The 144,179-nt window shown below is 42.9% G+C and overlaps 1 long non-coding RNA gene across 1 annotated transcript; it reads right to left on the minus strand.

Annotated features, from left to right (window-relative positions):
- Positions 1–23,775: 23,775 nt before the first annotated feature.
- LOC144609417 (uncharacterized) lies at positions 23,776–106,646 on the minus strand. Its single transcript, XR_013549317.1, has 3 exons — positions 106,584–106,646; positions 24,901–25,092; positions 23,776–23,866 (listed from the first exon to the last, which is right to left on the minus strand). It is a non-coding gene; the product is annotated as an uncharacterized LOC144609417 (long non-coding RNA).
- Positions 106,647–144,179: the final 37,533 nt, after the last annotated feature.

Here is a 144,179-nt window from a genome sequence, read left to right on the forward strand (position 1 = left end):
TTCTGTGCAGTATGACTCTTTGACTGTCTATGACTCTACACCTTTAGTTTTATTGAAGTCAATGGAGTGGATAATATAGAGGTGAGTATAAACAGCAACCAATTCTCAGGCACACACTTAGCATGAGCATCGCACTAAATTCGAAAGTAAAACGGTCCTAGAATAAGGCCAATTATAACAAAATTAGCCGTCTTTTGGTAAAGGGTAGAAACACATGCTTCTTTTGCAAGAACTTCCAATATATATAAATGTAGCACAGTTTTTATGGATGTGCTAATTAAAGATTGTAAAAGACTTTCCCAACACTTTTTGCACAGTTCCTTAATGAAGTTTCATAAAGGTTTTTAAAAACTGGCATAATTTAATAATTAGATTCTAAATAGAATCTTAACATAAGCTTTTAGCTGCTTAATTAGCAATGCTAAGCATCTTTTGGAGCACATCTTTCTATTACAACCTAATTCTTTCCATCCACTTCACTCCTGCTTCTGTATCCAGAAAAAAATGCCTGCTCTGAATTGGAATTTGTGTTTTCAGTGCGCTGATGGAGTGCAGTCAATATAAAGGCACAGAAAATAATTCCAGCAACATAAAGCCTATGATAGGCCATGACCAAAACAATAATTGTACAATCCTGACCTGTTTCTATTTACCTTCTCTTGTATCATCAAAGGATGACTGGTCACAATGGTTGGAGATTAAAGAAACACTGAACAATTATGGGCTCATCAGAGAGCTGCAGTGGCCAGTATGTGGCAAATGAGTCATGAGTGGCTCTTCTGTTGACTCAAATGTGCCATTCAATTAGTTAAAATAGCGGTGCATATCCAAAGTGCAGACAATTGGCTCCTGTCACAATTTGAGTTAAGATGTATAACAAGAATAAACATTGAGACCAACTGGATACTGCCTGCATTTCAGCTCCAATAAAAAATAAAACACAAAGAAAAACATGGACTAAATGCATGTTGAATAAGATTACAATTTTCCTTCAGGGTCTTCCAGTGTCACGCACTGATATACAGAGGAGCCAAAACAATTATTGTGATATACAATGACATGTAGCCTAAACCTCAGAGTGTCATAGAGTCATAGAGTGATACAGCATGGGAACAAACTCTTCGGTCAAACTTGCCCATGCTTACCAAGATCCCTCTGTCAAAGCTGCTCATTTGGCCATATGCCTGTGTTTGGCCCATGTCCCACTAAACCTTTCCTATCTATGTACAAATGGGTCTTTTAAATGTTGTTATTGTACCTGCCTCAACTAATTACTTTGGCAGCTTGTTCTGTATCCCCACCACTTTCTATGTGAAAAGATTGCCCCTCTGGTTCCTATTAAATCTTTCCCCTCACGCCCGAGACCTATGTCCTCTGGTTCTTGATTTCCCCAGCCTTGAGAGAAAGGACTATGCATTCGCTCCATAAAATCCCCTCAAGAATTTATACATCTCCATTAGAATACTCCTCAGCCGTCAGATCCCTAATCAATGTCTTGACCAATGAAGACAAGCATGTTATATGCTTTCTTCACCATCCTGTCTACCATTGTTACCACTTTCAAGAAACAATGTGTTGATATCCCTTGATATCTCTGTTCTACAACACTCTCCAGGGCCCTGCCATTCATTGTGTATATCCTGATCTGCTTTAACTTCACTTTTCACTTGTCTAAGTTAAATTCCATCAACCTATCTTTTGCCAACTTTACCAGTTGATCAAGATCTTGCTTCAATCTTTGTTAACGTTCTTCAATATCAACTACACCAGCTATTTTGGTGTCACTTGCAAAATTACCAACCATACCACCTATATTCTTATCCATCGTTAATATATGTGATAAACAACAATGGGCCAGTGCCAATCCCTGTGGCACAGCACTGCTATCCAGCCTCCAATCTGAAAAACAGACCTCCATTACCAACCTCTGACTACTTTTACCAAGCCATTTTTATATCCAAATTGGACAGGTCACATGGATCCCATGAGCATTAACCTTCAGGGCCTGCGTAACATGTGGTACTTTGTCAAAGGCTTTGCTGCAGTCCATGTAGACCATGTCTGCAGCCCAGCCCTCATCGTTCCTCTTTGTCAGGTCTTCAAAGAAATCTATCAAATTCATGAGACATGATTTCCCATCACAAAGCCATGATGACTCTCCTTAATCAGTCCACATTTTTTCCCATTGTGAAGATATCTGTCTCTCAGAAATCCCCCCCCAAAACGTTCTCACCATTGATGTCAGGCTCACTGAGCTGTTGTTTCCTGACTTGTCCTTGCAGCTCTTCCTAAACAAAGGCACAACATTAGCTACTCTCCAGTCTTCTGCCACTTCACCTGTGACTAATGAATATACAAAGCGGCCTTCAAATGTAATTGAAAAGGGACATGTTTATGAAAGTCCATGCCCAAGAGTCCTCAGATAAGTCTCCGTTAATCAGTTCATTTAACTGAACTCAGTAGTTGTGGCAAATGGGCAGAGGGATTTTACGAAGGAGTTGAAAACTTGGGAGAAGATGAGGATAGTGCAGGCCCAAGGATTGTTAGGGTGATTTTAAAAATATACAATATATACTTTATTCATGTAATTTGTAAATATAATAATATGGACAAGTAAGATGTTGTTATTCACAGCACAAGAAATGTATTCATTGGAACACTGTTGAGCCTCTTTTCACTTATAAGATTGATTTGCATCAGCGAGACAGACAATAGACAATAGACAATAGACAATAGACAATAGGTGCAGGAGTAGGCCATTCAGCCCTTCGAGCCAGCACCGCCATTCAATGCGATCATGGCTGATCACTCTCAATCAGTACCCCGTTCCTGCCTTCTCCCCATACCCGCTCACTCCGCTATCCTTAAGAGCTCTATCCAGCTCTCTCTTGAAAGCATCCAACGAACTGGCCTCCACTGCCTTCTGAGGCAGAGAATTCCACACCTTCACCACTCTCTGACTGAAAAAGTTCTTCCTCATCTCCGTTCTAAATGGCCTACCCCTTATTCTTAAACTGTGGCCCCTTGTTCTGGACTCCCCCAACATTGGGAACATGTTTCCTGCCTCTAATGTGTCCAATCCCCTAATTATCTTATATGTTTCAATAAGATCCCTCCTCATCCTTCTAAATTCCAGTGTATACAAGCCTAATTGCTCCAGCCTTTCAACATACGACAGTCCCGCCATTCCGGGAATTAACCTAGTGAACCTACGCTGTACGCCCTCAACAGCAAGAATATCCTTCCTCAAATTTGGAGACCAAAACTGCACACAGTACTCCAGGTGCGGTCTCACCAGGGCCCGGTACAACTGTAGAAGGACCTCTTTGCTCCTATACTCAACTCCTCTTGTTATGAAGGCCAACATTCCATTGGCTTTCTTCACTGCCTGCTGTACCTGCATGCTTCCTTTCAGTGACTGATGCACTAGGACACCCAGATCTCGTTGAACATCCCCTCTTCCTAACTTGACACCATTCAGATAATAATCTGCCTTTCTATTCTTACTTCCAAAGTGAATAACCTCACACTTATCTACATTAAACTGCATCTGCCATGTATCCGCCCACTCACACAACCTGTCCAAGTCACCCTGCAGCCTTATTGCATCTTCCTCACAATTCACACTACCCCCCAGCTTAGTATCATCTGCAAATTTGCTAATGGTACTTTTAATCCCTTCATCTAAGTCATTAATGTATATCGTAAATAGCTGGGGTCCCAGCACCGAACCTTGCGGTACCCCACTGGTCACTGCCTGCCATTCCGAAAGGGACCCATTTATCCCCACTCTTTGCTTTCTGTCTGTCAACCAATTTTCTACCCATGTCAGTACCCTACCCCCAATACCATGTGCTCTAATTTTGCCCACTAATCTCCTATGTGGGACCTTGTCGAAGGCTTTCTGAAAGTCGAGGTACACCACATCCACTGACTCTCCCCTGTCAATTTTCCTAGTTACATCCTCAAAAAATTCCAGTAGATTTGTCAAGCATGATTTCCCCTTCGTAAATCCATGCTGACTCGGAACGATCCTGTTACTACTATCCAAATGCTACAGAATTTATTTCCTTTACACTCACTTCATTGCCAAGGGTCAGTACGTTTATTCATTGCCATGAATAATTGCAGCATTTCAGAGCATCCTCCAGCACACAGGACTGCACTGTGGAAACATAAGAAACTGCAGATGCCAGTATCTTGAGCAAAACAAAGTGCGGGAGGAACGCAGCGAGTCAGGCTGCATCTGTGGAGGGAATAGTCAGATAATGTTTCCATTCGTGTCCCTTCTTCAGACTGAAGGGTTTTTTTCTGAGAGCTGCCAGCCCCACTGAGCTCCTCCAGCACTTTATGTACTATGCCTTGGAATGAGCCAGTCCACAACATTTAGTCATAGATAGCTCCTTACACTGGAAGATCAGTGAACTCTAGGCACAGCAAGGAAAGTCTTGCATTGACTTGGTAATCTACCAGCAGCAAAGTACATGGAAGTTATACAAGATAAAGCTTGTTTTCTGGTTGTTGGGAATACTCATTATTTGTACAGAACCCAAAGTTCTGGAGTAACTCAGAGGGTCAGGCAGCATCTCTGGAGGACAGAGGCAAGCGATGTTTTGGGTCGGGACCCTTTTTCAGAATGATTGTACTCCCTTGTGTCTACTTGCTCTGATTATTTGCAACCTTTCCAAGAATCGAGGGGGTTGCAATTATTCATGGGCAAGATAGAAAGCAAGGTTGACCCTCGGACATGACACTATATTTTATTTATTCATTCACAGATTGGGCATATTGCTGACCGGGCTAATTTTTATTGCCCATTATAAATTTCTCTCAAACTGTATTGTGAGGGTGGATCAAAGTCTGCCACATTGGTGCATCTGGAGACATATGTGAGACATACCAATTAAGAAATTATAGATTTCGGGAACCGGATAAGTTTTTAATGATAATATAGTTAATTCATGGTCAACGTTGGTTATATTCTACTTAAATAAACTCCCCAGCTGTCATGGTGGGATTTAAACTCTGTATCTATTGCCCAGACCGCTGGACATTAGTATAGCTGATTAACCATTGAGTACCATATCCACTCTTGCAATTATTAGTCACCGACTCCATTATTAATAATAATAATAATAATAATGCATTACATTTATATAGCGCTTTTCATATACTCAAAGACGCTTTACAGGGATTTAAAGAACATTGGGAAGTGAATAAATAGATAAATAAGTAAACGAATAGAGAAAGGAGACAGAAGGTGAGGTGATCTTCAGTGGTTGAAGGCAGTACTGAACAGGTGAGACTTCAGTGATGTTTTGAATGTGGTGAGTGAGGAGGAGTCTCTGACGGTTTGGGGTAGTGAGTTCCATAGGGTGGGAGCAGCGATGGAGAAATTATTAGTCACCGACTCCATTATTGCCATGTCATGGAGTTCCTGAAGGGTAACTGGCAAACTAAATGGAGCTAACAAAAGATAGACCCCACTTACATGCACTGAATTTACCTGTTGGCTACCCCACACTAGTGATCAAATTGATTTGTGCATATTAGATAGCTTCAATAGCCTGGCTATTTAAACGGAATAAACACATCACGCGAGGCTCCTGCAATAGGCAGGGTGGTTTCTAATTAACATTCAGGGGTGACATGGATGAATGAATGAATAAGTTTATTGGCCAAGTATGTACACATACAAGGAATGTGCTTTGGTGCTCCACTCGCAAGTAACAAACATATAGTAAACAATTAAGAATAAAGTATAAAACATTAAAACATTAAGAATACAACATTACTGTTTAAACATGTGAGTGAAATAAACCAGAGCAAAAAGAGACTACAAACTTTTTGTTATTGAGTAGAGCTACTGCTTGCGGAAAAAAAGCTGTTTTTATGTCTGGCTGTGGCTGCTTTGACAGTCCGGAGTTGCCTTCCAGAGGGAAGTGCTGCAAAGAGTTTGTGGACAGGGTGAGAGGGGTCAGAGATGATCTTACCTGCTCACTTCCTGGCCCTTGCAGTGTACAGTTTATCACGATAACATCACCAGCAGTACAACTTAAACTTATTTAAATATAAAGGAAAAATCCACACAGCAACCATGCACAGTAACCATGGCACAGTACACGCAATGGTAGAGCACCAGAGACCTAGGCTTGATCCTGACTATGGGTGCTGTCTGTATGGAGTTTGTACGTTCTCCCCGTGAGAACATGATGCTCTGGTTTCCTCCCATATCCCAAAGACGTACAAGTTTGTAAGTTAATTCAAGTCAAGTCAAGTCAAGTCAATTTTATTTGTATAGCACATTTAAAAACAACCCACGTTGACCAAAGTGCTGTACATCTGATTAGGTTCCAATGGAAAAAAAATGAAACATACAGTAGCACGCAAACAGTTCACAGCGCCTCCTCAATGAGCCTCAAACGCTAGGGAGTAGAAATAGGTTTTGAGCCTGGACTTAAAGGAGTCGATGGAGGGGGCAGTTCTGATGGGGAGAGGGATGCTGTTCCACAGTCTAGGAGCTGCAACCGCAAAAGCGCGGTCACCCCTGAGCTTAAGCCTAGACCGCGGGATAGTGAGTAGCCCCAAGTCGGCCGACCTGAGGGACCTGGAGTTAGAGAGGGGGGTTAGAAGATTTTTGATGTAGGGGGGGGAGTGTCCATTTAGGGCTTTATACGTGAATAGGAGGAGCTTGAAGTTGATTCTGTACCGTACAGGGAGCCAGTGCAGAGAGGCCAGAATCGGGGTGATGTGGTCCCTTTTACGGGTACCCGTCAGGAGTCTCGCTGCTGCGTTTTGGACCAGTTGCAGGCGGGACAGGGAAGATTGGCTGATCCCAGTGTATAGGGAGTTGCAGTAGTCTAGGCGGGAGGAAATGAAAGCGTGAATGATTTTTTCTGTGTCGCCGAATTGGAAGAAAGGTTTGATTTTAGCTATGGTTCAAAGTTGGAAGAAGCTGGCTTTTACCACAGCGTTGACTTGCTTATCAAATTTTAATGCAGAGTCAAATATCATGCCGAGGTTTTTGACATGCGGTTTGACTAGGCAGGATAGACTTCCAAACTGCCTGTTATCAATTTGATGGAGTCGGGGGGGCCGAATAGGATGACCTCAGACTTGCTCTCATTTAATTGGAGGAAGTTCTGTGCCATCCAACATTTTATGTCCTCAAGGCAGTGTGAGAGGCTATTTAAATTTGACTGGTTGTTGGGTTTCAGGGGGAGGTAAAGTTGAGTGTCATCGGCATAGCAGTGGAAAGAAATGCCGTGCCTTTGAATGATTTGGCCAAGGGGGAGCATGTATAGAGAGAAGAGAATGCGGCCTAGGATGGAGCCTTGTGGAACTCCGCAGGAGAGGCTAGCTGGAGCAGAGGAATAACTGCCTATGTTGATGGCGAAACTCCTATCTTTGAAGTACGAAGCGAACCAGCTCAGGGCAGTGCCATCAATGCCAACCGCGTACCGGAGACGGTCAATAAGGATGGTGTGGTCCACTGTATCGAACGCTGCGCTGAGGTCGAGAAGGAGCAGGATTGCACAGTCGCCGGTGTCGATGGCGAGAAGCAGGTCGTTGTGTACCTTCAACAAGGCAGACTCTGTGCTGTGGTGGGCTCTGAAACCTGACTGGAAACTTTCCAGGATGGTGTTTTGGTGCAGGTAGGGCACTAATTGGTTTAGAATTGCCTTTTCAAGGACTTTTGACAGGAATGGCAGTTTGGAAATGGGTCTGTAGTTGCTAGGCAAGGTGGGGTCTAGGTTAGGTTTTTTCAGTAGGGGCTGGACCACCGCGTGCTTGAAACTGGTTGGAACAGTGCCAGTGGCCAGAGAACTGTTGATAATAGAGAGGATGCTGGGACCGGCTATTGCAATGACATCCTTCAGAAGGGCAGTGGGGGCAGGATCAAGGGGGCAGGTTGCAGGTTTCATAGCGGAGACAAGCTTTGCAAGGGAGGATAGAGTGACGGGTTGGAAACAGTCCAATTTAGATGAACAGACTAGTGAGACAGCTAGGTCACGGGTGGGAGGGGAAATGTTCATTCTAATGTTCTCAACTTTGTTGGTGAAAAATTTAGCGAATTCTTCGCACTTAGCAGGGGACCCAACTAAGCTGGTACTGGGGGCGGGACATATGACAGAGGTAATTGTTCTAAATAGGACCTTGGAGTTATGAGAGGTTTTGGAAATAAGGTCGGAGAAGTATTGTGCTCTAGCAGACTTTACTGCTTCCTGGTATTTGAGAAGATTGTTTCTCAGAATTTCGAAGGAAATTTGAAGCTTGTCACATTTCCACCTCCTTTCTGATTTTCTGCACTCCCTTCTTAGGGCTTTGGTGGAGTCATTGAGCCACGGCCGACCTTTGGGCTTAGGCTTTTTCATTTTAAGGGGAGCGATAGAATCCAGGATGGAAGAGCAAGTGATATTAAATAAAGAGGCGAGATCCTCAGTGCTGAGATGGGGGGGAGAGGCCTCAATAGTGCAGATGTTGGGGGCAGCTGTGAGAGCCTCGGAGAATTTACTGGCAGTCAATGAATTTATGTCGCGGGAGTAGCGAAGAGGGAGACGAGATTTTGCGGGAGATAAAGGCAGAGATGCGTCAAAAATGATAGCGCTGTGGTCCGATAGACAGGCTTCAGTAGTTTCAATGTTGTTGATTGGGAATCCGGACGATAACACTAGGTCGAGAGTATGGCCTAACCTGTGAGTGGGTCCCGTGGTGTGAAGAGTCAGATTGAAGGACTCAACCAGGTGCATAAATTCACTCACAAAAGGCTTAGTGGGACAGCAAACATGAATATTAAAGTCACCAAGAATCATGATCCGGTCAAATTTGGGCAAAATGCTAGAAATCAGATCAGCAAATTGGGTGATGAAGTCCTTATGCATTTTTGGTGGGCGATACACAAGAACAATTAAGAGGGGATAGGCTAGGCCTACTTTAATTAGTTGCACCTCGAAACTGGAGAAATGATCAGCGTTCAGGAGGCGGCAGTTGAAATGTTTCTTAAACACAGTGGCTAAGCCCCCACCGCGTCCGGAGAGCCTAGGCGAGGTGAAGAAGTTACAGTTATCAGGACAGAGTTCCACGAGTGGAGCAAGCTCACCAGGGTTAAGCCAGGATTCTGTGAGCAGTAAGAAGTCCAATCCACGGGTGGTGAAGAAGTCGTTGAGGATGAAGGTCTTGTTCTGTAGGAATCTTGCGTTGATCAGGGCCACTTTAGCAGGGACAGCAGGGACAGCAGGTGAGCTTCGGTCCGGTAGCGGCTCCCACGCCAGCGGGCGGAGGTTCAGGGAGACCACGCCGCTGCGCTTCACAGATGGCCTTGCTGGGAGCCCGCGGGCCGGCAGTCCAGGGACCGGGATGATCGGTCGAAGAGCGGCATACCTGAGCTCGAGGGAGCGCCGGTGGATGGAGCTGTAAGGTCGACCTGGTCCGACTTCGCAGCGCTGGGCGAGGTAGGCCGCTGTTGGATGAGCACGGGCGAGGTTTTTTAAATTTTCGAATGTTCCCGCGCGTTTACCCCGCCTCCTAGCGCGGTGCGTGCGGCGGTGGATGTAAGGCTGGGCCCGCACATCTACCGGGAGTTGATCGAGGAGCGATCGCTGGAAGAAACTTTGTCCGGGACCTGGACTGAAGAAGTCGACGACGGAGGGTCGGATCAACAGGAGGGTTCGGCGGTCGTAAACCAAAGTGGCTCGAAGAACACTACGATCTCCAGGTGAGCGACGACAGGCAGCCAAACACAACGGCGCGGCCATCTTTTTAAGTGAGTTAGGGACCATAATTGGCTTGGTATAAGTTGAAATTTTCTCTAGTGTGTGTAGGAAAGTGTAAGTGTGTGGGGATTGCTGGTCGGCATGGACTCAGTGGGCAAAGTTTCTGTAAACTAAACTACACTAAAGATGCGTGGACTGCACAACTGTAATGCAAACAGAGTGGACGTACAAGGAAGTGCAGATGGTGGAATCTTGAGCAAAACGTGCTGGAGTATCTCAGTGGGTCAGGCAGCATCTGTGGAGGGAATGAATATACAACGTTTTCAGACGTCTCCAACTGGAGGAGCATGTCTAATTCTGGGTCCTATATTTTAGGATTTGTGTCAAGACTTTGAGGGTGTGCTGAGATTTTAATGACTTCAAGGATGAGTGAACAATTATATGGAAAGATTGGAGTAGATGGCTGATCCACCTTAGAGCAAAAAAGGCTAGTTTAGTTTTGTTTAGTTTAGAGATATAGTGCTGAAACAGGATCTTTCAGCCCCTCGAGTCCATGCTGACAAGTGATCACACTTACACTAGTTCTATCCTACACACAAAGGACAATTTACAGAAGCCAATTAAGCTACAAACCTGTATGGTTGGAGTGTGGAACTGAGCACCCGGAGAAAACCCATGCAGTCATAGGGGGAACGTACAAACTCCGTACAGGATCGAACCCGGGTCTATGACACTGTAAGGCAGCAACTCTACTGCTGCACCAGAGTGCAGCCATCGCTAAAAGGAAGGTTGTCAACATCACAAATATACAAAATGGCGGCACTGCCTTAGCAGCTGCGGCTCACCTGTGGTCCATTTGTCTTTGTGTTTTTGTTGGGTTTTTTTTTTGTTGGTTTTTTTAAAAAAATGTTTTAATTAATTGTAGTTGTGATGTGGTGTTTTTGTGTTTGTGTACTATGTGTGTATGTGGGGGGGAGGGGGGAACTGTAACATTGTAAATATGTGTCCCTTCCGAACGGAGACACGACCTTTGTTTTCTGGGTGGTGTCCCCGTTCCTGCTGCGGCCTACCATCGGCCCAACTCCTGGAGCTGTCGGCCTCCAGGGCTCTGGTTCGCAGAGCCCGCGGATCGGACTTACCATCACCGGAGCCGGCTGTCTTCGGAGGCTGCGGGAGCGGCTGCGACTCGCCTTAGGCTCGGGCCGCGTGGATGCCGACATCGGGAGCTCCGGCAGCGGCAGCGGGTTCGCCCGCCCCGGATCGCGGGGCTTGGGTCACGGACATTTCACCGTCCGGCGCGGCCTAAGATATGCTGCGGGATATTTCTCTGCTGGGCGGGGGCTTCAATGTCGGGAGCCACGACCGCCCCGACGTGCAGCAACAGCGGCAGCAGCAGCGTGTTCGCCCGCCCCGGATCGGACTTATCATCGGCGGAGCCGGCCGTCTTCGGAGGCTGCGGGAGCGGCTGCGACTCGCCTTGGGCTTGGACCGTCCGGTGCGGCCTGCAACCACAACAACCTGACTGCGGGCGCGGACAGCAGGAGAAGGGAAAGACATTGTGGCCTTCCATCACAGTGAGGAGAGGACTGGAGGAGACTCACTGTGATGGATGTTTCTTTGATGGATGTTTCTTTTTTTTTGGTGTGTTTTTGGGGTTGTGTAATTTGAATGCCTATTTAATGCTTTTATTGTTGGACTGTGTTTTGGGGGTTTTTGGGGTTGGGTAATTTGAATGCTTATTTAATGCTTTTATTGTTGGACTGTGTTTTGGGGTTTTTTTTGGGGTTGTGTAATTTTAATGCTTATTTAATGCTTTTATTGTTGGACTGTGGGTGATTGAATTAACATTTTGTTCAAGATGGCCGCGCCATTGTGTTTGGCTGCCTGCCACTGTATGTTTCTTTTTTTTTTTCCTAATCAGTTGTACAGCACTTTGGTCAACGTGGGTTGTTTTTAAATGTGCTATACAAATAAATTGACTTGACTTGACTTGACAAAGAGTTTTATTAAAGTGGTAAAATGGTCAGTAGCCAGAAAATGCTAATTTAGAAAAAACACGGGAAACTTCTTCTGTCCGAAGGAGGGCCCCAACCTGAAATGCCCCCCACAATTCCCTCCACAAATGCCGCCTGGCTCACGGATTTCCTCCAGCACTTTGTTTTTTGCCCAAATGCTAATTTAAGGAAATTAGGAATAGAAGCAGAGGTGACATAAGGAACACAATTGTCCAGTGAGATGATATGAATGAAACTGCACTGGCTTAAAAATCATTGACAGCTTAAAAAGAGGAATCGGGAATACTTGGATGGGAATAATATGCAGCAGTGTGCACAAACTGAGTAGGTGGATGGGAGGAATTTGATAATCCATGCTGAAACTAAACTAAACTAAATCCACCATGAGTATAGAAGTTGGGATGTTATGTTACAATTGTACAAGATGTTGGTGAGGCCACATTTGGGGCATTGTGTTCATTTCTGGTTACTTTCCTGTAGGACAGATGTTGTTCAGCTGGAAAGAGTGTAGAGGAAATTTATGAGAAAGCTCCTGAGGCCATGAGCTATAGGCAGAGGTTGGCTGGGACTTTATCTGTTGGAGCACAGCAAAATGAGGGCAGATCTTATAGAGGTGTGTATGATCATGAGGGGAATAGATAGAGCAGATGCACAGTCTTTTACCCAGTGTAGGGGGATCAAGGACCAGGTGAGAGGGGAAAGATTTAATAGGAATCTGAAGGATACCTTTTTTACATAGAGGGTGGCGGGTATATGGAATGTGCTGCCAGAGGAGATAGTTGAGGCAGATATGATAACAGCATTTTAAAGATATATGGACAGCTACATGGACAGAAAAGGTTTAGAGGGATATGAGCCAAACGCATACAGGTGGGACTGGTGTAAATGTGGCAGCTTGGTCGGCTTGGCAAGTTGGGCCAAAGGGCCTGTTTCCGTGCTATATGACTCTGACTCTATAACTCTATGACCCTCACTCAGCTCCCAGAGTAATCCCAGGACAACACTTAAAGCTTTCCCCTGTACCTCAGTACACATGATAATGATAAACCTAAACCCAAACCAGCAAGGCAAACCAGATGTAAGAGGTTTTCCGCGCCGAGCTTTCGCCCGACCTAAGGTCCCCGTGCCTTGCTCTGATCCCTTGACCAGGCCGTGCACACTGGTTCCCCGTGAGTGGTTCGACCCACTCACCCCCTACGGTTCTCGACACTGGACTTAGATGCAGGAGCGTTGATAGTGCAGAAAAACTCAACCATACCAGATTTGAAGACCAGGGTTTAAATGGAAAAGGCTTTTATTGAGCGCTTGGGACTATTGTACATGAATGCTCTTCACAGTTCTATAAGACATATCTATAAGACACATACCAAATTACATGAATACTTTTGACTATGAATCATAAAACGTACAGTTCTACAAGACATATACATGTATACTTTTGACTCTGAATTCTAAAACGTAGTTCTACAAGACATATACACGACTGTAAGATGGGGAACGTACGACCCATCGCAAAATTGGCCAACACATATTTGCTTATACACCCACGTTAATTAAACCACCCTCCCCTCTACACTAAACTATGTCCAGGATGTGCAGGATCGGGGTACATGCTCGCCATGGGGTTATTACTGGGGTTACTGGCTGTTCGTGCTGCTTCTCCGCTGTTCTCCGTGAGGGTCGTGCTTGTTCCGTGAGTTTCTTCTTTCTGTTCTTCTCGGTGAGTCTCCGTTCTCCGTGCCGTTTGTTGCCTCCTCTGACTTCTGTCTTGCATGCCTTTTTTGCCTGTCTTTTCTTCTTGCGTTTAAAACCCAAAAATCGTGGCCAGTTATACTAATCCTGACCCGTCCTATCTCCCGCCAGATCTCGGGATCTCTTTGATTCAAAGATAGGTTTCGAGATTTCTCTTTGATTTGCGTTATGTCCGGGGGTACCGGTGATGGCCAGACGGGTCTGTTAATCTGTTTCTCGTTGAGAGGTGATGGGTTTAACTGGTTTCCCATCACCTGCCAGGTAGGTTTCTATGGGCTATTGTGTCCCCTTAACGAGATTAACTGTGTAGGTCGGCTTGGGGAATTGTGAGTATGCTGATGTCAGCGCCCCAGTGTCTGGACTTCGACCTGGTTTTGCAGGTTTCTGCACGGCCAATATCCATCCATTGTTCTGGCCGTGGCTTTGCAGAAACCTAGAGACTGGGCTGTGGGGTTTTTGCTTTTGTGGCTGGTCACGAGGTCCCGCGGCCATCTTGGGACCCAGGGATTGTGACATCCCTTGGTAAACTGACCGCAGCCTTTCTCCGCTATCAGCCCCAGTCTCCCGTATAAAATGTCCAAACTGCAGCTCTTTGGTTTTGTTGTTTGCAGAATGAGGGAAAACTTCTCAAATCTTACAGTCCCTCCTGTTGATTTGCATAACCCCAGCTTATCGAATCAATTAAATAATGTGGTTGAGCAATGTTTTCCCGATTCTCCACATCCAGACCCCTGAGGTTTTAACTAACTAGTGCCCCATTACGAACATACAGTCCCCATCCTTTTGGCTGACCTTTACTATCCGTGTCCCGGGCAAAACTATATTACAAGTATTTACATTTTCATGTCAGACATATACACCTACACCTTGTCCCAGGCCGATGCCTCTGCCATCCTCCTACTGGTGTCAGCTTTAATGTAGGACATGAAAACAAAACAACAGCAAAACGATACATTTTGTACATTCCTTCACAATCACTCTTTATACAATTTCGAAGAGGACAATACAAAACACAGTTCACTCGGTGCGGAGGGGGCCCGTCCTCCTAGCAGCTTGCGGCTGGGTCCTGCTCGCCCACCCGCATGTAACGGTCTCTCCATTCTCCTTGATATACCCGGTTAGTCTTTCAGTTTCTCTGGGGCACCACTCCGACAACCGCACCTTGGTGAGGTTTAAAATCACCGAGGCTACCGCGTAGTGCACCCCCTGGTACAATACCTGGTCAGTCGGTATCAGTACCAGGCCATTCCCGGGTCCCTTAGTGGTTTTAGGGCACTCACCCTCCTGTGCTACTGCCAGCGGAACTGTGGGAGATGTCGTGCGTGGCCGTGTGATGAGTTCAGTGGCGTTTACCGGGATCGGGAAAAAGGGGGACCCCACAAGCCCGCGAGCTAACATCCCACCTCATCCCCTTTCCGTCATCCTGCCACTGTCTCTGGAAAAATATGCTGTTGCCCGTGGGGCAGCGATACCTCGAACCCCACATACACATATAAATCCCCTCATCCGGTTCCCACCATTTGTCCCAACACACACTCAACTGTTCATTAGTCCCAGAAATAGTTCTGTGAGTGTTGTTGTTAAGTCTCTCCCACTCAACAGTGGAGTTGGCCATTGTCCGGCTCATTTTCCTCAGCCACCACTGCCTGCTCGTGGGGACCTTCCCCGTGCATACCAGGCAGATCCTTTTGCCAACGGTGGCGCTTACTCTTTGGGCGACGATCTTGACTCTCGGGCACAATAACGAAGTGTCCCGATAAGCAAAACCAGAGGCGCTGGAATAGTCTGAAGAGTTCGACCCCAGCCACCCCGGCCACCGGCCTTCATGGAAGTGAACTGCGGTCTCTTCCGCTTCTCTCCTTCCAGTCCCATCGGTCGCGATGGGAGCCGTGTCCCCGGATCAGCCATAGACGATGATGTCCTTGGTGCGGCCCCGATAGGCCCACCCACATCCGATCGCCGTGGCAATGATCCACCATATGAGTGCCTCCTTCCACTCCAGAAAACAGATAAAATATGGTATAGCCAGCCTCTTGGGGAGCGCTTGGCTTTGTTAACGCCTCTGCGGGCGGGTCTCTTGACCCCCAGCCTGCACCCCACACCCACACATCCTGGACGCATCAACTTTATCTAAACTCTAAACTATCCCCACAAACTTATCTAAATTACTTATCCGTATCTAAAATACTTATCCTTATCTAAATTACTTATCCTTATCTAAAATACTTATCCTTATCTATTCTAAAATATAATACAGCGCCGCCTTCCCAGGGCGGCTCAGCTAATCCCTGTCAGGGCTGCAGCGGTTCGTCTCCTGCGGCTGCACCACGCTGTCTCCCACCTTTGATCCTCCGCAGCCTGTACCTGCCTGTCGGGGGCTAAACCTCCTCTGAAGCGATAACTCCCTCCTCCTCACTTGGCTCCCGTTGGGGTTCCCTGCTAGACCTACGGGGAGTCACCTTAGGCACTGCCCCCTGGACAGCCTGGCTGAGGACCGGTTTCTGCCGTGTCGCAGCTCGGGTACCCCCCGCAGCTGCCGACCCTGGCCCATCCTCATCCAGCTCTGCCCCCTTGGTGCTGGGTATTCCCACGGCATCCGGCCTCACCCTGCCTGTACCTACAGGTGGTGAGCCTCCGCCCGCTACCCCCGCCTTCCTGGTGCTTGAGTCGAGGACGTTACTGTCGTCCCCCTCCGACTCCTCCTCCTCCGTAATGGGATCCAGCCCCTGGTCGAGCTGATCAGGCTCTTCCTCGTCTGAATCCCACCCAAAACGCGAGACTCTCCATTCCTGGAGAATGTCCTCCCCCCTCACGCAGGCAACCTTGCCTGTCTGCGTGGCCTGCTTCATCTTTGGTTGTGAGTCCCCACTCACAGGGCTGGCCCCTGTGGTTGACCCCTGTGCTCCCGGCTTATAACTACCTCCCCTACCACAATCGTGTTTGTGGGTCGCAAACGCGTTCAGGTTGTTCCCCACACACTCTTGCAGTTCGGCTGGGACCTCCGCCACCATGCGCTCGAGGTCGTAACCCTCGGGCGGCTTCATGGTGCACAGAGTCCCTTTCCCCTCTTTTCCCCTAATCCCCTTCCCACCCCCTGCTGTCCATTTCATCAGGATACACTCCCATGTGGTGCGGAGTGCTCCCAAATGAATGGACAGCGGGATGGAACGCGCGCCAGCCTGTTCCTTCCCTGTGAATCCCGCCAGTGCGAAAGGGACCCCCGTGGACAGGGGAGAGTCAAAGGGTTCCTCTGTGTGGACCACGGTGCATGAAGCCCCCGTGTCCAACAGATAATTGCCCCTTTGCCTCTCCACTACCATTTCCACAAGCGGCCTCTTCCACGCATCGTAGCGGAGAGGACACAGATAGGCGGGCTGCGCGGGCTGATGTCATTGGGGAATGTCCAGTGCCCCCCCCGCACCCGGGGAGCCGGTAGCGACTGCCACCTTCCCCTGAGCGGCCATGAGGGACCGCATCACCTCGATCATCGTTTCGATAATCTCGGGCTTAACTGGGACATCGGCGCGCAGGGTGGTGCCAACCCTATCTTCCTTGGTGTGGGCCCTGCAATCCTTCCGCCAGTGCCCCACCTTACCGCACCTGAAACACTTGGACTGTGCGGTAGGGTTACCCTCCTGTCGCCACTCCTTTTGGACCGGTGCAGTAACCTCCGCCACGTGCACCTTCCCTTTTACGAGTCGGGTAGACGTGCTCCGGGTGTTCCTATACCCTACCGTGAGACGGTCCAAAACCGCCTCCTCTGTACTATTTGTGGGATCAAACCAGGCTTTCGCCTGCTCCCTGACGGCCGCCAGGCTGTTTGATACCAAACATCGGAGCCACTGGGCTCTCCCATTCCCGACCAGGACATCCCACGCGGGGACGTGCGGGCAGCTGCTCTGGTATACTGACCACAGTCGCGCCGCAAAAACCTTTGGGGGTTCTCCCTCCATCTGGAGGGTCTTCCCCAATCGGGCAAATGGACCCTCATCACCCATCCCCAAAACTTCCAGGACCTCGTCCCGTAGGAGATCGTAGGTCCTGGTTCCTCTTTTCCTTTCATCTGAGAGGCATTGGAGGATCGAGCTGTCCAGGGAGAACAGCAACATTTTTGCCCGTTCTCCCTCGTCGCAACCATTGATTGCGGCGGTTTGCTCGATCTCCCTAAAATGCAGCGAAGGGTCCCCTGATCCGGACAATTTCATTACATGCCCGATCATGGCTCTTAACTGCTGGGAGCTGTGGGGCACCACGATCTTGCTTTGAATGGTTCCGGCGTCCCCATTCAGCGTGGTGGGTACCCGTCTGGTTTCCAGGTCCGGGCACATGGGCACCGGTGCCGAGTCCTCGACCGGGAGCTCCTCTCTCTCTCTCTCCCCTACACTACCCCTTTCCCAGGATGCCTCATAGCTAGGGGAATTGTGGAGTCTGGGGGACGAAGCCACCACGGTCTTTCTGGGGACTGGAACCGGGACCTTCGCAACCGCCAGCGACTGACTGACCCGCTGGGGGGTTCATTAGATAGACCAGCCCGCTTGCTTTATTTAAAGCACTCCGCAGACCCTCTATCTCCTGCAGGCAGGCCCCGTGGTCGGCCCCTTCCGACCTGTCCTCCAAAACCATTTTATAGGCTGCCCTAACTCCCTTAAGGTTCTCTTCCTGGGTCTCCAGCTGGTGGCTCAGGGAAGCGCACTGCTCCCGGAGCCTGCCCTCACTGCGCATAGCCTCAGTGATCTGGCACTCCATCAGCTCTACCCTGGCTTCGTGGCGGTTGGTCACGACCCGGCGCTCCTTGTTTAAAGAGTCCAGAGCCTCAATCAACTGGTGCCCACCCGCAGCCTTCTCCTCTACCTCCTCCTGAAGGTCCCTGATCTGGGCTGCCTGTGCCACAACCACACGGTCCAAGAGCTGGACCTGCCTTTTGTAGCAGGTCAGCCAGACCGCCTTTTCCACAGATTTCTTGTGGGCTTTGCTGGCCGTCCACCGGATTGCTGCATCCAGTGGGCGCTTGTCCTCTAATAAAACACACATCCATTGTTTGGTGATATTCACCTTGCTAAAGACATAGTCCGCAATGCGCTCGTCCATTACGTCCCTAGTTTTCAAATTCTTTTCTGGCACACTATCGTCCTGCTGCCAGTGTCCCTTCGTGGTCGCCATTGTCTGTAAGGGGTTTCTGCGCCGAGCTTTCGCCCGACCTAAGGTCCCCGTGCCTTGCTCTGATCCCTTGACCAGGCCGCGCACACTGGTTCCCTGTGAGTGGTTCGACCCACTCACCCCCTACGGTTCTAGACACTGGACTTAGATGCAGGAGCGTTGATAGTGCAGAAAAACTCAACCAGACCAGATTTGAAGACCAGGGTTTAAATGGAAAAGGCTTTTATTGAGCGCTTGGGACTATTGTACATGAATGCTCTTCACAGTTCACAGTTCTATAAGACATATCTATAAGACACATACCAAATTACATGAATACTTTTGACTCTGAATTCTAAAACGTACAGTTCTACAAGACATATACACGACTGTAAGATGGGGAACGTACGACACATCGCAAAATTGGCCAACACATATTTACTTATACACCCACGTTAATTAAACCACCCTCCCCTCTACACTAAACTATGTCCAGGATGTGCAGGATCGGGGTACATGCTTGCCATGTGGCTATTACTGGGGTTACTGGCTGTTCGTGCTGCTTCTCCGCTGTTCTCCGTGAGGGTCGTGCTTGTTCCGTGAGTTTCTTCCTTCCGTTCTTCTCGGTGAGTCTCCGTTCTCCGTGCCGTTTGTTGCCTCCTCTGACTTCTGTCTTGCATGCCTTTTTTGCCTGTCTTTTCTTCTTGCGTTTAAAACCCAAAAATCGTGGCCAGTTATACTAATCCTGACCCGTCCTATCTCCCGCCAGATCTCGGGATCTCTTTGATTCAAAGATAGGTTTCGAGATTTCTCTTTGATCTGCGTTATGTCCGGGGGTACCGGTGATGGCCAGACGGGCCTGTTAATCTGTTTCTCGTTGAGAGGTGATGGGTTTAACTGGTTTCCCATCACCTGCCAGGTAGGTTTCTATGGGCTATTGTGCCCCCTTAACGAGATTAACTGTGTAGGTCGGCTTGGGGCATTGTGAGTATGCTGATGTCAGCGCCCCAGTGTCTGGACTTCGACCTGGTTTTGCAGGTTTCTGCACGGCCAATATCCATCCATTGTTCTGGCCGTGGCTTTGCAGAAACCTAGAGACTGGGCTGTGGGGTTTTTGCTTTTGTGGCTGGTCACGAGGTCCCGCGGCCATCTTGGGACCCACGGATTGTGACATCCCTTGGTAAACTGACCGCAGCCTTTCTCCGCTATCAGCCCCAGTCTCCCGTATAAAATGTCCAAACTGCAGCTCTTTGGTTTTGTTGTTTGCAGAATGAGGGAAAACTTCTCAAATCTTACACAGACTGCAAGCTCTGGCCCCTTAGGCACAGTCCTAATGGTCTTTGACTTCTTGTTGGTAAATTTACCAGCTGATTTAAATGATTAAAAATACATACATTTAGCTAAAAATAAATTAAACTGCTATGTTAATTGAGAATATAAATCTAAACTGAAGTACAGAAAAATAAGCACAAATCTTAAGCTGCTTAGCTTAATTGTGAAGATTGACAACTCCATTTAAGTGAAAGGGCTTGTTGTTTGTACACCAGCCATGGCTACCATAATGATACGATGCGATACGATAGAACTTTATTTATCCCAGGAGGGAACTAACGTTGAGGGACTGAAGGTGAAGTGCATTCACTCCTCTGCTCAGTGTTTGGTCCAATCTAAAGGGAGGTACGGTGGCCCAGTGGTAGAGTTGCTGCCTTACAGCGCTTTCAGCACAAGAGACCCGGGTTAGATCCCGACTATGGGTGCTGTCTGTACAGAATTTGTGTGTTCTCCCTGTGACTGCATGGGTTTTCTCCGAGATCTTCGGTTTCCTCCCACACTCCAAAGACGTACAGGTTTGCAGGTTAGTTGGCTTTCTATAAATGTAAATTGTCCCTGGTGTGTGTGTAGGGTAGTGTTAATGTGCAGCGATCGCTGGTCGGCGTGGACTCAGTAGGCCATAGGGCCTGTTTCTACGCTATATTTCTATGTATCACTAAAACATCCTAACAGTACATCTGATGCACTCACATCTGACTTTTACTGCTCTCTACATTCCGTGTGACAGCATGCAATGACAAAGTCAAAACAAACTTGAATATCACAGAGGATGGTCAGTGATTCCTAACAGATCTCTTGTCCAAACTGGTGCCAATCTTCATACTCCTGGATCTAGGAATCAGCACCTCCTTCTGCCACCTGCAACCATCAGTAGGGATCGATAATAACACGTCCTCCACAATAATTCTCAACACCAGTGCCCCGCAACGATGTATTCTCAGTCCTCGACTGTACTCCCTATCCACTCAAGACTGTGCAGCCAAATTTGTTTCTAACTCCAACTATAAGTTTGCAGGTGACACCACTGTGGTGGGCCAAATCATTAACAATGACGAGACTGTGATGTTTGATGGACCGTGTGGGGTGGGAGGACCCGTTGCTCCTCCCATGCAGCAGGTGGCGCTGCACAGGACAAAGGGAGATGTTTTGTACATAGTTATCTTGGTTGTACACAGTGTGGAGTGTGCAGTCAGATCGTGTGTTTGCAGCCATTTTAGTTGTCTTGCTGCCAGCATTGAGTTAATATAACAAAGACTTCTGTTGTACCTTGAAGACTCTCAAGTTTTATACAGACATAGATTGGCATTGCGCAATTTCTTACAGCAGTATCGAACCATTCCAAACTGCACTACCGGTCGAACGCAAGCGGAGATGATGCTCGGACGTCAAGTGCGTTCTCCCCTATCAGTTTTGAACCGGATCCGTAACTCTTACACGACACGCAGTCAGCCAACCAGAACCAAGCAGTCGGACACCCGGGTGACAAATCTTGTGGACTCTGGAGTGCCTGATTTGCCCCTCCCCTGGCTTGACGAAGTTTCACCAGACGAACTCCCCGCCAATCTGCCTGTGGTCCTTCGTCAATCGACACGTTGCAATCGTGGTATTTCCCCAAGGGTCTCTTCTACATCCCTCAGCTCCACTCTTGCTGCCCCTCCCCCACTCGTAACAAGGACAGAATCCCCCTCGTTCTCACCTTCCACCCCACCAGCCAGCGTATCCAACAAATCATCCGCCAACATTTCCGTCACCTACAACGGGACCCCACCACAGGCCATATCATCCCATCCCCTTCCCTTTCTGCGCAGAGACTGTTCCCTCCGTAACTCCCTGGTCCACTCGTCCCTTCCTACCCAAACCACCCCATCCCCGGGCACTTTCCCCTGAAACCGCACAAGATGCAACACCTGTCCCTTTACCTCCCCCCTCAACTCCATCCAAGGACCCAAACAGTCTTTCCAGGTGAGACAGAGGTTCACCTACACCTCCTCCAACCTCATCTATTGCATCCGCTGCTCCAGATGTCAACTTATTTACATCGGCGAAACCAAACGCAGGCTTCGCGACCGCTTCGCTCAATACCTGCGCTCGGTCCGCATTAACCAATCAGATCTCCCAGTGGCCGAGCACTTTAACTCCCCCTCCCATTCCCAGTCTGACCTTTCTGTCATGGGCCTCCTCCAGTGCCATAGTGAGGCCCACCGGAAATTGGAGGTACAGCACCTCATATTTCGCCTGGGCAGCTTACAGCCCAGTGGCATGAACATCGACTTCTCCAACTTTAGATAGTTCTCTGTCCCTCTCTTCCCCTCCCCCTTCCCAGATCTCCCTCTATCTTCCTGTCTCCACCTATATCCTTCCTTTGTCCCGCCCCCCTGACATCAGTCTGAAGAAGGGTCTCGACCTGAAAGGTCGCCCATTCCTTCTCTCCCGAGATGCTGCCTGACCTGCTGAGTTACTCCAGCATTTTGTGAATAAATACCTTCGATTTGTACCAGCATCTGCAGTTATTTTCTTATACTACTTGTTAAGACAGGGATCAATTGAGTCCTGTTGGTGGGATAGAATGAAAAGGAGTCCTGCTTCCCTTGGTCCACAGGCAAACTAAAAATTAGGTAAAAAATAGAATTACTTTGCCGTTTCTCTGGTATTGGCTCCTGACCTGTTCCAGCTCCACCCTGATATACCCTTTTCTCCCCATATCCTGCCACCTGATCCCCTTCTTCCTGTCCCCTTCCACCTCTCTCCTTTCCTCTGACTTCACAATTTATTGCTCTTTTTATGAGTTTTAGTTTTGTTTCAGATATTTAGAGATACAATGTGTAAACAGGCTATTCAGCCACTGAGTCGACGCTAACCATTGATCACCCATACACTACTCTACCCCACACACTAGGGACAATTTACAGAAGCCAATTAACCTACAAATCTGCACATATTTGGAGTGTGGGAGAAAACCGGATCACCCGCAAAAAACCCGTGCCACAGGGAGCCACAGGGAGAATGTACAAACTCTGTGCAGACAGCAGCCGTACTCAGGATCAAACCCGGGTCTCGGGTGCTTTGGTGTTGGTCCTTATCTTACAGCCATTTGCCTTCTTTTCATCTCTGGCCTTTGTCGTCCCCCACCCCCTCCCCCTCCCCCTCCCATCTGTCTAGAAATACCCCCCTCACCTGTATCCACCTATCACTTTCAGGCCTGTCCCATCCCCACTTCTTTAATCAACTTTCTTCCACCTTCTACAATTAGTCTGAAGAAGGGTCATGACCTGAAACATCGCCTATCCATGTCTTCCAGACATGCTGCCTGACCCACTGAGTTACTCCAGCACTTTGTGTCTCCTCTTTTAAACCTTGTTGTCAGGCCTCAACAACGTCATAATCATCTATTTTGTGTTTAAATAAACACCCTTTTGCCTTCCACTTGAACTTCCTCCAAGTCGGTAAAGCTAGTTAAGTTTACAACCAACGAATGGGTAGCAGGATCAAAGCTGCCATTTTAACTGCTGGTTAATATCAGATTATTTTCCCCAGAGTATGTTCTGATACATATTGTTAATGTGAGAACCAAGGATTTGAATTATTTATTTTCCGGGTTAGGTGTAACCGAATTGTTACTTAACGTTGTTACACTTGATTCATGTCTCATGCTTTAATGCAGCTGTTATTCTATTTAAATCTGTGTGCGAACGGTGAAATTCTCTATCTGCTTTAATGGAGGAAGCCTCTGGTGAATCATGCAGATTAAATTCTGCTTTTCCGCATGCAGTGGAGCGGTATCTCAGTCCGAGGGACAAACATGATGAAAAATATCAAGAATCATTTTGCTATTTTATTCAATAGGACCGGAGAAACGTGTGAGAAAGTAAGCCACACAAAGACGAGGCATCTTGCTGAAGGTTTTCGGCATTGTCATTCCTGGTGAATAAACGGGACAGTGGATTAATAGGGTGCAGACAATAGTGGTTCCGCTTTACGTGTTTGGGAGGAGAAGCACAAACAGTTTCATGTCACTGAACTAAAATCAAACAGGACAGCTACAATATTACTTATTATGCAAAAAGCTATTCAAATGTACTTTACAACACAGCTGTGTGAAAATAGCTGTGTGGCAATTCCCTGATGGTTCTATGGATGAATGTACGATGTGATTTGGCACGGAGCCATATAGACCAGCAAGTTTGCTGGTTCAATCCTTTGTCTGCAGAGCCTGGTTGATCTCAGCTGGAATGGCAGTGGTGACACTGATTCTCCTCGGTGCCCGTAAGTGCGATGGAAAACTGATCATTGCTCGCCTCTTTCAAAATATATTTGGACACAGAGAGCAGGCAGAATTAGAAATAAAAGCAGAAAATGATGAGATCACTCTAAGGATCTGGTAGCATCCATAGATAGGGCAGCCGAGGTAACATTTCAGATCAATAACCTGAACTTGAGTTTAGTTTATTGTCAAGTGTACCGAGGTACAGTGAAAAACCTTTCATCATTAGCCCTTGAATTTCTTTTCGGCATCCCCCTGATTGTATGACTGACTTTACTTCAAACATTAACCTCTATAACTGTACAGAATTGCATTTAAAGGACTACGCCCTCTATTGTGAACTTTCTCCTGATGTGAAACATGTTATTAATTACATTGAAATGGTCCTCAAGCTGGAGCCAATGTGAAACAAAAGACTTGAAGGTGGCCATACATCTTTTTGCCACTTGGCAACCTACAGTTGAACTGCCCAAGTGAATTCAAGTGAATTCTAATTCCCTCTGCATGCATGACCTGCAGAGAAATGTTGGATTTCCAGAATGTGCAGTGTTTTGCTTTTGTTGCTCCTCTCATTCAAGCAAATGCAAAAAACCCCATCTATTTGTGACTGTGCTGTCATGAGGGGAGGAATTTACAGCAGTGCATCCAGTCTGTAGCCCACCCATGTAACCATAGTATTTATGTGACTGACCTGCTTGCACTTCTGATCAATGCTGATGCCCCAGGAAGTTGATGGCAGGGCACTTCACAATGGCAATTCTGTTGGATACCAGAAGTCAGTCCTTGCCTGGCACTCGAGTAGCACAACTGTCACTTTTCATATCAGCTCATGCCTGAATGCTGATGAGGTCGAACTGAATGCAGGCCTGGGTTGCTTCAGCTTCTGCAGAGTTGAGAATGAATTTGAACACTATAAAATCATCGGTTAGGACAGATATTGTTAAAGATTTGCAAAGTACAGTTTAGCAATGTGTTTCGCAATGGTTAGCTGCATCCTGTGGGTGAGAGCCAGTCTCAACAACATCTGCACTGCCCACTTGTAACTCTGCTACACCCACCACTTTAGCTCAGTCAGATGCGGTTGATGAGAAATATAAGGGAGTAAACAGATCAAGTTAAGCATTAGCTCTGAGAGATTTTGGCCAACTGTGTGAAAAGTAGAGATGGTTAAATATAACCCCTTAAATCACTGTAAATATTACCATCTGCAAACACTGAAATATTTCTGCAAAATACCTGTGGTGATGTTTCCTGAAAGATTATTGCAGAAGCTGTTTATTTTTGCATTTCTGTCGCTAATAACACAATTAGAGCAGTTGATCTTTCAAAGCATTGGCCTAACTTCAGTTTTCAGCAATGCACATATTTATAAATCTCACACATTATTTTAAATCAACAAAAAAACAAGGCTGTCATTTATCATGTGATTCAGTTTATCATTTTTAAGAAATAAAATGAAACACTATTTTCCATTTATGCATTTAAAGTAGGAAATATTTTGAAGTTTTTAAATACCTTTCGACAATTGTATACTAATTTGCAATTCGTCTTCCACAGCAGTTACAGGAGGATGCTTTGATATACCAGGGGAATTGCTTTATCTCTGAGCCATCAGAGCAAAATCAAATCAGCTGCCGCTAAATAACACCTGATTTTAATTTTCATTGACTTCAACAGGAACGTATAACAAAGGTTGATCGAATAGACAATAGACAATAACATCTAATGTACATGAGATTGTACCAAAGATACAGTTACTCACCTCTCTTCACTTCCAGAATCTGTCCAAAGACCCCATATCTTTTGGTGAACCCTGGTGTGGTTCTACCCCACAAAACCAGAAGAAAACAGGAGACGTAGCTCTGACCGAGACCACGAGAAATTGCAAAGAGCTGTGGATGTAGTCAAATCCATCATACAAACCATTCTCCGCACCATTGACTCCATTTACACTCCCTCGGAAAAGCAGCCAACACAATCAAAGGCTTGCCCACCACAGTAATTCCTTCTTCTCCCTACTCCCATCTGGCAGAAGGTACAGAAATTTGAAAGTGCCTGCCACCAGATTCAGAAACAGCATATTTTCCTTTGTTATCAGGCTTTTGAATGGTCATTCCATAAGGTAGGGTACTGTCTGCTTCACTCTTCTCCATTACAGACATTGGTCTTTGTTAATGGAACTGGTGTTCCACAGTGCTGAGAACTATATTCTACACAAAGAATTCTTCCCCTTTGCTCTATCTGTTGTACTCGAGTTTGCCTTAATTGTAGTTATGTATAGCATTATCTGATTTGATTGAATTACATGCAAAACAAAGCTTTATTGCATGCAAAACTGTACCTTGGTGCATGTGACATTAATAATGTAAAACATAAACCTATTTAAAGAGGTGTGTTTGGGATAAGTTGGATGGCAGTGTGGTTTGGTTTGCTTCTTCTGTGCAACCTGGAGTTAGAGATGATGTACGTAAATGTGATGGAGGCAGGCTTGGGATCCAAATATATGTTGTGCTCAAAGAAATTGAAATGAAATGGCAATGAATAGAACATAGAACATGGAACAAAGAAAATGGAACGGTACAACACAGGAATGGGCCCTTCGGCCCACAATCTTTGTACCGATCATGATGACAAGTTAAACAGATCTCTTCTGCCGATACTTGATCTGTATCCCTCTATTCCTTGCTCTTCCATCTGCTTATCTAAAAGCCTCTTAAACACCACTATTGTATCTGCCTTCACCACCACCCTTGGCAATGCTTTCCAGACCCCACAATGTAAAAAACTTGCCGCGCACATCTCCATTAAGCTTCCCGCCTCTCACCTTCAACCTTTGCTGTCTAGTGTTGGTCATTTCCACCATGGGATAAAGGTTATGACCCTATCTATGCCTCTCATAATTTTATATACTTCTATCAAGACTTCCCTCAATCTCTGCGTTCCAGAGAAAATGATCCAGGTTTAGACAACCTCTCCTCGAGCTAAAACCCTCTAATCCAGGCATATTCATGTTTTTTTTAACAACAACTATTCTTCCCATCTCTGCTTTTTTGTATACAATAGGTCAATCTAGTCAGACTGACTCCATACTCTGAAGAGAATTTAGTGGTCAGTTTCTTTCAGTGCAAATTAAGGTAAGCAAACAAATAATTGTAACCGTATGATCAGGCTTCACTGTTCTTGTCAGATATCCAGGCAATTTATTTTAAGAATAAACATTAAACCTCTTTTTGGATGCTGATGTAGTCTCAGAGGAGAGTTTTGTTCTGCTCAGATAGTATTGGGTTAATTATTTTAAGGAACAGAACAATCAGGATGAGCATTTGAAAATTAATCACTAGGAACGAGCAAGTTGGCCTCTTTTAAATTATTCCAGAACTACTGAACTTCAAGCTACCAGAATGAATAATTTGCAGAACATCGAAGGGGATAATGTAAATTTGGCATGTTATACAACTTCAGTAATATTTTACTTTTAGAAATATCATGTTGTTTTCGAATATTTATCACTATATGTGGCCTCCTCCATTGTCAGATTGAGGCCCAGCGCAAATTGGAGGAATAGCATCTCATATTCCGCTTGGGCAGTTTACACCCCAGTGGTATGAACATTGACTTCTCTACCTTCAGATAGTTCCTCTTTCCCTCTCTATCCCCTCCCCCTTCCCAGTTCCGCTAGTCTTCCTGCCTCCTATCCCGCCCCCTCCGCTGACATCAGTCTGAAGAAGGGTCTTGAGCCGAAACGTCAGCCATTCCTTCTCTCCAGAGATGCTGCCTGAACCGCTGAGTTACTCCAGCATTTTATGTCTACCTTCGATTTACACAAGCATCTGAACCGCTGAGTTACTCCAGCATTTTTTGTCTACCTTCGATTTACACAAACATCTGAGGGTTTTTTCCTACTATATTTTGTATAATTTGAATTCTCCTCACACACCTACTTTGGTTGACAGGAGACACAGGAGACTGAAATACTGGACTCTTGAGCAAAACTTAAACCATTGGAGGAACTCAGCGGGTCAGGAGGAAATGGACAGGTAACATTTTGGGTCAGGACCCGTTTTCAGACTTTAGTCACAGCATCTACATGATTGCTTTGTGGGGTGATGTCCAACACAAGTTTGGCTTCATTTAAATTCCAACCCGTTTCCCCTCTTTGCTCCATAAAAACAAAAATGGCTACTTTTATTTCCAGTGACAGGACTAGAATTTACTTCCACAGGTCCATACACATTTCTACTTAATGCTTGCTGTAAATGCTCTTGAAAATATATTGTCCTACATTATCTTTAAAAAAGGCTGATAGCACATGATGCAACAAAAGGTATGGACCAAACAATATCCCAGCTGTAGAAATGAAGACCCATGCTCCAGAATTAGCTGCACCTCTAGCCAAGTTGGTGCAGTACGTTTAAACAATGGCATCAATACAGCAATGTGGTCAATTGTCCAGTCTATATTCTGTCCACAAAAAGGAAGGCAAATCCAATTTGGGCACCTGCTTCCACATCAATCCACTCTCAGTCAGCCAAGTAATGAAGGTGTTCTCGACATCAGCATCACCAATTAAACTGCTCTCTGATTCACAGTTTTACTTCCCCCTGAATCAGTGGACACCAGAACATTATCACAGCCTTGGTCCAAACATGGACAAAAGAGCTGAATTCCAGAGGTTAGACTGACTGCCCATGATGTCAATGCTGCATTTGACTGAGCAGGTCATCAGGAAACACTAATACAATTGACACATAAGGAATGCTAGTAAAAATGGTAAATCGAGGGGAAAACTCTCCCCTGGCTACAACCATACCTCACACAAGGGAAGGCAGTGGTAATGAAAGGAACTCAGTCAAATCCATGCAGGAGAATTGATGCAGGAGGTCCCTCAACGTTATGTCCCAGGCACAGCCATCCACAGCAGCATCAAGAACCGTTCTTCGACTATAACGTCAGAAGTGTGCCTGTCTGTTGATGATTGCACAATGTTCAATTCCACTTGCAATGTCTCAGCTTTCCATACCTGCAGGGAGCTGGCCGGGGGCATGCGCAGATAGGTGGCGGGAAACCTATCAGCCATGATCATATTGAATGGCGGTGCAGGCTCGAAGGGCCGAATGGCCTACTCCTGCACCTATTTTCTATGTTTCTATGTCATTAAAGTGCTAAGCAATGACCATCTCTAACACGACAGTATATATTCGCCTATGTTTGATGCTAGCTAGCATTAGTATTGCTACATTCCCCCATCATCAACATTCAAGAGTCTAGAATCAAGTCAAGAAACGGAACGGAACAATGAAATTCATATTTGCACCAGCACAGCAGATATGTTAGCAAAGCACTCTGTAAACACGATAATCAACAACAACAAAAAGTTCAGTATGTGTATTAAAAAAACAATGAGAGTGCAAACACAAAAACAGTACCCCAACCCCACTCCCATGTTCCATGTGGTTCGTAGGTAGTTGGAGGTTGTCGTGTTTAATAGCCTTACGGTTGTTCGTTATATATTCTGGGAATCACCAATGCTGAAACCTTAACTGAAGTAGCCACATAATTACAATGGGTACAAGATCATGTCAAAGGTTTGGTATACTGCTGCAACTGGCTTACCTCGTGACACCACAAAGCACAGCCACTACCTACAAGGTAGATCTATCTACAATTTAATGAAATATTATTGACTTGCTTGAATGAGTGCAGCTCCAAAAACACAAGAAGGTCATCATTATTCAGGTCCAAATCACCACACTAAATGCTTTCATTATGCCATAAGAAGACTACAAATAACCTGAATAGAAATAAGTAGTTTCACATTCAAATCAGACGTAGTTATTAAAGCCAATACGTTGCATCTAACCAGTGGAGTGAATACTCATATCTTACAACTTTTCAAGACATTATCAGCATTAAAGAATGGTTTACCCATAGTTTTTTGTTTGCCCATAATTTTGTTAGAAAACACAAAACAACATTAGTGATGATATTAAAAACTGTGAATGAAAAATGTTTCCTTTGTATTTTTTACAATAATAAATAATTATGTATTTTCAAAAATGTGTTTCAAACAATGTTGGGAATAAAAAATTGTCGAAGTTTTGCACTTTTCAAATGACTTCTTGAACTTCTTAAGTTCTTTATTCAGAGAAACATGGAAACCAATTTTGTGAACCAACCGAATGTGCTTAACTTGTTCTGTTGGTAACTTGGACAAATATCTGGTAGTTTCACATTCTGTTTATAAAGTTTAGATGTTCCTTAAAAAAATAACTTCCACTCAATAGTATTGACAGCTTTTTTAAATCAGGAGCAGGCATTTGTATCTCATCAGTTGAATGAGAGCAGCAAGAAGAGGAATATTTAAAATGCAGGTGTAAATGGAACAAATAAAGGAAGCCTTTAGATGCAGTTGTCAGAAGACGAATTTGCTGTTCAACAATCAATATCCTAGTTATACACGATGAAGTTAAATATTTTGTTTCCAGTCTTATTGTATAAAACACACTATAATTGTATGTAAAAATCTAATATACAGTAAAATACAGCTATGAATAATTCTGAGGTTTTATTTATGTTTTGTTTTAGATAGGCAATCAGAACTATGACTCAAGCCAAGTAGCTACCAATTTTGGCTCCAGCTTTTTTTGCAGCTCATCGCAGTTATTGTTCGACTCCAGAGATTGTTCCTGGGAGATCACTACCTCTCTCTCCAATTCAATAATCGAGGATATTAATTTGACCATGAAAATTGTCTTCCCACATGCGGATAAGGATGTCAGGGAGATAAGTATGTCTTTGTTTAGTTGCTTGCAATAAGGACATTTTGATTCTGACAATTACATTTTGCGGATCTGGCACCAATTTATTTATTTTATTTTTCTGGACTTCCTCAGACAAGGGGGTAAATCTATCAAGGCGGAAATTGCTTCTCTAGTTGCAGTGTGTCTGAGTTTAAGGCATTTGTGGTCCCTCATCCTTGTAGCTCTTGAGCATGCTGCAGAAAACACAAATGCTCTCTGACAAATCTTCTGCATCTGGGATGTGTCAGTCTCTTACCACATGTTAGGAGATATTAATAATCAGAATTATTAAAATTAACTTTGACTTGCATAATCATAAAAACTCCTGGCGATCATTGAGATGTGGAGGGAGACTCAGTCATCGAATCATAGAATTACAGAGCTATACAGTATAGAAAAAGGCTTTTGGGACCAGTTGACTTTCTGGGCTAATTCCACTAGACTGCATTTGGCCCATAACTAACTAAATCCTTCCTATTCATATATCTGTCCAAATGCCTTTTGAATATCGCATCCACTTCTACAGTTTCCCTAGGCAGTTCATTCTAGATACAGACTACCCATTGAATGAAATAGACAATAGACAATAGACAATAGGTGCAGGAGTAGGCCATTCAGCCCTTCGAGCCAGCACCGCCATTCAATGCGATCATGGCTGATCACTCTCAATCAGTACCCCGTTCCTGCCTTCTCCCCATACCTTCTCTCTTGAAAGCATCCAACGAACTGGCCTCCACTGCCTTCTGAGGCAGAGAATTCCACACCTTCACCACTCTCTGACTGAAAAAGTTCTTCCTCATCTCCGTTCTAAATGGCCTACCCCTTATTCTTAAACTGTGGCCCCTTGTTCTGGACTCCCCCAACATTGGGAACATGTTTCCTGCCTCTAATGTGTCCAATCCCCTAATTATCTTATATGTTTCAATAAGATCCCCCCTCATCCTTCTAAATTCCTTCAATAATTACCCATGAGGTCTGTCTTAAATATCTCCCCTCTTTCCTTAAGCCTATGGCCTCTAGAATCCTCTAGACAGTGGGCATTTACTTCATCCATGCCCCTTATGATCTTGTACACTTCCACAAGGTCACCATAGCCTCCCACTCTCCAAAGAAAAAGTACCAGCCTATCTAGCTTCTCCCTGTAACTCAAACCCGCGAGACCAGGTAACATCCTGGTGAAGATAGACATAAAATGCTGGAGTAACTCAGCGGGATGTTCCTCCAAACATGCTGGTGAATCTTTGCTGCCCTCTTTCCAACTTAATGACATCCTTTCTATGAACAGAACTGCACAGAGTACTCCAAGTGTTGCCTTGCCAACATTGTACTCAATAATCTTGCCAAAGAAGGGAAGCATGTCAAATATCTTCTTCACCACCCTGTCCATCTGAACCGCCACTATCAGTGAGCAATGCGCCTGCAGTCCTAGTTTTCTTTGTTCTACAACACTCTCCACTCTCCAACATTTACTTTGTAAGTCCTGCCTTGTTCTGACAGACTGAAGTGCAATACCACACACTTGCCAGTTAAAATTCCATATCCCAATCCATGTTCCACCTTCCCAATTGATCTAGATCCTGTTGTAATTTTTTTTCCTCACTCTCCACAACACCATAAATTTTGCTGTCATCTGCAAATTTACTAACAATGTTAGCTACATTGTCATCCAAAGTGTTAATATAGAAAACAAACCACAGTGGACCCAGCACTGACCCCTGAGGCACACCACTGGTCACAGACCTCCAACCAGAGAAAAACCCTTCCACAACTACCCTTTGACTCCAAGCCAATTTAAATCCAATTGTCTAGCTCACCTTGGATTCCATGCAACCTACCCTTCTAGACACATCTACCATGTGGGAACTTGTCAAAGGCCTTGCTAAAATCCATATACTCAATGCCCACTGCCCTGTCCTCATCAAACTTCTTGGTGACCACTTCAAAAGCTCTCTTAGGTTTGTGAGAAACGATTTCCCATGAATAAAGTCATGCTGACAATCTCAAATCAGTCTTTGCATATCCAAATCTTAGTAGATCACAACCCATATGCCTCAATTCCTTTGTTTCCATTCATTTATCCTCAGTAAAAACAGATGAGAAATATTGATCTTTTGTGGCTCGACACAAAGACAGCCATACTGATCTGTTAAGGGACCTCTTCTCCCCCTAAACACATTTTTTACTCTCAGTATACCTGTTAGAATCTCTTGCCTTCTTTTGTGTACTCCTACATTTCTTATACTCACCAAGGGGTCTGCTTAACCCGAACTGTCTAAACGTGATGTCTGCCTCCTTTTTACTGACCAGATAAACTTTCGTCAACCAGGGTTCCCTATATTTGCCAGCCTTGCCTTTCAGCCCAGCTAGAACATGTTGCCCCTGAACTCTTGTTACCTCACTTTTGAAAACCTCCCACTTGCCAGCCAGCCATCCCCTTACCTGCAATCAGATTCACCCAATTGACTTCTACAAGATTCCACCTATTGTTTCCAAAAGTGACCTTGCCCCAATTTGTGATGGTAACGTGTGGACCAGTCCTACTCATCTCCATAAGTATTTAAAATTAATAGAATAATGATTCCACAGTGCACCCCAATTAACACTCCAGTCACTTGATCTACCTCATTCACTAAGAGGAGATTTAGCTTAATTAGGTTTATTACTGTCATATGTCATATAGTGCAGTGAAAAGCGTTTTCGTTGCATGCTATCCAGTCAGTGAACAGACTATACATTATTACAATCAAGCAGTCCACAGTATATAAATACAGGATAAAAGGAATAACGTTTAGTACAAGATAAAACAGAAACATAGAAAATAGGTGGAGTAGGCCATTCAGCCCTTTGAGCCAGCACTACCGTTCAATATGATCATGGCAGATCATCCAAAATCAGTACCCCGTTCTTGCTTTCTCCTCATATCCCTTGATTCCGTTAGCTCTAAGAGCTTTATCTATCTCTCTCTTGAAAACATCCAGTGAATTGGCCTCCACTGCCTTCTGTTACAGAGAATTCCACAGATTCACAACTCTCTGGGTGAAAAGGTTTTTCCTCAACTCAGTCCTAAATGGCCTACCCCTTATTCTAAAACTGTGACCCCTCGTTCTGGACTCCCCCAACATGTGGAACATTTTTCCTGCATCTAGCCTGTCCAATCCCTTAAGAATTTTATATGTTTCTATAAGATCCCCTTGCATTCTTCTAAATTCCAGTGAATATAAGCCCAGTCGATCCATTCTTTCATATGTCAGTCCCACCATCCTGGGAATTAAGCTGGAGAACCTACACTGCACTCCCTCAAATGCAGATAGTTTAGGTCAGAACCTCTCTCCAGTTGGTGATAGGATGGTTCACTGTCTTATACGGCTGGGACAAAACTGTCCCTGAATCTTGAGGTATGCCTTTTCAAACTTCTGTACCTCTTGTGGAGAGGGGAGGAGAAGGTGAGACTTGTCCTTCAATATGCTGCTGGCCTTGCCGAGGCAGTGTGAAGTGTAGATAAAGTCAATGACAGGGAGGGTGATTTGTGTCAAAGATAATAGAGGGGGGCAAGATGGACCACTCCATCGAAATCACGTATACTGGTGTAGTACTCAATGGAGCAGAACGTCCGCCATTTTAGTAAGCAAAACCCGCTGTCCATTATGCCTCTCGCAGTGTAATCAGTGTTGTGGGGGAACGGTATGTGTGATACACCATTAAAATGTAGAATTTATCTCATCTTTCAATTCACATTTTTTGGTTATTTTTCTTTTTAAATGTTTCCCCTTGCTTAATTTATCTGATGTTATTCTTTCCTACTGTTTCTGCCCATTTCCCTCCCATCCTTCCTCCCCCGTCCCTTTTGTGCAGTTTCCCATGCATTGCTCTAACACACTCTGCACAAATTTAACTTATTATATGTATATAGGATGGTTCACTGCCTTATACGGCTGGGACAAAACTGTCCCTGAATCTTGAGGTATGCCTTTTCAAACTATATATATATATATATATATATATATATATATATATATATATATATATATATATAAATGAATGTGTGTTTGTGTGCGTTTGTGTGTGAGAGGTAAGATGGAGATAAATAGATCTCAAAGGGGAAGAGAGAATAACTGACTCTAGCATTTTCCCCACTACCGATGTTAGGCTAACTGGTCTATAATTCCCCGTTTTCTCTCTCCCTCCCTCTTTAAAAAGTCGGGTTGATGGTGGACATGCAATGGAAGGCATTTAAAGATTGCATGGATGAACTACAACAATTGTTCATCCCAGTTTGGCAAAAGAACAAACCAGGAAAGGTAGTGCATCCGTGGCTAACAAGGGAAATCAAGGATAGTATTAAAACAAAAGATGAAGCATACAGATTAGCCAGAAAAAGTATCATACCAGAGGACTGGGAGAAATTCAGAGTCCAGCAGAGGAGGACAAAGGGCTTAATTAGGAAAGGAAAAATAGATTATGAGAGAAAACTGGCAGGGAACATAAAAACTGACTGCAAAAGCCTTTATAGATATGTGAAGAGAAAAAGACTAGTTAAGACAAATGTAGGTCCCTTGCAGTCGGAAACAGGTGAATTGATCATAGGGAACAAGGAGATGGCAGACCAATTGAACAACTACTTTGGTTCTGTCTTCACTAGGGAAGACATAAACAATCTGCCAGAAATAGCAGGGGACCGGGGGTCTAACGAGATGGAGGAACTGAGGGTAATCCAGGTTAGTCGGGAAGTGGTGTTAGGTAAATTAAATGGATTAAAGGCCGATAAATCCCCAGAGCCAGATAGGCTGCATCCCAGAGTGCTTAAGGAAGTAGCCTCAGAAATAGTGGATGCATTAGTGATAATTTTTCAAAACTCTTTAGATTCTGGAGTAGTTCCTGAGGATTGGAGGGTAGAAAACGGGGAATTATAGACCAGTTAACCTAACATCGGTAGTGGAGAAAATGCTAGTTATTAAAGATGTGATAGCATCGCATTTGGAAAGTGGTGAAATCATCGGACAAAGTCAGCATGGATTTATGAAAGGCAAATCATGCCTGACGAATCTTATAGAATTTTTCGAGGATGTAACTAGTAGAGTGGATAAGGGAGAACCAGTCGATGTGTTATATCTGGACTTTCAGAAGGCCTTCGACAAGGTCCCACATAGAAGATTGGGGTACAAACTTAAAGTGCACGGTATTGGGGGTTCAGTGTTGAGGTGTATAGAGAATTGGTTGGCGGACAGGAAGCAAAGAATAGGAATAAACGGGTCCTTTTCGGAATGGCAGGCAGTGACTAGTGGGGTACCGCAAGGCTCAGTGCTGGGACCCCAGTTATTTACAATATATATTAATGATTTGGACGAGGGAATTGAATGCAACATCTCTAAGTTTGCGGATGACACGAAGCTGGGTGGCAGTGTTAACTGCGAGGAGGATGCTAGGAGGCTGCAGAGTGACTTGGATAGATTAGGAGAGTGGGCAAATGCATGGCAGATGCAATATAATGTGGATAAATGTGAGGTTATCCACTTTGGCGGCAAGAACAGGAAAGCAGAGTATTACCTGAATGGTGGCCAATTAGGAAAAGGGGAGATGCAACGTGACCTGGGTGTCATGGTGCACCAGTCATTGAAAGCAAGCGTGCAGGTGCAGCAGGCAGTGAAGAAAGCGAATGGTACGTTAGCATTCATAGCAAGAGGATTTGAGTATAGGAGCAGGGAGGTTCTGCTGCAGTTGTACAGGGCCTTGGTGAGACCGCACCTGGAGTATTGTGTACAGTTTTGGTCTCCTAATCTGAGGAAAGACATTCTAGCCTTAGAGGGAGTACAGAGAAGGTTCACCAGATTGATCCCTGGGATGGCAGGACTTTCATATGAAGAAAGACTGGATAGACTGGGCTTATACTCGCTGGAATTTAGAAGACTGAGGGGGGATCTTATTGAAACATATAAAATTCTTAAGGGGTTGGAGAGGCTAAATGCGGGAAGATTGTTCCCGATGTTGGGGAAGTCCAGAACCAGGGGTCACAGTTTAAGGATAAGGGTCTTTTAGGACCGAGATGAGAAAACATTTCTTCACACAGAGAGTGGTGAGTCTGTGGAATTCTCTGCCACAGAAGGTAGTTGAGGCCAGTTCATTGGCTATATTTAAGAGGGAGTTAGATGTGGCCCTTATGGCTAAAGGGATCAGGGGGTATGGAGAGAAGGCAGGTACAGGTTACTGAGCTGGATGATCAGCTATGATCATATTGAATGGCGGTGCAGGCTCAAAGGGCCGAATGGCCTACTCCTGCACCTATTTTCTATGTTTCTATGTTTCTATGAGAGGGACAGAGAAACTATCTAAAGTTGTAGTTCCTCTGTCCATCTCTTCACCTCCCTCTTCCCAGTTCTCCCTCTATCTTCCTGTCTCCACCTATATCCTTCCCATCCCCCTGACATCAGTCCGAAGAAGGGTCTCGACCCGAAACGTCACCCATTCCTTCTCTCCTGAGATGCTGCCTGACCTGCTGAGTTACTCCAGCATTTTGTGAAATAAAAAGTTCATTAAATATGATCAATTAGTCTGATACAGAATGGATCTCTAGTGCAAATATTCAATCAGTAACATCCAAAGTGTAAAGATCGCGAAGCAGCAACTCTTCAAGAAATAGTTATAAATGTCAACTGTCAACTTATCCAAGAAGTTGAACAAAAATAATTGTTTGCAAACATTTTACATACGAAGAAATCGCAGAGAGTTGTGAACACTGCCCAGTCTAGCACACAGAATCTGCTTACTAAAATGGTGCTGAAATTTACCCATGACCTATTATGGTTTTTAGGGTCGAGTGGTCTATCTTGCTCCTCTATTATCTTTGGTTTGTGTGATGGTCTGGGCTACGTCCACAACTCTCTGCAATTTTTTGTGGTCTTAGATGGAGCTATTCCCAAACCATGCTGTGATGCTTCGCGATAAAATGCTTTCTACAGTGCATTGGTATAAGTTAGTGAGGGTTGTTGGGGATATGGCTTCTCAGGAAGTGGTTGCATTGGTGTGCTTTCTTGGCCGTTGCTTCGTTATGGCTGGTCCAGGACAAATTGCTGGTGATATTTACTCCTAAGAAAAAAAATTGGCATGATGAGAGTGATATAGGTAACTTCTATGTAGAATCTGAATTGGACTCAATGAGCCAAATGTCCACCTCATACTGTAACCTTTAATCGACTTTGATAATATTTTAATAATATTTTAATATAAGCACCTCCTTCAATGTATTAAATCTTAAATGGCATCATAATTTTATTAGCAGATAGTATAGCTGCTCAATGTTCTGAAAATATTTAAATTATATGTTGACTCATTATATCAATTCCTTTGAACAAACATCGCTCCAAAGTGAATTAAACATTGCCGTATGAAAGTTTAATAACTTTATGATTTATTGCATATCTCAACTATCCCTGACACTTAAGTTCAATTGCATTAATATTCAACACAATTCTAAACCTGTGGCTCCTAAATGTCATATCTTCAGAAGAGTAGATCCATTTTGAATATTTTCCATGTTGTAGCTGACGGATTACTATTGTAGCACTATCTTTACTTTCTGGCAAGTCTCAAAGCAAGAAGCATTTCTTACTTTGATGTTTCCTCAGCCATTTTCTGACAGGGCTTGTCACAGCCTGTTCTAACAAGTCTGTCGTCTCTAGATCCAGACAGTTTATTTTTCTATTCGTCTGATAGAAATACTGATGGGGCGCGTAATGGGGTGATTTTAGAATGAAGTCGCTTTCAGAGTTTTCAGAGGATGCTCCAAGATTAGCTACTGTTGAGGATCACAGACTAAACTTTACTATTGAAGGCGCCTTGAGAATTTATGTGGTCATTCAGTGCAGTCATTCAGTGGGCCCTATGGTCCACCATGTCCATGCTGACCATCAAATATCTATCCACACTAATCCCATTTACCAGTATTTTCCTGTAGCTTTCCGTGCCTTGGTAATTCAAGTGCTCATCCAGATACAATTTAAACACTGCGAGAGTACCTGCCTTCACCACCTTCTCGGGCAGTGGGTTCATATTGCATCTACTCTTCCTGATGATTTTTTTTTTCCAGATTCCCTCTAATCTTCTTACTCCTCATCTTACCCCTAATCCTCATACTCCACGACGACCGAAGGCCGGAACGCTCCCCCGGAGGCCTGACTCGCCCCACAGGCCTCCCAAGGGACTGTGGTGAAGCCAGGCGGCAAGGCCTGACTGGGCCGAAGGAGCCTCAGTGCTGACGGCGATGGAAGCCTCGGCGGCGGCAGCGGGAGACTCGGCGGTGGCAGCAGGTGCTTTGGCGGTGGCAGCGGCTGCCTTGGCGGTAGCCTCGAGGGGAGCGGGAACCTCGGCGGCAACGTGAGCCTCGGTGGCAATGGGAACCTCGGTGGCGGTGGGGCCTCACGGTCGATGAGCGTGAGGGGGGAGGGGAAGACAATGGGGTCCTGGCGTGTGGGGACAGCCGTGAAGAACAATGGGGACCCGGCGTGGGTGGACTGCTGTGAGGGCTGTGAGGGATGCTGGGAGAACAAAGGGGGACCTGGTGTGGGGGGGGGGGGGGGGGAATCTAGTTTAGACTCCTCTGCCCAGGGGATAAGTTTGTGTTCATTTGTTTGTTTGTTCATTTGTTCCGGTGAGGGCACTGTGCACATGGCAGCCAGCCCAACAGTTGCTTGTCTTTTTCGTTTTGTTTTCACTTTTAATTTCAAGTTTTTGTGTACCTTGTGTGCTGTGACTGTCAGCAGACCAATTTCCCTCCGGAGATGAATAAAGTTTTATCGTATCGTATCTTAAACCGTGGTTTTAGATGTTTCTATTGTTGCAAAAAGCTTCTCACTATTCGCCTTCATAAGCTCAGTCATGTTCCTCCTTCACACACTTCCACCCCAGGCCTGTTCAGTATCTCCTCACTTTAGACTTTACTTTAGAGATACAGCGAGGAAACAGGCCCTTTGGCCCACCGAGTCCGCACCGACAAGCGATCACCCCGAACACTTGCACTATGGGGACATTTTACAATTTTACCAAAGCCAGTTAACCTACAAACCTGTCCATCTTTGCAGTGTGAGAGGAAACTGGAGCACCAGGAGGAAACTTACATGGTCACAGGGAGAATACATAAACTGCATACAGACAGCACCCGTAGTCAGGATCAAACCCGGATCTCTGAAGCTGGAAAGCAGCAACTCTACCACTGCACCACTGTGGCGCTCTGTCACAACTGAAACATTCCACCCCGGCCAACATCTAAGCAAAACACAAAGTGCTGGAGTAGCTCATCTGTGAGGGAATAGATAGCTGACGTTCTCGGAATAAACACTACCTATCCATTCCCTCCACAGAAGCTGCATCACCAGCTGAGTTACTCCAACACTTTGTGTTTTGCATCTGCAGTTCCTTGTGTCAACGTCAAGCTAAATATCCTCTGCACCTTTTTCCATTACATTCACACCTTTCCTAAAGTGTGGTAATCAGAACTACACACAATATTCCAGCTGGAATGCAAATAGTGTTATAAATTTCTACTATGACCTCCATACTTTGATATTGTATGCCCTGGTTAATGAAGGCTAACATCCTATTTGTTATCTTCACTTTCTTCAGTGGCCTATACCCATATTCTGTAGTTTTTAGATCTTAGGCTAAATATACTTTGCAAAACCCAAAAGTTTAAAACTGCAATATTAGGAAATCCACTTTTACTGGTCTTCCAGAGTTTTATATGGCTAATGATCTATTGATATTTAGATTTTGTATAAATTATAACAGAACATCAGGTTTAGTGTGTGTTGACATCATTGTGATGTGAGAATCTGTGTAATATTTACCACAATATTGGCTTGATATTTTTGCAGTTTATTCTCTGCCATATTTTGAATGTATTATAATAAATCTTTTGTTTTTGCGTTTAATCCACAGCTACAGCTAAGAATCCTTTCAGCAGCCAATTGTAATGACGCAAAGACACCGAGAGTGGTACAAAGGTCTCTTTTTATGGTTATTTCTTAACGTTGCCTTTGTTTGTTAATTACTGATAATTATTTTATAATTTTGCTCAAATTCCAATTGAATTGCACCTGCTTTATGTGAATATAATTCGCAAAGTGCCAGACAGGTGTGAAATTCTCTGATTGAACAAAAAAGCTAAAGACAGCAGAAAAATATAGGAAGTTAGTGCTATCTGCAACATCCATTATATGTCAAACTAAGTATAGATTTTGATACTGAAGGGTTAAACCGGGACTAAGCCACATTTTTCCTCTTGAGGGAAGTAGATGCCAATTGCAGGTGACGATGAGAATTCCTGATTTACCCAAAATTAGAGCTTAATAATTAAATACTGCAATCAACACCCGCACATTTGTTGAGAAATACTAAATGCACATTCCTCTGGTGTGGGCATTAGTAATGACTCCATAAGGTAAACTTGCATTGACAATGCTTCATAACACTTAAAGACCATGTAAAAAAACACAAAAAGTAATTGTGGCATAGTGTGTGTGACATTAACATCGGAATTTCTTCACCAAGGGCGCTGAGAATGTGGAGGTTATACATGTACAAGGAGAAAGATGCAGGGAGGGGTGGATGGAGGTAAGTAGACCAGATATACCTCCCATTGACAATGCTAGAAAATGTGGAATTTATAAAGTACATAGGATCAAGGGGTAATTACAAAAATATTCTCCTACATCTGGACTCTCTTAGTGAAGGAAATACTTTGCCTGCCCTACCAAATCCTTTAAACACCTTAAATAGTCCAATTTTTCCACTTCCTAATCTGCGATATTATGGTGATTATAAGACTAGTTTAAGAAACCTGTCCTTGTTATTTAGTTCTTTGGTATCAATCCAATAAATTTATGTTGCATCCGTTGCATTATTAATGCATCATGCATGGTATGTGGTATCTCAGACTGAATGCAGTGTTCCCATTGGGACCTCACCCACCAATTCTGTTCATGTTACACAATTTCATCTCTTTGTATTTGTATTTCAGCTTTCCAGAGAATAAGGTCGACATCCACTAGCAATTGCATTTAGTTTTCCTGCCAGTCCAGTGATTTCGGTACATGGACCTCCAAACTTTGACTCAGCCTCTCTAGATGTTTGGCAACTGCATTGTTAAATGAATAGACTGGTGCTTGAAGGATTAAAATGGGAGAAATGAGCTTGAATCTCAGTTATTAGACATGGTAAAAAATCATTTGTTTCACCAATATCCTTCAGTGGATGAAATGATCAAGCATGATCTTATTGAATGGTAGAGCAGACATGACGAGCTGAATGGCCTCATTCTTATGTTTTCTCTGGAGCATCAGAGACTGAGGGGACACCTGAAGGAATGTTGGACCCTATTCTCTGGAAGGCTGAAATACAAGGAGGTGAAATTGTCAAACATCAACTGAGTTTGGGTGAGACCCAGTCACACCATGGAACTAGCACAGGTCAGTGATGACTCAGATGATTGAACACGTCCAAAACTTGGGAGAGATCAAATCATCCAAATCTTGTAAGATTTTCATTCTTTATTAAGTTTGTAATTTAGATAATAGACAAAAATAATCAGGTTTTATTAAAAAATATATTGTTTTACCATCACAGTTTTCTTCTGCACTCTTTAGCCGGTGCCTATATTCAACATACCCTTTTGGAATTTAACAGGAAAGTTAGTTAAACCCTTGGAGGGAGAAAGGAATGTAGGTTTATGATAATAGGGTGAGATGAATAAACGGAGGCTCATGTGGAGCATAAACTTTCAGACATCAGCGACTTGGATACATCAGGGACTGTTTCTACCCTGAATGTTCAATGCCATGATTTGAACTCAGCTGTTATTGAACATGCACAACCTATTGGCCTGTGCTACCCAGCGATGATTAACCTTCCTGCATGAGCCGACACATTGGAAATGACTGACTTAATTGAGTGACCTTGAAACCAAGACCATTGCCGCTTTCACTTATTTTCTACTCAGGAGCATTTTCCAATTGAATTCCAATAGATATTATAAGGCAAAACATTTTTGACTGATTTTTCCCATCACTCCATAATTTTTAATTCACAAAATAGAAACAGAAACTTCCGTAGGGTTTGTGTATGTGTGTATATATGCGTGTATGTGTGTGTGTGTGTATATATGCGTGTGTGTGTGTGTGTGTGTGTGTGCATGTGTGTGTGTGTGCGTGTGTGTGTGTGTGTGCATGTGTGTGCTGCACATTCAAACCAATTAGCAAGTGACCTGAAAAACCTGAAGTTGCAATCATTCTATTTGTTTGATTATTTGGTCTGTCAATTGATCTTTTAAACAATCTATATACTGAAATTCTCGTTTGTTTGTTTGTTTGTTTGTTCCTGAACTACAGCTAAAACAGTACATGATAGCGCAACAATTTTAGGCCCACCTTACTCACCATCGTCCCTTTGGTGCTAATGGAAGAAGTTTCATCGAAATCGGTGTTATATTTTTTAAGTTATTCACATTTTAAAGTTTAAATCTATCTCCTAGGGAGGGAGGAGGGAGGGAGTTGGAGGGGGCAGAGGGAGGGAGGGGGTGGGAGGGAGGAGGGAGGATAAGGGGGGTTGAGGGGGATGGAGTGGGGGGAGGGGAAGGTGGGGAGGGGAAGGAGGGAGGGTAAGGGGGGTTGAGGGGGATGGAGTGGGGGGGAGGGGAAGGTGGGGGGGGGGAAGGAGGGAGGGGAAGGGGGAGGGAGGGGGAAGGGGAAGGGGAGAGGGGGAGGGAGGGAGGGGGAGGTGGAGGGGGAGGTGGGAGGGGAGGGGGAGGGGAGGGGAGGGGAGGGGGAGGAGGGAAGGGGAGGGAGGGAGGAGGGAGAGAGGGGAGTGGGGAAGAGAGGGTGCTGCACCAATGCAGGAGAGGTTTGGGCCCAACGGGTCCACTTGGTCTAGTATCAATTAATGTTTGGAAGGGCAAATGTTTACATGTAAAGACTCAGATCATCTTATGTTGTACTGGTAAGGAAATAATTTATCAATTGATTATTAAAGGGTCAATCAAAGAGGACTAAATCTAAGGAATAAATCTAATTAAGACTAAAATTGAGTAGATTATCCAACCTATAAGTAAAGGAGCATATTACACTGAACATTAGTTTACAGAAATAGCCCCTTTGGTCCATGTCTGTGCCGAACATGACGCCAGATTCAACCCTTCTCCCTGCGCATGGTCCATGTTTCTATATTCACCGCATATTCATGTACCTGAATAAAAATCATGTAAATGCCATTATCATATCTGTTTACATAACCTCCACTCCCGGAGCATGTTCCAGGCACCCACTGCTCTCTATGTTATAAACCTCCTCACAAGTCTCCTTTAAACATTGGTTTGGCTTTGCACGGTGGCGCAGCGGTAGAGTTGTTTCCTTACAGCGAATGCAGCGCCGGAGACTCAGGTTCGATCCTGACTACGGGCGCCGTCTGTACGGAGTTTGTACATTCTCCCCGTGACCTGCGTGGCTTTTCTCCGAGATCTTCGGTTTCCTCCCACACTCCAAAGAAGTACAGGTTTGTAGGTTAATTGACTGGGTAAATGTAAAAAATGTCCCTAGTGTGTAGGATAGTGTTAATGTGCGGGGATCGCTGGGCGGCGCGGACTCGGTGGGCCGAAGGGCCTGTTTCCGCGCTGTATCTCTAAATCTAAATCTAAAATCTAAACCTTCCCTCTTTGACCTTTGAGCTACGCCCGCTAGTATTTGACATTTCCACCCTGGGAAAATGGTTCTGTCTATGAACCATACTTATGCCTTTCAAAATGTTATGAACTGCTATTGAGTCTCCCCTCAGACTCCAATGCTCTAGAGAAAGCACTCCAAGTTTGTTCAATTTCAACTTATAGCTAATACCCTATAATCCAGACAGCATCCTGGTAAACATCCTCTGAACTCTCTCTAAAGCCCCCACATCCATCCTGTAAGGGGGTGACAGAAAACTATACACATTTATCCAAATAAAGCCAAACCAATGTTTTATAAAGCTGTAACATGAATTCCTACTCTTATACTCAATGCCTCAATCAATGAAGGCAAACATGTCAGGAACTCCACAAATTTAGTGTCATCTGTAAAGATACTTGCAAGCTTACTGACCAATCCATCTACACTTTAGTCTGACTTATTTCTTTATATAGTAGGCTGCTTTGGAAAGTTAGATCGTATGGGATCCAGGGAGAGCTAGCTAACTGGATTCAGAATTTGCTTCAAGGCGAGAAATATTGTTCGGAAGTTGTTTTCAGACCAGATGCCTGTGACTAGTGGTGTGTCTCAGAGAGCGATGCTAGGCCCATTGCCGTTTGTCATCTAAATCAATGATTTGGCTAAGAATGTACAAGGCACGTTTATTTACTAAAGCCTAAAAAATAGGCTTTAACTAAAAATTCACAAAAAAATAGGTGGTATGGGTTGAGAGTGAAGATGGTTTTCTTCCCTCCTGGATATTCAGATATTCAAATATTTCCTCCTGGGATAAATAGTTATATTATATCGTATCATATCGTTCTATCATATCATATCAAGAATTACAGTGGGATCTTGATCAGCTGAGCAGGTGGGTCAAGGAATGGCTAATGGGGTTTAATTCGGATAAGTGGCGAGGTGTTGAATTTTGAGAAGTCAAATCAGGGTAGGAACTTCATGGTAGGGTTCTGGGGAGTGCTGTAGAGCAGAGGGATCGAGGAGTACAAGTACATACTTCCCTGAAAGTGGTGTCACCGATAAATGGGAAGCTAAAGAATGGTTTTGGCGCACTGGCCTTCATCAGTCAGGGAAATGAATACCAAAGTTGAGATGTTATGTTGTGGTTATGCAGATTGTTGGTGAGGCTAGGTTAGCATAGACACAAAAAGCTGGAGTAACTCAGCAGGACAGGCAGCATCTCTGGAGAGAAGGAATGGGTGACATTTCGGGTGGAGACCCTTCTTCAGACCCGAAACGTCACCCATTTCTTCTCTCCAGAGATGCTGCCTGTCCTGCTGAGTTACTCCAGCTTTTTTTGTGTCTATCTTTGGTTTAAACCAGCATCTGCAGTTCCTTCTCACACAGGCTGGGTGAGGAGACTTGTGTTCAGTTTTGGTCACATTGCCATAGGAAAGATGGCTTAGAAAAAGTGCAGGAGACTGAGGGGTGATATTATAGAAGTGTATAAAATTATGAGGGGAATAGATGCTGAGGATTTCAGCATTAGTGTGATGTGTGAAACAGAGGTGAGCAAGAATCAAGGATTATAGAGATCAAGCAGGAAAGTGAAATTACAGTCAAACCAAAATCATACCGAAAGATCCAGGGATTCTTTGTCTCCCCCTGGTCCTATTTCTTATATATTTTTGTTGCATTCATTTGAGTGTGGGCAACCTGACAAACATTTTCAAACAATTTTTGAAAATTCCTTATTGTTCATTCCTTGTTGTTCATTTGTAATTTTGCACATTTTTTCGCATGTCTTTTGGATCATAGAAAGGAAAAGCACACTAAACACATATGTGCACACAGGTAAACAAACACATCTCACACACACATAGTGATATCAAATATGAGCAAGTAGATATAATTAACAACCTCATTTGTAAATCTGTTTGAATTATTGTGAACATTGTACACTGTTTCAGCACAAGTTTACCCCAGGACATCATATATCAATCAATTTACAAGAAAATGTGTTACCACAATCACCCTTGGAATAAACACTACTGGTTAATGCACTGAAAACAAGAGACAGATGTATTGAACATTCAAAGTACTTTCATTATGGCCCTAGTTCTTACCATGCTCTGGTCCAGAACTTAGAAAAGTAGAGCACACAATGTGGAACATACAAAAGTAGAGCACAAAAAGTAGAGCACACTTGGTCCACAATGTGCATGCTGGACCAGATGGCAAGATAAATCCATCTCATCTGCCGGCACGTGATCGATATCCCTCTATTCTCTGCATATCTATGTGCCTGTGCAAAAGCCTCCTAAATGTCTCCATCATATCTACCTTCACCACCCCTGGAACATGTTCCAGGCACCCACCTGCGTAAAAATCTTGCCCCACACGTCTTTAAACTTTGCCTCTCTCACCTTAAAGCGGGGCCCTCTAGTCTTTGACAAAAAGGTTCTGACAATCCACCCTATCTATGCCCCTCATCATTTTAGATACTTTATCAGGTGTTCTCTCAGTCGTCCATTCCAGTGAAAGCAATCCAAGTTTGTGCATCATCAGTCTGAAGAAGGGTCTCGACACGAAACGTCACCCATTCCTTCTCTTCAGAGATGCTGCCTGTCCCGTTGAGTTACTCCAGCATTTTTTGTCTATCTTCGATTTAAACCAGCATCTGCAGTTCCTTCCTACACACCAAGTTTGTGCAATCTCTCCTCATGCCTAATACCCTCTTATCCTTGCAGCAAACCTCTGTACCCTCTCCAAACCAGGAGGTAAGACTAGCTGGGACATTATGGCCAGTGTGGGCAAGTTGGGCCGAAGGGCCAGTTTCCACACTGTGTCACTCTGTGACTCTATGTAAGAAGGTCAAGAAGGACTCTTTGATTGATTCAATCAAATTGTGTTTCGAACTGATCCAATTCATTGATTCAATTGTGTTCAGTAATTCAGATAATATTTTAAATTTCAGCCTCTCACTTGAGAACTTACATTTATACTGAATCAAAAAACATGATAGATTTTCAATATTGTTTTTTAAAAACCCACAAAGTGCTGGAGTAACTCAGTAGGACAGGCAGCATCTCTGAAGGACATGGATAGGTGACGTTTTGGGAAGAAGAGTCCTGACCCGAAAAGTCACCTGTCCATGTCCTCTAGAAATGCTGCCTGACCTGCTGAGTTGCTCCAGTACTTTATTTTTATTTTGTAAACCTGCTGCTGCAGTTGCTTGTTTCTCCATTTTAATGTTGTTAAGATTTTGTAATTTTCTAAGATTTTTTAATTTTCTAAGACTCAACATTTTCATTCAGACAAGATATTTGGACACCTCTCAGAATTTTAAATCTGGTTTTCACAGGTTAATGAGCATCCCAAATGCAATCCAGATCGAAAATAATCAGTTGCCATGATCCTCTGCTCCATTGCCAGAGAAAATAAATTGTATTTGGGTAGCTCCTTTAGAATGAAAATTACAGGAATTCACCTCCTTTTGTTATGCTGTATGATCAAGAGATAGCTTTATTATTGTTGATGGAGTTAGAGTCAAATTTGGCCGTACTACCGTGAATTTATAGGGAGTATTGTAGGGGACTGAGAATCCCTCCTTGCGGGGCAGCAGTATGGAGAATGATTGGGGAGTAGGTGTTGTCACCTATCCTCACTGATTGGGGTCTGTGGGTCAGAATGTTGAGGATCCAGTGGCAGAGGGAGATGGTGATTCCTAGGTCCGGATGTTTGGAGATGAGTATGAATGGGATTACAGTGTTGAAGATGGAGCTATAAATAGGAGCCTAACATAGGAGTCCTTGTAGTCTAGGTATTCCAGCGATTAGTACAGCACCAGGGAGATGGCATCTACTGTGGTCCTGTTGCGATGGTACGCAAAATACAGTGGATCAAGGCTGGCTGGGAGGCTGGAGTTAATGTGCACCATCACCAATCTCTAAAAGCAGTCAGAACAGTCATAACGCTACCTTACATTTTCTTCACACCGGAATAATAGTGGTCTTCATGAAGCAGGGAGGTGTAGTAAGGGTTAAGGATGTCTGTGAATACCTCTGCCAGCTGATCGATACAGGTCCTGGGGATGCAACCAGGGACTCCAGCCACATCAGTTGCTTTCCATGGATTTACTCTCAGGAAGGTCAATCTTTCACCAGCCACAGTAATAGTTGGTACAGACGTGTACGAGACTGGCAGAGTGAGTGGCGTTGCACCATTGACCTTCTGTTCAAAGCGGGTGCAGACGATCAAAAAGCTGCAGATACTGTTTCAAATGAAGAGTCTCTGACCTGAAACATTAATTTTGTTTCTCTCTCCGCAGAGACTGCCTGACCTGCTGAGTGTATCCAGCATTTCCTCTTTTTATTACAGATGAAGATAAACTCGCATCTGAGCCATAACCCATAAAAAATCCATGCAAGCAGTGATGGGATATCATTCAGTGACGGGATACCTGGCAGCAAAGTAATTGAATTAAATAAGGAAGAATCCCAAGGCAAAGACAGCTGGGTCAAAACAGCCTCTTATTGCTGTGTGCCTGCAGGTTTGTGCTTTACTCCAACGTCATAACACTGCCTGGAGCCCAAGGTCACAGCACAACAGTATGCAAGGCAGCAAGCACAGATATCAAGTGCAAATTGATTGATGACAGTAAACATAGAAACATAGAAAATAGGAGCAGGAGTAGGCCATTCGGCCCGAGTCAGCACCGCCATTCAATATAATCATGGCTGATCATCCAATATCAGAACCGTTCCTGCTTTTTCCCCATATCCCTTGATTTTGTTAGCCCTAAGAGCTAAATCTATCTCTTGAATATATCCAGAGAATTGGCCTTCACTGCCTTCTGTGGAGGTAAGGAGGCATTTGCTCTGCCAGATCACCAGACTCACTCAACCCCACCAAATACCTGTGTAGAAAGGAACTGCAGATGCTGGTTTATACCAGCAGATAGACACAAAGGGTCCCAAACCGATATGTCACCCACCCTTTTCCTCTAGAGAGGCTGCCTGACTCGTTGAGTTACTCCAGCACTTTGTGTCTATCTTCCCACCAAATACCTTGTGGAAACCTAAGTTGGCATGGATGCTATAATTTAGCAATGTGTTGCTTAAAAGAATGGTGGACGCAGAAACAGTTTGTTTAGTTTAGTTTAGTTTAGTTTAGTTTAGTTTAGTTTAGAAATACAGCATGAAAACAGGCCCTTTGGCCCACCGAGTCGACGGCAATTACCCGTACACTAGTATCCAAAATACTAGTGCCAATATACAGAAGCCAATTAACCTACAAACGTGCATGTCTTTGAAATGTGGGAGGAAACTGGGGCACCTGAAGGAAACCCACGTGGTCACAGGTAAAACGTACAAACCATACTGACAGTACCCACAGTCAGGATTGAACCCGGGTCTCTGGCACTGTAAGACAGCAATTCTACTGCTGCGCCACTGTGCTGGACAGTTTGTTTCAGTGAGATCACCTCCCATTCGTGTTACCTCAGTCTGTTTAATCTTCTTTTATGGGTTAATCCTGTGTTGCAGGGTGGTCAACATGGACAGTGGGCTGAAGGGCCTGTTGCTGTGCTGTATGACTCTATCTAACTCTAATCCAAAGCAAAAGTGCTGGAGAAGCTCAACCGATCAGGCAGTATTAATGAAGGGTCTGCAGAAGGCTCCCAACCCAAAATGTCACATCCTTTATCTCCGGAGTTGCTGCCTGACCCGCTGAATTACTTCAGCACTTTGTACCTATCAGTGTAGGGAGTGGACAGACATTTTGCATGGGGACCCTTCTTCAGACCCATCATAGAAGACACATACAATCTGCCGAATCACCACCCATTCATCAGGAATGCAATAGAAGATGTTGCCATGACTTATTTGGTGCATTGTCTTCAATAAAGGATTGGTGGAAACTATCAGCAGGACAGGCAGCATTTGTGAAAAGGGAATCCATGTTAATGCACCAGGTTAAAGTTCCTTTGTTTACTGACCTCCTCATTAATGCCAATATTATATGTCACTAAGCCCAGTGGTTCCAGACTTCAATACAGGATTGCTGCAAGCATGGACCAAAGAGCTGAATTTGAGAGGTTAGTTGAGAGTGACGGCCCATGATTTTAAAATACAAAGATTAAAGTCGGTGTTTCGCTACCACCTTCTCAAGGGCTATTGGGGATGGGCAATGAATGTTGACCGGGCAGGATTTTATAGGAATCTGAGGGGTAACTTTTTCACACAAAGGGTGGTGGGTGTAAAGTTCGAGCTGCAGGAGGAGGTAGTTGAGACAGGGACTATCGTAAAGTTTAAGAAGCAATTAGACAAGTACAGGGAAAGGTTTAGGGATACTAGACCAAGTGGATCCGTTGGGCCCAAACCTCTCCTGCATTGGTGCAGCACCCTGTCCTCCCCCCCTCCCCTCTCTCCTCAACCCCCCCTCCCCTCTCCCTTCTCCCCCACTCCCCCCTTCCCCCCTCCCTCCCTCCCTCCTCCCCTCCCCCTCCCCTCCTTTTAAACTTAAAAATGTGAATAGCTTTAAAAATATAATACCGATTTCAATAAAACTACTTGCATTATCACTAAGGTGACAATGGTGAGTAAGGTGGGCCTAAAATTGTTACGCTATTGTGTACTGGTTTGGCTGAAATTGTCACAAACAAGATAACAAACAAGAGTTTTAGTATATAGATGGGCCAAACGCAGGTAGGTGGGACTTGTGTAGATGGGACACGTTAGTCGGTGTGGGCAAGTTGGGCTGAAAAGGCTGTTTCTACATGACACTCTATCCATGGCAGTTATGTCCACATGCCAAAAATAATTAACAGAGAACATTGAAGTAACTGTAGTAAAATAAATAAATAACTCCATCTTATGCCTGGCTTCCCCATATTTTTTTGTTAATTGTTTATGTCTGTGCAATTTCTCTTGTTTGCAGCTGGAATCAGGAATCTTCAAACACAGGAAGCTTTGGAAACACTCTCTGTAAAGCAGTGAGCTTGCAACCAAAAAGTTACATAACAGGTGACCCCTACTTTACTGGGAAGAGGGGGGGGGTACATTCCTAGAAAAGCAGATGGATCACAATTTCTATTATGCGAATAGTTAAAAAAAGTGTTCATTTACTTTTTTCCCTCAAGTTCTGTGAGAGCAAAATTTTACTTGGTTGTGATATGTGAATTCTGTAAGGGTAAATTTCTATAAACCAAACGCATGTAACATGGGAATCCCCTGCATTTTTTAATTTAATCTGTTCATGGGATGTGGGTGTTTGGAAGCAAAGAATGGGCAGATGGTCAACATATCTTCGCCATGGTAGTGGGATCAAGAGGAAAGGAAGGAGTTTTAAAGAGAATCAGAGAAGGCAGTGAAGCCAGAGACAATCGCCAAAGGGTGGTGGGTGTAAAGTTCGAGCTGCAGGAGGAGGTAGTTGAGACAGGGACTATCGTAAAGTTTAAGAAGCAATTAGACAAGTACAGGGAAAGGTTTAGGGATACTAGACCAAGTGGATCCGTTGGGCCCAAACCTCTCCTGCATTGGTGCAGCACCCTGTCCTCCCCCCCTCCCCTCTCTCCTCAACCCCCCCCTCCCCTCTCCCTTCTCCCCCACTCCCCCCTTCCCCCCTCCCTCCCTCCCTCCTCCCCTCCCCCTCCCCTCCTTTTAAACTTAAAAATGTGAATAGCTTTAAAAATATAATATCGATTTCAATAAAACTACTTGCATTATCACTAAGGTGACAATGGTGAGTAAGGTGGGCCTAAAATTGTTACGCTATTGTGTACTGGTTTGGCTGAAATTGTCACAAACAAGATAACAAACAAGAGTTTTAGTATATAGATGGGCCAAACGCAGGTAGGTGGGACTTGTGTAGATGGGACACGTTAGTCGGTGTGGGCAAGTTGGGCTGAAAAAGCTGTTTCTACATGACACTCTATCCATGGCAGTTATGTCCACATGCCAAAAATAATTAACAGAGAACATTGAAGTAACTGTAGTAAAATAAATAAATAACTCCATCTTATGCCTGGCTTCCCCATATTTTTTTGTTAATTGTTTATGTCTGTGCAATTTATCTTGTTTGCAGCTGGAATCAGGAATCTTCAAACACAGGAAGCTTTGGAAACACTCTCTGTAAAGCAGTGAGCTTGCAACCAAAAAGTTACATAACAGGTGACCCCTACTTTACTGGGAAGAGGGGGGGGGTACATTCCTAGAAAAGCAGATGGATCACAATTTCTATTATGCGAATAGTTAAAAAAAGTGTTCATTTACTTTTTTCCCTCAAGTTCTGTGAGAGCAAAATTTTACTTGGTTGTGATATGTGAATTCTGTAAGGGTAAATTTCTATAAACCAAACGCATGTAACATGGGAATCCCCTGCATTTTTTAATTTAATCTGTTCATGGGATGTGGGTGTTTGGAAGCAAAGAATGGGCAGATGGTCAACATATCTTCGCCATGGTAGTGGGATCAAGAGGAAAGGAAGGAGTTTTAAAGAGAATCAGAGAAGGCAGTGAAGCCAGAGACAATCGCCAAAGGGTGGTGGGTGTAAAGTTCGAGCTGCAGGAGGAGGTAGTTGAGACAGGGACTATCGTAAAGTTTAAGAAGCAATTAGACAAGTACAGGGAAAGGTTTAGGGATACTAGACCAAGTGGATCCGTTGGGCCCAAACCTCTCCTGCATTGGTGCAGCACCCTGTCCTCCCCCCCTCCCCTCTCTCCTCAACCCCCCCTCCCCTCTCCCTTCTCCCCCACTCCCCCCTTCCCCCCTCCCTCCCTCCCTCCTCCCCTCCCCCTCCCCTCCTTTTAAACTTAAAAATGTGAATAGCTTTAAAAATATAATACCGATTTCAATAAAACTACTTGCATTATCACTAAGGTGACAATGGTGAGTAAGGTGGGCCTAAAATTGTTACGCTATTGTGTACTGGTTTGGCTGAAATTGTCACAAACAAGATAACAAACAAGAGTTTTAGTATATAGATGGGCCAAACGCAGGTAGGTGGGACTTGTGTAGATGGGACACGTTAGTCGGTGTGGGCAAGTTGGGCTGAAAAGGCTGTTTCTACATGACACTCTATCCATGGCAGTTATGTCCACATGCCAAAAATAATTAACAGAGAACATTGAAGTAACTGTAGTAAAATAAATAAATAACTCCATCTTATGCCTGGCTTCCCCATATTTTTTTGTTAATTGTTTATGTCTGTGCAATTTATCTTGTTTGCAGCTGGAATCAGGAATCTTCAAACACAGGAAGCTTTGGAAACACTCTCTGTAAAGCAGTGAGCTTGCAACCAAAAAGTTACATAACAGGTGACCCCTACTTTACTGGGAAGAGGGGGGGGTACATTCCTAGAAAAGCAGATGGATCACAATTTCTATTATGCGAATAGTTAAAAAAAGTGTTCATTTACTTTTTTCCCTCAAGTTCTGTGAGAGCAAAATTTTACTTGGTTGTGATATGTGAATTCTGTAAGGGTAAATTTCTATAAACCAAACGCATGTAACATGGGAATCCCCTGCATTTTTTAATTTAATCTGTTCATGGGATGTGGGTGTTTGGAAGCAAAGAATGGGCAGATGGTCAACATATCTTCGCCATGGTAGTGGGATCAAGAGGAAAGGAAGGAGTTTTAAAGAGAATCAGAGAAGGCAGCGAAGCCAGAGACAATCGCCATGTTTCAGAGACATTTAGTCAAATGCTTAATTATGCAAAGAATAGGAGGAAACAGTCCTAATGCAGGCAAATTGGACGAATGTAAATGACCAAAAGGATTGGAATGGATGTGTTGGACCAAAAGCCTATATTCTGTACAGTACAAGTCTATGGTTCTATGACTCTGTAATCTGATGAAAAAACTTAGAAACATAGAAAATAGGTGCAGGAGGAGGCCATTGGCCCTTCGAGCCAGCACCGCCATTCATTGTGATCATGCCTGATCATCTACAATCAGTAACCTGTGCCTGCCTTCTCCCCATATCCCTTGATTCCACTAGCCCCGAGAGCTCTATCTAACTCTCTTTTAAATTCATCCAGTGAATCGGCCTCCACTGCCTTCTGTGGCAGAGAATTCCACAAATTCACAACCATGTGGGTGAAAAAGTTTCTTCTCACCTTAGTTTTAAATGGCCTCCCCTTTATTCTTAGACTGTGTCCCTTATCTTAATTCAGATTTCATGGTTACCCTATCCTAATTCAGATTAATTTAAGGTGATTAATTTCTTGATTCATTTAATTTAAATTGCTTGAATTTAAATCCCCTTCTTCCCTTTGTGGGGTTTAGACTAATTCCTAGAACATTTGCCTAAGTGTCGTCAATGGCACATGGTTCTTTATGCCACTCTTCCACATCCACAATTCTCATTAATTTCCTCAATAAATCATTTAAAAATAAATGATATATTCTTATTCTTGTCTTGAAATAGCGATGATGTTCCTCCTGGTTGAGAAATCTGAGGAATCGCGTACCAGAAGTCACAGTACCAGAATTAAAGACCACCCTTTCAGGACTGAGATGGGGAGAAATGTCTTCACCCCGAGGTTGACGAATCTTTTGTACTCTCTACTCCAATGGCTGTGAATGCTTAGTTATATCCAAAACAAAACAGAGATTGACAAAAGGACACAAAGTGCTGGAGAAACTCAGCATCTCTGGAGAACATAGGTAGGAAAGAAAACTGCAGATGCTAGTTTAAATCGAAGGGAGACACAAAAAGCTGGAGTAACTCAGTGGGTCAGGCAGCATCTCTGGAGAGAAGAAATGGGTGACGTTTCGGGTCGAGACCCTTCTTCAGACTGATGTCAGGGGATGGGGCGGGACAAAGATAGAATGTAGTAGGAGACAGGAAGACTGGTGGGAGAACTGGGAAGGGGGAGGGGATAGAGAGGGAAAGCAGGGACTATCTGAAGTTAGAGAGGTCAATATTGATACCACTGGTGTGTAAACTACCCAAGCGAAATATGAAGTGCTGTTCCTCCAATTTGCGCTGGGCCTTACTCTGGCAATGGAGGCGGCCCAGGACAGAAAGGTTAGATTGGGAATGGGAGGGGGAGTTAAAGTGCTGAGCCACCGGAAAATCAGGTTGGTTAAAACAGCCATTCTTTGTTTCCACAAAATTGAGATTCACATTCATGTGATAGGAGCAGAATTAGGCCATTCGGCCCATCAAGTCTGTTCTGACATTCAATCATGGCTGATCTACCTTTCCCTATCAACCCCATTATCCTGCATTCTCTCCATAACCCCTGACGCCATTACTAATCATGAATCCGCCAATCTGTAATTAAAAAATACCCAATGACTTGGCCTCCACAGCCGCCTGTGGCAATGAATTCCACAAATTAACCACACTCTGACTAAAGTAATTCTTACTCATCTCCTTTCTAAATGTACGTCCTTTTATTCTGAGGCTATGGCCTTTGATCCTCGACTCTTCCACTAGTGGAAACATCCTCTCTGCACACTCTATCCAGGCCTTTCACTATTTGGTAAGTTTCAATGAGGTCCCCGCTCATCCTTCTATACTCCAATGCATACAGACCCAATGCCATCAAACACTCATCATAGGTTAACCCAATCATTCCTGGGAGATTGATAGATTTCCGGATTGTGGAAGACTCGAGGGAGGTAAGGGTCATGTAGGAAAATGAAGCTAATCAGCCATAATCTAGATGAATAGCAGAGCAATCTTGAAGGTTGAGATGGTTTGCCATTAAGGAAACATTAGACAATAGACAATAGACAATAGGTGCAGGAGTAGGCCATTCAGCCCTTCGAGCCAGCACCGCCATTCAATGCGATCATGGCTGATCACTCTCAGCCATCTTAGCAAGTAAAGAAGCAAGCTTTTAAATCCAGTCACCATGCAATCAGAACCTAGCCTCAAGTGCTGTCGTGTTTATTTCTAGCTGAATAAGTCAGCAGAAACATCCAAATCCAATGATTGTGAAAAAAAACACAATGGAACATATTAATAAAACATAAAGGTGTGGGAAATGATTGATCAAGGAGTGCAGAATATATTGGTGCCACAAGACCATCTCTCTGCCTCCAGTGTCTGAAGAAGGGTCTCGACCCGAAACGTCACCCATTCCTTCTCTCCCGAGATGCTGCCTGACCTGCTGAGTTACTCCAGCATTTTGTGAATAAATCCAGTGGCTTTAAGGCAGATTTCCTTTTTTGACTGCAGTGAAGGGCAAGCGTCTAAGGTTTGTGACTGAGAGGCTTGTACTGGGAATTTTTCTATGTTAGCAAACCGTAAGTGTAACGCTTAAAACTTTGGCTGGTATATCCTGTTAGCTGAATCAATTTTCCCCGTGAACAGGATATTAATGTAATAGCACCGTTATAAGCATTGGCACTGTCATTTTTTTTTAAACAAAATATATAACTCCTAACAGCTTGTGTCATATATACATTCATTGCCAAGGCCAGCGGCTGAATCTAACCAAAAAATACTTTGAGTGAAAGGGTAAGGAACAGCTGAACATATTTCTTTTCTTATTTTTAACTGAAGCAAGAAGAATTTTGCTGACTGAAAATTATTTTGGTAGATCTTACATAAGTTTGCTTGAAATACTTGAGAAATGTTAAAAACAATGGAACTTTTTCATCCAGTGTTGATTTCTAATATATTCTGTATATTGCATTTTGAATAGGTGTGTGCGGGTGTGTGTCAGTGTGCGTGTGGGTGCATGTGTCTGTGTGTGTGTGTGTGAGTGTGCGTACGTGCTCGTGTCTCTGTGTGTGAGTGTGCATGTGTGTGTATGTGCGTGTCTGTGTGTGTATGTGTCGAGGGAGGGGGGTGTGGTTGCCGAGGGTGGTACTACAGTGGCACAGCTAGTAGTCTCACCACTCTAGCGACTTAGATTAAGCCCTCACCTTTGGTGCCGTCTAAGTGAAATTTGCACATTCTCTTAGAGCCAGTGTCATTTTTCTCCAGGTCCTCCAGCTTCATCCTCATCCCTATGTCATGCGGGTTGGTAACTTAATTATCTATTGTAAATTGCCCCTGAACGGTGAGATCTGGAAGGAGTCGATGCAAATGTGGGAAGAATAAAATGGGATCAATGTAGAATTAGTGTAAATGGATGTTTGATGCTTGCGTGGACTCTGTACGCCTGTTTCTGTTCTACATGAGTCAACCATTTCTTATCAATCTTAAGTGTGCCCTAGTTGGCAGGGGCTAAAATTACTTGGAATGCATTGTTTTCTCAAGTGTGGTATCTTTAGGAAGGAGAGTGATGTATATTTAATTGCTTGGCTTTCTGTAGGGATAGCACAATTCTTTAATTAAATGTATAACAGTCTGATCATCAAATACTGACTAAGTGGTCATGGATTTCAGAAAGCCTTCTTGAGCTGTAAAGTTAATAAGAGCTCAGCTCCCTGCATTGTGATTTAGTAAACCCATCACCTGAGCAATGTACAATCTGCTACTGAGATCTGATAACGGGGACAGATGAATTCTAACAAATGTACTCGGCTAAAAGATTTAATGGTGAACCCAGTTCCACAGCTTATGCATTATGAAACTTTTGTTCTCTCTGTAATCCAAAGGCCTTTTCACCATTACAGAAAGGCATAGTTGTTGAATTGTTCTGTACGCAGCACTATTACCAGAATTACCACCTAATGCATGTCTTAGCACTACCGATAATCTAGCAGCTCTCGTAATTACCATGTCCTCATTTTCTGCGTAATGTTTAAACAAGTTAAATTGGAATAGTACTCTGTGTCTGAAATACCAATTAAGCCAATAATTAGTGGGTGGTTCTGCTTAATATAATTAATAACAGCATTCTTCACATTAAATAACCTTGAGCTCTGTGTGTATTTATTGAAGTAGGGTTAAATACCGGTACACAGACATTCAATGGCTTTCATATATTTATAAGTTCAGAAGTAGCTGGTGAGGAGAGCATTCACTTTACAGATTTTCTACATCACATTGAGGACACAGAAATGTGAAGGGCAGAATGCATATAAACCTATGACAAATTACCTGGCTTGGTTCAGCACCATTATATCCAGTGGAATGTTGTCCTTTCACAGCTCTCTGCACAAAACTCTCTGCCATATGTTCAGAGCACATCTAGAATCCTCTTGTGTAGGAAGGAACTGCAGATGCTGGTTTAAACCAAAGAAAGACACAAAACGCTGGAGTAACTCAGCAGGACAGGCAGCATCTCTGGAGAGAAGGAATGGGTGACGTTTCGGGCCGAGACCCTTCTTCAGACTGGTTAGGGATAGGGGAAATGAGAGTTATAGACGGTGATGTGAAGATATAAAGAACAATGAATGAAAGATATGCAAAAAAGTAACAATGATAAAGGAAATAGGAAAAGGGCAAAGTTGTGGGGTACCAATTTTCATCCTGCACTCAAATTTGCTTGGACCATCTCCGACACCTCCCTCCCCTTTTTTTGATCTCACAATCTCTATCACAAGAAATAGACTATTGACTGACGTCTATTACAAACCCACTGACTCCAACAACTATCTCGACTACACTTTTTCCCACCCTGCTTCCTGCAGACTCTATCCCCTACTCCCAATTCCTCCATCTACACCGCATCCGCGCCCAAGATGAGGGGTTCATACCAGGACATCCAAGATGTCCTCATTCTTTAGGCAATGGAGATTTCACTCTCCCATCATAGATGAGGCCTTCACTCGTGTCTCCTCAGTACCCCACAGCTCCGCCCTTGTTCTCCCTCCCCCTAGTTGCAACAGAGATAAGGGGGGGGGGAGGCCCCCCTAGTCCTTACCTTCCACCCCTTCAGCCACCACAAACAACACAAACTCCTCCAAATTTTCCACCTCCTCCAACAGGATCCAACCACTAGCCACATTTTCCCATCTCCACCTTTCTGCCTTCCGCAGAGACCGTTTCCTCTGCAACTCCCTGATTAACTCATCCCTTCCCACCCAAACCACCCCCCTCCCCTGCTACCTTCTCCTGCAACCGCAGAAGATGCAACACCTGTCGCTATACCTCCTCCCTCGACTCTGTCCAGAAACCCCGACAGTCCTTTCAGGTTAGGCAGAGAGAGGTTCACTTGCACCTCATCCAACCTCATCTACTGTATCCATTGTTCAAAATGTGGACTTCTATACATCGGCGAGACCAAATGCAGACTGGGGGATTGTTTTGCGGAATACCTACGCTCAGCCCGCATGAACCAACCTGATCTCCCGGTTGCTGGACACTTTAATTCTCCTTCCCATTCCTACACAGACCTTTCTGTACTCAGTCTCCTCCATTGACAGTGAGGCTAAACGCAAATTGAAGGAACAGCATCTCATATTTCGCTTGGGCAGCTTGCAGCCCAGTGGTATGAATATTGATTTCTCTCACTTCAGGTAGCCCCAGCATTCCCTCTCTCCCTAATCCTCTCTCACCCAAGTCGCACTAGCTTCTCATTTTAACTATACAAACAGCTTACAATGGCCTGTTTCCTTTATCATCGTTAATTTTTTGCATATCTTTCATTCATTGTTCTTTATCTCCACATCACCATCTATATCTCTCGTTTCCCTTATCTCTAACCAGTCTGAAGAAGGATCTCGACCCGAAACGTCACCAATTCCTTCTCTCCAGAGATGCTGCCTGTCCTGCTGAGTTACTTCAGCTTTTAGTGTCTATCTAGAATCCTCTTCTCTGGTTAAACTAACAGTGTTATATATAGCAACCAAAAATAACATCAAGCACCCATTTACCTTAATTCTATACTGATCCCATTTTATTCTTCCCCCATTGTTTCCAGCGTATGTATGTAGCCATCTATAGAAATACTTCAAGACTGAATCATTCTTGAAGTGTCCTCTAATGTGAAAGAGTGCAGATGTTTGTCACAAGCTCTAAAACAAGGGCTAAACATGGAGGTTAAGCATGAAGTTCTGGGGATTAATCCTCCAATAGAATATCAATGCAAAAGATGTATAGAGTTACAAGGAAAGGGAGGATTATTTGTAAGAAGTATTTTGTCTCAAATATCTGTTAAAATACCTGCAGTATAAAATCCAAGATCATTATAAACTAATTTATTCATTCAGATAGAACCACTATTCTAACACATCACCTTGAACTATTTTTTTCTGTTTGCAAATCACTGAGGAAAGGTCCCGATCCTGAATGTCACCTACCCATTCGCTCCACAGATGCTGTCTGACCCTCTGGTTTATTTGCTCCTGGTAAGCCTCTTCTGCACCCTCTCCAAACCTTCATGTCCTTCCGGCAATAAACTGAACACAATACTCAAAATGTACCCAACTAAAGTTTTATGAAGCTGCGACATGACCCCTTGACTCTTATACTAAATGTCCCAACGATGAAAGTAAGAAAACCATACTTTCCTTTATTCCATCGACATGTGTTGACACTTTCAGGAGCTATGGACGTGGACCTCAAGATCCCATTGTACATTGATATTGTTAAGAGTCCTGCCATTAGCTGTAATTTCCCCTCACATTTGACCTCCCAAAGGGCAACACCTCAATGAATTAATTTCCACCTGCCATTTTTTCACCCATAGCTGATCTATATTCCACAGTATTCTATGGTAGTCTTCGTCACTGTCTGCATCTCCACCAATTTCTGCGTCAGCTACAAACTTGCTAACCAACCCATCTACATGTACGTCCAAATCATTTCTACAGGTGTACAGTAGAGAGCATATTGATGGTTGCATCATGGCCTGGTTTGGCAACTTGAACGTCCAGGAGCGGAAAAGACTGAAAAAGTTGTGAACACTGCCCAGTCCATCACTGGCTCTGACCTCTCCACCATCAAAGGGATTTATCGGAGTCGCTGCCTCAAAAAGGCAGCCAGCATCATCAGAGACCCACGCCATCCTGGCCCACACATTCATTTCACCCCTGCCATCAGAAAGGTACAGGAGCCTGAAAACTGTAACGTCCAGGTTCAGGAACAGCTTCTTCCCTTCAGCCACTGGGCTATTAAACACTACAACCTCAAATAAACTCTGAACTTCAATAGACTATTATTATTATTATCATTATTATTATTATCATTATCATTATTATTATTATTATTATTATTATTATTATTATTATTATTATTATTATTATTATTATTATTATTATTATTATTATTATTATTATTATTATTATTATTATTATTATTATTATTATTATTATTATTATTATTCTACGTTGTTTGTTTTTTGAGTATGTGTGCATGTGTACGTGCAAGTATATATATATATATATATATATATAGATGGACGTTTGTGTTGGGGTTATGTGTCTTGTGTTCTTTTTTGTGTGACTGCTATGTAGTTTCGTTCGGTACCTTGGTACCGAATGACAAATAAAGCTCTGTTGAACTGTTGAACTGTTGTTGATATATATGTGTGTGTGTGTGTGTGTGTGTGTGTGTGTGTGTGTGTGTGTGTGTGTGTGTGTGTGTGTGTGTGTGTGTGTGTGTGTGTGTGTGTGTGTGTGTGTGTGTGTGTGTGTGTGTGTGCGTGTGTGTGGTGTGTGCGCGTGTGTGTGCGTGTGCATGTGCGCGTGTGCGTGTGCGTGTGCGTGCGTGCATGCGTGCGTGCGTGTGTGTGTACTTGTGGGTATGTGTATATATACACACTGAACTTTTTTTTTCTCTTGTTTATCATATTGTTTACAGTGTATTATGTTTACATATTCTGTTGTGCTGCAGCAAGTAAGAATTTCATTGTTCTATCTGGGACATATGACAATAAAAATATGACTCTTGACTATATATCACAAACAACAAAGGTCCCAGCATTAATCATTGTGGAACTTTGGTCATAAAACTCCAGCCTGAATAACACCCTTCCATCAGAATCCTTTATCCTCTTTGGGTAAACCATTTCTGAATCCAAACTACCAACTCCTCGTGGATCCCATGCATCTTCATCCTCTGGATCAGCCTACCATGAGAGACCTTGTCAACTGCTTTATGAAACTCCATGTCGACAAATTCCACTGCCCTACTCTAATCTGAGATGCTTGCCTAAGTTGTATCTAAGTGTTTAACTATAGTGATACTTGTATACAAAAATGAATTTCACTGTAGCTTGGTACATGTGACATGCACTATTGAACCACAGAGTACCATGTCATCTCCTCAAAATACTCAATCAAGTTTGTAAGACATGACCTGCCCTGCCCTGCCCATGCAGATTGTTCCTAATTTGTCTCTTTTAAATTGCGAGTAAAACCTATCCCTCGAATTCTCACCAAATATTTCATACCACTGATCTGAAGTTCACTGGTCTATAATCTCCTGGATTATCCTTATTTCCATTATTAAATGAAGGGACAACACATGCTGCACTCCAGCCCTCTGGAACCTTGCCTGTGATTAAAGCGGATATAAAGATCTTCGTCATAGTCCCAACAATGTCCTCTCTTGCTTTTCTCAATAACCTGGGATAGATCCAATCAGTCCACTCTGGGGTGTTATTGAACTTAATGCTCTTCAGGAATCATAACATCACCTCCTTCTTGATCTCTAAACGCCCAACAAATTAGTGTATGCAGAAGAAGGTCATCCATCCCTTTGCCCAGCTCTGCCATTCAGTAAGATCCGTGCCCTTGTTTTACCTCAGTGCTCAAGCCCGCACTAACCCTGCTTGAATATATTTTGTTTCTGATAAACACTTTTGTGGTTGATAGAGGAGCCAATGTTTTTGAACATGGGAACATGGGTCTTTTTGAAAGGCTATCTCCCTATTCTAAACATTGGTATCTGGAGACATCTTCATATGTTGGCTCTTCCTGTGTGAGTAAAACATATTTATCCAAAAAATAGTCCTCATAATATCAGCATATGAATATTTCATATATTAAATTCCATTCTGTCATTTTATCAGAAGCATTCAAAGAGTGTATTAAGCATTTGTACAATAGTTTCCCAGGGTGTAATTTCATTGCCATAATTTTAATGTATAGTAATTGCTTCTGATGTATTGAGCATAATTACCATTGCTCAGTTTGATGTTAGAAGAAAATAGATTACCCTATTATAAAGCTTATTAAATAAATCATTTCTGATGTATACATTTATAAAAAAATAAGAAGACACATGGAATTCTTTTCACTTTCATTAGTTCTACACCCAATAGATATCTTTGACTTTACATTTACATCGCATCGCCGTGGGTGGCTGACTTTTCTTTTCTTAACCCCTTTCTTTACCTTTTCAGGAAGCATTTGTTGAACTTCAGAGCCTGCTAGCAAAGTCAAGAATCCATGTAATTGAAGGCAGTCTTTTACCTTTCCTCTCAGAATTGACCACCGTCATTCAGGGAAACCTTTCAACAGAAACCAAGACTCCAGTTCGGGACTTCACAATGAGTCAAGCAGCAGAAGACATTTATACGCGGTGGCTTCTGATCTCCATGGATGCTCGTCTTTGACTGTGCCTTTGACTGGGCACGCACACACTCACACAGATACAGACACAGATACAGACACAGACACACACACATGCACACACACACACACACACGCGCGCACACACACACACACACACACACACACACACACACACACACACCAGTACGACTTGGGCCAAAAGCATACCAGCTCTCTACCCGCACCTTGCTCCAATGTGCAATTATTTTACTCAGGGTGACACATTATAGTAGCATTTACCCAATTGATATTAAACTTTTAGGCTTTCGGTTAATTAGCTTCTCAATCACCCTTCGTGATAATCACCTCAGTTGAATGCCAGAAGTTCTAAACTATGAGAGCATTGCAAGTTTACCTTTTTCTACAAGCACAATACAGATGTAAGAATGTAAGCAATAGAAACCAGGCCATACAGTCATTTGTGCCTCCTCTGCCATTTACTGAGATGATATCTGATCTTTTACCTCAACAATAGTTTCCTGCGCCAACACATTTCCTTTGTTTCCCTTAAACTGCAAACATCCATTGATCTTTGTTTTGAATATACAAGTTTTCCAAAGAAGCACTATCTCTGGGTGAATAGATTTCTTCCCATCTCTGTGCTGAATGAGATGGTGATCCCTGGTTCTGGATTCTCCAGTCAGGTAAAACATCATCCCTGCATTTATCCTGTCAAAGCTTCCATGAATTTACGTTTAAATCAGATCAGTTTCCATTCTTCAAAATGGGAATGTCTCAGCCCATCTGTTTGGTTTATAATAACCTTTACAATATTCCAGGAGCAGTCTCATCAACGCACTCTACAAATGTAGCAAGACATCTTTACCATGCCAGCTGGAGCACCCGGTTGCTAGCTATTTCAAGTAATTCCTCTTCCCATTCCCGAACCGACCCCTCTCTACTCGGCTTTATATTCCGCTTGGGTAGCCCTACTGTGACCCTGCAGCATCAACATTTACTTCTCCAATTTTAACTTCATCCAAACCCCCCCCCCCCCCAACCACACACACACACACACACACACACACACACACACACACACACACACACACACACACACACACACACACACACACACTCCAACCAGAAGAAACACAAGCAGTCACAGGAAGAACTTCAAAATTCCACACAGCCAGCGGCCGAGGTCAGGATCGATCCTGGATTTCTGGTACTCTTGAGGCAATAACCATACCAGCTGCACTACTGTGCTGCCCTAAAAGTTTCAGAGCATAGTAACCAGTCATCCACACTTCCGTCAGTGATAATGGGAATGACAAAGGGTAGTTAGCTGTTTTGAAGTCACTGATGCACAGTTGAATGGGATTCACTGTGGGGGGTAGAGGTGACGAGGGAGAGGAAGCAACAAAATAATTGTGAGCATGAAACATAGAAACATAGAAAATAGGTGGAGGAGGAGGCCATTCGGCCCTTCGAGCCAGCACTGCCATTCATTGTGATCATGGCTGATCATCTACAATCAGTAACCTGTGCCTGCCTTCTCCCCGTACCCCTTGATTCCGCTAGCCCCTGGAGCTCTATCTAACTCTCTTTTAAATTCATCCAGTGAATTGGCCTCCACTGCCTTCTGTGGCAGAGAATTCCACAAATTCACAACTTTCTGGGTGAAAATGTTTTAAATGGCCTCTCCTTTATTCTTAGACTGTGGCCCCTGGTTCTAGACTCCCCCAAAATTGGGAACATTTTTCCTGCATCTAGCTGGTCCAGTCCTTTTATAATTTTGTATGTTTCTATACGATCCCCTCTCATCCTTCTAAATTCCAGTGAATTCAAGCCCAGTCTTTCCAATCTTTCCTCATATGACAGTCCTGCCATCCTGGGGATTAACCTCGTGAACCTATGCTGCACTCCCTCAATAGCAAGGATGTCCTTCCTCAAATTAGAAGTCCAAAACTGCACACAATACTCCAGATGTGGTCTCACCAAGGCCCTGTACAATTGCAGAAGGGCCTTTTTACTCCTATGATCACATCCTCTCGTTATGAAGGTCAACATGCCATTATCTTTCTCACTTGCATTGATCCAAATTGCCTCTGGTTACTTAACATCAAATGTCTAAAGACAACCCACAATTTTTATCTTACTTTACAATGAAGGGTCTCCTCAACTTGAACTTGCATGCTCTTAGCTCCTGTGAAAGTTTGTATTCTAATGGCCATTTACATCAGTTCTTTTAAATTCTTCCTATTTTCCTGAATTCACAAGAAATTCCGAAAACAATTTAAAAAATACACATCCCCATGCCATCTTTCCAGAAAACAACTCTGACGGTTGCTGTGAAATGATAATGGAGGCAAAAATGTTATAGCCCCTTTAAGAGTATATCCTGCATCTGCTGTTAACCCCACTCCAGATGCACGAGTGAAGTGCACAGTATGATCCCACCCTGGATAAGCACAGAATCATGCTCTGCCTTGCTTTCATGCATTTAATTTATTTAAGCATTTAATTAAGATCTTGCAATTTTGTTTGCTTTAGGTCATCCTGAAAAAGCTGAACAAAGAAAAAAGACATCTGGCGCTAGAGATTCTGCACCCAAATTCCTCGATCCCTTTCACTCATTCTGCTCTGGATGAATTGGGCTGGCCAGCTGGAAAATATAACTGCTTGTGTTTTAAACGCACTTTTCCTTTTGATGTACGAACACTCTTTTAAAAAGCCTCTTTAGCAGCCAGCTTTAATGAGCTGATGGAACACCACAATTATCAAAGCAGTTGACATGTTGACACATAGCAACAGCACTCAGTGCAAATCCAATAATGGCCTGTATTTTGGGGAGACCAGTGGCAGAGGACAAAACACTTGTAAATCCCATTCTTGCCTGACATCAACTCTCAACAAAACTTCCTGTAAACAAATTGCCATTTGTTATAAGATATAAATTTCACATTATTGGGACCAATTCAGCACCTTTCAAAGAGATTTAACTAATTATGCTAATTCAGGATCAGTATTTGGGTCCCTTTGAAGTACAACCTGTCAGCTGAACGCCACGTGATTTTTTCTTCTTTTTAATATGTTAAAAACGAAGCAACACAAATTTCCAAACCAATGCAGAAAATTCAACGTGGCGGCCAAACAAATAATGTAAAATTAGCACTGAAAATATATTCTGTTGCTCATGGTATCATTAACGTAGCAGAAAATTAAGCTGTAATTCTCTGTGGGCTGCACTGTGACCAGGATGACTATGAGGAAGAATCTCAGCAAAGATGGCAAAAAGCAGAGATGCAAGGAATTGCAGATGCTGGAATCCTGTGCCACACACAAAGTGCTGGCGGGTCATAGCATCCATGGAGGGAATGGACAGGAGGCGTTTAGGATCAGGACTCTTCTACAGACTCAAAAAGCATCAGATTTACCACAGAAACCACAGCCAAGAATAAAAGTTTCTTTCGAAGATAGACACAAAATGCTGGAGTAACTCAGCGGGACAAGCAGCTTCTCCGGAGAGAAGGAATATGTGATGGTTCAGGTCGAGACCCTTCGTCAGACTGCAGTCTTTCCAGGCTTCTTTCCAGAGATGCTGTCCGTCCCACTGAGTTAAGCATTTTGTGGCTATCTTCGATTTAAACCAGGATCTGCACTTCTTTCCTACACAATAAAGGTTTCTTGTTGCACTTTAAAACCTGTAATAGTTGTTGTACTTCGTGGTCCGGTACTTGTTGTACCTTTGTGGTGACTCTGGAAGGACCACGAGTACACGTGTATAAAAGGTTACATTGCTGGAGCTCAACTCCAGGCTGTTTATTCCGTGGCCACCTGCATCCAGAGTGCCCGCCTAATCACACCAATCACTTATATACACAGGCATACAAAGTAGTCCTTGGATACACAAAGTAGTCCCAGCAATATCACAACATCCCCCTTGTCTTATATATTACAACAATAGTAAGTGTATTTGTATGAAAACAAACAGGAAACTCTGTTGCAGCCAGAGTGTTATTTCTTGAGACCCTGACATTGCAGTGCCATACCCCCATGCACTATTTTCCACACTATTTTTCCAATAAGCTACCTGCTGTGTATAAGCCATTTGATTACATTGGACCAGGGAAGATCTCACACATGGAGACATGTGAGACAGGAGATGCTGAAAGCTGGAGCAACAATCAATCTGCATTAGGGTGTTGACCTGAAACACTGGCAATTCCTTTCCCCCCATGGATGCTGTTTGACCTGCCGAGTTCATCCAGCACAATGTTTATTGCTCAAGACCTCACTCACATTGCACTGAGGAGCAAATCTTGGCAAATTTACTGAATGGCATCCTGCAAGGAAATTTAGAAACTGGTGTCAATGACGAGCAAACAAACATGTTGATCCTTGCTTAGGAATAGATTCAAGGATAAACAATTTTGTCTTATCACCTTATCTTCACCACAAAAGGAATGGAGAATTTAAGAAAGAAATTAGGATTGCAAAGAGTGGTTATGAAATGTCCTTGGAAAATAAAATTAAGGGGATTTCCAAAACATTCTATATCAGTAACAAGAAGGAGGCTAGGAAATGTGTTGGGCCGCAAGGGCCAATTTATGCATGAAGCTGATCTGTGGGCCTAAATGAATAGTTCTCATCTGTACTCATCAAGGAGAAATGGTGGCATGGTGGCGCAGCGGTATAGTTGCTGCCTTACAACGAATGCAGCGCTGGAAACCCGGGTTTGATCCCGACTCTGGGTGCTGTCTGGATGGAGTTTGTACGTTCTCCCCGTGACCAGCGTGGGTTTTCTCCGAGATCTTTGGTTTCCTCCCACACTCCAAAGACGTACAAGTATGTAGGTAAATTGGCTTGGTAAATGTAAAAATTGTCCCTAGTGGGTATAGGATAGTGTTAATGTGCAAGGATCGCTGGTCATCGCAAACTCTGTGGGCCGAAAGGGCCTTTTTCCGCGCTGTATCTCTAAACTAAACCAAAAGGACATGGAAGATAGTGAATTCAGGGAGGGGTACATGGATAATCAGAAGATGATCACTATTAAGAAGGAGAAGGTGCTAAATGCCATGAGGCACATAAGGAACTTTGTATCATACCCGAAACATTGGGCGGCACAGTGGTGCAGCGGTTAGCTCCACAGACACAAGATCGACGCTGAGAGCTGTCTGTGTGGAGTTTACTTGTTCTCTGTGTGATTCATTTGCATTTCACCCAGGTGCTCCAGTTTCCTCACACATGCCAAAGATGTGTTGGTTGGCAGGTTAATTGGCTGCTGTGAAATGCCACAAGTGTAGGTAGATGAGAGAGAATCAAGAGGATTTGATAGGAAATGTAGGATGAGTATTGATGGCACTTGCTGATTAGCACAAGTACAATGTAGCAAAGGGACATTTTCTATGTTGTGTGACTGCCTTAGTAGGTATTACATCTACATAAAACGGACTTGTTTTCACTCTTCCAAGTTCTGACAAAAGTTTATGACTAGAAGTTGTAACTCTTTATCACTTTTGACAGATCCTGTCTGATTTGCGGAGTTTTCCAGTGTTCTCCATTTTATATCCTGAACACCTTACATTGCGTATCTCAAACCCCCTCTGAGGCCGTTGAATATTCTCTGCCCAATAAAACATATCATATCTCTTTTCAAAATCTCTGCTCTCACCCTGTTCTGTATACTCTAACTATTGCACTCCATTGAACAAGTGTCTAAGAGGTCAAAACTGAACAGGATAAAGATCAAAGTAACAGCTCGCAAACAGACTGATGAGAATGATGCCACAATATGTAAAGTAAAAACATTTGACAAAAGAACGGAATAGCAGTAGAAAATATTTTTGAAAAATTGATCAGTCCAAATATATTTGGACAAATATATTTCACAGGAAATCATGAGGAATGGATGAATGAAGAGGGAGGAGCAAAACTGTGTCAGGAGCAAAAGATTACAATAAGTTCATAGATAGCATTGGAGAACAGAACAAGAAAGAATACAAAGAAACTAGAAAACAAACAATTAGGAAAGCAAAAAAGAATCATGAAATTACATTACTGAATATTTAGAAATAGTAAAGAACACTGGAGATCCATTGATAACAAAGGGCATGTAATAGAGCCATGAAGCGAAGTACTGGCTAAACGGTAGAAATAGTGAATTGTTACTTTATCTCAGTATTTACATGACTTTAGATTAAAAGGTCAATATTTCATATAAAAATGGGGGAAATAATTGATAAATAAAGAACGGAACATAAGCCCATTCATATTAAAAGAAGCGGCTGTACAGATTTCACAAAAATTATTACAAATAGAACAGTGCCAGATGACTGGAAGACAGCTAATGTGATTACTATATTTAATAAGAGATTGAATAAATCCAGGGATCCATACACCAGTTAGCTTAATAGCAGGGGACAGGAAATACAAGGAATGTAATAGGGAAAATAAAAAGACGCTGAAAAAGAGGCAAATAATAATAAACATGGATCTCAAAATGAAAGGGCATGTTTGACATGGTTTATTGAATTATTTAGGTAAGTATCAGAATGAATAGATACGTTCAAGTTCAAGTGTGTGTGGAGAGATGGGATTTAAAAATCCATGCTTACAAGTGTGGTTCCTGTTGATTGGAGGTGATCCCCTTTTCAAGTACAGCATCAAGGAAAAGCTTGGTAAGTATAGACCTCTGAGCCCAGCATTAGTAGAAGGGAAATTCTTGGAGAAAATACTGAAGGGCAGGATTAATGAGCACTTGGAATAACAGAGTCCAATCAGAGACAGACAAAATTGCTTTGGCGAGGGCAGATTCTATCTGACTGCAATTCATGTGGAATGCTTCCTGACCTGCTGAATATTCCCAATATTTCCTGTTTTTATTGTAACTCAAAGTAATATTAAACTGAAATTTCTTATACTTGTTCACAAGTCCCATCTTCGTTCTGTTACACTCTCCACCATTTCCTTCAGATTTAAGCTTCTGTTCTTTGATCCTCTAGTCCGGATTTCCTGCTTTTTATCACGGTGGAAGATCTTTGAACTGTTGGTCTTAAGCTCTGAAATTGGTCCCTAAAATATTAATATAACCTTTTTCTCCTCTCAATATCAATTGAAAATCTATTAAATTCTGCTCTGATCATCTATTCTCCCATGCCCATTAATTCTAAGAATTCCGTAATGGTCTTTTTGCAGGAAGTTGTGGATGTAGAGTTTTAAATTGTGCTACTCCCTCATGGGTAATTTTAGCATGTCATCTATATTTTGCCTCTCAACTATTCAAATTGACATTGATGTCTGGTTCCTCATTCCCTTTCCCATCTGTTAATTAGTTGTGTAGCTGTACTGTAGCAGGTTACAGAAAGGAAACACACTAACAAAACATGGTGTCAGATCGGGGCCTGCTTCAGGATCAATCGAAAGGACGACAGCAGACGACGTTTGTGAGTAATTACTGCTGAGAGACGACTGTGGGGCCTACATTGTTTCCATTGATAGAGGGGCGGATTTATCAGGAAAATGGAGCAGCTAAAGCCCCCTAGGCAAATGAATTTTGAGGCAAGGGACCTGCCAATAGAGTGGAAACAATGGAGGGAAGAGTTTGAGCTCTATGTTGATTTGAGCATGGAAGGGAAGGAGGACAAGACAATGAGGAAACTGCTAATGTACCTAGTTGGACCGCAAGGGAGAGAGCTCTACCAGACGCTTGAGACACGGACGCCGGAGGGCAACGTACAAGAAGTTACGCTAGCGCAGGCACTCGATGCTTTCAAAAAGCATTGTCAACCCGTGAGGAACGAGACCGTCGACAGGTATAGATTCTTTATGCGGAGCCAAGAGAGAGGGGAGACTTTTGATTAGTTTTTAATAGAACTGAAGCTCTTGGCAGCTCATTGCGGTTTCAGAGAGTTGAAGGATTCACTGATACGTGATAGAATAATATGCGGCATAAGGGATGACATGCTGCGGGAAAGACTTCTCCGAGAAACCTCACTTGACTTAGAAAAGTGTGTGAAGGCATGCCAGGCTTCGGTGCTGGCCAAGGCTAGAGTTGATGTCCTGGTAGGGGACCAGCGACAAGATGTCTGTGCAGTGAGACATGAGGGGAAACGATACCAGCCAACCATAGAGTGCAAATACTGTGGATACAAAACATGAGTGAAAGAAGGAGAAATGTCCAGCATATGGCAGGGAGTGTTTCAAATGCCATCAGAAAGATCATTTCGCCTCACAATGCATGGAAAAGCAGGGGCAGCAGAAGAAAGAAAAGAAAGGGAAAAAACCTGTGCATGCAGTGGTGGAAGTGGAGAGTTCCAGTGATGAGTATGATGACAGTCAAGAGGTTGATGAAATTCACACAATGGAACTGCAACCAGAAGCAGGAAAAGCAGAAAGTGTGCACAGGGTTGAGGAGATTCAATTCCCAAAGAAAATCTTTGCGACCATGATGCTGAAGGGGAAGGAAGTAAAATTCCAGGTGGACAGTGGAGCCACATGTAACATCATTCCCAAGATGTATGCGAAGGATGTGGATGAAACCAAGCAAGTATTGTCCATGTACAACAATACGACAGTGGTGCCTCTTGGGAAAAGCACGATGAGACTGGTGAACCCGAAGAATGGAAGGAAATACAAAGTAGAGTTTGTAGTCCTGGAGGAAGACTACATTCCAATCCTGGGAAGCTGGGCAGCCCAGCAGATGGGGCTTATCTCAGTGTGTACAGAGAACATAATGACACTGAATGGCAGTGAAATCCCTCTGACCAGGGAAAGATTGATAGCGGAGTATGCTGATGTGTTTGAAGGGACAGGTAAATTTGAGGGCAAGTACCATCTGCTGGTAGCTGACAGCATAACGCCGGTGATCCACCCACCACGAAGAATCCCTGTAGCTTTACGGAGTAAGCTGAAAGAGGAGTTGGGCAGACTGACAGAAGCGGAAATAATTGCCCCAGTAGAGACCCACACACCATGGGTATCCAGCCTTGTGTGTGTAGAAAAGCCCAATGGGAAGTTGAGAGTGTGTTTAGACCCGAGGGATCTGAAGAAGGGGCTTAAAAGAAGTCATTACCCAATGACGACGATCGAAGATGTCCTCACCGACCTGAATGAGGCCAAGGTCTTTAGCACGTTTGATGCCAAGAACGGGTTTTGGCATGTGGAACTGGATGATGAGAGTTCTCAGCTTACGACATTTAACACACCATATGGTAGATATAGGTGGAGACACATGCCGTTTGGTTTGTCCACGGCCCCTGAGGAGTTCCAGCGACGACAGAACCAAGTGCTGGAGGGCCTGGAAGGAGTGAGGTCTGTTGCTGACGACATCCTAGTGTTTGGGAAAGGCAAAACGGCAGAGGAAGCAGAAAGAGACCATGACAGGAAGGTTAAAGCTCTGATGGAGAGATGTCGTGACCGTCACCTGAAGCTGAACATAGAGAAGGCAAAGCTGAAGGTGAAGGAAGTCACTTTCATAGGACATAGAGTCTCTGCTGCAGGACTAAAACCAGATCCAGGGAAGGTAGAGGCCGTGCTACATATGCCTAACCCAACGGATGTCCAAGGAGTTCAGCGATTTATTGGTTTTGTTAACTACTTGAGCAAATTCCTTCCTGGATTAAGCGACCTATGTGAACCGCTACGCAAGCTGACACAGAAGGATGTAGTTTGGTGGTGGGCACAGGTGCATGACAGGGCGGTGATGGACATAAAGAAGCTAGTAACTGCCGAGCCAGTACTCAGATACTATGATCCATCCAAGGAGCTGACAGTACAGGCCGACGCGTCAGAAACTGGACTTGGTGCGGCGCTGATGCAGGAGGGCCATCCAGTTGCCTATGCCAGCAGGGCCCTGACGGATGCGGAGACCAGATATGCACAAATAGAAAAAGAATTGCTGGCAGTGATGTTTGGTCTAGAGAGGTTCCATGTGTACACATATGGAAGGCCAGTGAATGTGCAGTCAGACCATAAGCCACTGGAGATAATCGCCACAAAACCACTTCATCGGGCACCAAAGAGATTGCAGAGGATGCTGGTGAGGATGCAGACCTATGATGTGACAATAAGATACAGACCAGGGAAGGAGATGCACCTTGCAGACACGCTGAGCAGAGCATATATTCAGACTGGCAAGACTGACAAGACCATGAGAGAACTGGAGACTGTAAACCTGGCAAGGCACATCCCAATAGCACAGCCTCTGCTAAATGGCATACGGGATGCAACAGGAGAAGATGAGACTATGCAGAAACTGCAAGAGGTGATCAAACGAGGCTGGCCAGAGAACAAGAAGGATGTTGACCCAGAGCTCATCTCCTATTTCCATGTGAGGGACGAGCTGAGTGTTGGAGATGGCCTCATATTTAGGGGAGAGAGAGTAATCATCCCTAAAGCCAGGAGACGCGACATGCTCACAAGAGTACATGATTCCCACATTGGTGTGAATGGCTGTCTAAGAAGGGCAAGAGAATGTCTGCACTGGCCCGGAATGAGTGCAGAAAGCAAGGACTTCATACAAAAATGTGAGACATGTCAAGCTCAAGGGAAAGAGCAAATAAAAGAAACGCTGCATTCCCATGAAATTCCAGGGAGACCATGGGCGAAGGTGGGTGCAGATTTGTTCCACTTGGATGGAAGGAACTATTTGATCACTGTGGACTATTTCTCAGGATATTGGGAAATAGACTATCTAGAGAAAACACTGGCAGTGAATGTCATCCATAAAATGAAAGGCCAGTTCGCAAGATATGGAATACCAGATCAGCTCATCACAGATAATGGGCCACAGTTCACAGCTGAGGAGTTCAAGAGTTTTACCAAGAAGTGGCAGTTTGAACATACGAGCACATCACCCTATTATCCACAGAGTAATGGAAAGGCGGAGAGCAGTGTGAAAGTTGCGAAGTCATTGCTGAGGAAGGGTAAGGCTGCCGGAGCTGATCCTTACCTGAGCCTACTAGCTTTTCGCAACACACCAACACCTGGCATGAGTAGCAGTCCAGTTCAAAGATTGATGAACAGACGTACCAGGACCATTCTACCCACTACTCAGAGGCTGCTCAAACCTGAAATTCCAAAAAAAGTAAGAGATGAGTTGAGAGCAGCTAGAGATAGACAAGCAGACTACTACAACAGAGGATCTCAAGATCTGATTCCCCTGAAAGCTGGCGATCCAGTTCGAGTGAAGCCGACCGATAATCGACATCAGTCCTGGAGGAAGGCTGTGGTTGTAGGCCGTGTTGCGCAACCCAGATCTTATGAAGTCAGAACCGAGGACGGCGTCATCTATCGTCAGAATCGGCGCCATCTGAGGAAGACCAACGAGCCATTTCATCGTGTTGATGTTGACCTAGATGACCTGGTGACGTTGCCTGAACCGGAGCGAGAAAATCGACCTATGAGCCGACCACCGGTCCCCAGGGAGCATCAAACCCTGACAACAAGATCTGGTAGATGCGTTCGAAAACCACGCTATCTGCAGGATTATGTGCCCACATAAGGATAGGGCCTGTACATGTAGTTGAATATAGATGTAAAGGCTATTAGGTTATGTTTAAAAAGTTAATGTTATATTTTCGGTTATAGTTTGATATGCATTGTTTTATGTAATGGCCAATAAAACGAAATAAATAAACAAACAAATTAATAGATAAAAAAGGGAAAGGGAATGAGGAACCAGACATGTGTTGTTCAAAGTTTAGATAATTCCGAGCACTGAACTGTCGCAGATCCAAGGGAGGAAAATTTGGAAGCTACCATGGAAATGGATTGTCAAAGGCATGTTGGAAAATGGACTGTTGGAGACATGTTGGACTCAGTGAAATAAGATACCATGGAAGAATTTAATTTATGGCTATACATGTAAAGTTCCTGTACATATCTGTTTTGTATATAAAGGGGAATGTTATGGGAATAGTGCACCCGGTGGTGCAGTACCGGGGATATATTACCCATGAGGCTGTAGCGAGAGTGATCCTGAATTAAAATGGCTGAACCCAAGACTTGAGTGTAAAGCCTCTGTTAATTAGTTGTGTAGCTGTACTGTAGCAGGTTACAGAAAGGAAACACACTAACAAAACAAATATAACCTTTTTCTCCTCTCAATATCAATTGAAAATCTATTAAACTCTGCTCTGATCATCTATTCTTCCATGCCCATTAATTCTAAGAATTCCGTAATGGTCTTTTTGCAGGAAGTTGTGGATATAGAGTTTTAAATTGTGCTACTCTCTCATGGGTAATTTTAGCATGTCATCTATATTTTGCCTCTCAACTATTCAAATTGACATTGAAATCATTGTATACATTAGTACTGTTCTGGAAACTAGAATTCTGTGAAATGGGAAGAATATGGTGCACTTTTGGATTACATTCACAGTGAGGAATGTATTTTGTGTGTTCTGTTGCTTTTTATTGGTATGACTGTATGGCAAAACAAATTCCTCGTATGTTGCAAAAACATACTTTGCTAATAAAGTATGATTGTGATTATGATTATGATTATAATTCAAGGCAGTATTGCCAAAATTGCATGAATACGTCAGTAAGGGCAGCATTCAGGCAGAGAAACCAATGAATGTAAACAGAGGGTTACATAGTGCCAACAGAGTCTGTGGGTATTCAGCACAGTGCTTGCTCTTATGTCACCAACGTTTCTTCTGTGGATATACACAGTTTTCTTCATCTGAAGAAGGGTCTCGACCCAAAACGTCACCCATTCCTTCTGACTGGAGATGCTGCCTGTCCTGCTGAGTTACTCCAGCATTTTGTGTCTGTTTTCTATGCTCCACTAGTTTCTCAACGGAGTCCCAACGCATACCTCAAAAACCTCCCCGCTTTCAGGATGTTGCCCAAGGCCAACAACTCTTAGCAGCCTCGGGGCTACCTGCTTTGTCATTTTTTTCAGCATCGTAGTTGAATTTCATCTTATAGAAATTTCTTAATTTCACAAAACCAGCGAATTGTCCACGTCATCTCTCAGTGGAGTATCTGGGGTCAGAACATGGTCAACTTACGTAATCAAATCATTAAAGCATCTCTGGGTGTAATTTAGGAATCGATTGCAGAACTCCTGGACTGCTCATCTGTTCCAACACAACACAACACTAGTGGGGACTGTGGAAAAACTAGTGGGAGAAGCCATCTTGTAGCATCACTTCCTGATCCAATGGAAACTTACATCCCAACATCATCCAACAATGGATCTGATTTCAGTTTCCAGTTGTAGCCCTGACAGATACCTCACAACCCCCCCCCCCCCCCACCCCCACCCCCACCCATCCCAACCCAACCCAACCCACCCCCCACTTTGCCAGATACAATGATGGAAGCTTGCCAATTGTCAAAGAAATGAAGACTTTTCTGCCAAGCCCTTAAGGCCCTGACACAAAGACAGACAATAGACAAAGTTTTGAGGACAATATATTTCACACATAGAACTGTGCAGATTATTTCAGGTAAGGAATTTGCAGCTTTCTTTACAAAGCAAAGTGTGAGGGTCTAGTACCTGAGGGCATAGCTTTAGAATAAAAGGACGTACCTTTAGAAAGGAGATGAGGAAGAATTTATTTCATCAGAGGGTGTTGAATCTATGGAATTCATTGCCACAGATGGCTGTGTAGGTCAAGTCATTGGATATTTTAAAGGTGGTGATTGACAGATATTTGATTGGTAAGGGTGTCAAGGATTATGGGGAGAAAGCAAGAGAATTAGTTTGAGAGGGAAAGATTGGTCAGCCACGATTGAATGGCAGAGTAGACTCGATGGGATGAACGGCCTACATCTGCTCCTATGACTTATGAAGCAAAAGGTTTTGAGCAGAAATGCATTTACTGTTTCCAATGATTATTTTTATCTTTTGATTTCTGGATGTGTTTAAACACATGCAAGTGAAACTAGTGTAGTTACAAACCATAAGTGAAATGAAAATTAAGAATGAAAGCACTGGTGGACCTGCAAGCATCGAGAGTTACATTTCTCATTCCTGATGTGTTGTCCATGGCATGGTGTGAGCCTCCAAATATAAACAAAGGAGAATTGAAGAATATTAAAATCTATTTTCCGATTATTATACACCTTAAAATAGAATCGTAGAGCACAGAAAAAAGCCCTTAGCCCAACTCATCCATGCCAACCAAGCTGCCCTCCTGGGCTAGTTTCATTTGTCTGCCTATCCATTCACTTATCCAAACGCCTTTTAAATGCAATTGTACCTGCTTTCAGCACATTCCACATAGTACCTTCCTTTGGATAAATTGATCAATGTTATACCTTGGACCATTGACCCTCAGTTCAGCAGCGTGTAGTTCCCTGGCTTGTCCTTGCAGCTCTTCTTAATAATAATAATAATAATATTCATTATTATTATTAATAAATGAATATTATTATATTATGCAGCCACAATAATAAATAAAGGCACAATGATAATTTCCCATCAAACTGAAAACAAACATAGATAAAGCAAACTCTTCAGTTATGATTTTATTAATTTGTTTTTTTCCCAATAGAATTATCAGTGTAATCCCTGACCACACCCATTGTGGCTACACTTTCCTTCCTGCAGAAGGAATGCATCACTGAATCTTGTGGAACCCTTCATGGAAAATGATGTTCAGTCCCTTGAAGAGAATAAAATATATGGAGCAGAGAAAATGAAATCCAAATTTTGAAATTGTATTTTTCATTCCTGTATTAATGTCGTAGACGGTTCATCAGTTAACCTAATATTGCTGGCATAATATTCAATTAGTGCATAGTTCACAGCTATTATTGCATCATTATTAAAACGAGGGAACTTAATCCCTTCAAAAAGATTTTTAAGAAACCTTTTGTGGGTTTTCTACAATTATCATGTCTTTTTGATGCACTGTATTTAATGAGTCACAATGTAAAAAACGGAATTATGATAATCACGTGATTAAACATAAATAGTTGAAAGAAATAGCTTTTAAGAAAACATATTATGTTTTCATATATTGTCTGTCCATACCCTGGAAATTTGACCTGAAATATTTACTAATGACCTGTATATTTATCCATTACGTGCCAAAATAATTATGGAGATATCAGCTGCAGCCACATTTAAAGCCAATATCTTTGGATTTTCAGTTTTATATGTTTATAGACATAATTGTAAAATATAGAAAACCCTTCCCATTGGGTCTTTGCATGCCATCAATAAATCAAAAATAGTTATCACATTTGGCAAAGCCTAGACAGAACAATATTTAATGATGTATTGCATGTATCATTAATGATGTATCATTTACTGCAGTAAATACCTTTCCATCCCATTGTACTTTAACCCTGGTTCCCTGGGCATGTCTGTATCACATAATTCCTTAGTATCCAGATCTAGGTTGACTAATTGTAAGTATTATCTATGCTAAGAAAAGAAAGAGTTGAATTGCCATCACATTATATTCACAGGCATTTGCTGATCCCCCAACGTCTTGAGTTTATGCATAGGGATGGGTGGTGAGGAGAGAGAAGGAGAGAGAGAGAGAGAGAGAGAGAGAGAGAGAGAGAGAGAGAGAGAGAGAGAGAGAGAGAGAGAGAGAGAGAGAGAGAGAGAGAGAGAGAGAGAGAGAGAAGGGAGAGAGAGAGAAAGGAGAGAGAGAGAGAGAGAGAGAGAGAGAGAGAGAGAGAGAGAGAGAGAGAGAGAGAGAGAGAGAGAGAGAGAGAGAGAGAGAGAGAAGAGAGAGAGAGAGAGGAGAGAGAGAGAGAGAAAGGAGAGAAGGGGTGAAGGAGAGAGAGGAGAGGAGAGGAGGAGAGGAGGGAGAGAGAGAAGGAGAGGAGAGAGATAGGAGAGGAGAGTGGAGTGGTGAGAGAGTGGAAAGGAGAGAGAGAGGAGAGAAGGAGAGAAGGAGAGAAGGAGAGAGGAGATAGAGAGAAGAGAGAGGAGGAGAGAGAAGGAGAGAGAGAGGAGGAAAGCGAGGAGAGAGGAGAGGAGAGAAGGAGGAGAGAGAGGAGAGAGAGAGAGTTAGAAGGACAGAGAGAGAGAAGAAGGGGAGAGACAGAGAGAGAGAGAGAGAGAGAGAGAGAGAGAGAGAGAGAGAGAGAGAGAGAGAGAGAGAGAGAGAGAGAGAGAGAGAGAGAGAGAGAGAGAGAGAGAGAGAGAGAGAGAGAGAGAGGGAGAGAGACAGAGACAGAGACAGAGACAGAGAGCGCCATCTGTCACCCGTACACCAGTTCACTGTTATCCCATTTTCAGACTCAAGATTCCAGCATCTGCAGTTCCTGTGTCCCTAGATCTTAAGGGAACAAGGTTTATAATCTCATGCAGGAAAGTCAATTGTTGTGAACGATCAGCAAGAGAGAAAACAGGGAATTATAGACCAGTTAGCCTTACATCGGTAGTGGGGAAGATGCTGGAGTCGATTATTAAAGATGTTATAGCAACGCATTTGGAAAGCCGTGGTGGGGTCGGTCAAAGTCAGCATGGTTTTATGAAGGGGAAATCATGCTTAACTAATCTTTTGGAATTTTTTGAGGATGTAACAAGTAGAATGGATATGGGAGAGCCAGTGGATGTGGTGTATCTGGACTTGCAAAAAGCCTTTGACAAGGTCCCACACAAGAGATTAGTGTGCAAAATTAGAGCACATGGTATTGAGGGTAGGGTATTGACATGGATAGAGAACTGGTTGGCAGACAGGAAGCAAAGAGTAGGAATTAACGGGTCCTTTTCAGAATGCCAGGCCGTGACTAGTAGGGTGCCGCAAGGCTCGGTGCTGGGACCCCAGTTGGTTACAATATATATTAACGATTTAGACAAGGGAATTAAGTTTGCAGAGGACACAAAGCTGGGTGGCAGTGTGAGCTGCGAGAAGAATACTATGAGGCTGCAGGGTGACTTGGATAGGTTGGGTGAGTGGGCAGAAGCATGGCAGATGCAGCATAATGTGGATAAATGTGAGGTTATCCACTTTGGTGACAAGAACAGGAAGGCAGATTATTATCTGAATGGTGTCAGATTAGAAGAAGGGGAGCTGCAACGAGACCTGGCTGTGCTTGTACATCAGTCACTGAAAATAAGCATGCAGGTACAGCAGGCAGTGAAGAAAGCCAATGGTATGTTGGCCTTTATTGCGAGAGGATTTGAGTTTAGGAGAAAGGAGGTCCAATTGCAGTTGTACAGGGCTGGGTGAGACTGCACCTGGAGTATTGTGTGCAATTTTGATCTCCTAATTTGAGAAGGGACATCATTGTTATTGAGGGGGTGCAGTGTAGGTTCGCCAGGTTAATTCCCGGGATGGCGAGACTGATGTATGATGAAAGAATAGGTCGACTGGGCTTGTATTCGCTGGAATTTAGAAGGATGAGAGGGGATCTTATAGAAACATAATGTTTTTGGAGGATTGGACAGGGCAGATGCAGGAAAAATGTTCCCGATGTTGGGGGAGTCCAGAACCAGGGGTCACAGTTTAAGAATAAGGGGTAGGCCATTTAGGACTGAGATGAGGAAAATCTTTTTCACCCAGAGAGTTGTGAATCTGTGGAATTCTCTACCACAGAAGGCAGTGCAGGCCAATTCACTGGATGTTTTCAAGAGAGAGTTAGATTTAGCTCTTAGGAGTGAGTCAAGGGATATGGGGAAAAAGCAGGAATGGTATACTGATTTTAGATGATCAGCCATGATCATATTGGATGGCGGTGCTGGCACGAAGGGCACCTATTTTCTCTGTTTCTATGTTTCTATGATCTTATTCTATTGCAAATGGGGATAAGGGATGGAACATTTCAGTTAGGAGAAGGGACCAGATATGTTGTACTTTGGTTTCCTTGGTACAGAATAGATAGGGAGGGCAGGAGGAAACTTTCCCCCATAATGGAGGCATCTTAAACTAGAGGAATATAAGGGTTGGAAGGGATCTGAGGATTTTTTTCCACCAAGGGGATGGTTGCCATCTGGAATACTCTGCCTGAAAAGGTGGTGATAGCAGATAGCCTCAAAACATTTAAAAACAATCTCAAAGAGTACTTGAATTGGCAAAGGTATTAGACGGTATGGACCAATTGCTGGTAAATGGAATTAGTATGGATTGGTTCTTGATGGTTAGTATGGACATGGAGAGCTGAAGAGTCAAGCTCTGCACTGTATGACTCTCTGAGGAAATGACTAATTAAATCCTACTTATTTAAATTATGTTGTTATGTTTACCATTCAGTAGCAAGTGGCTGTGTCCATCACATCATGGCCTGGTTTCTTAACTCGAACACGCGGAAACAAAGGAGCTTAGAGAGTGGTAGATGCTATCTGATTCATCACAGGTACTGACCTCCCCATCATCAAAGGGATTTATAAGAGGCATGCGTCAGAAAGGCTGCCAATATCATTAAATACCCACACCACCCTGTCAATGCTCTCACTTCTCCTACCATCGGAAAGAAGGTGTAGGAGCCTAAAATATACTATGCACTGTGTCTTTGATTTTACTATGGACCAGTTTTTGCACAATTATGGCTACCAGTACATATGATAATTAAACACTCCTGACTCTTGACTCTCTTGACTTTACAAAGCACAGGTCAGGAGCAATGGAATTTTTTTAATTTGCTTGGATCAATGTAGCTGCAACTTTATTCAAACAGATCAAGACCAACCACTCAATTTTAAAGATTCATCCTCTCTGCTGACAGCAGAAAGGCAGAATGTGTTTACAGTCTACAAGAACACTGTAGCAACTTGTCCAGGTATTTGTGTACTGTCTCCCAAACCTGCACCTCCGGAAGAACAGACTGAAGATGGAAAGTTTCCATGAATGCCATTTTTCCAGGCATTCATATATGCCTTTCAACACTGGGTCAAACATCCGGAACTCCCTACCTAACATAATTAGGAACAGAACTGTCGTTTATGGGAATCCTACCTGTAACAAATGTTGTACGTTTTGTATTAATTGCACACCACTTCAAGGATTGCACTATGTGACTGGCTGTTCCCAATGTTGAGTTAGAATCATCCAGCTTCCAGAATCTTCCAATGTTTAGTTGGCATCTTATGCACAGTGGTGCAGTTGATACGGCTGCTGCCTTGCAGTGCCAGAGACACTGGTTCAATTGACACCTTAGGTGTTGTCCATGTGGAGTTTGCTCACTCTCCCTGTTACCTCCAGTTGATTCGGTTTCCTCCCACACTCCAAAGACGTGCAGGTTTGTAGGTTTGTAGATCTGAAGAAGGGTCTCGACCCGAAACGTCACCCATTCGCTCTCTCCTAGATGCTGCCTGACCTGCTGAGTTACTCCAGCATTTTGTGATACCTCAGGTTTGTAGGTTAATTGGCCTTTGCAAATTGCCCCGAACACTTAGGGAGTGGATGCGAAAATGGAAAAAATTAGAACTAGTGTGAATGGATGATCAATGGTTGGCGTAGATTTGGTGCACCGAAGGCCTGTTTCCATGCAGTATCTCTAAACTAAACTGAACTAAACTAAACTACAATTCAGAACACTTCTGTGAATAACCACACAATATAAATTTTGCCATAACTCTCTGTAGGAACTGATTTTAATATTTATTTTTGTTTCTTAGTTTAATATACTGCCTGTCATCTCATACCTTAAAGTAGGATTGTGAAAAGTTTTGAGATATGAAATTGCACCATGGATAAATTATATAAGGATACCACTGAAAAGTTTCAAACTATAATATTTACATTAAATCCTTGGGGGATTTCACAAGATTGGTCAGCGTTCTCTAGCAGGGTTTATTCATTCCCAGGTTCCTTGTTGGCTGCGGGTTCACCTCACCAATAGACTGAGTAGGGGAGGAGTGATTCTGCTGCCGAAGGACTGCCTCCCCCAGTGGGAATGATCACTTCAACTTGTGGATCATCCCTGTTCTTTCCATAACTACTTTAAAACCAATAGAAATGTGGGTTGTTTCCCACTGACACGTCGATCACTTGCCCTGCCTTATTTCACGAGAGTAGGTCAAGCTTTGCCCTCTCCCTTGTACGTCCCTCTGCATGTAGCCTGAGGAAACATTCGTGAACACATTTGACAAATTCTACCTCATCTAAACCCTTGGCACTATGGCAGTCCGAGTCGATATCAGGAAAGTTAAACCTCCTATGATGACATCCCTATTAGTCTTTCGGCTCTCCGCAATCTGCTAGCCAATTTGTTCCTCTAATTCCCATTGACTAATTGGTGAGGCACACAGCAGCAGAGTATAAGACGGCTCCAGTGAGGTCCTACCCCCAGCCAAGGACAAGTGCAACAAGCCTTCATCGCCTTCAACATATACAGTACAACCCTACAAAATACATGAGCATTATTTTGAAATAAAAATATCATTATAAATAAAGACATAAATAAAGAATAAATAAAGACTAAATAAATATTAAAATGTGCAGAAAATTATCCCATTAAAAGAAGCAAGGCCACTTTTATAAGCAATTAAATACATTTAAATCAACTGAATTGGAATTCATGTATACTTGTTAGTTGATGGTCAAAGAGGATACGGTGGGTCAAAGATTCTGGCCATGTTCTGTATGATTATGAGTTAATTCAAGTAAAAGGCTGTTAACATCAATATGCCTTTCCGAGGAGTGGCGTGCCTTCCAAATGATGTCAATGGGCTTCCTCAGCAGGCAGATTTCCGAGCCTGTGCTGAAAAATGAAAGGGAGTTCATACTGCCCTGTTGGACTGAGGAATCTATCAGTGCATTGGAGAGATAGTCAGAGTCAATGTTTCCATTGATATTTCCGTTGATATTTTCCCAAGAGCGCACAGGAGACCTGCAGAAGTGGGGGTTGGAGTGGACCATCTCACAAACAACCCACCCACCTACCCTGGTGGTACCACATATAGAACATAGAACATGGAGCAGTACAGCACAGGAACAGGCCTTTTGGCCCACAAAGTCTCTGCCAAACATGATGGCAGGTTAAACTAATATCCTCTGTCTGCACATGATCCATGTCTCTCCATCAACTGCATATCCATGTGCCTATCTAAAAGCCTCTTAAATAACACGAAAATATCTGCCTCCACCCCCACTCCTGGCAAAGCATTCCAGGCAAATATCTGCCTCCACCCCTACTCCTGGCAAAGCATTCCAGGCAAATATCTGCCTCCACCCCCACTCCTGGCAAAGCATTCCAGGCAAATATCTGCCTCCACCCCCACTCCTGGCAAAGCATTCCAGGCAAATATCTGCCTCCGCCCCCACTCCTGGCAAAGCATTCCAGGCACCTACAAAATCTTGCCCAACTATCTCCTTTAAACATTCCCCGTCTGGCCTGAAAGCTATGCCCTTAGTTTTGGACAATTCCGTTTTGGGGAAAAAAAAGGTCTGACTGTCTACCCTATCTCTGCCTCTCATAATTATATGTTCTTCTATAAGTTCTACTCACATGCAAGAGCTGTGATGGCCGATTGCCTCTTCAGTCACCTCAGAACCCACAAAACCAGAATGGAAGCAAGTCATTCTTGCTTCCAAGTCAGAAGGCTGATAAATCCCCAGGGCCTGATGGTCTGCATCCCAGGGTACTTAAGGAAGTGGCTCTAGAAATTGTGGACGCATTGGTGATCATTTTCCAATGTTCTATAGATTCAGGATCAGTTCCTGTGGATTGGAGGGTAGCTAATGTTATCCCACTTTTTAAGAAAGGAGGGAGAGAGAAAATGGGAAATTATAGACCAGTTAGCCTGACATCAGTGGTGGGGAAGATGCTGGAGTCAATTATAAAAGAAGAAATTGCAGAACATTTGGATAGCAATAACAGGATCGCTCCGAGTCAGCATGGATTACGAAGGGGAAATCATGGTTGACTAATCTTCTGGAATTTTTTGAGGATGTAACTAGGAAAATGGACAAGGGAAAGCCAGTGGATGTAGTGTACCTGGGCTTTCAGAAAGCCTTTGATAAGGTCCCACATAGCAGATTAGTGGGCAAGATTAGAGCACATGGTATTGGGGGTAGGGTGCTGACATGGATAGAAAATTGGTTGGCAGACAGGAAACAATTTTAACGGGTCCCTTTCAGAATGGCAGGCAGTGACTAGTGGGGTACTGCAAGGCTCGGTGCTTGGACAGCAGCTATTTACAATATACATTAATGACTTAGATGAAGGGATTAAAAGTAATATAAGCAAATTTGCAGATGACACAAAGCTGGGTGGCAGTGTGAACTGTGAGGAGGATGCTATGAGGATGCAGGGTGACTTGGACAGGTTGTGTGAGTGGGCAGATGCAGTTTAATGTGCATAAATGTGAGGTTATCCACTTTGGTGGTAAGAACAGGAAGGCAGATTATTATCTGAATGCTGTCATGTTAGGAAATGGGGAAGTACAAAGAGATCTGGGTGTCCTTGTTCATCAGTCACTTAAAGTTAGCATGCAGGTACAGCAGGCAGTGAAGAAAGCTAATGGCATGTAGGCCTTTATGACAAGAGGAGTTGAGTATAGGAGCAAAGAGGTCCTTCTGCAGTTGTACAGGGCCCTAGTGAGACCGCAACTGGAGTACTGTGTGTAATTTTGGTCTCCAAATTTGAGGAAGGATATTCTTGCTATTGAGGGCGTGCAGAGTAGGTTCACTGGGTTAATTCCTGGAATGGCGGGACTGTCGTATGTTGAAAGACTGGAGCGACTAGGCTTATATACGCTGGAATTTAGAAGGATGAGAAGTGATCTTATTGAAACATATAAGATTATTAAGGGATTGGACACATTAGAGGCAGGAAACATGTTCCCAATGTTGGCGGAGTCCAGAACCAGGGGCCACAGTTTAAGAATAAGGGGTAGGCCATTTAGAACGGAGATAAGGAAAAACTTTTTCAGTCAGAGAGTTGTAAATCTGTGGAATTCACTGCCTCAGAAGGCAGTGGAGGCCAATTCTCTGGATGCTTTCAAGAGAGAGCTAGATAGAGCTCTTAAGGATAGCGGAGTCAGGGGGTATGGGGAGAAGGTAGGAAAGGGGCACTGATTGTGAATGATCAGCCATGATTACATTGAATGGCAGTGCTGGCTCGAAGGGCCAAATGGCCTACTCCTGCACCTATTGTCTATTGTCTATTGTCTATTATCATTCTTATTCCCAAGGATTTGCTTAAGGAATAGAAGTGAAGTGAATTCATTGAATTTATGGCACACAAACAGGCCATTATATACAACTACTTCCTGCCAGGTGATTATACACAATAGAAGCCTCTCCCATCCCTCCTGAGCTAACCCTAATAGCAGATCATTCCAACAGCCAAGTGTTGTCATCTACATACTTTTCATGCTGCTTCTAAACTAAACTTAGTTTAGTTTAGTTTATTTTATTTTATTTTATTTTATTTTATTTTATTTTATTTTAGTTTAGTTAAGTTTAGTTTAGTTTAGTTTAGTTTAGAGATATAGCATGGAAACAGGCACTTTAGCCTATCGAGTCTGCGCGGACCAGTGATCCCCATCACTAGCACTATCCTACACACTGGGGACAATTTACAATCTTTACTAAAGCATATTAACCTTCAAACCTGTATGTCTTTGGAGTGTGGGAGGAAAGCCGAGCACCCTGAGAAAATCTACACTGTCATGGGGAGAATGTACAAACTCCGTACAGACTGCACCCAAGGTCAGGATCGAACCTTGGTCTCTGGTGCTGTAAGGCTGCAACTCTACCGCTGCGCTATCGTGCTGCCCCACTCTGCTATCTTTTGGAGCCATGCATATAATGGATGTACCTGTATCCACAGGATGGGAGCCTGTAATCCCAGGGGCTTTCCCACCTTTTTGGTTTCGTCTATCTCCTCCTGGAAGTGTCGATGTTTCCTTTACCTGTAATTTCCTTCTTCCCATACAGACACTTTTCTAGCAATCTTTTAATGATTATGAGCTGCTGAGAGCTAACAGTTTTAAATCCCACATTTTTAACATTTACATAATATAACGATCACTTGCTGTCAGGAACAGCATTTTATATAGATTTGGGGGAAGATTCTAGCTGTGCAATAGTGTAAAACAGGTGAGAGTTGAGTTGACAGTCTGTTTAACATTAATCTGATTTTAATTTCTGTTCATTTCAAATGGAAATTAAACTCAGAAAAGATATAGGATTGTCTGTTGCTTGTATATTGTTCATTATATACCATTGCACTAACTCAATGTTGTTGAACTTTTTTTTTCCACATCTTCACATAATGCCAACAGTCCTTTTGAAATCTTCAACTTTTGGAATAATTGCTATGTTAAGTACTTTGGCATTAAAAACAACTAGTAAGTCACAATTGAGATTAAAATGTGTTTATCGCATTGTCACCACAAACAGTCAGACTAAATAACAGCATGGATTAGTGCAAATGAAAAGCTGGCATGTGTAGTCCATGATCTGAAGCACTGGAATGTTAATACACAAAATCTCTCCTTAAATGTAGCTGCTCTCACAGTGATGTTTTGAAGCATTAACGGTGCCTAAAAAACATGTTATAAAATTTGATTCATGGTTTCTTTGGCCGTTAGTCTGGATTTGAGAAAATAAAGTATTGTATCATCAAGCAATTTTTTGCAAACGTTAAAACATTTGATGATTGTGTTATAGCAGATGTATTCCATCTTTTATAGATTCTGAATTGTGCTTTCATGTAGTTTCTGAATTGGTCACTAAAGAAATTACATGGCTGTTTTAACCATAGTGTCATGCAAAACAAATTTTCCTTCTCATGTGTATGTTTTTTGTTCGCAGTGGGCTGATCTGAATACAAATGATTTCCATACACTGAGATTTTGTTTTGTACAACAGCTGAAAAGTAATTTGTTTTGGTGCAATTTTAGTGGCATTACAAAGAACTTGGTTATTTATTGGTACTTTCGTGGGCTGGGACTTATGACTGTGGACCTGTGCTTCAAAGCAATTATATATTGTCTGAATTATCTAATTGTCACATTTTTGTTGACTAAGTATTCCGCTTTGAAAATAACGTCATCTTGACCGCAAAGGATTCATGTCTTAAGTGGAGCAAAGTTTACATTTTTACTGTAAAAAACAAAGTGCCGGAGTTACCTCAGCAGATCAGACAACATCTGGGAAGGAAATAGACAGATGACATTTTGGGATTGGACCCTTCTTCAAAGTCTGTAGAAGGGTCCCGATCCAAAATGGCACATGTCCATACCCTCCCCAGATGCTACCTGACCCACTTATTTGCTTCAGCAGTTTGTGTTTTGCTTAAGATTCCAGCATCTGAAGTCTCTTGTGTCTCCTTTAAATTATTACTGATTCTAGTGCCTTTGCTCTTTAAAAGACAAGCACTGGTCTACAAGGATTTCTGAGAGGAATTGTGTGGAACTCATCCTAAATTCACAGATTAAATGTGACAGCCTGGGTCAGAACACATTTATCAATGAAGTAAATGTGGAAAGGTTGGCATTAACTAGTGCTGCAAGGTCATGTCAAATACCAACTGTGAACTATTAGCAGTGACTCAAACATATCAGCTCTGACCAACTAGACATTGAATATAGACAGAAAATGCTGGGGTAACAGCATTTACTCCAGTTCCTCCAGCATTTTGTGTCTATCTACGGCATACAGTGCATTCAGAAAGTATTCAGACCCCTTCACTTTTTCCTCATTTTGCTAAGTTATAGCCTTATTTTAAAATGGATTAAATTCTTTTTTTTATCATCAATCTGCACACAATACCCCATAATAAAAAAGCAAAAACAGGTGTTTAGAATTTTTTGCAAAGTAATTAAAAAGAAATAACTGAAATATCACATTTGCATAAGTATTCAGACCCTTTGCTATGACACTCAAAATTGAGTTTATGTTCATCCTGTTTCCATTGATTATCCTTGAGATGTTTCTACAACTTGATTGGAGTCTACCAGTGGTAAATTAAATTGATTGGACATGATTTGGAAAGGTACACACCAGTCTATATAAGGTCCCACAGTTGACAGTGCATGTCAGAGCAAAAACCAAGTCATGAAGTTAAGAAATTGTCCATAGACCTCCAAGACAGGATTGTGTTGAGACACGGTTCTGGGGAAGGGTATAAAACAATTTCTGCAGCATTGCAGTTCCCGAAGAGCACAATGGCTTTCGTCATTCTTAAATGGTAGAACTTTGGAACCACCAGGACTCTTCATAGAGCTGGCCGCCTGGCCAAACTGAGCAATCGGGGGAGAAGGGCCTTGGTCAGGGAGGTGACCAAGAACCCGATGGTCACTTTGACAGAGCTCCAGAGTTCCTCTGTGAAGATAGGAGAACCTTCCAGAAGGACAACTATATCTGCAGCACTCCACCAATCAGGCCTTTATGGTAGAGTGGCCAGACGGAAGCCACTCCTCTGTAAAAGGCACATGACAGCCCACTTGGAGTTTGCCAAAAGGCACCTAAAGGACTCTCAGACCATGAGAAACAAGATTCTCTGGTCTGATGAAACCAAGTTTGAACTCTTTGGCCTGAATGCTAAGCGGCACTGCTCATCACCTGGCCAATACCATACCTACGGTGAAGCATGGTGGTGGCAGCATCATGCTGTGGGGATGCTTTTCAGCAGCAGAAACTGGGAGACTGGTCAGGATCGAGGGAAAGATGAACAGAGCAAAGTACAGAGAGATCCTTTCCATTCCCACGATATGGGTGCCGACATCTTGGACAGCATTCATTTCCCATCTCTAATTGCCACCAAATTGAGTGTGGTGATAGACCACTTCAGAGGGAGTCAAAAGTCAACCAGATTCCCCTGGATCCAGAACCATATGTATGCTGCATTTTATGAGGTCGGCAGATTTCTTCCCGTAAAGGATTTCAGTGAACCAGCTGAGGTTTTTTTAACAGCAATGAGTTAGCTTGAAAGTATGTAAGAAGGAACTGCAGATGCTGGTTTAAATTGAAGATAGACATTGTGTCTAGCTTCAAAGTACCTCTGTTTAAAATTAGTTCTGATACTCCACTCACTACACTCCAACAGGTTCTAAAGCCTTGGCTTGAAAAGGCTTCAGCGTTTTGTGACAATGATGAGTAAAACTGCTCCATTCCTGGCAATTGAGTCTCACTTTGCATGCTCTCTCTCTAGTACAAACAAACTAGAGAGAACAGTAGGTTTATTTCAGCATTGAAATAAACTCAATGGCTATTTCAGGAAGCACTCAGGGCAACTTAAAAAAAATGCCCCCAACTAATTTAGCAGTGGGTCAAATGCGATTATCATTGGATTTACTTGAGAACTATAAAGGACCAGAGGGAGAGGAAGGCAAGCAGAGCAAAATTCTCAAGAAGGGTCTCGACCCGAAACATCACCCATTCCTTCTATCCAGAGATGCTGCCTGTCCTGCTGAGTTACTCCAGCATTTTGTGTCTATATTTGGCGTAAACCAGCATCTGCAGTTCCTTTCTGCACACGCAAAGTTTATGCTTTGTCTTCTCATTGAGAAACTACACAAAGTGGAATTAATAATTGCAGTGCTTTGGTTTCTATTTCCACCCTTTGTTAAATTTCCCATAAGCCATTGCATTATAGAATGGAATGACTTCTGTCATTTTCCCCCTTGATGTATTGAAATGTGGTTGCTGCTTCCAGAGTTGCTATCATGGCTGAAAACAAACAAAGTAAGCATTTTCAGAGTCAAGAGTTGAGAGCGTTCATTTAACATATGCACCAGGTATGAACCGGAACAAGGAAATTCATACTTGTTGCAGCAAGGAAGTCTGGACTGGGAATGAGATTATTTAACATTTCTCTAAATTATTTCATAAAATTACAGTGAATCGTTTAATTGAGTTCATTGATATGAAATGAGCCATTCAATTTATTAAAAATTGATTATTTTGCAAGTCTTTTAAAGCATGCAAATAAGTAATTGCACAAGTATGTCAATGTAATTTGAAGAGTTTTGCCAAACAATTTCAAGTTCCTTTCTACTTCAGCCATTGTATTGAAATTTGTATTTGAAGCTAGCAAAAACAAATGGAACTTCCCTCCATAAATTTAATGTGATACTACTTCTGAAAGGAGGTAACAATTCCAATCTTTCGCCAAGTGCTTTAATATCGTAATCTAAAAAGTAAAAGAAGAAGCATTGTATTCAACATATTCTGTCAAACTGTGCCTTGATCTTGGGTTCCAAGAACACAACTCCCTGAAAGTGGCAACACAAGTCGATATCATGGTAAAGAAGCCTTATGGTACGCTTGCTTTCATAGGTCGAGGCATTGAGTATAAGAGTCAGGAAGTTATGATGCAGCTTTATAGGACTTTGGTTAGGTTGCATTTGGAGTATTGTGAGCATTTCTGGTCACCCTGTTACAGGAAGGACATGGAGCCTTTGGAAAGGGTGCAGAGGAGATCATAAGATCATGTGATAGGAGCAGAATTAAGACATTTGGCCTATCAAGTCTACTCCACCATTGAATCATGGCTGATCTATCTCTCCCTCTTAACCCCATTCTCCTGCCTTCTCCCCATAACCTCTGACACCCATACAAATCCAGAATCTATCTATCTTTGCCTTAAAATATCCACTGACGGCCTCCACAGCCTTCTGTGGCAAAGAATTCCACAGATTCACCACCCTCTGACTAAAGAAGTTCCTTCTCATTTCCTTCCTAAAAGAACATCCTTAAATTCTGAGGCTATGACCTCTAGTCCTAGACTCTCCCACTAGTGGAAACATCCTCTCCACATTCACTCTATCCAAGCCTTTCACTATTCTGTCTGTTTTACCAGAGACTTACCAGAATGATGCCTGAATTGGGGGGTATTTTCCATAGAGGTTTAGACGGAACGTCAGCAGTCATGAAATGCTATTGCTATTGAAGCCATCTATGCTATTGAAGCAGCAACAGGAGTTGATTAAAATGGAGTACTGAACTTGAACTACCTCATGGATAAAGTCTAGGTCAGTTTGATGAGTTAAAACCTGTGGAAAGTAGAAAAACAGAGGAAGGATTCAATTCCTTCCAGAGTCACTAGCTTTTTGGAATTTTCATTACATTTCATTGGTATGTAAAGGCTATTTAAATGAATCGTAGTCTTTAGGCATAACAAAGATGGAATTTGGACATCCCTGCAAGGTCAGGAATTTTTGCCCACATGAACTGTCCCTGTGTGGAGGAGATGGAATGTATAGGAAGGAACTGCAGATGCTGGTTTACACTGAAGATAGACACAAAATGCTGCCCTTCCCGCTGAGTCACTCCAGCATTTCGTCTCTATCCCATGTGTGAAGGAGGCAGGTAACAGACAACCATATTGATTTGACTGGAGTCACATACAGACCAAGCGAGTAAGGACAGCAGATTTACTTCCCTAAAAGACATTAGTGAGCCAGATGGGCTTTTAAAACAATCTGTAGTTTCATGGTTACGATCACTGAGACCGGCTTTTTATTCCAAAATGACATAATTACGGGAATTTAAATTTTCCGGGCTGCTGAAGGGGAAGTCAAACTCCTGTCTCCGTATCAATGGTCCAGGTCTTAAGTGTGCTTGTCCAATGCCTAACCACTATACAACCTTACCCCAAAAACAATAATCATTTTTCTTTCAATATAATTCTTCCTGAATTAACCATGTGTATTAACTTACAGCAAAGTGCTCCTATTTAGCTTTGTTTGGTTAATACTTCCTGGATACTTCATTAAAATACTTTGCTAGTGGAGCCAGTTATCTTATGAGCTTTTAGCTAAAATATATCCTTCATAAAACTCACCTGCGGGGCAAGTGTACAATTGCAGAAACAGAAGTACAAGTAATGCAGCCAGTACAGTTGGTTCAACACCAGATAATTTTTCCTTTCTTCCTCTCTCCATTTCCTGCTCAAGAAATCTGTAAATCCACGTGCAATACAAGAACACCTCTGCACTGCATAGATAACAACCTGTACAAGCCAAGCTTGCTGTGAATCGGTGCTGATAGGCCTGCATTGCAAAGCATTTATTAAATGCTAATGGCAAGAAACATTTTTTGAGCCAAAAAGCTGCAGTAGATCTGTCTAGGTCCATTATGACTGATATTTGCTTGTAAGTACATACAGCACTTGTACATTGCTCCTTATCTACCATGGTGCAGGAAGCTGACCTACATTCCATATAACAGAATATGTTGCACAAACATGTTGAATACAATTTTTCATTTCAAGTTGAAAACAGTGTGGCAAAATAGGACTGACTTAAATCCAATAAAAAGCAGTTACTTCGACATGAAAATGTGCATTTTCCCAATGAAATGATTTGTCTTGTGGCAGTGTAAAGCTTGCTGAGAGTCATACATTTGGCACTGATGGATTGGATTTATGTATAACAGAATTACAGAGTGTAAGAATGTATTGTGCCTTTATGTAGTGGGAACTATAGCGCAAACCACTTACCTGGATATTAATGTCTCAAAATAACACCGACTCCCTTAAATTAACTAAGTTTGCTGTGTTCCTATATAGTATTATAAGGGTGCCTTGTAAAATAAAGGAAGTGCAAGGACTGTGGTGTGAACTAATCATTTGTATGTTACTGTAATGAAAAACTAGGACTCTTCTATGTTTGTGAATGCTAAATATTGCTTCAGGAAGTAACTAGAAGTAACATATGCATGCAGCCTGTTTATAAAAACAATTATACTGATATCACAGACTGCTCTGTGAAAGTTAAAGCAGCAAATTATTTTATAGTTAGATAAATTAAGTCTGGTTCTTGTGAACTCAACCAGAAAAACTGCCAATAAGAACCCTGGATGATCACAAAGTGCTGGAGTAACTCAACGGGCCAGGCAGCATCTCTGGAGAAAAAGGATGGGTGACCTTTTCGGGTCAAGACCCTTCTTCAGATGGGAATCATCTGACCTGAAATGTCACCCATCTTTTTTCTCCAGAGATGCTGCCTGGCCCGCTGAGTTACTCCAGCACTTTGTGTCTATCTTTGGTATAAACCAACATCTGCAGGTCCTTTCTACACAATAAGAACCCTAGCTTGCTGGAATACTGATTAATTCTACAAAATGTAATTTTAGGAAAATAAAATTGTTAGATTTTTACCACAAACTTTTCCTATATCTGGTATGTTGAGAGAATTATAGAGGAGAAAACCACAGAGTATTACAGCTCTTCAACCCATCAAGTCTGTGCAGACCTATGTAAGCAGGAAGCACAAGGAACTGCCGATGCTGGTATCTTGTTCAGTACACAAAGTGCTGAAGTAACTAGTAGGTCAGGAAGCTTCCAAGGAGGACATGGATAGGCTAACTTTCAGGTTGGGTAACGTCTTCAGACTATAGAAGGGTCTTATCCTGAAACATCGCCTATCCATGTTCTCCATAGATGCTGTCCGCCCCATTCAGTTACTCGAGCACTTTGCCTTCAAATGCCCATGAATATTATTTTAATTTTATTCTCTTCACATTCCTATCAATTCCCCCCAGGTTCTGTCTAACTGTTTCCTGTAGGGTCTCCCTTCCATTCTCCCAGTTCCTCTACATTTGATCTGAGAAACCCTCATCCAGTACTTCCAATATATCTTCTTTTCTCCTCAATCTTGGCTTTCTATCCATTACATGCAGTGCAGTTCTGGTCACCCCATCACATGAAGGACGTGGAGGCTTTGGAGAGGGTGCACAGGAGGTTTACTAGAATGTTGCCTGGATTAGAGGCTTTCAGCCACAAGGAGAGGTTGGATAGACTTTTCTCTGGAATGTCGGAGGTTGAGGGGAGACATGATAAAAATATATAAAATTATAAGAGGCATAGATTGGGAAAGTCACAGTGGCGCAGCGGTAGAGTTGTTGCCTTACATCGAATGCAGCGCCGGAGACCCGGGTTCAATCTTAACTATGGGTGCTGTCTGTACAGAGTTTGTACGTTCTCCCCATGATCTGTGTGGGGTTGCTCCGAGATCTTCGGTTTCCTCCCACACTCCAAAGACGTACAGGTTTATAGGTTAATTGGCTTGGTAAATGTACAAATTGTCCCTAGTGGGTGTAGGATAGTGTTAATGTGAGGGGATCGCTGGGCAGCGTGGACTCAGTGGGCCAAAGTGCCTGTTTCCGTGCTGTATCTTTAAACTAAACTAAGATTAGGTAGACAGTCAGAACATTTTTTCCCAGGGTGGAAATGACCAACTCTAGAGGGCATACATATAAGGTGAGAGGGTTGGGGAGATGTGTGGGGACATTTTTTTACACAGACAGTGGTGGAGGCCAGGAATGCATTGCAAGTGGTGGTGGTGGAGGCCTATACGATTGAGGCATTTAAGGGGCTTTTAGATAGGCACATGGAAGTGCAAGGAATAGAAGAGAGATACTCCACAGGTACAGGCAGATCAGGTCAGTTTTACTTGCCCTCATGTTTGGTACAAATATTGTAGTCCAAAGGGCCTGTTCCTGTGCTGTACTGTTCTACATCTGACTGGACTCTCAGTATTGTGTCTATTCCACTTCTCTGACTTTTCATTTCACCTCTTGTCCTCCCCCTGATGAACCTTGGCTTCACCATCCATGCAACCAACTTCTACAATCATTCTCCATAGTTCCTGACACCTTCAATACAAAGATGACTCATGTGACTCATCATTGACTCATCGTTTCCTCCCTTCAAAGTCTGCACCCTAAAGAGACGGTTCCCTCCAGAGTGTGACTCTCTCCTCCATCTCCACCAGTATTTATACATCTTTCCATAGCGCCTTCTTGTGCTATTGCAAGATATACCACTACTCCCTTTTTGCTCTATACTCCCTTTCATAAAATAAAATAAGAAACAGTTCGACAGGTACATGGATAGGACAGGTTTGGAGGGATACAGACCAAGCGCGGGCAGGTGGGACTAGTGTAGCTGGGACACGTTGGCTGGTGTAGGCAAGTTGGGCCGAAGGGCCTGTTTCCACACGGTATCTCTCTATGATTCTATGACTCTGAAGTGGTAAAAGTGTATGTGTGGCATCTCCAGGGACTCAAATTGCAGGTCAGCAGGGAAAAGCTAACCTTTACCATTTTAGAAATAAAGGCTACCACTGACAACATAACACACAATTATTTTGGGTCAATTTGCTGAATCAGTTTCAAAATGGCGGCAGATGTGCACGTGTTCATTTGATTCACTTTGTGCTCTCTCGCTACATTAGTGGGACAGTGATGTGTGGCAGTTAATGCCTATGGGAGTTTATGGAGCAGTGCTTTCAGTTTGACATTAATTGCCTGTCTGCAGTTCAACATTCTTATAAAGTCTCCAAACCTTAGAGACCTGAATGTTCACTAGCTGGGAGGACCTTTCCTCCTGTGCTATGTAAAGGGAACCTGCTGATTGATTACTAATGGCTGTTGATACCATACCCAAGGGTGGGGTAGGTTGCTTGAGTTACAGGAGGTGGCATGTAAGGTGCGGAAGGTTTGTGTCCAGACCTCAAGTCTGCTGTACAAACCAGTTCCCAGATGCGATTGTCTCAGTAGGGATTCCGTTTCAACAAAATCGAACTGCAAGATTTATTTAGTTAGCTCGCTACATGTGTTATCACATGTACCGAGATGCAGTGAAATGCTTATTCTGTACGCAATCCAGTCACATTATACTATGCATTAGAACCTCTTCTGGAGCAGCATGTTCTGGGACCATCTTGCAACTTCCAATTCTGTGAAAAGTCTGATCTTGGCTTAAGGAGATATGCAATTCCTTATATTCTCACTTTGTTGCCCGGTATTCTGATGGCATTGGATCGAAACGGTGGGGGTCGGCTTGGCCCAGCACAATGCCATCGACTCCTTCCACCACCACTCCGTGCAGCTGCCATAGGCTGCATCCGGTTTACATTTTCACCCGGCTGCTGCAGGGCCTCCCGCGGCCGCCGCCGCCTGGCCCACTACCCACAAGAACCACAAACACACTATCCGTCACCTCGAGCAGCCGAGAGGCAGAATTGCACGCGGTTCACAGCCGCTGACTTTCCCTTGCTTCATATACTGTTGCTATTGAGTGCAGTTTACTGGTGCGATTAGTGGAAGAAGGAAATGAGGAGGCATCAAGAATGGCAGGATGTGTGGCTAGAGGAGGGAGAGGTGAGGTCTCTAAAAGAGGCTACATTGATAGGAGATGCTCATTGAGTAATACTCCCAGCTGAATTTCTCCAGGAACAGCAGGTGACATGATTGCACTTCAGTCAGGTTATTGTCTCGAAAAGCTGCCACTTAATCCAGCCACAGCTCTTTTGTGCCCTATTGTCAAGGGGACATGGTTATTAGTACTAAAGTTTCAGGCTCTCAGGAGCTCAAGATTTCTGCAACACCTAATTGTTTGCTGTCTGATTGCATAAATGTCACTGACACTTTCTATAATGGGGTGAGGGCTATATTTCACTCCTCTTGAAAGAGTGCAGAAACTAATGCACCCACGTGGCTTTACAGGAATCTCTGGCATCTTCACGATCAAAGCTCCATTGACTGCAAATAACGATCTACGTGTCAACCGTGACAGACAAGGATTCCATTCCCTTCACGCGCTGCTGATGTGAAGCAACATGTAGGGCACTTTGAAAATCAAATACTTTCACTATGCAATGGCTGGCCATGCTATCTACATCAGGACCATCACAACAAACCACAAGGAGATTACTGAGCAACAAAGACCACCCTCCAATGACATGACCCCAAAGCACTCAGTGTGCACATGAACAGCATGTTGTCAAAGAAACTGTGGTAGGATTTGGTAGAAAGCCCATGTAATGGGTGGCAAGATTCATCAGGGTTTGTACTCTCAAGATGGAGGATGGTGGAAGGGAAAAGGGAAAGATGGCGGCTGTGAATGGTCTGTCAGCTCACCTCCCACGCCCCTCGGAAAGCAGCCTACAGTCTCACAATCAGATTGGGAAGCGGGACATGGCAACCTCGGCGCATGGAAAGGGAAGAGAGTTGGCAAGAGGCAGAAGCTGGCATGGTGTTGGAATGGGAAGATGAGGCAGCAGCCGAAGGCCACAGCAGTATCTGGGCTGGAGGAAGAAGGTGGAAGTGCGGATAATAAACGTCAAAAGTGACAGGTAGCATGTAATAGAGATCAGCCATCACAAGTATAGACAGTTTAGAGCAACTTATGAGCTGGTGAGGATTCAGAAAGGTTCATGCTTAATCTTATTTAATCTTGATGCAAGATATCGAAGAGAATAGGGAGGAGGACGTTTGTGAATTTTTACATTAATCCGAAAATTGTTGGAAAAGAATTGACACATAGCCTGACTGAAGTGTCTCAAGAAGTGAAGCTTACAATGGAGTTGTACAATAGAGGAGTTATGGGTGGAGGAACATGGATTATGTGTAGGCTGATAAGAAATATTCTTGGCATCGTGTTTGGCACAAACATTGTAAGCCAAAGGGCTTGTTCTTATGCTGTACTGTTCCACATTCTATGTCTATGTAGCCGGATATAGTTCCAACTCCATCTTTAAATTCACTGATGACATCACCATTATTGGGTGATGAGAGGTCAGAGTATAGGAGAGAGATTGATCGTATGATTGAATGGTGCCAGAACAACAACCTTGCTCTCAATGTCAGTAAAACCAAGGAGCTAATTGTTGTCTTTAGAAGAGGAAGGCTGAGGATCCACAAACCTGTCTTTATTGGCAGGTTGGTGGTGGAGAGAATCAACAACTTCAAGTTCCTGGGTGTACATATCTCTGAAGATGTCCTGTGCCCAGTGCATTGATGGAATCATAAAGATAGCCCATCAACATCTTTGCTTCTTCAGAAGAATGAGGAAATTCGGTACGACAACGAATACTCTCTTGAAACTCTACAAGTGTGGTGGTGGAAAACATTTTGACTGGTTACATCACGGAATGGTTCTGCCACTCCAACCCCAGGAAAGAAGGAGATTACAAAAGGTGATGAACACTGCCCATCACAGGTACTGACCTCCCTACTATACAAGTGATCTATAGAAGGCGCTGCCTCAAATAGGCAGCCAGCATCATCAACGATACACACCACACTGGCCATGGACTTTTTTTTAAAAACTTTTTTTAGTTTAGTTTATTGTCACGTGTACCGAGGTACAGTGAAACGCTTTTGTTACGTGCTAACCAGTCAGCAGAAAGACAATACATGATTACAATTGATCAATTTACAGTGTATGGATACATGATAAGGGATTAACGTTTAGTGCAAGGTAAAATCTGATTAAGGATAGTCCAAGGGTCATCAAAGAGGTAGATAGTTCAGCATTGCCCTCTGGTTGTGGTAGGATGATTCAGTTGCCTGATAACAGCTGGGAGGAATCTGTCCCTGAATCTGGTGGTGTGCATTTCCACACTTCTATACCTTTTGCCAGATGGGAGAGTGGATAAGAGGGAGTGGCCAGGGAGCGGCTCATTTTTTACGTGCAATTTCACTCCTGCCACCGTAAAGAAGGTATAGAAATCTGAAAACCATGACCTCCAGGTTCAGGAACAACTTCTTCCCAACAACCATCAGACTGTTGAACATTACAAGCACCAACCAACCTACGAACTGTCTTGGTTGTGCTAGGGACTTCGACCTTTTTTTGCAGTAGTATTGTTTTTTTAAATTTATTGTATCTTTTTTGTTCTGTTTCGGCATATTAAACTATCAAACACTCTTGACTCTTGACCCTTTTATTGGTGTTACAATTTGTGACAATTATTTGCACTGGGGATGAACCAAACAAATTTGCAAATAGTCAAAGATAAATTGCTGGAGGAACTCAACAGATCAGGCAGCATCTGTGGAAAGAAATGGACAGATTATGTTTTTGGTAATGGGACCCTCAACATTGGAAAAGGATCCCAATCCGAAAAATTGCTTACCCATTTCCCTCCACAGATGCTGCCTGACCCGTTGAGTTCCTCCAGCAGTTGTTGTTTGATTAAGAATCCAGTATCTGCAATCTCAGTATCTCCAAATTTGCGTAGTATCCTTTCTGTCGCCGATAGTAATCAATAGTCAGTTTGTCAACACTAGTCTCTTAGTTACTCAATAATTATCATGCAAGTTATGCATATACCTTTTATAGATCTTTTGTGCAACATTGATAACTTCACTGGAAAGATTTTAATTCAAGGCTTTGAAAGAGCAAACTGGACGTCCTCCGTTCTAAACTTATTCGTGAACTGGTTCCCAATAATATTGATTACAGTTACTGGATAATCATGATTGAATTCTTTGCTGACACAAACATATACTTCACAGCAGTTTCCGCAAAATTGATTTGAAATAATCTGCTAAATATTTAATCTTGCTTATTACACATATTGCATTTACTAGTGAAAGTATATTAATATCTAAAAAACCTTCTGCCTTTCCATAACATTATTTTTGTTGTATCCTCACACTCAGTAGTGCTCCTGTTATATAACTGCATGAACAAAAAACAGCTGTGTACTAATCAGTAGGAAGTTTAACATCACCTTTGCCCATCCCACCCTCCCTCAAACCATGCCCATCCCCAACCCCCTTGGTACATCTCTTATAGCTTCCAGTGCTGGTCCAGGTGCACTAATGGTCCGATGGGATTATCTTATTATTTGGTTGATTCTGGATGTCTTGGGAATGTACTCTCTCCATGGCAACAAATGAATTGATCAAGGGAACACATTCTCACAAAGCAATTAGCCATTTATTATTGCAGTATTTACAATATTTTCCCACTCCGTTCCCTCTCCCAGCTCCACAATATTTCCATCCACTGTGAGGATTAGTGAGAGAGTTATGAATTTCTCTCCAATGACAGTGCCTTCGCCACTCAACTGAAAGGAAATGCCTTTGCTTCAGGCTTATATGTTAATGGCCGGCGTAAATATTTCGAACTCTGAAATAAAGGTGCACTGTCTTAGTAACAGTCACTTTATTTGGAGATGTCAATAAGCACTTTTGTAATATAATCGTGTCTTCATACATGCAATTACACGGAAGTGATGAAGTCTCATTAATGTAAGAATTGTATTGCTGTTCAGTCTACTCTGGTCTCTGAGGAAATCACTTGATTTTTGCCTAGCAGGGACCAAAATATCAGCCGAAATCTTCCTTTATAAAAGAAAACAAAATAAAGGATTAAGAAAATGTTACTTTATAACAAATAGAAAACTATGCATGAAGGATGAGGGGGGATCTTATTGAAACATATAAGATAATTAGGGGATTGGACACATTAGAGGCAGGAAACATGTTCCCAATGTTGGGGGAGTCCAGAACAAGGGGCCACAGTTTAAGAATAAGGGGTAGGCCATTTAGAACGGAGGTGAGGAAGAACTTTTTCAGTCAGAGAGTGGTGAAGGTGTGGAATTCTCTGCCTCAGAAGGCAGTGGAGGCCAGTTCGTTGGATGCTTTCAAGAGAGAGCTGGATAGAGCTCTTAAGGATAGCGGAGTGAGGGGGTATGGGGAGAAGGCAGGAACGGGGTACTGATTGAGAGTGATCAGCCATGATCGCATTGAATGGCGGTGCTGGCTCGAAGGGCTGAATGGCCTACTCCTGCACCTATTGTCTATTGTCTATTGACCATTTTGCTGTGGTTTTAATTTAAGAGCTATTATCCACTTAAGGACTTATGTTTCGTCAATTGCGCCTCATTTACACCGTAAAAACCGTGAACCATGTAGTATTTTCTTCACAATTAACACATTAAACCAGTTTCAATGAAGCTGATGTTTTATCTTTTCTGCCAGAAAAAAATAATTTTAAAATGTCTCATTGTACCTGTACCTTACCATAACTGTGCATAAATTCTATTTGAATTCAATTCAATTGAGAGGTGTTTTATAAATGCGTTGACTGCAATAAAATGTTTAATTTGTTTGCAAAGAACATATATTGAATTTCAAATCATCTTTCTCGCTCGTACATTTGTTACTAATCAATTGAGTAAAAGTAAAATGGAAAATGATTTCTCAACAATTGCATTTTATCATGCAAAGTTTGTGCTCATTCATGTATCTTTAGCATTGTGAAACATCAGGTCAGATGTACTTGGTGTGGTATCCAATAAATTGATGATTTGTTCCAGGGCTCTTTATACTTTCTATATCCCAGGTCACAGCAGTGCCAGTAAGTTTCCATTTGGATTAAATCGAAAGGAAAGGGTATCTGATCAGAACAAGGATTGTTCGGTCTCTTTTCACACTGCAGAGCCTTAATTATTTATCTTCCCGCTCCCACACACAAATAAGCGCAAGCTAAATATTATTTAAGATTTCATTCAAGCCTCTATGTCAATAACATCTGTTGAGAAAAGGTATTACTGCAGCGCAAGGTCCAATGAGGTAATTTAGAACATCTCAGAGCATATAATAGATGCCTTTTTTGTATGACAGGGCTCAACAAAGTCTGTGCATTGCACCCGAGGTCATAAATATTTATGGAGTAAACTTAAAGATGCCAGAATAGAGCTGTGTGGGCTCTCATTAACTAATATCAACCTGTACATTATCATTGAAATGGGATTGTGTTTTATCTTGAGACCCTTGTAAGGAAAACTTCTCCAAGTGTGTGCATGCTTACATTTGTCTGCGTGTGTGTATGTGTTAGTTTATGTTTGTTTTTTTGTGTTTGCATCTGCATAGATAGCGTTAGTATAGGTTCATCAACAAAGTTGTTTGTAGGCACATTCTAGTTAATTGGGGAGATGTGCATTGGAAATGGGGTCACAGTGGAGCCTGTGCAGGCTGCATATATGAACCATGCATTTAGCACATTTTATGAAGCATTAAATATATTTGTGTCAAAGAAATACAAGGTCTTGGTGCTACATCCATTCCATGGGAACTATCAATACAGCAGTTAGACGATAAATGTCAAAGACTCCATTACCAGTCCTTGACTAACTTTCTTGAAAAGCAACAAAGATTAATCAGGCAGCAGCCTCAAGGATGTGGATGTAACAACAAACTGAAAATGCATCGGATAGTCCAGCAGATTGTAAAAACAACCAGCTGAGTTATATTTCCAAATTGAAACATTAGATTGGAAAGATAGACACAAAATGCAGAGTAACTCAGCAAGTCAGGCAGCATCTCTGGAGAACATGGGTAGGTGATATTTTAGGTCAGGACCCTTCTACAGAAGCTCCAGATGGACAACAAAAAAAAAGAAGCTTTCTGAAGACTGAGCAAGTTCCTAAATTAAACGCAACCAAATAATTTGCTGCTAATAACATAAAGTTAAACTCTTATTCCATTGCAATTACAGGACCATACAAATTGGCCTGGGTAAAAATTATTGAACACAACATAAACAGTAGAGGAAAGGTATGGAGGGACATGGGCCAAACGCGGGCAGGTGTGATGAATATAGTTGGGGCATCTTGGTCTATATGGACAAAGGGCCTGTTTCTCTGCTCTATGACTCTGAAAATCCACAATGGTCCTCAGAAATAGTAATATTCCAAGAACAAGTGGCCATGAAATTAAACAAGACTATGTGGAAAATATATGCATTTAATCAACGAACGGTACCAAGAAAGGTTTTCAAGGTTGGAAGTCTGTTTCAGACTCAGCAAATGCCTCAATCTAAAGAATCTTCTTTGATTCCATATCCCTTTGTTCACTTGCATTTCAATTGACTATTATTCAGTATCTTGTCAACTTCAGAACAGTTCTAGAAGTATCTATTACATTCCTGGAAGTCTGCCACTTTGTTTCACATCACTTGAGAATGATTTATAAATGGGAAGATCCAATCATTAAACAATGCATGTTCTTTATTGTACTGAAGAAACCTTCTTCTTTCTCGCCTCAGTTGCTCCCCAAGTAGCTGGCGGGAGGGCCATACCACCACGTTGGTATGCTTGTGCTGCATGTGGAAGAGCAGCACGAGTCTTGACACCCATGCAGCTGAGTATTGCTGGGCTCCTCAAGTGCAGACCAACATCAGAGCCAACGCTTAGCCTCCTGTTGGAAGTACACACACCTTCTTCTGCTACAGCCCGCTTTGTTCTGCACAATGAGCAGCTCCCTTGTGCCGCACTCCCAGGGGGAAGCCTAACCAATGTAGCCAAGGGAGATACTGATTTATGTAATGCCTAGAAGTCAGCAGAAGTCCTTCACACCTGCCACACCACTCCCATCAGTCTTTTGCAAATGGAAACAACTACAGAAAGCACAAATTCCTTGTAGAATTGAGGCACCAGTCAAGAGAAATCAAACCACAATAACCACTTAATTAGTTGAATTACCCTTTAAATAACATTGGTGAAGGAGCCCTTGTTACTGAACACATGTGGTATGCAAGGTATGTCTTTGCATGCTGGTTAATGTTGCGGTCTTTCCGCTCAGCACATTGCAGGCAAGTGCAAGACAGTACTTTCATCTGAGTTCTACTACAATTCACACACAATTGGAAGTTGGGAATATATTATGAGTCCTTCATCGTCGCTGGGATTAAATCTTGTTACTCCCCTTACAACAGCACTGTGGAAGTACCTTCACCAGTAGAACTGCAGCAGTTCAAGAAGTTGGTGCACCACAATCTTCTTAATAATAATAATAATAATAATAATATTCATTTATTGACGTTGCAACGAGTACAACAAAATTAAAAATAGCAATCCTGACGGTGCGTAAAAACATATATGCAATAAATGCAAAACAAATAAATACAAATATATTAAATACAAAAGTTTTAACAGTGTTAAGGACAATTGGGGAAATGGTGGGCTTGCCAGTGGCACACCAATCTCGAAACAAAAGTAAAATAAACTGTGAACTGAAGAACAATGGTAGATGGAAAGAATGTAGGCTGCTCAACAACTCAATGACAGCCATGGTATGTATGCGTGGACTCCAGCATTGTCAAGACCATCTATGGGCGACATACAGGGTTGTGAATGCAGAAGTGTTAAGTGATAAGTAAGTTTTCAAAGTATTGGCTACATGGTGAATAACGAGCAAAGTTGTCCATGGTTACAGCAAGATATAGATCAGTTGAATAGTTGATCAGATGGAATTTAATCATTGAAATGTAAGGTGATGCATTTTGTGAGGGTTAACAAGGTTAGGATGTACATAGAAAATCGCAGGGGCATAAGGAATGTGATGACCGGACCGACCTTAGGGTACACCCCACAGAGTACTGTGCGGACACAAAGTACTCACACTCACAGACTGGATGTGCCCCTACGTGAAGCAATGAGGATCATCTCAGGCTGCATCCGGTGCACCCCACTGAGTCATTTATCATTTCCTTCTGGGATTCAACCACACCAAGCACGTCGTGATAACATCTGTGGACGACTGCATCAGAAAGCTGCTCAGCCTAACCACCTTCTGCGTGACATCCTTTATGAGAAGGAGGCCCCATGCCGGTTGCGCTGACGGAAGCCTCTGCACCCATACATGGAGAGTCTGGATGCAGTGAGCAACGCAGCACTAGCTGTCCCAGGAGGACTCTAGTCATACTTTGAGACCTGGTCACCACATTCTCCAGGCACCAACCCCCGCAGGAAGGCCTGGGTTCAACTGAACAGGCTACGAACAGGTGCTGGTCGCTTCGCAGCCAACATGAAAAGATGGGGCATTGCAGACACCGGCCTCTGTCTTTGTGGTCAAGTACAGACCAACAAATATGTCCTAAGGGAATATGCTGTGACAGGACCTCCCTGCCCACTATCCCAACTTGATAGCCCCCAATTAGAGACTTACCTCACCAATTGCCACTTTGATTGTTGTAGTTGACATACGAACGAAGAAGTCCATAGATGCCTGAAAGTAGCAGCAAAGGTGGATTAGGTGGTGAAGGAGGATGTTTGCCTTCATTGGACATGGCATTAAATATAAAAGATGGGATGTCATGTTACAACTTAAAAACAACATTAGTTAAGCACATACTTGAAGTATTGTACAAAAGGACACAAATAAACAGACTTGGAGTATTGTGTTCTGTTCTGATCACCACATAACAGGAAGGATGTGATTGTGTTGCAGAGGGTGCAGAGGCGATTCACCAGGATGCTGCCTGGATTGGATGTGTTGGTTCCAATGAGAGACTGGATGGGGTGGGATTATTTTCCCTTATGAAGGGATAGAATGGGTAAATAATTACAATCTATTTCACATGGTGGGTGTGTAAGATAAGAGAGCATAGGTTTAAGGTGAGAGATTTAGAGGAGACCTGAAGTATAATGTTTTTCTACACACAGAGGGCAGTTGGAGTCTGGAATGTGGTGCTGAAAAGGTGGTGGAGGCAGATACTCTTAGGATGTTTAATGAACATCTAGACCAGTACTTGAAATGCCAGGGCATATGAGGTTAATTCCCTAATGAGAGTAAATGGACTTACTAGAGAGTGGTACAACAGGCAACATGGATATGATGGGCCGAATGATCTGTTTCTGTGCTGTATGATTCGAAGATTTTATACCCAATGACGCAAGCCACTGAGAGGATGGTAAAACTAATAAGGACAGAGAGGCAGTCAATGATCCTTAGTCTTTCAAGTCTGAAATTGCTCTGTTTAGTTCACTGAGTAAGCGTGTGTAAAATCCTTGTGTACACTTTTTAACCAAGTCTCTAACCTTTGCATTTGGAGAAACAAACAATGTTGGAATGAACACACAAAATGCTTTGGGCATAAGGAATGTGATGAACAGAAGACCTTAGGATACAAGGTCCCTCCATGACACACTGGTCAACCTGAGGAGTACCTTCAGCAACATCTGGTTCCACCAAGATGCAATGCAGAATGCCACAGGAGATCCTTCTTCCCTGTGCCTATGAAACTGTACAACTCCTCCCCCTTCTGTCGTGGGGTAGACTGACTGCCCCCCCCCCCCCCCCCCACCAATCTTTGCACATCCCCAATCCTTTTCACTAATTTACCACTCGTCACTTTAATTTCATGTCTTATGTATCTTGTGTTTTATGACTGTTGGCAGATCAATTTACCTCCTGGGATAAATAAAGTTCTATCTTGTACCGTATCGCATCGTAAGGCCAGAGATCGTGAATGTGGCAGCACAGGTGGATAAGTGGTGAAGGAGGCATATGGGAAAATGATATTCACATTTTGTACTAAATAGTTGATTAAAAAAATAATTTGATGAGTTGCAGTAGCATGATTTCTGAAGCAGCCCTTTACATTTAATCGTTTTTTATTGAGAACAGATAATATGTGGAAATTTGTGGGAAGGAAAGGGTTAAGTAAGATACTGAACTGAGAAGATGTTGCAGTCACAAAGGCAGGTTCAAGCACTGACTGTACTTTCACATATGTGTAATAGGAGCCTTGATACTACTTATTTCATCAATTTTCTAAATGATACATGCAGGTGTACTAATGGTGCAATAGGATTATTTTATTATTCAACAGATCATATTCAACCAATACTAAGCCTTATGGGAACGTACTTTCTCCATAGCAACAAATATTGGGCATGGTACCAAGTTCCCATAATTCCCCAGGATTTTTATTTTCCTATTTTGATTTTTCCCACTCCACAAACCATTTGCTCCCCGAAGACTATCTTTACCAACGGAGAGAATCAGCAAACCAGCAATTGTGCAGAATTTATAATGTATAATCAGGACCATGAGGCTAACACATAATGTCCACAACATTTCTGCAGTGAATTATTGGTGCATTATCTGTGGGGTTGTTGCTCACTGAAGTACAGTATTTAACAGAAAAGGAGCTATCAACAAAACTTCTTCCATAGAAAATAGTTGATTCTCAACAAAGAGCAGTGGCTGCTACAGCAATGTATCAAACGTCAGTCCACATGATCCATCCCATTCCAAAAACTATAACCATACTCAGATATGACTCCGGACTGTCAATGCAGCCACAGCCAGACATTAAAACAGCTTTTTTTCCCACGAGTGATCGTTCTACTCAATAACCAAAGTCTGTAGTTTCTTTTTTGCTCTGGTTTATTTTCACCCACATGTTTAGACCGTAATGGTGTATCCTTATTGTTTTGATGTGTTTATTGTTTTGATGTGTTTATGCTTTATTCTTAATTGTTAACTGTATGTTTGTGTTGTCATTTGTGAGCGGAGCACCAAGGCACATTCCTTGTATATGCATACTTGGCCAATAAATGTATTCATTCATTCATTCATTCATTCATTCATTCATTCATTCATTCATTCATTCATTCATTCATTCATATAGTTTATTGGTTCTCTTAAAATCATAATCCCATGCATTCCTGCTGGTCTTGTTTTCTTGCCCTGCATTTTGTAATTATCTATGTTATTTTGTCCATATTCTCACTCCCTAAATGTTCCATTTCATTCATTGAACAGGTAATCGTGTTTCCCTCTTATTCCCATAGACACTGGTCTTACCCTATCAGAGACTTTCACCTCCCTCGCCCTCATTGCAGCTTAACCAGTTTCTTTTGTTCCCTTCCCAGTTCTGATGAAACGTTTTCCACCTAAAAGGTTTTTAGGTCTTTCTTTTCCCTCGTATGCCTGATCTTCTGAGTATTTCCAGCATGTGCAGTTTTTGTTTTATTTTCAGTATGTAATTCTTTGAAAGTGGTAGCAGAGGTTGAAAAAGAGCTTAAAAGGCATGCAGAATCAAAGAATTGCAGACGATGGTTTACAAAACAAAGGCACAAAGTCTTGCCGTAACTGAACGGGTCAGGCAGCATCTCTGGAGAACATGGATAGGTGACACTTTGGTTTAGGGCCCTTCTTCATCCCAATTGTGGGGGGTGGGGAGTTAGAAAGCTGGAAGAGAGGTGGGGTAGGATAAAGCCTGGCAGGTGAAGAGGAATTTTGATAGATAGATGACTGGGCAAAGGCCAAAGATAAAAAAGGCTGAAGGTGTGAGACAAAAAGATTGAAGAATTACGAATTGTGAAGCTAGAGGAAGAAATGTAGGTGGAAGAGGAATGGGAGGGGAGAAATAGGTGCGAGTCAAGGTGGGACGTGTAGGGGAGAGGGGGGAGAAAGAAAGGGGGGATGAGTGTCATAGAGTCATAGAAAGATACAGTGTGGAAACAAACCCTTCGGCCCAAATTGCCCACACCGACCAACATGTTCCAGCTACACTAGTACCACCTGCCGCATTTGGTCCATATCCATCCAAACCTGTCCTATTCTTATACATGTCTAATTGTTTCTTAAGCGTTGGGATAGTCCCAGCCTCAACTACCTCCTCTGGCAGCTTGTTCCATACACCCACCACCCTTTGTGCGAAAAAGTTACCCCTCAGATTCCTATTAAATCTTTTCCCCACCTTATACCTATGTCCTCTGGTCATATTGGGGAAGGAAAGGGGAGGGGAGGGGGGTTTGGTAGTTACCTGAAATTGGAGGATTCAATGTTCGTACCATTGGGTTATAAGCTGCGCAAGCGAGGGCGGTTCCTCTAGTTTGCGTGCGGCCTTACTCTGGCAACGAAGGAGGCCCAGGGCAGAAAGGTCAGTGCGGGAATGGAGAGAGGTGTTAAAATGATTTGCAACCTGGAGATCCAGTAGGCCTTGGTGGACCGAGCACAAGTCTCCGGCGAAATGGTCGGCATGTCTATGCTTGGTCTCGCTGATGTAAAGGAAGCCACATTGGGAACACCAGATGCATTAGCTGAGGTTCTCTTCTACTCATGTGAGGAGATGAACCTCATATGTACTTTGAATTTTACGTTTATGCATAGCCTCATCATAAAATCTCTGCTGAGCTGAAAGACATGTTTGAATACAGATATAATCAAGTTTAATAATAATGATGTATGATAGATCCCAGAGAAAACCCATGTGGTCACAGGGAGAACGTATAAACTCCATACAGCCAGCACCTGTAGTCAGGATCAAACCCGGGTCTCTGGTGCTGTAAGGCAGCAACTCTACCGCTGCACCACTCTTGTGTCTCCATATTACATAATTATAAACCAATGACCAACAAGTGTTCAACAACCTAATTAATCAACTTATAGGAGTGCCTCAGAGAAGAATTGCTGAAACATTAGCCGAAACATTGCTGAGACATCCAGTGCAAATGTACCTCACAGGCTGCCAGTGGATTTAAAGGGTAATCTATTTGAAACACAAGATGATCTAATGAGACAAGATATTCTATTTCTGGTAATTAGATTGACTGCTTGGATCAATTTAATGGTGGTAATGTTTACGGACAGGGAATCACTGTATTTATGTTTAACTCCTAAAGACTTGAATAAAGCCTCTAAAGGAAAGCTTTATCCACCATAAATGAAGGATGTAACCATACACGTACGTACGTGGTGCGAAAGATTTACAATTCTAAATGAAAATCAAAAACTTGCTGATGCCAGAAAAGTCATCTTTTCTCACATTTCTGCTCTCACCTTCTCTGTTCCTGGACAGAGCGAGGATGGAGGTCCTCTTGTAATAGACAATAGACAATAGGTGCAGGAGGAGGCCATTCGGCCCTTCGAGCCAGCACCGCCATTCAATGTGGCTGATCATTCACAATCAGTACCCCGTTCCTGCCTTCTCCCCATACCCCCTCATCTCCAACCTCCTCATCCAATGTAACTATAATCGGGAAGGATGAGATAACTTTATAATCTGATGCTTGCCTGTTTGGTCTTGAATCTACAATGTAGAATTGGAAACCAGTCCCTCATTCATCTGGCACAGTAACAGAGGCACAGAGGAGATGTAGTCATCCTTTGCAATGTCCACCAACTGCAACAAGATTCCAGTGCCATACTCCTTTCCCTTTTGGCTCTTTGAAGGCACCACTCCCCTCATGACTCCCTGGTCCTCTCTTCTCTCCCTGCCAGTCACTCCTCTTCTGACGGCACGGTAGGAGGTGCAGTACCTGTCCCTTTTTCTCTTTCCTTTGTCATGGACTTTTTGTTGACTGGATAGCAGGCAACAAAAAAAGCTTTTCGTAGTATAAGAAAATAACAGCAGATGCTGGTACAAATCGAAGGTATTTATTCACAAAATGCTGGAGTAACTCAGCAGGTCAGGCAGCATCTCGGGAGAGAAGGAATGGGTAACGTTTCGGGTCGAGACCCTTCTTCAGTCTGAGTTACTCCAGCATTTTGTGAATAAATACAAAAAAAGCTTTTCACTGTACTCATGACAGTAATAAACTAAACTAAACTAATTTGTCCAGTCCATCTCCGAGGTTGGCTCAGTTTTTCTCTCTCCATGTCCACAGCTTGTTCTTCTGGGCAAGTCCTGCCGCCCTGCATTTCACAACCCTTGTCTCGCTCTCTAATTGCCCTAACTGCAGCGTTTCTATAACAATGGACTACATGATTCTTCTCTCTTCCTCTCTGTCACTATTAACCCACCCATCAGAAAACCTCACTTAAAGCTTATCCCCATGGCAATCTGGCCTCACTCCTTCAGAGATACGTATTCCCCATGTCCCTCCCCAACGCTCCCTTTTAACTTAATATTATTGTATTTTCTTTCCATCCCAGTTCTGATGAAGGGTCTTCAACCTCAAACATTAACTCTGTATCTCTTTCCACAGTGCTGCCTGAACAGCTGAATTTACCACCATTGTCTTTTATTCCATTTCCCGATGTTCAAAATACGTTTTATCACGAGATCCCAGATGGACATATCTATCTGCTTTTCACTCACTTCTGGGAATGTACCATTTGAACCTGTGCCAGAATAGATTAGCACTGCCTCAATGGTTTTCCAGGAAAAAAATAATGCAGAAGTTGGTGGAAGGGCTTTCAGAATAAAGATCTTTAAAGATGAATTAGAATCTGTAGAGTTTGGAGAAAAGAGGACAAAGCTAGTCCAGTCCATGATAAGCAACTAGATGCATTTCCTTAGAGGATCAGTCAGCATGTAGCAGTGCTAAATAAAAATAAAGTGAAAATTTGGAAGCAAGGGATTCTTTTTGTTATACATAATGCAAAAAGGCAAGGAAAGTCCAAAGTGAAAGCAGTTTTGGTGGAGCACACACTAACAGATATAACAGGGATCAAACATTTGTTGGGACTTGTTCAATATCTGAGCAGGTTTCCCTCTCAGTTACAATATATGGTGAAGCTAGTCAGAATTGTTGCATGGAAAGATACAGTCACTTTCAGGAGAATTCAGATGTTGCACTGAATTTTAAAAAATAGTCACGAGCATGCTCGTTCATAGATATTATAATCAAAAGGATTAGGTAATTTAATAAACTGATGCATGTTGCCTGGTCTTGAAGCTACAGTGCAGAATTGGAAACAAGTCCCTCCCAGTAACAGATGCACAGATGAGATTTACACAAATCGAGAAAGAACTTTTGGCAATTGGTTTGGCTTTGTAAAGTTGGAAAAATAGTTCAACGAATAGAGCCTGAGGGATGTTGAAACGGATCACTGAGTGGTGGAGACAGGTTTTTGCAAAATAATGTTACGAATGCCAGGCTGGCTCATGCAAAGTTGCTCTGATAATGGGGTCAATGTTCCTGTTCAAACCTATCCATCCCAAACTACAGGACATGCAAAGGATAGACCTCAGCACAAGAACCAAACTGTTTTGGTAAGTGCATTGTATAGAAGTGCAGTCAGGAGCAGGGACAGGAGCGGGAATGGGAATGTTATCTGCGAGCAGAGGCGGGAGTAGAGCAGGAGTCAGATTTGGGCCTGGTGAATGGTCTGCGGTGTGACCAGGAGTACAAGAGGACCTTGATAAACTGGGCTAATGGGCCGAGCAATGGCAGACAGAGTTTCATTCAGCTAACTGCAAGGTGTTGCATTTTGGTAAGACAAACCAGGGCAGGACCTTCACAGTAAGTTGAGGGTGAAGAGAGGAGAAAGACATTCATGGACAGGAGGACTGATGGTGAGGGGTCAAGTGAAGGGCATTGTGTGAAGAGCTGATACTTGGTTGGGGCATATGTGCCCTCAACACGTGTCAAAGTGCAAATGTGCGTAGGAGTATCCAGCCAAGCTGGATACCATACTAGGATCAGTTGAATGGTCATTGATCATCAAGTTGGTCAAGGCCTTTGCATTTGACCAGGATTGAAAAGCCTGCCAGGCCTCGCTAAGCTGGGATGCTCTTGGGATGAGCCCCTGCAGTGATGGTCCAGAGTTGGTGGTCTATTGCCATGGTGCTAAGGTGTTGAGTGGGTGGCCTGTTGCATGGAAGGTCTAATGTGATTTTGCTGCTGATGCTGCTCTGCGATGTGGAGAGAGGATGCACAGAACACAGAGTCTTTGCAGGACCACCACCATGAAATTATGACTCTGCATCATTAACTCACCCTGCTCCTGAATCATCATTCTCCCTCAGGTAAGTGAACATCTCATACAAGAGAAAGCATGTACACTATTCTGAATAGATGCGATGCCACTGTCATATAACGACACAAAACCGAGTGATACGTAAGCCATCAAAGAGGCAAGATTATCAAGGCAGAGAGTAACACCAATAGTATCACCCAAGCTGTTGTATGAATGGCAACATGTGCAGAGCTACAATGGAAGCCCATCTGAAAATTGGGATTAGTTTTATAAGGAACTGGACTGGGTGAAGATATGTGGAAGCCAGGCAGGTATATAAGCAGTGAAAGTCACTGAGATTGATGCGCTCGGAGCATATAAGGCAGTAGTTGCATTCCATTGCCCAATAAGAAATTATTTTAGATTTGAAACATAAAGCCTCCTTCAAATGATGCTTAAAATTAATTTTAAATACCCACAAATGGCGTGCAAAAGAATGAAACAGAACTGAAATTTCACAGCAGTTTACAAAGAAGATCTTGCTGAAATATACTCTGCAGGAAAGCAAGCAAGCAAGATGGTCACTGGGCAGCCAAAGCAAATGTCAAGGGCCCCACGTGACACTCTGGCCACTTCCAGGGAGAATGGTGCCAGGGCACACCATGGCCGATGTACCACACTGGGGGTTGGGTGGGATCTACATCTTAATGAATGTGTGAGAGCTGGGTGGAGACAGTGTAGACTATACACGCAGTGGTTCTGTGTGTCACAAATCTCACTCCAGACTCCCTTCAAAGACCATTCCTGAGAACTGTTCTTAACCCAAACAGTTTGCAAGTTAGAAATACGGCTGCCTGGCAATATATTTAAATAAAAACATAGGCCACATCCAAGGCGTTAATCTTAAACCGATTTGCCACACTGCAGGAGATCCCTACAGTCTCACAGCACCCGGCAAATCCAACCCACCAAATCCAAATGCTCATTTGAATGTATGGGCTCTACATAGGTTGGGCCTATGTAACCTGGGGAAGACCTGTAAGCGTTTTAGTTCATTTTACTTTTATTTAGACAGGTTGTCTTTGTTTAGCAATAAAATCATTTCAGATTTTCCTTTGCACATGTTTGGAATTTGCAAACATTTATAATATTTACTATTTTCATTTAGCACCTTTTAGCATTTCACCTGCTCTCTAATTGTCATTTAACAGTTGTAATATGGAAATAATGTAATACTTATATTTAGCTTCACAGGTAATAATTGTCACGGTTGCTTATTGCCCTTTGACCAAGCTTTTTACATGTTTCTGCATATTACTTAATTCACCTCTGTGTCCTTCCGATTTCTTCCTACAGATTATTAAGATGCTGGTTTAGCATTGTATAATTGATCTGCAAATTCATTTAAAATGAATAAGATGTCTCAAGAGCAGATGCAATCCCTTACTCAAGTTCCTGCCTAACCCTGCTATTGATATTTTCTTAAACTTTCTACACTGAGCTGTGGCTCCTCCATCTAAAGTATTGCAAAGGGGTCAAGTCCATTTCTGCAACTAGAGCACAATTTCTTGGTTATTGCCATTTTTACTCTATCTATCTGAATTGGATTCAGATGATCTTCAACTCTCATACTTTTTATTATATTCTTAGTGTTGTTTTATTGCATTCAAGAGAGAGTTAGATATGGCTCTTAGGGCTAACGAAATCAAGGGATATGGGGAGAAAGCAGGAACGGGGTACTAATTTTGGATGATCAGCCATGATCATATTGAATGGCTGGCTCGAAGGGCCGAATGGCCTACTCCTGCATCTATTTTCTATGTTAAATCTTGACCATGAACCAAACAGTTTATAGAACATAGAACATAGAAAAATACAGCATAGGAACAGGTTCTTCAGCCCACAATGTCTATGCCAAAATGATGCCTATCTAAAAGCCTTTTAACAGAAGGGTCTCGATCCAAAACGTCACCTATTCCTTTCCTCCAGGGATGCTGCCTGACCCGCTGAGTTACTCCAGCATTTTGTGTCTATCTTCAGTAAAAGCCTTTTAAGCCCCATTATTATATCTGCCTCTACCACCACCACCCTGGCAGCATATTCCATGCATCCACCACCCTCGGTGTAAAAAACATGCCCTGCACATCGCCTTTAAAAGTAATCACTTTCACCTTAAAGCTATACCTTCCAGTCTTTGACATTTCTGTCCTGGGGAAAAAAAGATTCTGACTGTTTACCCCATCAGTTATATATTTTAATGTTGAGAAAATAAATAAATAATGTGAATATCCAATTTGATAATTTTTTATGGTATTCCAAAATATTTCAGCTTGTGAATGGAGTTCAAGAACACGGATAATTGTTGCTCACTCCATTGTCTGTATAACGCAGGTGCTGATAGACCAAAACTCCAAGAACCCATTATAATTATTGTTAGTCAATGATATTCTGCACCAGCGTGTCTGGCGTTGATTTATGCAGGCATTTTTCTTGCTTGTTAGTTTTGAGACATATTTGCATGGCACAACACCAGCTGACAATGAATCGCTCTGTAAACACTGGTGTTTCAGAATTCCTGTTGCAAGATACACCATTCTCTCAGGTGGGTCTCTGAAAGAGTTAGGGTCTTTATCTTGGTTATCATTATCTAATGCTGTTGCTATGTGCTGATTTTTCAAGTGCATCTGCCTTCTGATGCCTGCCAAGGATTATATCTGATATGTGCAGAGTGGGTGAGCTTGCACCTGTTACATTTTCTGACTTAACAGTAATGATCTTCATTTTTTTTTCTGCAAATTATTTTTTACAGTTAGACTAAAATTCAGCACAACATTTAGAATCAGAGAAGTATATTCCAGGAAACTGCTATATCTGTATGTTTTTATTGAACTAACAGGCGATCCTATTCAATTAGCAATTGGAAATATCATGATAGGATGGGAGAGACAGAAGCTAACCAAAACCCCGCACAAATTAAATTATTACTGTGCTATTACCTGGTGTTAAAATCAATTTACTGTCAGCTTTGAGTCACTCTCCGAGTTAAACCGTATTAGCTTCTGAGATACAATGCAGCACAGGTTGCCAGAGACACACATAGGGAAGGTTAAAGTCCAGAGTAGAATGTCCAAGGTCACCAGTTTGGTCGACACTCTGGTCAGTCATGGTCATTGTAGAACCCATTGTCCGTTGTTTGTGTGTAGTTCAGTACAAGTGTTCTGATCATTGTTCATTTAAGTAGGATTTCATCTAAGGAGATTTTAAAAAAATATATCCACAGTTAATCAGCAATTACCCATAAGGTTCAGCTGTCACCTTCACCTATTTGCAAAAATCATCGGAAAATATAACTTATTATTATTAAAATCGTTGAAAACATTAGCGACGCAGTGGTGCTGGTTTCCAACGGGCACGGTGACAGACGCACCACACATCTCTGTCCTCCATACAGCTGGTGTCTCTACATATGCGTCTTCCATCAACGTCTTCAGCATCGTCTTGTTTGGTCATCCCAGGTTCCGTCTTCCATGGGTAGGTTCTACAGCACAACCTTGTTTGCTGGTATTTCTGGATGGCGGTGCCAAAGGAAAATATCACAATCCCTCCCCAGTACCGCGTAACAATTGGTACTTATAGATTTTGTCAATGTGCTTTATTTTAGGAGTTACCCACTTTCACACTGGGATGGCATTTTTGTTTGTTCTGCCTTAATAAAATGCAGGAAAATGTGATTAATTGACAAGAACATTAAAAAATTAAGTTTGAAGCAACTTTAATCGTCACAATATAATGACTAATAAGGAAGTAAACAAACCAAGGTATTCCGATTACCCAGATCATTAGGGTGAACGTCAGAACATTCCAGGAATGTTTTCCTCTGTAAAACCAAATCCATCTGAGTAAATATCACAGTTGCTCAAACTGTAATTCTCTTCTTATTGATCTGAAGCAGTGAAATTCCACAAACATTGCCAAATGGTTGATCCAGAAGATTCATGAAACTTATGTGTGGCACAGTGGCGCAGCGGTAGAGTTGCTGCCTTACAGCGCCAGAGACCCGGGTTCCTTCCTGACTATGGGTGCTATCTGTACAGAGTTTGTACATTCTCCCCGTGCCCTGCAAGGGTTTTCTCCGGGGGCTCCAGTTTCCTCCCACACACCAAAGACATACAGCTTTGTAGGTTAATTGCCTCCACAACCTTCTGTGGCAAAGAATTCCACAGATTCACCACCCTCTGACTAAAGAAATTTCTCCTCATCTTCCTAAAAGAACGTCCTTTCATTCTGAGGCTATGACCTCTAGTCCTAGACTCTCCCACTAGTGGAAACATCCTCTCCACATCCACTCTATCCAAGCCTTTTACTATTCTGTATGTTTCAATGAGGTCCCCCCTCATTCTTCTAAATTTCAGCGAGTACAGGCCCAGTGCCGACAAATGCTCATCATAGGTTAACCTACTCATTCCTGGAATCATTCTCATAAACATCCTCTGGACCCTCTCCAGATCCTTCCTCAGATATGGTATCCAAAATTGCTCACAATATTCCAAATGCAGCCTAACCAACGCCTTACATCCCTGTTTTTGTATACAAGCCCTCTTGAAATAAATTAGTTCACTTTCTTTACTATCGATTCGATTTGCATATTTACTTTTTGAGAATCCTCCACCAGCACTCCCAAGTCCCTTTGCACCTCTGACTTCTGGATTCTCTCCCCATTTAGAAAATAGTCTACGCTTTTATTCCTACTACCAAAATGTATTACTCCACACTTTGCTATACTATATTCCATCTGCCACTTCTCTGCCTACTCTCCCAACCTGTTCAAGTCCTTCTGTAGAGAGTCCCTACTTTCTCTACATTACCTGCCCTTCCACATATTTCCGTATCATCCCTTCCTACCCAAACTATCCCCTCCCCAGATACTTTCCCCTGCAACTGCAGGAGATGTAATACTTGCAGTCCCTCTACCTCTTCCCCCACCTCCATCCAGGAATCCCAGTAGTCCCTCCAGGTGAGACAGAGGTTCACGTACACCTTGCCTAACCCTATCTACTGCATCCGGTGTTCCCGATGTGGTTTCCGATACATCATCGAAATCAAGCATAGACTCAGTGACCATTTCATTGAACACGTGCTCGGTCCACCAAGGCCTGCTGGATCTCCTGGTTACGAAACATCTTAACTCCTCTTCCCATTCCCATACTGACCTTTCTGTCCTCAGATCTACTGAGTACTTTGTTCTGCACATCCAACTGAAGTGCTTATAAATGAGAACACCTGTATAATGAGGATAATGCTGCCACCCGCAGTATAATGCAGCAGATAGTCAGAGTTCAGATCAGTCTTTCTGCTGTTCTTAAGACTGTTCTTAAGATTCCTTGCAGTGTCATGTGAAATGCCTCCGTTCATTTCTGCCTGGTGTATTGTCCATTTAAATCAGTTCTGCAGACTCAATCTTTGCTGACAGCTCTGGAGCAGAGGATAGAGGAGCAGGAAGGGGGAGGGAGAAGATGTGTAGGAAAGAACTGCAGATGCTGGTTTAAGTTACAAAATGCTGGAGTAACTCAGTGGGACAGGCAGCATGTCTGGAGAGAAGGAATGGGTGACGCCTTTCTGGCCATTTGGTTGGCAAAAAATTATGGCAAAGTATTTTCAAAGTATTTTCAATGACGAGATAAAAAAGAGAAAATATTAGAAACATTCAGCAGATCAGGTTCTTTCCCCACAAGTGCAGCCCAACCAGCTGAGTGTTTCTGGAATTTTCTGTTTTTATTTCAGACTTCCAGCATCTGTAGATGTACGACATTCAATGAAGCGATATTTGAATCTAGTCAGAACTCCTCAGATAACGGAGCAGCCTATGATCCCATACGGCAATCAATTGTGGATTAATAATTGGCAACTATTTGTGCCAAACAAGTGCGAAGAAAGTACCAAGAAAAGATTGTATCCAACAAGTGTTGAACTCTACTTGGCCGTCAACAACATTATCTTCCTTAGAAATCCCGCCAAACTTTTTCCGGGGTTTTCTTCTCTCCAGAGATGCTGCCTGTCCCACTGAGTTACTCCAGCATTTTGTGTCTACCTTCGACTTAAACCAGCATCTGCAGTTCTTTCCTACACATATTTTCCCTCCCTCTTCCTGCTCCTCTATCCTCTGCTCCAGAGCCGTCAGCAAAGATTGAGTCTGCAGAACTGATTTGAATGGACAATACACCAGGCAGAAATTAACTGAGGCATTTGACATGATACTGCAAGGAATCTTAAGAACAGTCTTAAGAACAGCAGAAAGACCGATCTGAACTCTGACTAACTGCAGGACTCTGATCCCACTACTAACCATATCTTCCCATCTCCACCCCTTTCCGCTTTCCGCAGAGACCGTTCCCTCCGCAACTCTCTGATCAACTCGTCCCTTCCCACCCAAACCACCCCCTCACCAGGTACTTTCCCCTGTAACCGCAGGAGATGCAACACTTGTCTCGTTACCTCCCTCGACTCCATCCAAGGACCCAACAGTGTTTTCAGGTGAAGCAGAGGTTCACCTGCACCTCCTCCAACCTCATCTACTGTATCCAGTGTTCCAGGTGTGGACCCCTGTATACTGGCGAAAGCAAGCGCAGGCTCGGCAATCATTTCGCTGAACATCTCCGCTCAGTCCGCCTTAACCTACCTGATCTCCCGGTTGCTCAACATTTTAACTCCCCCTCCCATTCCCACAATGACCTTTCTGTCCTGGGCCTCCATTGTAGCAGTATGAACATTGACTTCTCTAACTTCAAATAGCCCTTGTTTTCCCTCTCTCTCCATCCCTTCCCCCTTCCCAGTTCTCCAACCAGTCTTACTTCCTCCAACTACATTTTATCTCTGTTTGCTTTGTTGTTACCTTCTACCATCTAACAATGATCTATTCTACATTTTCCTTGATCTCCATTCCCTGTGTCCTGTGTTCACACCTTACCCTTCCTTATCTAAACACTTCCTTATCTATGTACCGCCCACTCCTCTGACATCAGTCTGAAGAAGTGTCTGACCCAAATCGTCACCCATTCCTTCTCTCCAGAGATGCTGCTTGACCCGCTGAGTTACTCCAGCATTTTGTGTCTATCTTCTGCTTGGATGTTAGATTGGACTAACCACTGAGCAGAGCAGTGAATGCACTTCACCTTCAGTCCCTCAACGTTAGTTCCCTCCTGGGATAAATAAAGTGCTATCGTACCGTATTGTATTGTTAGGGTAGCCATGGCTGGTGTACAAACAACAAGCCCTTTCACTTAAATGGAGTTGTCAATCTTCACAACAAAGGTAAGCAGGTTACGATTTGTGCTTATTTTTCTGTATTTCAGTTTAGATTTATCTTCTCAATTAACATAGCATTTTGGCCGAATGGCCTACTCCTGCACCTATTATTCTATGTTTTCTATGAATAGAAGGACATGGATTATGTGCAAGTCGATGCGATGAGTTTATCTTGGCATCATATTTGGCACAGACATCAGGGATGGGGGGGAGGGGGGGGGGTGAAGGGCCTGTTCAGATTGAAGAAGAAGGGTCCCGACCCGAATCGTCACCCATCATTTTTCTACAGATATGCTACCTGACTCCAGCACTTTGTGTCTGTCTTTGGTGTAAACTGGTATCTGCAGTTCCTTTCTAGACATTTAGTCATTGTAAACACTTCAGAGGCCAGGTATTTAATGATGCGGAACTCAACCCCTGACTTTCCAATGTTTTACAAGCAGCTCTACAAGTCATGTCAGGAGCGTGATAACATTTTCTTCACTTGCCTTGATCAATGCAACTCCCACACCATGGAAGCAACCTGATACTTTTCAGGTCAAAACAGGCCAATCCTCCGCCATAAATATTGACGCCCTCCATCACTAGCCGACCTCTGCGGCAGTATCATTCATCTGCAAAATGTGTGCCGCAATTTGTCAAAGCTAATCTGTAAGCAGCAGGCAAACCTGCAGGAAGGGCAAATGCAACTTACAAGTTGCATTGGAGACACACGAGACTGCAGAGACAGAAATCGTGGGCAGAAAACAAACTGCTGGAGGAACTCTGGCTCCATCTGTGGAGGGAGATGGACAGATGACGTTTAAGGGTCGGGAGCTTTCTTTAGTTTAGCTTAGTTTAGTTTATTGTCACCGAGGTACAGTAAAAGGCTTTTGTTGCGTGCTAACCAGTCAGCGGAAAGACAATAAATGATTACAATCGAACCATCCAACGTGTACAGATACATGATAAAGGGAATAACGTGAATAACATTTTTTTTTTAGATTTAGATTTAGAGATACAGCGCAGAAACAGGCCCTTCGGCCCACCGGGTCCGCGCCGCCCAGCGATCCCCACACATTAACACCCACTAGGGACAATTTTTTTAAACATTTGCCCAGCCAATTAACCTACAAACCTGTACGTCTTTGGAGTGTGGGAGTAAACCGAAGATCTCGGAGAAAACCCACGCAGGTCACGGGGAGAACGTACAAACTCCGTACAGACAGCACCCGTAGCCAGGATCGAACCTGAGTCTCCGGCGCTGCATTCGCTGTAAGGCAGCAACTCTACCGCTGCGCCACCGTGCCGCCTTTAGTGGAAGAGATCCAGTAAAGTCCGATCAAAGATAGTCCGAGGGTCTCCAATGAGGTAGATCGTAGCTCAGGACTGCTCTCTCGCTGTTGGTAGGATGGTTCAGTTTCCTAATAACAGCTGGGAAGAAACTGCCTATGAATCTGGATTCTGTGTGTGTTTTCACACTGTCTATCTCTTGCCCAATGGGACAGGGGAGAAAAGGGAGTGGCCAGGGTGCGACTCGTCCTTGATTATGCTGGTAGCCTTGCCGAGGCAGCATGAGGTGTAAATGGAATCATCTTACAAGTTGCACTCTAGATCTCTGCTTTGACTGCTGCTCGAGGATATGTGCTGTGCTAAAATATGCAACTGCACAGTCCGTGCTGGCTGTGTGCTGCACTCATCTGAGTCAGCTTGCAGCATGAAAAATCTGCCCATCCTACGCTGCATTGTACGGGCATATTAATTGTACAATGTCCCTCCCATCAACATTGCAACATAGTGGCACGGTTCTGCAGCAGTTAGCACTGCTACCTCACAACTCCAGGGACCCAGGTTTAATTTTAATCTGAATCGAGGTTGCTGTCCATTTGGAGTTTGCATGTTCTCACTATGGACACTTGGGCTCACTCCAGGTGCACTGGATTCCTTCCACATCCCAAGTACATTGCGGTAAGAAAATTATTCAGTCCATCAGGTCTCTGCTAACTTCCAGAAGAGCAATCCCAGCAATTCCATTTGCCCCATTCTTGTTTCCCTGGAGTTCTGTAAAATATTCTCTCCCACATGCCCACCAACCCCTCTTTCACTCTATTGCCATTCAATGTACAAGGGGGAGGGGGGTCTGAAGAAGGGTCCAGACCCGAATCGTTGCCTATCCATTCCCTACAGAGATGCCACCTGACCCGCTATATTGCTCCAGCACTCTGTGTTTTAGAGGGGGTAACTTCACTGGTCTGGTACTTTATTTGTCACATGTATCCAGGCACAGTATAATTCATTTGTGGTAGTCAATTAATGGTAGTCAATTAAACTTATGGTAGTCAATTAACCTACTAACATGTGTTTGGGATGTAGAAGGAAACCTGAACACCCAGCGGAATCCTATTTACTCCTACGAGAACAGTGTGCAATTACACTGCCTCACCCCACATTAAACTCCCTCGAATAACTCATCACAAAACTAGGAGACAGAAACAGGTTTAACGTTGTTTTCATGCCAGAAATAGGAGCCACATTTAAAGGCCGTATTGTAAGCTGGAGGTCAAAGGTCCATCCCAAACTATGTCCAGACCTTCAGCAGCCTATTTCCAGCGAGCTGCAGAAGCCAATCCCTTCTAAGTGGATCAGCTGTCCGGTGATAAACCCTTCCAAAGCTTCTGTAAGCGATATTTTATAACCTATCACATTTACATTTACATTTCTCTCAATTGACTCCCTGCAGGAATTTTGGCTTATGGGATTCAGCAGAAAGGTTTTTCCTTAAACATGCCCTGTATCCTTTGTCCCTCATTTAAAATCTGTGTGCATGAACCCAACCCCAATCCCCTGCCCTTCATTACGAGCACATGCTCGTAATCTAAGAGACCCTTGAATTACCCATACACCCTTCGAAATTCCCTGTGTTTCCTGCCTGTTTCTCTTTACAATTTACATGTTAATTCACTGATGGCTAGGATGCCACAAGGCCAAACACATTACACTGGCAATAGGGTGGGAAACAATTGAAGTTGCCCAAAGTGACAAAATCATTGAAGAATTCAAGTAATTAAATACTCGGTTATTTGAAGCAATGGATCTTCCTTCTGACATAAGCACAGGAGCACTATCAGGGTGCACATACAGGTACAAGCCTGGTAATTGTTAAAGCAGGAAGAGAACTTGGGCCCAATCAACAGCATCGTAAGCCTTGGTATTTATGATAAGCCACAAGAGCCCTTCAGTTCTGTAGAGAAGATGGACATGCTCTTCAGGAGAAACTATAATGTTGAAATTGAGACTGAGGGCAAAAGTATTCCTGTATAAATCAAAGCCACTTGAAAGTCTAAGAAAACAATCTTCCCAAGAGAGACAAATTGAGAGATGTATATCCCATTGACCAACTTCCTGGCACCACATAAAATAGCCATATTTCATTTGACGAGGTAATAGATTACAGAATCACTTTAATCTGACACCTCCTAGATGGTAGAAAGATACAAATTTTGAAACAAAAAAAAGATCAGATGAGAGTATTGGTGACTATATAGTTTTGTCTCAGAACTAATTTTAGTGCCTTGGGATGAGTTGGTATGCCACTTAACAACCAGGCAAATTCAGTCCAAATGACAATGTTTAATGCTTAACTATGCATGGACAATTGCCATATTGATGGAGATGGTTTCCAATTATCCTCAAATATTTCAGCCAATGAATCATTGTCAGAGTTAATCTGAATATTGGCAAATGGCAAAATGGAGACAGGAGTTCCAGAACTTAGCCCTAAACTTGTCCAGCAATCTGGCACTACAAGTAAGACCGGTAGAAAAGCTACTTTCATGGTAGAGGAGGTTCTTCATTGCAAAGGTGCCATGTTAGAGCAGCCAGAGGCTTCAACTTCAAAAAGGAAGGAGATTCACCTGAGATGAGGTCGAAATGTTGCCAGCAAGCTGGTTGTGAATATAAGGTCAAGGCATATAATAGTGAACTACAAAGGTAGCAATGGTACACCACAAGCCACCCTGCAGCCCCCTTAACTTTGTTTCATTCCAAATACAAAGTTCCCACAGATCAGACTCCCCACCTGGGATTCAAACACTCTCCAAGGTGCAGAATCAGAGATGAGAACCTGTCTGCTTTCCTCCATGCCCATCAACGCCCATCCCTCACCCCATCAAACGCAGCAAAAGGTCACAGGTCAGACACAACTGGTCATGTATCAGGACCTTGCCCTGCAGGAAACTTGTCTGTATTAGCGAGGAAGGAACTGCTGCTAAATGGTGGACTCTTCAAACTTCAGGGCCCTACCTTTGTATGGGGAATCACAAGAACTGGCATCCAAAACTCCCGCAAATCGCTACCAAAGTCATAATGCAATCCAGCAAAATATTCAGGATTTTGAGATTGAGGTGTCGTTTTGGAAAGCATGAGAATACCCTCTGGTTGTTATGTGAACCATTTATTTAGTGTTGCCAACAACATTGCAAAGTAACTGCATAAATCTAAATCCAATAATTTCAAAAATGTTCAAATTTGTTTTAACCTATTTAGCTACTGTGTTGCCTAAATACATTTAACGGATTTAACAGGATCTTTTTCGATAAGTTTGAAAGTTTACAAAGAATTGTTTTTGCAGATGTTACAGTGTCACAGAAATGTGTGTGTGTATTTTGAAAGCTGTGAAGTAAATTCAGCTGTTACTGTTTTTATAAAGCTGAATCTTCTTGGTATAATTCTCAAAACATTTTTCTCGCATTTACATAAGTCTCATAAACTGGAATGTAAATCTGCACCGAGTCTCTTTTTTTTTTGCTATGCGAAGGAATACACTTGCATGAATTGGCAGCGACACTGAAAGTCATGATATAACATTTCATCTTATATCAGGGATATTCAATATCCAAATTTATTGCTGTCACAACCATAGGACATCTCCTGCGAAGCTGCAGTAAATCATTGCTCTACAGATCTTGATTCTTGCCTTCCTTCTACTTACAGCAACCTTACGGTACCATCTGGGAACTCCAAGCATTCACTATTTTTATTCCTGTCGGGCAGTCTCCCCTGGTGCCTACACTCATATATTAGGGCCACACACTGTTCACATCATGTTATGAGGCAAATACAAATGGTTCAGTACAAAGGCAAGGGCAAAATTTTGTTGACACTGCCAGTATTTTGGCATTTAGTACTGGCTGGTTAAAGGTGTAAACCTAAGAAATCTGTTGTCATGCTAATCGTTGGAAATGTTCAATTTGACACAAAAACTGGCTATGAAGTCTCAAATGGAGAAGGCACACCGCAGGTATGAGAAAATGGAGCAGAGGTCAGGGTAAAGGCATGACCCTGGATCAGATTCATGGCAAACACAGGGGTGGAATTAGGTCAGATTCTGACTGGGTCAAGTCCTCTGACTGGTGGTAAAATATCAGAGCTGCCAAAAATAGGTTGAAGGCTTGATTTCAATGCTCTGAATTATGGTCGCTTAATTCCATGTGTCAAACAGCAACATGACAGTGTCAATATTCTGATAACTTGACAGTATGGGATCCTGAACCATTTAATATCAGAAATGCAGAGAATGATGTTTCATAAAATATTTTCCCCAAGAAAGATTTCAGAGCTCAACCATAATACTTGCTGCTCATCCCAATTTAGACTGAATTCTTATAGGTGCACAGTCTTAGCCAATCTAATTGGTGTCGATAGAATGATCGACATCCATATTAGGCATCCAGGCATTGGTGATGACACAGCTTCTGCACTGGTGAAACCATATTTGAGATGGGCTGACACCAAGAGCAACCCATAGATGAGTTTGAGCAACAAATACAGTTAATAAAAATTATTGTTTGTATGTGTTACATATTCTTTATTCTTGCCATTTTCTATCATTATATCCAAACCTAAAACAATGCTTGCGATCATTGCAGCAGAATGTTTGAACGGGTAGTCCTTGAATATTTAAATTCTCACAGCTCTCCATCTTGCCACTGATCACCTGATGAAGCTGTTATAATTCTTTAATGTCACCAACTGTTCTGGGTTTTTTTTGTAACTGACGTGTCTAACTAAACATTACTGTAACCATGCCAACAGGATAAAATGACATGAATCAACTGACAGTAAACTAGGGCATTGCCTTTTGTTGCTTTTTTCCACCACATGAACGTTTGTACGTTCTCCCCGTGACCTGCGTGGGTTTTCTCCGAGATCTTCGGTTTCCTCCCACAGTCCAAAGACGTACAGGTATGTAGGTTAATTGGCTGGGTAAATGTAAAAATTGTCCCTAGTGGGTGTAGGATAGTGTTAATGTACGGGGATCACTGGGCGGCACGGACTTGGTGGGCCGAAAAGGCCTGTTTCCGGCTGTATATATATGATATGATGATATGATATGATATGACCCCTATATTTTGCAATAAGAAATATTGAGATAATTATTCTATTACTCTGAATGAAACCCATAAAATGTAGGGGTTTCACTAAATTATGAAGAATTTTTAAAATACGCTTGCAAATCTGAAACAATCTCTTCACTAAAAGGTAAACAGAATGATTAAGCTGATGAGCATTTTGCTGTTGGGAGGATAGATAACATGGGATCCCTCGAGTTGGTTAGACCAAGTTGATGCTTGGTGCTTTTTGACAAAGAGCTCCATTAGCTCCATTTTATACTGCCCTTACATGAACCAGACATAAAAGACTTGCTCAGACTACAACAAACAGCCTTTCATAAATGAAACAGAGGAGATAGTAGGACCTATATTCTATATTTAAAGCATAACAATTTCCAAGCCTCTTCAATAGATGAGAGATGAGTTAAAAGCATGTCAGATCAAATTAAATAACAGGAGAATAATGTCGTGGTGCCTTGTACTTACTAGTAATATTAATATTCACTTCAATGGTGAACAGGCTATTGATATCACAGATAGCAATGTTTAAACTGAAGCCAGGTGTAGAAAAAGTATGTTAATATCAAATCATCATATGGTATTTAGTATTCCTTGACATAAAAACAGATTTGTTCAGTTAGCAAAAACCCATCACTCTGTTAATTATAGATAGAGCAGAGGGATCTAGGAGTACAGGTGCATGGTTCCTTGAAGGTCAAGTCGCAGGTAGATAAGTCGGTCAAAAAGGCTTTTGGCACGTTGGCCTTCATCGGTCAGCGTATTCAGTATAGAAGTTGGGATGTCATGTTGTAGTTGTATAAAATGTTGGTGAGACCGCAGTTAGGATATTGTGTTCTATCTGGGCACCATGTTATAGGAAAGATATTGTCAAGCTTGAAAGGGTTCAGAAAAGATTTGCGAGGACATTGCCAGGACTAGAGGGTGTGAGCTATAGGGAGAGATTGAGTGGGCTGGGCACCTATTCCATGGAGCCCAGGAGGATGAGGGGTGATCTTATAGAAGTGTACAGAATCATGAGAGGAATAGATTGGGTAGATGCACCGAGTCTCTTGCCCAGAGTAGGGGAATCGAGGACCAGAGGACATAGGTGAAGGGGAAAAGATTTAATAGGAATCCGAGGGGTAACTTTTTCACACAAAGGGTGGTGGGACATGTTGACCGGTGTGGGCAAGTTGGGGCGAAGTTTCAACACTGTATCACTCTATGACTCTATATATTGAGCTGACATTCACATTAAAGTTTCATTGGTCATTACTTGGAGCAAAATTTTAAAAACATTTTTACAGAATGTGGTTTCAATTTTACCAGGAATACCTACCGGAGAAGTACAGATAAATGTGTTTGAACTAAATGATGCTAATAATCCCAGAAATTGTAGCCCATTGAAAGAAACATTAAGACAGGTGCATGGATAGGACAGCTTTGGAACGATATGGGCCAAACGCAGGCAGGTGAGATTAGTGTAGCTGAGACATGTTGGCTGGTGTGGGCAAGTTGGGCCGAAAGGCCTGTTTCCACAGTGTATGCCTACATGACTATGACTCTGTTCATCTGGTCTAAAATGCAGGACATTTTCTGCAGCTCTGCACTTCACAATGTCTATGTTGCTTTGTTTGTGTTCGCACTACCTCTAACTGTCCTCATCTTACAGCTTTCCATTTTTTGTTCTCAATATTCCTTCTCTACTCCTCTCATTTCTCTGGATAATTCATCAACAAGCTTATCTATCCCCCAGGCAACCATAGCCTCACTCTATCATGGATATCCCATTTGTCCTATTCATTCTACTTCCACTTTCTCTGCGGCCTTTCCTGGAAAGACTAAAACATAATTTTAACATACTTAAAATAATAAAAACAGTAGAAAGGACAGACAGACTGTTGGCGAGGCAGCCACTGTGGTGGCGCCACCCAATGGAGACGATTTCAGATCGTGGTATGACTGCGATATCCAGTTTTTCTTCCAAAGGATTCACCTTCTCCATGGAATAATAATTGACTTGTATCATCTGCCTCGTGTATCTTTCTTCACAACTCAATTTAACGACTGTGCTCTCCACAACCACTGGGATTGACCTACCCACACATTCAGTCCAGCACTCCCAGGCTTAGCCTACATCGTAATACTCTTCAATGGCATTCAGTGTGAGATATTCCTGCTCCTTAAGACCTTTGGGATGGGTTGTTCCCTTGTGCTCCTCCTTCTTCTCTGAGACTATTTGACAAAGTAGCCACAGGAAAAATTAACGGAGTTATACCAACAGGTGGAAGTGGTGCTTTAGTGATCAGGCCGCTGCTAATGAAAGCAAATTCAGAACTGATTTGAGGTCTGCTGACTGCACTGTTTTCTCACTCTTTTCATCGGTAAATCTGAATAGACATTCATGGTAATTCTTGTAATGGATGGGATCTCAACTGAACCAATTATGTGAATGCCAAAGTAGGATTGTCTAAATTACAAGTGAATGAAAAGCCTTTCATCCATTGGTGCAGGGGAAACAAAATCTCCAAAAGGTGTGTAAAGGAGATCTGTGGGACACACAGAGGGTGCTGGGTGCCTGGGATGCACTGCGAGTGGTGGTGCTGGAGTCAGTTATGATGGTGGATTTTAAGAGGCTTTTAGATAGGCACATGAATATGTCGGGAATGGAGGGAGATGGATCATGTGCAGGCAATTGAGTTTAGTTTATTTTAGCGTCATGTTCAGCGCAGACATTGCAGGTTGAAGGGTCTGTTCTTGTGCTGCACTTTTCTATGTTCTATATTCTAAATCCATAAGGCTTCTCTTGCCGTAGAGCTGTAGGTTTGGCAAAATGTCTTACGACGTGTACACAAAAGGGACTTCTATTGACCTGCACCGAAGCTATAGTTGCATGGCAGGAGTTCAAAGAAATTTACCCCCTTGCCTCACATAGTCCTGACCAAAAGGAGTGAACATTAAACACCAGAAAGAGGGGGATTTTGTGAGCTTTCCAGAGGCATTTCTTGGCAGGTGGCAGGGCAGATAAATTAATCCAGAGGGAAAGAAATGGGGCTTGAGCAGACAACACCATTGTTAGAGCAGAGCGAGCTGGAGACAAGGGGTGGGCTATGCTCAGAGGTTACACTGGGAAGAAGGAATGGTGTGACAGGGAGCCACATTGGACTACATCTCTTGCAGAAAGTGGAACTGCCGTGAGGGGGGAGGGGGGGAGGACAATGGAGGACCCGGTGTGGGGGGACCACTGTGGGGGAGGGGGGAGAACAAAAGGAGAAACCAGTGGGGGTACTTTGTAACTTTGTAACTTTGTAAGCGCCGTATGAGGCGACTCTTTGCATACCTTGGGTATGCAAGCAAAGAATTTCACTGTGCCTTGTCACATGTGACAATAAAGTATTCCACTCCATTCCAACCAGCTTCAGTAGTATCAACAATGGTAATTTATTGGCATAAATGAGAGATTATTACACATGTTCTCACGGCAAGCTGTGTGGTGAGAAGAGTGTGAAGAAATGAAAGCTTTCTCAGGAGCTATAAATGTCAGGAAAGGAAATAAAATAAGTACAAGGAACCTGTTGCTCACAGCCATGCAGCAGAATTTAAAAGTGACATTGGAGCAGATGTTAATCCAGTTTCTGATATAATTTATATTTGGCAAATCTAACACAAATCCATTTGACCCGAACGAAAGTAACAATCAGATGAGGTGGAATTGTCCATTCTCTGCAAATGTTTAGATCATGAAAGGTGCGAAACAAATGGTAATCTTTCTTTTCTTTCGATTAATAAAAGCAATGACAGAGAAAATAGACATCAGAAACATAAATAAAAAAGTTGCAACCTATTTCAAAGTTATAAAAAAATAGATTCTGTATGCCTGTTGGCATCTGCGTCTGATACGCCCATGAGATGCAAAGCATTACTTCTTGAAAGTAATAGAAACATAGAGTCAGAGAACCAGAGTTGTTCGGTACAGAAATGGGCCATTCGGCACACAGCATGCTGACCTTTTTGTTCCACCTGCACTAATGCATTATCCCATAGTGTTGTATATAACCACCAATATCTGCTCTGGCAATGGGTTCCACAACAGGTCCTTTGTAAAAAACTTAATGGAGACCCAGTGGTACAGCGGTAGAGTTGCCATCATACAGTGCCGGAGATCCTGACTACAGGTGTTGTCTGTACAGAGTTTATACGTTCTCCCTGTGACCGCGTGGGATTTTACTCCGGATGTTCCGGTTTCCTTGCACATTCCAAAGGCGTGCAGGTTTGTAGGTTAATTAGCTTTTGTAAATTGTCCCTACCATGTAGGATAGAATTAGTATGTACTGGTAATCTCTGGTCGGTGTGACCCTATAAGCCGATGGGTCGTCCTCATGCTGTATCTCTATAAACCCCCTTTAGAACTCCTTCCTCTTCCCTCACCATTACAGCTATTGGTCTGAGCTTTGCAGACTTTTGGAATAAAAGACGATGATCAATGGGCTCAATCTATGGTCCACCCAACTTGCCAATAAAGTTATCGAGTAGTTTGCAAGTCATTTATACCATTTGGGCCGCATATCTGAGGAGGGATGTGTTGGTGCTGGAGAGGATCCAGAGGAGATGTCCGAGATTGATTTTTTTAAACATTTTTAGATTTAGAGATACAGCGCAGAAACAGGCCCTTCGGCCCATCGGGTTCGCGCCGCCCAGCAATCCCCGCACACCAACACTAGTCCTACACCCACTAGGGACAATTTTTACATTTACCCAGCCAATTAACCTACATACCTGTATGTCTTTGGAGTGTGGGAGGAAACCGGAGATCTCGGGGAAAACCCACGCTGGTCACGGGGAGAACGTGCAAACTCCGTACAGACGGCGCCCGTAATCAGGATCGAACCTGAGTCTCCGGCGCTGCATTTGCTGTAAGGCAGCAACTCTACCGCTGCGCCACCGTGCCGCAAGGAATCCAAGGGACGATTGGACTAACATATGATGAGTGTTTCACAACACCTGCTGGAGTTTAGAAGGATGAGAGGGGATCTCTGAAGCTTACAGAACAGTGAACAATAGATGGGAAGAGGAAGTTTCCACTGATGGGAGAGTCTTGGACCAGAGGGCACAGCCTCAGAATAAAAGGACATACCATTAGATAGGAGATGAGGAGGAATTTCTTTAGTCAGAGGGTGGTAAATCTATGAAATTAATTGCCACTGTGGAGGCCAAGTCATTGGGTATTTTTAAAGCGGAGATTGACAGGTTCTTGATTAGTAAGGGTGACATAGGTTACGGGGAGAATGCAGGAGAATTGGGTTGAGAGGGAAAGATAGATTAGCCGTGGTGGAATGGCGTTGTGGACACGATGGACTGAATGGCCTAATTCTGCACCTGTGATTTATCTCTTGCAAAAACAAGCTGCTGGTAGAACTCAGCGGGTCAGGCAGCATTTGTGAAGAGAAAGGTATAGTCAACGTTATGGGCGGAGACCCTGCATCAGAACTGAGTGTGTAGATGGGAGATAGCCAGCAAAAGAGGTGGGAGGAGGAAAGGAGGTAGGACTTGGTTGATTATTGTCGGCAATTGGAAATGAAAAAGTCAAGAGAGGATAAAAGGCCAGAAGGGGGACATCCAAGTGGAAAGAGAGTGTTGGAGTCGAGGGAAAGGGTCATTGGTGGGATTCCTTGCAAACGAATTAGGCATGGATATGTTCATTTGAATTTCTGAAAAGTGTTACATTTGCCCTCTAGTGTTTAACTTTTAGATGATCTGGGTAGGAATATACAAAAGCTTAAGAAGCAAGTGAATGGTACAGACAATTTGCAGTGATAGAGTCATAGACTCACAGTTAGATAGCACAGAAACAGGCCCTTCAACCCAACTCATCCATGCTAATCCCATTTGTCTGCATTTGGTCCGTATCCTTCTAAACCATTCCTATCCATAGACCTGTCCAAATGTCTTTTAAACATTGTAACTGTACCCACCTCTACTAGTTCCTCTGCCGGATCGATCCTTACATCCACCCACCCTTAATGCACCTCTTTTAAATCTTTCCCCTTTCACTTTAAACCTATGCTTCTACTTTCAGACGACCTTACCCTGGGAAAAAGACTGTCACCTTCCACCTCATCTATGCCCCACATGATGTTATAATCCTCTCAAGGACACTTCTCAGCTTCCATTGCTCCAGGAAAACCAGTCCCAGCCTAGTGAGTCTCTCCTTATAACTCAAGTCCTCCAGTCCTTCCTGATAGCATGACGACCAGAACATCACACAATATTTTACACAGAGGGCGGGAGTGCCAGGAACAGGCCTCCGGGGGATTACTGCAGAGGGTTGAAACAGGATCTATCTGTATTTGTAAAGACAAGCTGAAGCAGTTACCTTCGTGGCATTTAAAAGATATGACTCTTGGATAGTCATATGGATAAGGCCAAGAATGGAGGGATATGGGTGATGTGCATGTAGATAAGTGATGGTCTAGGCATTATATTCAGCACAGACATCGTGGGCCGAAGCGCCTATTCATGTGCTCTACTTTTATGTTCAAAGTTCTATGTAATATTCCAGGTGCAGTCTCCCCTGCTTCTTGTACATCTGTAACATGATGTCTCAATTCTTGTACTCTATATTCCATCCAATGAAAGCAAGCATGCCATACACCTTCGTCATCACATGTACTGTTAGTCTCTCTGTTCCATAAAACTCTCCAGGACCCGGTTATTCACTGTGTATGTCCTGCCCAGGTATAACTTCCTAAAATGCATCACTTCACACTTGCCTGAGTTAAATTCCATTTGCCATTCTCTGCAAAACACCATTGGTCAAGTCTTCAAAATAAACAGTCCTCCACAGTCACCCTCTGATCCTTACCACCAAAGCAATTTTATATCCAATTAGCTAGCTTATCCTGGATCGCATGCGATCTTACCTTCCAGACCAATATACCATGCAAGACCTTGTCAAAACTCTTGGTAAAGTCCACGTAGATAATGTCTACCACCTTGCCTTCATGAATCCTCTTGGTCACCTCTTCGAAAACTCCACCAATTTTGTTAGACATGATTTTCCACACTCAAAGACATGACGACCATTGCTAAGTAGTCCTTGTCTTTCCAAATACAGATAGATCCTGTTTCTCTCAATCCCCTGCAATAATGTTCCCACCAATGACATCATCCTACTGGTCTATAGTTCCTGGCTTGTCCTTGCAGCCTTCCTTAAATAATGGCACAACATTAGCCACCCTCCAGTAGGCTAATGTCTTCCAGTACTTTACCCCTGCCCAAGGATGATACATCATTGCCAGGTCCCCTGCAATTTGTTGCATTGCTTTCTACAACATCCTCGGACATGGTTGATTAGCCCCTAAAGATTTATCCACCTGTGTGCACCTAAAGACTGCCAACACCTCCTCTTCTGTAATAATGATAGGTTTCAGAACATCACTGTTCTCTTAAAAAGCCACAAAGTACTGAAGTAACTCAACGGGTCAAGCAGCATCTCTGGAGAATGTAGATAGATATCGTTTTGGGTCAGGACCCTTCTTGAGACTAATTATAGAGGGTTGGGGGGGGGAAGAGAGGGAATAGAGGAGGGGCAGGACAAAGTCTGGTGAGTTTAGTTTTGTTTGGTTTAGAGATACAGCGCGGAAACAGGCCCTTCGGCCCACCGAGTCCACGCTGACCAGCGATCCACGCACATTTTAACACTATCCTACACACATTAGGGACAATTTACACAAATACCAAGCCAATTAACCTACATACCTGTGTCTTCGGAGTGTGGGCGGAAAGCGAAGATTTCGGGGAAATCCCACGTGGTCAGGGGGAGAACGTACTAACTCCGTACAGACAGCACCCGTAGTCAGGATCTTACCTGGATCTCCAGAGCTGCAAGCGTTGTAAGGCAGCAACTCTACCACTGCTTCACCGTCCCAGTGTAATAGGTGGACACAGGTGATGGTTGGACAAAGGCCAGAGATGAAAACACAGAAGGTGTGAGTCAAAAGGATTGAAGTGTTGTAAATTGTGAAGCTAGAGGAAAGAATGTAAGTGGAAGGGAAGGGGGAGGGAAGAATGAGGTACTAGTCCAGGTAGGGTTCAGGGCAGAGGGGTTGAAAAGAAAAGGGGAGCAAATAAGGGGGACTTTACTAGCTACCTAAATTTGAAAATTATATTTTCACACTGCTGGGTTGCAAGTAGTAACACATTAATTTAACCCAGCTACCCATGCGGTATATGAGGAGCTGCTCCTCCAGTTTACATGTGGCTGCACTTTGGCAATGGAGGAAGCCCAGGACAGAAAGGTCAGTGTGGAAAAGGGAAGAGGAGTTTAAATGGTCAGCAACCGGGAGATCTTGGCAGACCGAGAGCAAGTGTTTGACAAAAAGGTTGTGGAGTCTACTCTTGGTTTATCTTTTTTTGTAAACCAACAAATGCAGTTCCTTGTTTCTACATCACGGCATCTTCCATGAATTCCCTTGCTTCCATGAGCTTCTCCACAGTAAGTGCAGACAAGAAGTATTCATTTAAAACCTCTCCCATCTCCCATAGATCCACACATAGATCATCACACTGATCCTCATGGTGGCCTATTCTCTCCCAAATCGTGCCAATCTGACCAGAGCAGCTTGGCACTGGACTCCCCCTATTTCCCTTATAAAGCGTCCCTTTCTAACAGCCTCAAATTTCTTATCTGCCACGCTCTTAGTTTAGGTCCCATCCTTTCCAGACTAGTTTAAAAACTCCCGAGTAGCTTAAGCAAATCTCCCAGCCAGGACATGCGTGATGTGGAAGGAAATGATCGTTCATGTTTTATTTGACCTGATAAAAATTATTGGTAATGTTTATTGTCCATCATTCTAACAGCTTTCTTTTTTAAATCTTCAATTTTTCATGCATACTTTTATATCTTGCCCTTTCCTAATTTATATCTTTCATTATCAATTTTATCTTATATGTAAATGACAGAAACTGAAAGCTGAGCTAATAATTCTTGATTGTCAGAACAAGCAGTTTTTGACACCATTTTGAAAGCACTTAAAGCAGTTAATCATATTTAGATCAGAACAAGGCAGGAAGAGTTAAATAGGTAAAGATGCCATAATTCTGCTTTGACAGTTATCCAGATGGTAAGAACCTAGTGGACACACACCATACGCTTGAAATCAAGAAGATAAATCCACCTATAATCAAATGCATGATTCAAAACCCAGCAACTAATAACAAATTAGTACCCATTGATATCAACAAAGGAATGAGATAGGATACAAAATTTGGATAATTTCAAGATGTCATCCTGAGTACAGATGGAAGAACAAAATGTATTGTATTTCCTGGCCAAACCTATGAGCCTAGAAATGACTGAACGATCTTATCACATAATTATCCATTGTGTTCCTATCTTTTGTTTTTCTTTGCTATTTATTGAAAGTGGTAACATATTTATTTAAAGTGGGTTTATGCCTTTGCTAAAGTTACACACTGAGAAATGTGACACAGTTGTGATAAATATTCATGCGTTGGCATCACTCACACAAATTTTCCAGGGAACAGTCATGTCTGTGATACAGTATTTATTATGAACTCAGATACGTGAAGGGAGAAGGATCCTGGCCAGCCCTATTGAAGTCCGCCAGTGCTCCAAACATAACTTGAAATGAACTGTAGAATCTTCAGTAATGGGACACATATATAAGGGGTATACAAGTACAAAGAGAGAGTGTCCAGCTTCAAGTTTCTGGGCACTCACATTTCGGAGGACCTAACATGGTCCAATAACACTGCTGCGCTGGTCAAGAAGGCACAACAAAGACTGTTCTACTTAAGAACACTGAAAAAGTCTGGTCTACCCCAACAGCTGCTGACGACCTTCTACCGCTGCACCATAGAGAGCATCCTAACGCATGGCATCCCTGTGTGGTACCTCAGCTGCACGGAGGCAGAAAGGAAAGCTCTACAGCGGGTAGTCCATAGAGCTCAGAGGGCCATCGGAACACAGCTACCAGACTTGGAGGGCATCTACAACACACGATGCCTCAGAAAAGCCACCAGCATCCACAAAGACTCTTCACACCCCTGCAACAGTCTGTTCGAACTCCTTCCATCGGGCAGACGATACAAGGCCTTCTACGCCCGCACATCCAGACTCAGGAACAGCTTCATCCCCAGGGCCATAGCTGCTATGAACCGGTCCTGCTGAGCCGGATGGCCACAACGCATAGATCAACTTGCACTTTACCCTGTCTAAAAAACTGTTACAATTGTTTCGTTTCGTTGGGTTGCTGTTAATTATTTAAATTATTGCATCGTATGGGAGGCGCATTCCCAATCTCGTTGTACCCCTGGGTACAATGACAATAAAGATATATTGTATTGTATTGTATTGTATTGTATTAATTGAAGAGTTTACTATAACTATTAACTATAGAGTTGAGTTTAGTTTAGTTTAGTTTAGTTTAGTTTACTTTAGTTTAGTTTAGTTTTGTTTAGTTGAGTTTAGTTTAATTTAGAATTGCTTAATTTAGTTTAATTTAGTTTAGTTTAGACCAACCCCTTTGGCCCACCGAGTCCGCGCTGACCAGCAATCTTCCATATGCCAATTCTATCAGACACATTGAGGACAACTTTTGCAGAAACCAACTATCCTACAAACCTGAAAACCTGCACATATTTACAATGTGGTTTTTCCTCTGCACTCTCTCTTTTTGTGTGTGTTGGTGTGTGTGTGTGTGTGTGTGTGTGTGTGTGTGTGTGTGTGTGTGTGTGTGTGTGTATGTGTTTTTCTCTCTTTTCTGTATCTTTGTCCCTGCTCCAAAGGTGTGAGCACTCTGAAAGCTAATGATGACACCCATAGAGCGCATCACAGCTTCTAGCGAAAGGAGAAATACTTCCTCATCACATCACACAAGCATTTCCTTCAAACCAGCTCACTCCTTTTTTATAATGCTGTGCTGACTTTCTCAGCAGAAAGTGACAGGTTGCACATTGCTCCCTGAGTATCGCAGCATGTTGTCAGGATCCAACATTTCTTCACACCAGCCAAGCCTTAACCTTTCTAAAGTGCAGCTTCCGTGCTGACCAGCTGCCTGTCATCTTCTGATCCCGAGCACAAGAAGAAATAAGACTCCTTGTGGTGGAAATTTGCCCTGGGTTGCATTTTCCAAATATGCAATATAATAATAATTGTGCATTGTTCTCTGCATCAGAAATTTGACTGCAAGGAAATAAAGGACAGGTCAGAATGAGCCCATGGATATTTCATGTCAGAACAAACATACTCATTCCTTCCAAATCCATAAATATTTAAATACAGCAATTGATGGGCCTTTTATTGAATGGAGCCAGATGTCCAGTTGTGCCACAGGCTAGGTAGTTCAAGGCCCAGTAATACTTGTGGAAGTCTGCTGATTTACTTCATTCAAACTTCAGGAATGAGAGACAGAAATGGAGTAAAATGAAGAAAGGGGTGGAAATGCTTAGCAGGTCAGGCTGCATCTGTACAGAGATAAAGGGAGCTAACGTTTCATGTCATTGACCATTCATAGAACTAGCCTAAGAGAGGGATAAGTATAAGGATGAACAAAGAGAAAATCTGTGTTCGGAGGGGAACAAAGGATGTCCAAGTGACACAGGCTGCCTGGTTAATAGATTCATGTGATCAGTTAGAGAGAATTAAACAAAAAAGGCTGGGACTTTGAGAGGCATGTTGTTGGAAATCTGGAGTAAAAAAAAGGATGCTGCAAAAGCCCAGCACATCCGCCAATTCAGAAACAAACAGGAAAAGCTGGTAGTCTGAAACTGCCGAGTTCATTATTGAGTCCAGACAGAAGATGAGGCGCTGTTCCTCAGGCTTAGGTTGGACTCTGTTAGAAGGTTAAAGATGGAGAGATCAGTATGGGAGTAGGATGGAGAATTAAAGTAACTGGCAACTGGAACCCAGGGTTCTGAAATCAAGACCTGCCCTAATTTCAACCAGCATCTTGATTGTGAGTGTCTTCTGATTTTTCTCTTTTCTTTTATTCTGCTTATTTATCTATTCTCATTTCATCCCCAGGGAACTCAAAGGCAATCAAATTCAACCTTTTGAAACCTTCTGCTGCCAGTCACAATATGGCTACAAGTCCAAGCCAACAATTGTTAAAATTCCTCAATTGCTTTCAGTGAATGTTGCATAGCATTCAAAATGTTACCACCACCAACGGCAGGACACTTCCACAGGTGTACACGTTGGAGCCACTTTTTTTTTTTTTTTTAATATTTTATTTAAGTTTTAACAGAACTCATACATTATACATTATACATTTCATAGTAAACAATAGTCACTAACTTATAACTTCGATTATACACGTATTGTTCTGTATTTTCTCCCCTCCCCCCACCCCCCCACCCCCCAGTTGAAAAGAAAGAAAAAGAAAAAGCAGAAGAAAGAAAGAAAGAAAGAAAGAAACCTGGAGTCCCGAGGGAGTCACTTCCGAGTAATTTCTTTTTAAATTCTTGTTAGGTAACAAAGCAATCCTGAAGTTAAATACTTCCTATTCTTAATCCTAGCTTTGCCATGAATGGGTTCCACACCTTCAAAAAGAAGTCGTATCTATTTCTCAGTTGGAGCCACTTGTTGATTCCTTTGACGATTGTGTCCCTCATTTCGTTGCTATCTTATCTTCCTCCATTACACACCAATTTCTTCATAATAGACATGTTCATGTCTTCATATCAAAAGTACACTGAGGCGTTTTAAATACAATAATTTTAAAAGTATGTTTTTTTTTTAGAAAAAGCTAATTCAATACTGCCAGATAGTTGTAAATTATTGTTGTCAGAACAACAACTTGGCCCTTAATGTCAGCAAGACAAAATAGTTGGTTGTTGTCCAAAGGGCGGGGAGGGGGGTGGGGGGTGAGAGGGGGGGGGGTTGAGTGGGGGTTGGTGAACACAACCCTGTCCTCATCAATGGAGGGCTATAGAGATGGGTGACATCTTCAAATTCCTGGACATCCATATCACCAGCAACTTAATCTGGTTCCCACACACCTACATGGTGATCAAGAAAGTGCATCAGTGTATTTACTGTCTGAGGCATCTGAGTAGATTCAACGTGTTCTCGAGGGTTCTCTCAAACAACTACAGATGCACTTTAGAAAAGATTTGGATGGGATGCATCTCAGCCTGGTATTCCAACTGCTCTGCTCTTGACTGAATAAACCTGCAGAGAGTGGTGAACACAGCCCAGTCCATCAATGTCTCGTCACTTCCTTCCATCCAGTCCATTATCACAGTACATTGCGGCAGGAAGGCCGGGAGTTCGGTCAAGGCTGTCTGCCACCCTCGCAATTCCCTTTTCTCTTCTAGAAGGTACAGCAGCTTGAAATCCCAGATAGTCCAGACTTATGAACAGCTTCTTCCCCACTGCTATCAGACTCCTGAATCAGTCACCTCTTTCACACCCCTTCCCAAAGTTACTACCACATACTCTTACTCGTATGTGCAAGAAGGAACTGCAGATGCTGGTTTACACTAAAGATAGACATAAAATGCTGGAGTAACTCAGTGGGTCAGGCAGTATCTCTGGATTAAAGGAATAGGTGATGTTTCAGGTTGAGACCCTTCTTCAGACTCTTACTTTTAACTCTATTTCAGTAGTTATTCCATTATTGCACTTTAGGTTTTTTTTGTGCATGACGTCAGATTGCACCACGATCTTGCACCACGATCTTGCACCACGATCTTGCACCATTCTGCTGTTTTGCATTTGTCGTCGTATTTACAGTTGTATCAATCATTATCATGGTTGCTGTTTACAAGGAACTTCATTGCATCCACATCCATATGACAATAAATTAATCTAAATCTGAAGATCCATTACTCTCTTTCATGGAAGGAAGTCTGCCAAGCTTTCCTCCACAAGCCTCCAGGTAACTCCAGATCTATCAATGTTGCTGAAATAACCGTAAGTCCCTGCGCTCAGGGAGCAATTATTAATGCGCAACAAATGCTGGCCGAATCAAAGCTGTCCACACCCCATGAATTAAAAACAAAATAAAACACTTACTGCAAGATTGATTCCATTCCAAACGTATTTTACTTTTAAAGTGCTGCGTCATAAAGTGCCTCAGATGTGAAATAGCTTCAAATCTCACTGTTTACTAAAAGATGACAGATTGAAAGCATTTACTACTACTAAAAGTATAGTTTGGATTTATATCCTGTGTTTTATATCCCCTTCTTAGGCAATGAACAGGTTAGTGGGTTAGGCCTTTGAGATGGAAAATTAAATAGGTCCTGATGAGAAAAGGAATGAAATGGTAGACAAGCCTGAATCCATTCAAAACAGATGAGCTTGTTGGTCCTAATGGGAATTCCCTGCTCCCAAAAAATGTTTCAAGGTAGGTTTTCCTGGATGTGACATTTAATTAATGTCTGAAAATGGTGTCTAAATTTAGGAAAATGGGCTTAATTGTGTGCTTGAAATCATCTCTTCCAAATCTCCTGATGCCTTTCTGGTTGCTGAATCTGTAGAACGTTCAGATAAATGTCAAGCATCTCTGAACACAGATGGGTAATAGATTCAGAATAGATTTCAGCAAAACCATGGCAGCTGATTCCAGAACTGCCATTTAGGCAAAATGCAACCTTGTCAAAAAAATATTGTTTTCCTTTTCACAAGAACCCGATAGTCTCATATACTTAATGAACAAGGCCATTACTAATCCCAACTCAGGCCATGTCCCATTTACCTCCAGCTCCTGCTTACAATCTATACCAGCTTGCAGAGGGAAAAAAACCCTGATTTTAAACTACGCAGCCTTGTTTTCAAATTTGCTCAATATTCTTACCTCTCTCTTCCTCTTTAGCCTCCTCCAGTTCTAAAATCTTCTGGGCTACTTGTGCCTCCATGTCTGGACTTACATGCATCCTGATTTCAATCATCGAACCGTCAGCTTTTTCCCTGCAATTGCCATAATCTTTCACCTTCTTCCTTTTATTGAATTTTTTTGATAATAATATTTAACTGTGTGTATTGTATTTACAGGCTTGTTATGCAGCAGCTGTAAGTGAGAATTTCAGTGTTCTGTTGTTGGTAAACATGACAATAAAGTACTCTTGAGTCATGACTCTTTCTAAAACCTCAGCCTCTCGACCTGTCTCTCCACCTTAAGACAATCAACAAACCACATTGAAGGCGCTATAGCAATGAAAGTTACAGTTGTTGTAATGTGGTCTTCTTGTAATCTTTTCCATCACCCTATTTGATTTCAAATGGGGAACTCCTGAGAAATTGAAAACAACTTCAGAACTCTTTAAAACTACCAAAAGCTATTGCAGAGTAGGATCCCATCTCCCTGAATACATGCAACTCAGTACCTGGGATTTTAAAAAACTCTTCCTGCAACACCGCTCATCCTTACCTTTGCTTCCTCGTCCCTCCAATTTCTGCTGAAATTGTGACCCCCTTACTAATTCCCTCCACTGCAGGATGCAAAGATACTCAGTCCAGTGCTTACAGTGCTGCTATTGTTCCATTTATAACACAAACATACTCTTAGCAATAGGTTTCTTAACATAATCGGAAAGAGCAGAGAGCTTCGTTTTTATTTGCTTCCAGCTGACATAACAGATTAGATCATGCTCAATTATTCATACCATCTGACAGAGTAAAGATGAAGCAGCAATAAACAATAGCAACTGGCTACATTTATGTAATTCATGGATGGACTCTTTATCCTACAATGGTGCTATTGGCTTTAAAGCCTGAATTGTTCAATAGGTACCCAAATGCCACCTTCAACATACAGACTTGTGGCGAGGACCAAGGTATAGATCGAGGGAGGTACTGAAGGAAAACAGTATTAATGGGACTGAGGGCTATTCAATCCCCAGGGACTGATAACCTACATCACAGAGAGTCAAAGGAAGTGTCCCTGGAAATAGTGGAAGCATTGATGCTCATCTTTCAATTGTTTTACTCCTAAGCCTTTCCTACTGATTGGCAGGTGGCAAACGTAACCTTGCTATTTAAAAGAAAGAAAGGAAAAACAGGAAGAACAGTTAGTTTAATGTCAATATTGGGAAAAATGCTGGAATTTATTGTAAAAGATGCAAATGTAAAACACTTGGAAAACATGAATGGGATTGGACAAAGTCAGCATGAGTTTATGAAGGAGAAATCATGCTTAACAAATCTACTGGGGTTCTTTGTGGATATAACTAGTAGAATAGATAGGAGAAACAGTATTTTTGGTTCATTTGGAATTTGAATGTTTTGTAGGTTGACAAGGTTTGAAAGGCACCTGCAGCTACTAAATCTGATACTCCTTGACAATTACTCTCACAGTGCAATATGATTTGGAGAACAATGGAAGGTACAGGGGGAAGCAAAGCCTGGAGGGCGATGGAGAGAAGGGCGAGAGTAGGGCCATAATTGTGCATAACTGTATCAATCTGTCTTGGCTCCTGCATTCAT

This window comes from Rhinoraja longicauda, chromosome 2, assembly GCF_053455715.1.
Source record: "Rhinoraja longicauda isolate Sanriku21f chromosome 2, sRhiLon1.1, whole genome shotgun sequence".
NCBI classification, from domain to species: Eukaryota; Metazoa; Chordata; class Chondrichthyes; order Rajiformes; family Arhynchobatidae; genus Rhinoraja; species Rhinoraja longicauda.